Source organism: Festucalex cinctus, chromosome 5, assembly GCF_051991245.1.
Source record: "Festucalex cinctus isolate MCC-2025b chromosome 5, RoL_Fcin_1.0, whole genome shotgun sequence".
Taxonomy (NCBI): domain Eukaryota; kingdom Metazoa; phylum Chordata; class Actinopteri; order Syngnathiformes; family Syngnathidae; genus Festucalex; species Festucalex cinctus.
Genome location: NC_135415.1, coordinates 4,832,474 through 4,976,652, shown reverse-complemented (window position 1 = coordinate 4,976,652; position 144,179 = coordinate 4,832,474). Strand labels below are relative to the sequence as shown.

The 144,179-nt window shown below is 39.8% G+C and overlaps 4 protein-coding genes, 3 long non-coding RNA genes and 3 other non-coding genes across 11 annotated transcripts; 3 read left to right on the top strand and 7 right to left on the bottom strand.

Annotated features, from left to right (window-relative positions):
• Nucleotides 1-42,392: 42,392 nt before the first annotated feature.
• LOC144019794 (U2 spliceosomal RNA) lies at nt 42,393-42,589 on the bottom strand. The gene has a single exon (XR_013283785.1). It is a non-coding gene; the product is annotated as a U2 spliceosomal RNA (small nuclear RNA).
• Nucleotides 42,590-42,901: 312 nt separating this feature from the next.
• LOC144019800 (U1 spliceosomal RNA) lies at nt 42,902-43,066 on the bottom strand. The gene has a single exon (XR_013283791.1). It is a non-coding gene; the product is annotated as a U1 spliceosomal RNA (small nuclear RNA).
• A 378-nt stretch (nt 43,067-43,444) lies between these two features.
• Nucleotides 43,445-43,636, bottom strand: LOC144019801 (U2 spliceosomal RNA). Its single transcript, XR_013283792.1, has one exon. It is a non-coding gene; the product is annotated as a U2 spliceosomal RNA (small nuclear RNA).
• Nucleotides 43,637-49,116: 5,480 nt separating this feature from the next.
• On the bottom strand, nt 49,117-56,383 carry LOC144018507 (activated RNA polymerase II transcriptional coactivator p15-like). The gene is made up of 5 exons (XM_077520712.1): nt 56,296-56,383; nt 54,518-54,587; nt 54,217-54,336; nt 51,984-52,092; nt 49,117-49,622 (listed from the first exon to the last, which is right to left on the bottom strand). Exons 2-5 carry the CDS (start codon nt 54,584-54,586, stop codon nt 49,543-49,545), a joined length of 378 nt encoding a protein of 125 aa, XP_077376838.1. The 5' UTR covers nt 54,587; nt 56,296-56,383; the 3' UTR covers nt 49,117-49,542.
• Nucleotides 54,517-62,915, bottom strand: uqcc3 (ubiquinol-cytochrome c reductase complex assembly factor 3). Its single transcript, XM_077520710.1, has 3 exons — nt 62,566-62,915; nt 56,296-58,424; nt 54,517-54,587 (listed from the first exon to the last, which is right to left on the bottom strand). The coding sequence occupies exons 1-2, from the start codon at nt 62,671-62,673 to the stop codon at nt 58,293-58,295; spliced, it is 240 nt and encodes a 79-aa protein (XP_077376836.1). The 5' UTR covers nt 62,674-62,915; the 3' UTR covers nt 54,517-54,587; nt 56,296-58,292.
• Nucleotides 58,452-62,528, bottom strand: LOC144018508 (uncharacterized). Its single transcript, XR_013283447.1, has 3 exons — nt 61,807-62,528; nt 61,135-61,365; nt 58,452-60,863 (listed from the first exon to the last, which is right to left on the bottom strand). It is a non-coding gene; the product is annotated as an uncharacterized LOC144018508 (long non-coding RNA).
• LOC144018509 (uncharacterized) lies at nt 59,079-61,915 on the top strand. Its single transcript, XR_013283448.1, has 3 exons — nt 59,079-59,488; nt 59,858-59,944; nt 60,026-61,915. It is a non-coding gene; the product is annotated as an uncharacterized LOC144018509 (long non-coding RNA).
• Nucleotides 62,916-92,683: 29,768 nt separating the features above from the next.
• On the bottom strand, nt 92,684-96,844 carry LOC144018506 (uncharacterized). Its single transcript, XM_077520711.1, has 4 exons — nt 96,830-96,844; nt 96,598-96,681; nt 94,209-94,410; nt 92,684-93,276 (listed from the first exon to the last, which is right to left on the bottom strand). The coding sequence occupies exons 2-4, from the start codon at nt 96,676-96,678 to the stop codon at nt 93,119-93,121; spliced, it is 441 nt and encodes a 146-aa protein (XP_077376837.1). The 5' UTR covers nt 96,679-96,681; nt 96,830-96,844; the 3' UTR covers nt 92,684-93,118.
• A 258-nt stretch (nt 96,845-97,102) lies between these two features.
• Nucleotides 97,103-99,574, top strand: LOC144018510 (uncharacterized). The gene is made up of 5 exons (XR_013283449.1): nt 97,103-98,447; nt 98,591-98,694; nt 98,778-99,053; nt 99,191-99,284; nt 99,505-99,574. It is a non-coding gene; the product is annotated as an uncharacterized LOC144018510 (long non-coding RNA).
• Nucleotides 99,575-99,723: 149 nt separating this feature from the next.
• Nucleotides 99,724-114,365, top strand: LOC144018504 (uncharacterized). 2 transcript variants are annotated; one of them, XM_077520708.1, is made up of 15 exons: nt 99,724-99,762; nt 100,363-100,515; nt 100,659-100,724; nt 100,811-100,939; nt 101,111-101,164; nt 101,378-101,449; nt 101,562-101,633; nt 101,953-102,024; nt 102,140-102,211; nt 102,527-102,598; nt 102,708-102,779; nt 103,098-103,166; nt 103,962-104,030; nt 104,273-104,336; nt 113,877-114,365. In XM_077520708.1, exons 1-15 carry the CDS (start codon nt 99,742-99,744, stop codon nt 113,894-113,896), a joined length of 1,077 nt encoding a protein of 358 aa, XP_077376834.1. In that variant the 5' UTR covers nt 99,724-99,741; the 3' UTR covers nt 113,897-114,365. The 2 variants fall into 2 exon arrangements, with proteins under 2 accessions (XP_077376834.1, XP_077376835.1); XM_077520709.1 differs by having other exon boundaries at nt 113,867-114,365.
• Nucleotides 114,366-144,179: the final 29,814 nt, after the last annotated feature.

Sequence of the window (144,179 nt, the reverse complement as noted above, 5' to 3'; positions counted from 1 at the left end):
AGATTTGGGCTGTACTAATCTCATTTCCCACAATATTCCACTCCTTGATGACGTTCCAGTTAGACAAAGATACCGTCGCATTCCTCCCTCAGAATATGAGGACGTGAAGGCCCACATTAACCAGCTGTTGGAGGCTCAAGTCATTAAGGAAAGTAGTAGTCCTTATGCCTCACCTATTGTCTTGGTCCGGAAGAAGGATGGAAGCCTGCGCTTGTGTGTTGATTACCGCCTCCTTAACAGCAAAACCCATAAGGATGCTTTCCCACTGCCACGCATTGAGGAAAGCTTGGATGCGCTTTGTGGAGCTCGTTGGTTTTCAACGATTGACCTCGCAAGCGGGTACAACCAGGTGCCAGTTTCTGAACCGGATCAACACAAGACTGCCTTCTGTACCCCTTTCGGACTTTTTGAGTTCAATCGGATGCCCTTTGGGCTGTGTAATGCCCCAAGTACGTTCCAGCGGCTGATGCAAAGGATGTTTGGAGATCAGCAAGGGCAGTCACTCTTACTGTACCTTGATGATATTGTGGTCTTCTCCTCCTCAGTTGCACAACATCTACAGCGGCTGGAACTGGTGCTTGGTCGGCTTCAAAAGGAAGGCCTGAAAGCTAAGTTGGAGAAGTGTAACTTCTTCCAGAAAGAAGTGAAGTATTTGGGCCATGTCATTTCAAGCGAGGGAGTTTCTACTGATCCTGACAAGATTGATGCAGTTTCCAAGTGGAGACAACCAAGTCGTGTCTCGGAGCTACGCTCATTCTTAGGATTTGCAAGCTATTATCGGCGCTTTGTTCAGGGCTTTGCACAATTGGCTGCCCCTTTACATAGATTAGTGGCTGAGCTTACAAGTAAAAAGACCAGGAGAGGTTCAGAGCAGGCCCTTGGTGCTGCTTGGACAGCACAGTGTGAGGCCAGTTTCGAGGCCTTGAAAGCAAGGTTGGTTTCGGCACCAGTGTTGACCTATGCTGATTTTTCTCGCCCTTTTATCCTGGAGGTTGACGCTAGTTGCAGCGGTCTGGGGGCAGTGCTTTCACAAGAAACTGACAGGGGAGTTCAGCCGGTGGCATATGCAAGTCGTGGCCTTAGACCTACTGAGCGTAATATGGATAATTACAGCTCCATGAAATTGGAATTCCTGGCGCTGAAATGGGCCATGACTGAAAAGTTTCGGGAATATCTGTTGGGGCACAAGTGCCTGGTCTTCACAGATAACAACCCACTGAGCTATTTGCAGACTGCCAAGCTGGGTGCCACAGAACATCGCTGGGCTGCGCAGCTGGCGGCATTTGATTTTGATATCAAGTACCGAACAGGTCGCAGTAATCGTAATGCTGATGCCTTGTCGAGGCAATACTCGTCCAGCTCTGGCTGGGTGGAAAGTATTGTGCCCGGCACTGCCGTCCCTAGTGGCGTCCAGCATGCGGTGTACCCAGGGGAGAGGGTGGTGGCAAGTCAGGGGGTAGTATCTGCTTGCCCATTTTCTTCGTCAGCAGATATTCGAACCCTGCAGGAGGCTGACCCTCTCATAAAGGAGTTTTTGGTGTTCTGGCGGAGGCAGGCTCAACCAACAGCAGTGGAGAGACCTCAGGTTTCCAAGGCAGTGATGGCACTGGTGCGCCAGTGGGACCGGTTGGTGGAAAGAGAGGGGGTGCTGTATCGGCAAATTTTCCAGCCTGATGGTGGTATTCAATTGCTCCAGCTGGTTTTGCCTGCAGTCCTTAAGCAGGAGACAATGACTTGTTTGCATCAGGACCATGGCCACCAGGGCATTGATCGAACCACTGACCTGGTGAGACAGCGTTGTTACTGGCCAGGAATGGCCTCAGACATCAAGCAATGGGTTCAACAGTGTGACCGCTGTCAGGTGGCTAAAGACTCTGGTTCAGTGCCACACAGCTTTATGGGTCATTTGTTCGCTTCCGAGCCAAATGAGATCTTGGCTATTGATTTTACCCTGTTGGAACCGTCCCGTGGTGGTTTTGAAAATGTCCTTGTTATGACTGATGTTTTCAGTAAATACACAATTGCTGTTCCTACCCGGGATCAAAGGGCTTCTACCGTAGCCCATGTTCTTCTGACGGAGTGGTTTTACAAGTTTGGCGTTCCAAGCCGACTCCACTCAGACCAGGGTAGGAGCTTTGAAAGTGCCTTGCTTCATCAGCTCTGCTGCTTATACGAGGTTGCCAAGTCCCGCACCACCCCTTATCATCCAGCAGGCAATGGGCAGTGCGAGCGCTTTAATAGAACACTTCACAACCTTCTACGTGCTCTGCCAATTTCCAGAAAACGGGATTGGGTCTCGTGTCTACCTCAGGTATTATTTGCTTATAATACCACACCACATCAGAGTACCGGAGAGTCACCCTTTTATCTGATGTTTGGCAGAGAGCCTCGTCTCCCTATAGATTTCCTTCTAGGGCGAGTTCAGGACCCTGTACGTGGGGAAGTACAGGATTGGGTTGTCGAGCATCAAGCTAGACTCCATGTAGCTTTTGAAGGTGCTAAAGAGAGATTATTTGCCGCCGCTGCCCGTAGGAAGGTACGCCATGACCAACATGTTCGTGATGCACCTTTGCGCGTAGGTCAATTGGTGTATTTGAGAGATCAAAGTGTTAGGGGTCGTCACAAAATTCAGGATGTGTGGAGTCCTGTTGTCTATCAGGTCCTAAAAGCCCCAACGGATCAAGGAGCAGTGTACACTGTAGCGCCAGTGCAAGATTTGCATCGGGTGCGTACAGTCCATCGAGACATGGTGAAAGCTGTCCTCAGGCCTGAAAATCAGGGACCCGATCCAAGGCCCCTCTCGCCACGTGGCCAAAGACGTGGGGAGAGTGATTCCCTTGGTGATGGTGATTTGTGGCTTTTGGTACCTGAAACATCTTTACCCTCTGACTCTGCAGGGCCGAGGAGTTGTCCTGTTGCAACACCTTTGGTGGGTCAGGCTAGATCCAGTCCACCTTTAGGTGGCATGAAACCAGTAGGTCCGCCCTTGTCTACAGCAGAACAACCGTGCACTAGCCAGCAGGCATTGCGTCGGACACTTCGTTCAAACGCTGGCCACCACTCTAATGTGCACCATCTTCCGTTGCCTGCAGGCCAGCATGAACGCCATACACAGCAAGCATATCCGGTGTCCAATGTTCAGATGGCTGTTTTTAGACCTTGGTGTTAGTGTCAATCGTCGGGGCGACGATTCAAAACCTGGGGGTAGATGTGGCAGAATAGATGCCCCTTACCACAAGGGGGCAGAGTGCCCCTAATTAAGCAGGTGCCTATAAATAGGTCAGCGCAGCGCCAGTCTGTCTCTCTTCCACTTCCTTTTCCTCCTTGACGGAGTTGACAGACGTGCGCTGATGTGGTCTGTGTGCGGGTGGTGTCGGACCCAAGTGAAGCAACGTGGCATATGTTGGAGCGTGACTGTTCCCTGGTGTCCGGGTGGGTGCGCGGCGCTTCCTGCAGCCATTAAATTGTGGAGCCGCGCTGGGTATCTCCTCCCCATGCCGTGACCTTGCTATTGTGCGCTCCGTTTGGCACTACCCTATACTGTTGTCTTGGCTTTTTAACATCTTAAAACTGGATTTTAAACACGTTACCTTCCTGACAACTTCCCCTCCTGTCTGGGCGGCGACCTGGGTCAGCTGAACTGTTAGGACCGACCCAGGCGAAGTGTTGCCGCCGCGGAGCCCTTCTATTCCTTTAACATTTTTATCTGTTTGGATTCTTTGTTTTATATTAATAGTTTTTTTTGTTCGTTTCTTTTAACAGTATGGGTATTTTATATGTTTACGATTGTTTTTATTTTTGCTCTGCCAGATGACTTTGGGTGAAGCGGTGTGGGTTGTTTGCTTTTTTTAATTTGTGTTTTTTATCGTTGCCAGGTACTGAGGGCACCTTGCGGCAGCGGTCCCCCTGGTGGTGGTCCCGTTTTTCCCACTTATTTGGTTTGCTGTGTCACGGGTGCTGTGTAGTGTTTGGAGTTCCCCCTTTTTTTTTTGGTACCGCTGTCGTGGTAAGTCCCCCAGTCCTGTGGTGTTTTTAGCAGTCCCACACCACTTTCTTTTGTTGTCAGGTTGTTGTCTTTTTTAAGCTTTTAATTTGTTAATAAACTCAGAATATTTTGGAGTCACATCTTGTCCTGTGGATGTTTAAACTGCGTGCCTTTTAGTTGTGAAGCGTGTTTTAGACTCCTGGGGTGCAAGTCCCCAGGTGGCGTTGTCCCCCACTAATTAAGCCACTTTGCCACATATAGTTGTGTAGCGATAATTGGGTCGTCTTTTGGACGAATTAATAATCTGGACGTTACAGAGGTAAATTGTATTTACCTCGATAACCTCTGGGGCACCACGTTGACTTTGCTTTGGGTTAACAGGAGCAAACAACGACCAAAATCCTTCTTTCATCAGTCATTGATAATCTAAAGTCGCCACACTCGATATTCAGTGGTTCGTTGTACTAACAAAAGAATAATAATCCACTCGGAAACACAGATGACTTAGGCGGAATACAGTTCATAAAACATGCATTTATTCACGATTGCTACACTACAGAATCAAAATACTGCCTATCTAACTATTCTACCGTCAGAAGAAAAGAAATAAAATAAAGCGAATGAAAATAAGGAAGGAATGCGAATGAATAAAGAAACAGGGAAAAGAGAAAATTTGACCTGCCAGATTTGTGATGTTTCAAACGTAAGTGGCACACAGTGGATACGCCGAGGTAGAAATCAAGCGCACTTACGAGACTTGGAGTTGCGTAGAAACAAACAGAAGTGGCGGCCTTTTTGACAAGGGGGAAAAATAGTCAATGTTCGTTGAAAAAGGCAAGAAAAAAAAAAGGGTTTATTCCACAGAGCAAGGGAGCCACGCCAGGGGCCTGACGTAGTTGCTCGGCTCGTCCCTTGATTGGTTGGTCGACTTGGCGAGGTTGGTTCTGCCGGACGGCTGCCCGGTTCCAGGTGGAGTTCGGTCCGCTACGCGCCTGCGTACGGGGAAGGCCAGCCGTTGGAGGTGAGCTAGCACCGCGGCGGGGCGCCACCGAATAGCAGGTGAGGTGCTGAGCGGCTGAGGTGCGCAACCTTGAGTCCGGCGGTGCGTTGCAAGTGTACCCGGGACCGCGAAGGTCAGGGCGGGTAAGCACCGATAGTGGAACAAAAAACAAAACAACAAAACAAAAGAGTCTTTAGTCAGCGTTGCAGTTTGCACTTGCTTTGGCGTGGCGTGGAGCGAGGATCCGATCTCGTTAACGGATCCTGCCAGGAAAGAAAAAGGCCACGTGGTTTGCAAGTTTGAACAAAGAGTTCGAGCAGCCTGGGACACTTGCGGGTCGTGCCAGGGAGTTTTTTTGTTGAGGCTTGTGAGAGCAGGAAGAGGGCAAGAGAGCGGACCGAGGTCTGCTCGTCCTTTTATAGTCTCTGGGTGGGGCGAGCAGGTGAAGGCACACCCTTCTGTTCGCTCGCGCAGACTTTAAGAGGAAAATTATTAAAAAGATTAATAATTTGGCATTAAATTTGGTCAGTCTGGCAAATCAGTTTTCCCACACAACCCGTTTAACACACTTTGTAATTAATGCATCATAAACTCACTTGTGAGGTAACTTCTACTTGTCTAATCTGACTGAACTGAGAGATATTGATTATCTTTCACTTTTTATGGAGTACACGTGAAATAGGATGTTCATACACACAAAGATATAACATGAATCATTCGTAGTTCAGTTGTCTGTCAAGAATTATCATGGTATAGATGTTTAAAATGCGGTTACTTATGTGAATTGTCACTAAGGATAGTTCCAAGTTTCGCCACTTGGAGGTGTTGTTGCTCCATCTAGACGTTCCAGGAAGGGCGAGACGCCAGAGTATCCTTTTGTGATTGATAAGAAGTCATGAACATTCCTTTGATCGGTCATTTGTGTATTCCAAACCATTGGAGCCATTTGTTAGGGCTCCGAGAAGACTGCTTGAAATACACTCCTTCGGCAGACGCATAAATTCCTTTGTCACCTGGTCAGCGGCTTCAAAAGAGTTTTGTTGGTGGCTGGGTAACCACCTGTAGGGCTGACCAGGCTGGATCCTGTCTGGGCAGTGGCATATTCATGCACTGCAGAGAATTTGCTTTAAGAGAAGCAAACTAAAAGACAAATTAGAGGGTGGAATGGACCTAGGCAATAGTTGTTACAGACCCCCCTTCGTCAAGCGGGATGAATCTTCAGGATGTCCAGGTTGGCGGGTCCAGATGATGCGTGGCCAGGGTCCAGGCCACGGTCAGACGGCCGGGGTCCCACTCACGCTCTGCTGCAACACTCAAGACATACCACTGGTGCCACTTTTCCCTAACCTCTGCCTGGTTATGTGTATGCAGGGTATGTCTGTGTGTTTTCAATGTGTCTCTATGTGTATTCAATTAACAGTGTGTCTAACTTGGTACTGTGTCAGCTAACTGAGGGACTCGGGTCCCAAAACAGGCGCGGGCCTGGGAAAGACGCAAGACGCGAAATTCCAAACGAAAGAAAAGGAAAAACTTTCCTAAGGCTATAAGGCTAGTATCATATAATGAGTAACTAGGGGAAAACGAACAGCAAATTAAAGAAAAGAGAGAGAGAACGAAAAAGAGGCTTTCACCTTCTAAAACTCAAAAACCCGGGGCTATATCACGGGCCCTAACTCTCTTTTGAAGAGGGGGGTGCTGTTTCAGGCACCTGGAGGTCGAGGAGAATCTCCTCACCTGGTGGATCTGATTGGCTCTCCCCTGGGGGTGTTCGTTATAAAAAAAAAAAAGAAGTCTTAGGTCGGTTAGCGCGACACTATCGTTGCTAGGTACTTAGCTATCGCATCTTCCTATAGCGTAATTAAACACCCAAAAAGTCGTGCGCTATCCAAGAATAACTGAAGGAAAAGGGAAAAAAAAAAAAGGGAGGAGGGGAGAAACAGAAATGAAAGGAAAAAAAAAAATCAGAGTATCCTCGGCAGTCACGCTGGGCTAAGGGAAGGAAGGCAAAGGGGCTTAGTTAGATTAGCTAGACTCACTAACGCTTTAAAAAGAGTACTCTGACCTGCTTTTGAAGGCCTTAAGTACGGGGGAGCTTTTTATCGCTAGCAAAAACTGATTTCACGCAGCATACCATTCATAAGTATTATAACACCTTGAGTGTACATAATCTTTTGAATTCAAGTTGCAAATCGTTTTTTAGTTGTCTAGTCTAGTTCTGCATAATGCTACCGGTGTTACAGCTAGGACCGTATCCTTAAGTGTTGCACCAAGCGTCTGCAAATAAGTAGAAAAACACAGTATGCTAACTTCTCGCAATCATTCGTAAGCAATCCTGGTTATTCAATCAAGGCAATTTCGCTGCAAGTCCGGGTTCAACCGTTTCTGGCCAACTCACCACAGCGGTCATGCACAACATCAGGGTCGTCATCATATCACACCATCCTCTAGCAACCAACAAAGACAAGCGGATTAGCGTCGCTCAGTATGGTATCACTTAGGGGTTCGGTAGGTGCAGCGGGGTGTTGACCCCCCTTTTGCACGTCTGATACTCAGCTAGGTCGGTCGACGGAGTTTGGCGCGTCTGTCGAGGGTGTCGGTTGGGCCGCTGACTCGGAGTCAGCTGGTGACCCCCCTTTGTCAGTTTCGCGCGTATGCTGGTCCCGAGATTCGCTCGATCGCGTTCCCAGACGTTCAAAACCGCAGTAACTTTTGATCTGATTTCGGTGGACCCACCTCAGTTGGTCCCCCTGACGTCCTTTATTCATCCTAATTTGATAGGCGACGGGTGACAGTTTGTCGACGATTTCGTATGGTCCTGACCACCGGGGAAGAAATTTCCGGGTGATGCCCCTCTGGGCACGCGGAGTATTAGCATTTGGTTGCGCGAACAAGTAGTACCATACTCGATCACCTATTTCGAACTCGGTTCGTGAGGCTTTCCTATCGTAGTAGGTTTTCTGACCTTCTGCACTTTGCTTAAGCCGTTGTTGAGCAAATGCAAACGTGGCTCGGAGGTGGGCTTGCAAGTCCTCCACGTACTGGGAGGCCGTGTATGCCGTGGCTAGGTTTGTTTCTCCTGGCTGGTACATCAGGTGCAGGGGGAGCGTCATTCGCCGTCCGGTCATCATTTCAAAGGGGGCCACCCCTGTGGATTCGTGAGGGGTGGCTCGAATCGCCATGAGGATCAGTGGGAGTCGGGTGTCCCAGTCCCGATGGTTGGAAACAACAAACTTTTTCAGCAAATTTACCACGGTGCGATTAGTCCGCTCCACCTGTCCTGATGACTGCGGGTGATGGCTAATATGCAACTGGGCCTTGATTCCGAGCATTTGCCAAAGTTGTTGCATTACCTCGGCTGTGAAGTGGGTTCCCCTGTCTGAGTTAACCCGTGAGGGCAACCCAAAGCGGGAGAACACGTGGTTCATCAGCAGGCATGCAGTGGTGTGTGCGGTGTCGTTTGGAGCAGGCAGGCATTCTACCCACTTGGTGAACGCGCAGACTACTGTAAGAAAGTATTTGTTCCCTCTCAGAGATCTGACCAGTGGTCCCACCCAATCAATTTGCAGATCAGACCATGGGAAGTTGACTCCTTTCTGTTGGAGTGGTGCTCGGTGACTTGGGTTTGCTGGCTGAAACTGGCAGCAAACCAGGCATCCTTTGATGTAGGTTGCTACATCATTATGCATGCGCGGCCAGTATGCCACCTGTTGTAGTGCGGTGACAGTGGCCTTGAATCCGCTGTGGCCTGCATAATGCGCGTCGTGGGCGTATGTTAGCAAGACCCCCCTTTGGCTCCGTGGAACCACCAACCGCAGGGCAGGTGGAGACCCGGAGTCATAAGCCAGAAGGCCCTTAACGAGACGCAGCCTTTGCAGCACGGAGAGCAAGTCTCTGAAGTCGCTGTCGTCACTCAACGCGTCAGGCGGCACGGGGTTGGCGACAGGATCAGAAAGGTGCTGAATTATTTTGAAAAGCGCGGGGTCGCCGGCCTTTTGGGCGACCAAGTCGGAGGTTCGGACGGGTGGTACGCACGCCACGGGCCCCGTAGGGGTTCGTGTGGGGGCGTCGCGAGACTCAGCGGCGGCCGCAGCGCGGCGGCGCGTGAGAACGTGGACCTCCAGGGTGGGCTGGGTGGGCAGCCAAGCTGTATCAAATGTCCCAGGAGTCCCGTTGAGGGCCCCTTGTTTGGCTAACGTGTCCGTTAGGTCGTTAAAATGTTTGTCAGGTCCTGGGACTTTTGAGTGTCCCCGGACCTTTTTCCAATAGACATGCATATCATTGGAGGAAACCAAATGGTCGCATGTCAAGATGAGGTCGCGGTGTTTAACGGGTTTCTTCGCTGACGTAAGGAAACCATTTCGACGCCACACCGGTAGATGACAGGTGAAGGCGAGGCGGGCATAGTTTGAGTCAGTGCAGATAACCAGCACCGCGACACCGTTTTCAACTGCCAATTTGAGTGTAATCAGGATGCCAGCGATTTCCGCATATTGAGAAGAGTGGGGGCCCAATTGGAATTGCAGTGGTTTGCACGGTGTGTCATTGACCCAAGCGATGCCCACCCCAGCCTGCAGCTGGGTTTGGTGGTGGTAAGAGCAGCCATCCACGTAAGCTGTAGGCATGTCTTTGCAGACATGTTCCTCAAAATAGCGGTGACGCGTGAATTCCGGCATCGGTGCCACGGCGACGTCTGTCGGCGGGGTCGGGGAAGTTGACACACAGTTCTGGCAAATTGCTAGATCGGTACCCAGTGGTAACTTTGCGTTTTTCGTGTACCGGACTCGAACATCGTAACTTTGTAACGCCATAAGCCAGCCGGCAATGCGCGCGTTCGTTACAACGCCGTCTCGAATGCGTTGGTTGTTAAGAAAAGTAACCGGATGATGGTTAGTATCAATCGTTACTTTTTGGCATCCAATGTAGTTTGAGAAATGTTTGATTGCCCATACTGTGGAAAGCAGGGCTTTTTCGCAGTCGGAGTATTTCAACTCGGGGCCGTTCAACGTTTTACTGGCGTACGCCACGACGCGTTTATCCTGGTCGTACATTTGGTATAGACCCGCACTCAAACAATGGTCGGAGAATCCTGCTTCCAAGAAAAATTCCTTGTTGCTATCGGGGTACGCGAGACAGGGGGCGGAGCCCAGCTTTTGTTTTAGCATATTCATCGCGTTGCTTTGTTCGTCACCCCAATCGAAGGGCGTGTCTTTCTTCAGCAGGTTAGTAAGAGGGCGTGCTATGTCAGCAAAGTGTTCCATGAACTGGCGCGAATAGTTGCACACGCCAAGGAAGCTGCGCAATTTTGACACATCAGTGGGGGTTTTGATGTCAAGAAGGCCTTGAATACGGCTGGATTGTGGTTCAATCCCGTTCGGCCCAACCAAGATCCCCACGTAGTTGACCTTCGTGCGACACCACTGACCTTTCAGGAGGGACAGTTTGGCACCTGCAGAAGACTGCTGTCCAAGAACGTGGTCGATTTCCATCAAATGGTCATCCAAAGAGGAGCTCCTCATCATAATGTCATCGACATAAATGAGGTTGCCCCTGGCGGCGGCGTCAGGGCACGCCTTGTTGAGGAAGATGTTAAATTCGGCTGGCGAGTTGGCGTAGCCGAATGGACACCGGTTGAAAGTGTACTGTTTGTTGCCAAAGGTGAATGCCAACTTGTATTGATCCCTGGGATCTACTGGGATCGTCCAGAACCCCGAAGCCACATCGATGGTGGTGAAGAATTTGGCATCTCGAACCTTGGGAAGTTCCTGTTCAAGTTGTGTCATGGGCCATCGCGAAAGAGGAACCTGTTGGTTCAGTTTGCGATAGTCAATGGTTGGTCTCCATGTACCGTTTGGCTTCAAGACTGGCCACAATGGAGCCGAATAGGTGCTGTTACAGGGGCGAATGATGCCCTTTTCCAGCATGGCGTCGATAGTCTTCTGTACTGGTTCGTAAGAAGCTATCGGAATCTTGTACTGGCGCACGAAAGTTGGAGGAGCGCCGGGCTGAGTCGGGATGCGGACTACATGTAGTGCCGTCAACCCGCAATCCAAGGAGTCCTTGGCAAAAGAGGGTGTGTATTTCATTAACACGGTGCGCAACCGTTCGCGGTCCTGTTCGGACCGGAGCGCGTCGGCGCGGTGCAGAACTTCTTGGAGGTGCGCCTCGAACTCTGGGTACGGTTGAAGGTCCCCATTTGGAGTCGTGGTTGGTTGAGGTCTCTCTGGGTTTCCAGAGGGAATGCTAGAGGGCGTTGGAGGCAACGCGCTCAAGGCATAAATCACCAGTTGTTGGTCTGTCCCCAGGTCCACCCGGGTGATGTCTTCATCGTTGGTGGGACCGGCAGGGTTGACCGTAACAAGCTGAGATGGCCTGGTGAGTCTTCGGCCACCGGTGTCTTCAGTCAAGAACAAGTCAGATGGGATGTGTCCAACCACAGGCACCGTTAGAGTGAAGTCGTGGAAGTCGGAACGGATGAGCAGGCCCAGACGGGTCGCTTTTGGTATGCGAACGTCGTACGAAAGGGGGTTGTGAACCAAGATCAGAGTGGTGAGGGAGGCGTCCACGATGGGCGTGGCCTCCAAGAGTAACGACAGGTTCATGAATTCCGATGAAGGTTGAAAGAAAGCGGAGCTAGCATTCAAGACCTGGTTAGCTCGCGCCACCAAGCAACCGGAATGTTGATCGTGGTCGCCGGAGCGATCACTTCATCCTCGTTTAAGACTTCGCAAGCATCTGGGATGGTCTGTCCGGACTTCATGTTTGGAAGGCTGGGAACACAAGCTAGAGGTTCCGAGTTGGTGAGGGACCAAAGCACGTTGTTGATGGTGTCCACATGGACGGCAAGACGAACAAGCAAATCTGCACCCACAAAAAGGGTGTGAGGCGCGTCCGGGACAACCAAGAAGTAGTGGGTCAGTGAGTGCTGCTTCCACTGAAGGTTTAAGGCGCACACGCCCACTGCGGTTATTGTGAGAGGAGGTTCCGTGTTCAACGGAAACCGGCAAGACTTGGAGACGAAAAGAATGTTCGGGTCGAGATCTCGCAAGTTGTCAGCGAATGCTGCAGAAATGGCTGATTTGTCAGCCCACAAGGCGAGGACGGCGTCAAGAACAGGTGCACCTTGCACATGGACACCTCCGATGATGCGTGGGGCGTACCCTGCATCAGGTGGGGGTGGGTCAAGGTCACAAAGAAAGGTGTCGTGGCTTCTCAGCCGGTCCTTTGTCGGGGACGCGAGGGGTCCTGCCTTGGACTGTGTCGTGTCCCAGCTCCCTGTGGGGGCGTCTGCTTCCCCGTGGGGTGGCTGCGCCCGAGTCACAGTGCAGAGCTGAGCCTGGTCAGGGCCCGAAGGAAATGTCGGCAGGGCCTGCTGCACCTGGGCCCAAATCTGGAGTCTCTGGTAGTCTATGATGGGTTGGAAGCGGAACAACAGGTCTTGGCCAATAAGAAGGGGGACTGACTCAATGGGTCCCACATAGACTGGATGAATGAATTCCATGGGGCCAATGGACCAGTGTACCATCGCGACAGATTCCAGCTTTGTGTTAGTAGGTGAGAAGGCGCTAACGGTGAGTGGGCACCGCCGTAGGCGGAGCGGTCGACTGTTAGCTTGTGACGCGGCGCGGAGTTGTTCGAACACCGTGTTGGACATCACCGTGATGTCCGCGGTGGGATCTACAAGGGCTTCGTAGGTTAGAGCTCGCTCCAGGGTGACGCTCAGATAGAATTTACGAGCCATCCCCCTGGTGGTGAGGTCACCTAAAAGCTGTTGGAACGGTCTCACGTCATCGGTTGATCGCGATACATGCGGGTCTGCTGTATTTGGATCAGCCTGCAGTACCAATATTGTTGAGTCAGAAGGCAGTTTAGTAGGCGTCTGAGTGTCGGCTACTGGAGGCCCCTCTGGTGACCTCTGCTGGTGGGTCACTTCAGTGGGCGTCCGGCCGTCGGTTAATCATAAAGGCGGGTCTTTTGACGAGTCTTTTGACAATTTCAGGAGTGCCTTCAATATGCCGTTGGCAACTGCGTTGTGGTCAGTCTCGGAGTCGACTTGGCGGTTCCGGGACTCGCGGCAGGAATCGGTTGCTGGCGCGCGTTCGACTTTATCACGTTTTGGATGATAGCGCGGATCGGGCTTACCTTAAGCAAATTTGGAGCGCCGGCGGTCGTCAGCTTGCTTTTCTCCGTCCGATTTCTCGTCACGCGAGTAGTCGGTTTTGGAGCGCGGTTTCCGGTTTCGCGGGGCGCGGGACTGTTTTGACTTTTTTGATTTAGTCTGGTCTTCCCTCGGAGCAAAGGAGCAAGCTCCCTCCAGCTCTGAAGGAGGACCCACGTCCACTTTATAAATTCCTGCGTCGCCTACCTTGGGGGCGGATAATTTTAGCTTTGCATAGCCCCTAGCTGCTAAGTCACGTAGCTGCGAGCTATTCAGTGTCTCAGGACACAAAGCCAGTCCCAAGTAGTGGTTAAGGTTTTGTTGGAGGTTTCGGACAAACGTTTTAAAACCAGGATCTTCCTCCATGTTGGGCTCGTTACGAGTCCCAAAATAGGCATCGCGAAGACGACTATAGAAAGCCTGAGGAGCCTCCTGCTTTCCCTGTTTGACGAACATGGCGGCTTCCATGCCCGACAACCCAGGAGAACCGTCAAACTCGCGTGAGATGGCTTGGTGCAGTGCCAAGGGGTCAGACAACACATCAGCGGGCTGCCGTTCCAGCAGTCTGTTGACTGCTCGGCTGGACGTCATTTTGATCAAGTACAACTTATCTTCCACGGTTGCCATTGGGAACCGCTGGAGATGATAGTTGATGTCTTTCAAATACTCTGTTGTGTTGTGGGACCCCCCTGGTTTCGGTTCGAATTTGGTTATATTTCGAGCCAGCTTGTCCAAATCTTTCCAGGCCACGCCCATTTGTCCCTCCAACGGGGGAGTCGACATGGGTCCACGTTGGAAACTGTCATCACCTGATGGCCCGAAAGCGTGTGGGGAGGCGGCCATTGGAGGTGCCAGGCCTAAAGCGGCGGTGGTCACTGGCGGCGTCCTCCAGGCGGTTCCGGACTCAGGTGGCAGTTTGAGCTGTGGTGCTGTGGCTCTGGGATCAGGAGGTCTGTGTGGGGGTGGAGCTCCCGGCCGGGAGGCTCCTCGGGAGACCTCATGCAACTGCTGCGCGCGTTGTAACTCATGTTTAATATGAGCTAACTCTGTCTCATATTCCTGCTGGCATTGTCGGAGGCGGGTAACCTCGGCTTCAGTCAATGCTAATTTGGTTCGCAGGTCATATGAGCGGTCCACTTCGGCATTACGTTCCTCCCTAAAGGTCTGTACCTGAACTTGGAGGCGCTTCACTTCATCGGTTGACTGAGCTAGCGACGAACTAACCCGAAAGTAATTAGCTTCTGCTAGCCTAAGTTGGTCTTTTGGCGGTCGTTCAGTCAAGTCAGTCACCTCTACTTTTAGTTTGTGAATTTCATTTGCCGCGGATCTCAGCAGTTTTTCTTGCTCTCGATTTGTCTCTTCGGCGGACGCGAGAGCTTGGGTTAACTCACCAATCTTTTGATGGGAGTCGGGAGTGAAAGCAGACTCATCTGCATCACTGCCCAGATTTTCGGCTAGCGCCGCATCTGCGCGGGCTTCTGCCTCATCCAGCTGTGCTTTAACGTCGTCCAGCTGGGTCTCCATGACCTTCACTCGGTCGTGGGCGGCTTCAAGCTGTGCCGTGGCGTCACGGCTCTGCTGTCGTGCCATGTCAAGTTGGTGTTTCACTTGACAGTCCTCGGCATCGCTCAGCTTCAACTGCGCGGCAAGGTTCAAAGTCAGACATCCGAGCATTCGAATGAGTGACTTGTCCTTTGGGGCTTTTGTCTCAGCGTCACTCATGAGCTGCGCGAGGTTATCATTTAGCGTATTGACATCCGCAGCCCTAATAGACTCAGCGTATCCAGGTAAGAAGTCCTTGGTCAGCTTCTGCACCAGTTGAGCCAAGGTCTCTAAGCTCTCACAGGGGCTTGGAGTCTCTCGGGGAGCTGCCATATTGTCAACAGCCTTTTAGACGATCAAACTTGTACTAGCGTTTAATAGTTAGTTAATTAGCGTACGCAGTTAGCTAACTACCGCTATCAAGTATTATCGTCAACAATACACACTGGGTTCAAATTATCAAAAGGGAAATTGCCACAAAAGCAAAAGATTTGTAGTGGGCTATGCAACCCACAGCTTACACTATAGTTGTGAAAAATCAATTCCAGTTATCAAAACAAACAAAAACAAACAGCAGCAAAAATAAAATAATAAAGAAAAATAAAAAAATTAATAATACTAACTTCAACTTAATTCACTCAGCAAAGAATAGCTTAAATGAGGGACAGAGTAACTCTGAAATGTTACAGCGGTCAATCCCAAAAGCTAAATCAAAAAAAAAAATTCAAAAAAAAAAACAATTTATTTTTATTTTTATTTTTTTTTGGAAGTCGAGTTAAAAGTTGAAATTAAAATTTAATTAAATAAACAACAAAGCAAAAAAGGGGAAAATAAACTTAAAAGGGGTTAATAGTCTTAGTCAAATGACTGATTACAGTGTCAGTACAGTTTTATGCAAATGTCTTGTGGACGGGGTTTTTGGGACACAAAAACTGCAAAACTGTACAGAAATATTAGAGCTGCCTCTCTAATAATAGCTCATTCGAACTCACACCTTCTTATTAACTAGACACAACCGAAAAACAAAAACAAAAGAACAAACAAAACAAAAAAAATAAAAATAATAGATAAAAATGAGAAGAAAAACAAATAAAAGGGAAGGAAATAATAATAATGATACTAGGTCTACCAAATCAACTAAACAAACACAAAACCCTAAATTAAGTAGAATGTTAAGTCGAGAATACAGCTAGTTAGCCTAGTATGAAACTGGATAAGAGGGAATATGAAAAAAACGAGAAAAAAAGAGAAAAACACACAGTGTAAATAGTTCCTTTATATTAATTTGACCCAGCAGTATGTTTTGTTGATGCAACCGTAATTGCTCTCACGCTAAGCAGCGTAAAAGACTAGAATGCGGTGGCTATTACTATAATCGTTAAACGCAAGCAGTCAATTAAGCCTACAACTGCGTTTAATCGGACGTGGATAATTTTTTTATTATCCTTGCGTACTAACAGTGACGCCAATCACTAAGTACAACGCTCGACACGGAAAACAATTCAAAAAGCAATGTGAAGTGACATTGAATCAGAATTGTCGCGGAGCAAGGAACACCGGCGAGAAGGGAGGGGGAGGTACTCGACCACGCCTCCACGAGCCACACAGCTCTTCACAAGGACTATGGCGCCACCTTGTGGAAATGCGTACACGGTACAGGTAAGCAGCTAACGTCTTAGCGCTCTGTTAATCCGCTCGCCACGAGCTGAAACTTTGAGTCGGCGGCTACAAAAAGCTCAGTCACGACTCAAACTTCTCCCACAAGCTAGGTGTAGGAGGAACACGGGGAAAGTGACTCGGACGTCGTTTACGTTGCTCGCGGTTAGCTACTCCGAAGCACGTAACTCGAGTCGGGTCGAAGCGACGCACGTAGGCTGTCACGTGACTTCCCACAATTTCCGGAAACACAACAACACAAAGACAAACAACTTCAAATTCAGCCAGCTGAAATCTAAAAGTTGCACAACTCGAGCTCTATCACGTACGTTTTCAAATACAAGCCACCATTTCCTCAAACGGTGACCGGCTCTTACCTATCTTCCAACAATCAATCCCGTTACTCTCGTTTACTTATCGCAAACCACTGCGGTGGTGACACACGCAATATGGCGGCTTAACAGACGCTTGATTCAAAGCTGAAGGGAAAAGTCAGTGCAGTTCTATGTAAGAAGAAATGGTTACCTTCTTACACAGAGACAAATGATTAGGTACACTACGTGAAATGTGTTTTACTTTTCACGTCCAAAGTCTTGTATTTTCGAGTGGATCTTCTTATGTTTTGTAGCCTCACATGGCCGGCACCATTATGTAGCGATAATTGGGTCGTCTTTTGGACGAATTAATAATCTGGACGTTACAGAGGTAAATTGTATTTACCTCGATAACCTCTGGGGCACCACGTTGACTTTGCTTTGGGTTAACAGGAGCAAACAACGACCAAAATCCTTCTTTCATCAGTCATTGATAATCTAAAGTCGCCACACTCGATATTCAGTGGTTCGTTGTACTAACAAAAGAATAATAATCCACTCGGAAACACAGATGACTTAGGCGGAATACAGTTCATAAAACATGCATTTATTCACGATTGCTACACTACAGAATCAAAATACTGCCTATCTAACTATTCTACCGTCAGAAGAAAAGAAATAAAATAAAGCGAATGAAAATAAGGAAGGAATGCGAATGAATAAAGAAACAGGGAAAAGAGAAAATTTGACCTGCCAGATTTGTGATGTTTCAAACGTAAGTGGCACACAGTGGATACGCCGAGGTAGAAATCAAGCGCACTTACGAGACTTGGAGTTGCGTAGAAACAAACAGAAGTGGCGGCCTTTTTGACAAGGGGGAAAAATAGTCAATGTTCGTTGAAAAAGGCAAGAAAAAAAAAGGGTTTATTCCACAGAGCAAGGGAGCCACGCCAGGGGCCTGACGTAGTTGCGCGGCTCGTCCCTTGATTGGTTGGTCGACTTGGCGAGGTTGGTTCTGCCGGACGGCTGCCCGGTTCCAGGTGGAGTTCGGTCCGCTACGCGCCTGCGTACGGGGAAGGCCAGCCGTTGGAGGTGAGCTAGCACCGCGGCGGGGCGCCACCGAATAGCAGGTGAGGTGCTGAGCGGCTGAGGTGCGCAACCTTGAGTCCGGCGGTGCGTTGCAAGTGTACCCGGGACCGCGAAGGTCGGGCGGGTAAGCACCGATAGTGGAACTAAAAACAAAACAAAAGAGTCTTTAGTCAGCGTTGCAGTTTGCACTTGCTTTGGCGTGGCGTGGAGCGAGGATCCGATCTCGTTAACGGATCCTGCCAGGAAAGAAAAAGGCCACGTGGTTTGCAAGTTTGAACAAAGAGTTCGAGCAGCCTGGGACACTTGCGGGTCGTGCCAGGGAGTTTTTTTGTTGAGGCTTGTGAGAGCAGGAAGAGGGCAAGAGAGCGGACCGAGGTCTGCTCGTCCTTTTATAGTCTCTGGGTGGGGCGAGCAGGTGAAGGCACGCCCTTCTGTTCGCTCGCGCAGACTTTAAGAGGAAAATTATTAAAAAGATTAATAATTTGGCATTAAATTTGGTCAGTCTGGCAAATCAGTTTTCCCACACAACCCGTTTAACACACTTTGTAATTAATGCATCATAAACTCACTTGTGAGGTAACTTCCACTTGTCTAATCTGACTGAACTGAGAGATATTGATTATCTTTCACTTTTTATGGAGTACACGTGAAATAGGATGTTCATACACACAAAGATATAACATGAATCATTCGTAGTTCAGTTGTCTGTCAAGAATTATCATGGTATAGATGTTTAAAATGCGGTTACTTATGTGAATTGTCACTAAGGATAGTTCCAAGTTTCGCCACTTGGAGGTGTTGTTGCTCCATCTAGACGTTCCAGGAAGGGCGAGACGCCAGAGTATCCTTTTGTGATTGATAAGAAGTCATGAACATTCCTTTGATCGGTCATTTGTGTATTCCAAACCATTGGAGCCATTTGTTAGGGCTCCGAGAAGACTGCTTGAAATACACTCCTTCGGCAGACGCATAAATTCCTTTGTCACCTGGTCAGCGGCTTCAAAAGAGTTTTGTTGGTGGCTGGGTAACCACCTGTAGGGCTGACCAGGCTGGATCCTGTCTGGGCAGTGGCATATTCATGCACTGCAGAGAATTTGCTTTAAGAGAAGCAAACTAAAAGAAAAATTAGAGGGTGGAATGGACCTAGGCAATAGTTGTTACAGTTGTAAATTCCATCCTGACAGCTCCATTAAAGGTGCTACAATGCTAGTATGCTACATAGAATGACTGCATGTTTCTCCAAGACTGGATTAGAAAAGAAGAATTTTGTCAGCTCTGATATTCATTTGTTAAAACTAGACCACATGCCATTGAAATTCTCACACACATGACAAGTCTCACTGTACTAAAGTCACTACATTTCCCAAAATAAATCAAGAATAAGCTGTGTTGCTTGTTGACATAATTCCCCCATGGAACTATTGATGTTTTGAGGTGTTGGTTTGGAGTGACGTACTTCCACAAACTTAAATGTAATGCGATAGTCTGCCTGTGTCTAAATTCACAAGGCTGGGTCCTCCGAAGGGCGAATTTGTCGGCTGCATGACATCACTCCCGGTGCGACTGATAGCACGCACGGATGTACACTTCAATGGAGAATAATTACCCAGTTTTGCACATGGCTTTGTATTAAATAAGAGTAATTTGTCCCCAAAGCAGATGTGTGACCAGGAAACAGGTGAGTCGGACCAAATTTTGTCATAATCCCACGTCTCATATGGGCATTCAATAGTTTCAAATTGCAGGAGGTGCGTCCCCCCCCCCCCGCGCCCCCCAGAGGTGATGTGTAAATAAGTATAATTGTCACAAATGAGGTCTGGTGGAGGACCCAAGTGTAGGTAAGTACCCAAGGAGGCAGAGGAATGAAGTCCAAAAAAGGGATTTTAATCAACAAAAATGAGGAGCCAAAAATAAGGTACAAGGCTGAGAATTCAAAACAACTGTGGTGTAGTCGATTCAGAGAACAACCGTCTTCTTTTAAAAGAACCCAACACAACAACAACAAAGTCCAGAAAGGGAAAGCAAGACAAGACGTGGCGGAACAATGGCAGCATGACGTGGGGAAACAAACAACAATGGACCAATGAGAACTGAACCGAAAACAGGTGACTCCACACCAACTAATTACACCACAAGGGACACCTGGACAAGGCACATATAGCTGGTGACACTGATTGGTTGACACAAGGGAAGGTAGACAAGCACAAGTGGACAAGATCACACTTGAGACAAAGACACGCAAGAAAATCACAACAAAAGGGACCACAATGAAACCAAAAGCAAACCCAAAACACAACCCTTAAACCTAAAACATGACAATAAGAGTGAAAAAAATAAGGGGGGGAGGTGAATGTGAAGGAAATCGGTGGGGGATTACTACACACCAGTAAATAGAAATGTAAGAGAGATTTTTTTAAATTTTCTTTTTATATACAGTTGTGTATTATTGTAACTATAATATAGCCTATACACAATATGTATTCATATTTGAGGTTTTATAACCAATATCTGTATATAAATCTAAAGCCCAATTCACACTGCCTTCGGAACGGACGCGGTGCGTTTTCCCCACGGCTTCCGCAAGGACTACAATTCACACCGCATGCGTTACGTGTCCGGAAATCTGCACCTGCTTGACCACAAGATCACGTGGGGCTAACACTGGAGAGTTGAGTTCACATGATAACTACCTATTTTGTAAGCAATAGCCACGCTTGCCTGTTGTCACATCGTTATCCTTTTTGGACATTACTTCTGGGACTTCTACCATGGCTATTCTACTATGGGTAAATACGTTTTGTGTTTAGTGTTGTTTTGTCATGTTTAATTTATTCTGAGCTATTTTTTTTGTCTTAAATGTCCGACTCATGTCATGTTATGTAGCTAGTTTGCCCCCCCCAAAAAAAAAAAAAAAAAATAAAATATATATATATATATTTTTTTTAAAAGTCCCTCAGCTAAAGCTGATACTCTTGCCGCTGTTCGGGAGCTTATTTTATTTATTAGAGCACTTCAAGAAAAACCTCCCTGATCACGTGACTGTGTATTTAAACGAGCAGAAAGCAAGAACACTCGCCGAAGCCGCTGTTTTGGCAGACGAATACGTTTTAACCCACAAAAATGTGTTAGATGCCTCTATTGCAATTCCCAGTGCTACATGTGAGAATATGTGAAACCCGGTATTGACATTGTAATGTATGCTCATTTCACTGTGCGTGTATGACGTACGTCCCTGCGCGGCACCCGTATTCGCAGCACTGTTTTAGGAGGAATGTTCTGGAAGCAGCACAATAAAGAAAGCACTTTTTTGGCCAACACTCGAGTCTGGTGCATGTCGTTTTGCTGACTGACAAAACAGGAATACATTACATGGTGTCAGAAGTACTCAAGAACCAAGAAGAAGAAGGAAAAAGTGTAAGATAAATGGCTCTGTCACAGTTTGAACATCCCAGCATTAATTGGGAAGCTCCCGATTTATATCAGGAGTTTGAAAGATTTCGCAGTCACGTCACCTTCGTCCTAGATGGACCCCTCTCCAGTCTAACAGCTAAACAGAAAGCAGGATGGCTGGGGACCTGGCTCGGACAACAAGGCAGGGAAGTCTACAAGACGCTAGCCTGGGCTCAGGGAGAAAAAGAGGATCCATCTAAGGTACTGGACAAATTTGCCAATTACATCCGACCTCGTAAGAATAAGAGGATTGCTAGGCACCGTTTTAAGCAACGTAAGCAAGGGCCAACGGAAGGTTTTGATAACTTCGTGAAGGATTTGCGGCTAATTCTGATGGACTGCGAGTACACTGATCCGGACGATATGCTAATTGACGCCATTATCGCTGGAGTGAGAGAGGAACGGGTCCAAGAGCGGTTGCTCGAAAAAGGCGAGGATCTCACCTTAAGTAAAGCCATTGAAATCCCTCAGCAGTACGAAGTCTCCGTGAAACAGATGAAAATAGTCAGGGAGGAAGATTCACAAATATCATCTCTATCAGTTAGACCCAAGCACAAGCCGCCAAATAAGAAAATACCATCCAAGGCAAATTCTACTTAGAGTAAACCAGCATCAGCGACGGTGACAACCTGTACCAAGTGTGGAAAAGACCCACAACACAAGTGGAACCAAGACAGGTGTCCGGCGAAAGGCTCTGTGTGCTCCTACTGTCATAAACCAAACCACTGGGTGGCAGTGTGCAACAAGCGTGGAGTCAGCACTGTGAGTAATGCGTTAGACCAAGATTCACCAGATGATGAAGAAATTCTGTGTATAAGCTTGATGCAGCCAGATAACACACCCAACAATGACAACTGGATAGTTGAATTAAAAATCCTGTCTAAGAAAGTGTTATTCAGAATTGACACAGGAGCTAAGTGTAACATATTGACATTGGACAGTTATCAGTTACTTAACCACACAGGTGAACTGCAACGCTCTAATGTAGTGCTCCGCTCCTACTCAAATCACCGCCTGAAGCCATAGCTGCTGTGAACATGCAAATTTCATCACCAAAAGCCAAAGTCACCGCAGTGTTTGAGATACTAGATATAGCACAGGAGAATGTGCTTAGTGGAGCTACAGCTGAGGCATTGGGGCTGATTGTGCGTCTTGCTATGCTGAACAATGCTGGAACGGGAGGCAGTAAAAAGTGCATCCCAGCTGGACTTGACAACTTCCCGGAGCTGAAAATACACCATAAAGCTGGAACCAGAGGCAAGAGGGGTTGTTCATCTTGTACGCAGGAAGCCGGCCGCTCTGAGAGAGAAAATCATCGCAAAGCTGAACGAGATGGAAAATGACGGCTACATCACCAGGGTTGCACAACCAACAGAGTGGGTGAGCTCCATGGTTGCAACAGTGAGGAACGGCAAAGTCAGGATCTGCATAGATCCGAGTGACCTGAACAAAGTCATTAAGAGGGAACACCACCCCATGTGCACTGTTGAGGAGGTAGTCTCCATGATTCCAGGCGCCAAGATTTTCTCAGTGCTCGATGCAAAGTCTGGATTTCTGCAGATAGAGCTAGATGAGCCATCCTCCTTCCTCACCACCTTCAACACACCCATAGGTCGGTTCAGGTGGCTGAGGCTGCCTTTTGGAATTAAGTGTGCACCTGAGATTTTTCAGCGCATCATGGACCAGATGCTCGAGGGTGTGTCTGGAGCCGTCAGCGTGATGGACGACATTCTCATCGCGGCCCCCACCATCCAAGAACACGACGCCATCCTGCGCAGAGTGGTGGAGAGGGCCACAAGCTACAACCTGAAGCTGAACTTTGACAAGTGCTACATACGGCAGTCATCAGTTCCATACGTGGGGCACATGATAACAGCTGATGGACTAAAACCTGACCCGGCGAAAGTGGATGCGGTGCAGAAAATGCCCCCACCGACAAATAAAGAAGGTGTGCACCGCTTCTTAGGCTTTGTAACCTATCTGTCAAAATTCATCCCAAATCTCAGTGAAGTTGATGCACCACAACGTCAGCTCCTAAAGAGAGAGGTGGAGTTTCAGTGGCAGCCAGCTCAGCAACAGGCATTTGACAAACTGAAATAACTGTGCACACACCCTCCTGTACTGAAATACTTCGACCCTGCAAAACCAGTTGTGATCTTCTGTGATGCCAGTAGCTGTGGACTCGGAGCAGTTCTACTGCAGGACAAACAGCCAATTGCCTTCTCCTGTAGGTCACTGATGGATGCAGACACGCGCTATGCGCAAATAGAAAAAGAAATGCTCTCCATCGTCCACGCCTGCACAAAGTTTCACAACTACATCCTGGGGACGCATGTCACGGTTTTTAATGATCACAAACCTCTCGAAAGCATCTTTAAAAAAAACACTATTGTCAACTCCAATGTGAATTCAACGAATGCGTATTCGTCTACAGTGGTATGATCTGACTGTCAAGTACAGAAGAGGTAAAGACATGGAGCGACCCGACACATTGTCCCGAGCACAGTTGCCAGACAGAACAACAGAGATGGATGGCCTGGAGTGCGTCTCCATGCTGAACTTCATCTCTGTCAGCGAGCAAAACTATGCAGAATTACAAGCACGGACGGAGGAAGAGCTCACTTGTCTACGACAGGTCATTCAGCGTGGATGGCCAGAGCACAGGCGTGAAGTGCCTGTCCCCGTTCAGCCATATTGGGACTCCAGAAGTCAGCTCGTGTTGTCTGATGGAATTATCTACAAAGGCCTGTGAATAGTAGTACCACCCACTATGCGTGAACACATGCTGAAACTCATCCATCAGTCACACATGGGAATAGTGAAAAGTAAACAGCGTGCCCGTGAGACACTCTACTGGCCTCGTATGAGTGCACAGATCGAAGAGGTCATCAGAAATTGCAGCTTATGTGCAGATTTTCAGAACCACCTGCCAAGGGAGCCGCTCAAGCCGACTGCAACACCCGAGCTGCCCTTTGAGGAGGTAGCGGCACTCTCATGAGCAGAGTGCGCAAGTTGTTTTAGCCCCTCTGCAGATGCGTACACGTATAAAATGTTATTTTTCTGCTTCTAGTTTTGTTACCGCTAGTGCTATAATTTGTGTCTATACGATTTTTATCGGATGTCTCTATGTATTTTTGTTGTTGTTTAAGTTTATGAGGTTTGTATATACGAATGAGCTGTGTGGAAATGGGTTTTATCCTCTTATCGTTTTTGTAATATTTAAAAAAACCTAATAAATATACTGTTTTGTTTTTTTGTTTTTCTTAAACTGATTTATGAAAAGGACTTGTAATCGCAAACTCTTTTTTTTAAAAGCAGTAACTGATTTAGGAGGTGGAGGGGGAATGTATTGTGGGGATCATACTTTTTGAAATCTTTAAGCTGTTGATTGTAAGAGTCTTCTATCTTGATGTTAGCCTTTTTATCTGAATATGTATGAATGAAATATCTTCTAATTATTAGCTCGGATTCTTTCAATGGATAGCCCTGTAAGGCTTAGGATTGTAGTTTTTTAGAAAGTATTCGGGTATGAAATATGTTTTTATTATGTTCGGGACATGGTGCGTACGTGAAGAAGGATGATGTAGTTTTATTTTTGCTTTGTTTCCGTTTTAGTTTTTTAGATGGGTGAAGGCATCGTTTTAAGGTGCCAGGTGTATTTTGTGCAAATAATATAGGGATACTTACTTTTTATTTCTATGTGTACTTGTATAAACGGTTATTTTTCTGTTTCTAGTTTTGTTACCGCTAGTGCTATAATTTGTGTCTATACGATTTTTATCGGATGTCTCTATGTATTTTTGTTGTTGTTTAAGTTTATGAGGTTTGTATATACGAATGCGCTGTGTGGAAACGGGTTTTAACATCTATCGTTTTTGTAATATTTAAAAAACTAATAAATATACTGTTTTTTTGTTTTTCTTAAACTGATTTATGAAAAGGACTTGTATTTGCAAACTCTTTTTTTTAAAAGCAGTAACTGATTTAGGAGGTGGAGGGGGAATGTATTGTGGGGATCATACTTTTTGAAATCTTTAAGCTGTTGATTGTAAGAGTCTTCTATCTTGATGTTAGCCTTTTTATCTGAATATGTATGAATGAAATATCTTCTAATTATTAGCTCGGATTCTTTTAATGGATAGCCCTGTAACCCTTAGGTTAGTAGTTTTTTAGAAAGTATCCGGGTATGAAATATGTTTTTATTATGTTAGGAATATGGCGCGTACGTGAAGAAGGTACGTCTAGCTATGTATTTTATGTTTTTGAGTTGTTGTATATAAGATTGCGTTGTACATAAGAATTTTACCCCTCTTACGTTTTTGATGCGTTATAAAACTAATAAATGTACTGATTTTTTTTTTTAAAAGGATTAGGCTTAGAGAAGGTGTTGGTGGCACTCTCATGAGCAGAGTGCGCAAGTTGTTTTAGCCCCTCTGCAGATGCGTACACGTATAAAATGTTATTTTTCTGTTTCTAGTTTTGTTACCGCTAGTGCTATAATTTGTGTCTATACGATTTTTATCGGATGTCTCTATGTATTTTTGTTGTTGTTTAAGTTTATGAGGTTTGTATATACGAATGAGCTGTGTGGAAATGGGTTTTATCCTCTTATCGTTTTTGTAATATTTAAAAAAATCTAATAAATATACTGTTTTGTTTTTTTGTTTTTCTTAAACTGATTTATGAAAATGACTTGTAATCGCAAACTCTTTTTTTTAAAAGCAGTAACTGATTTAGGAGGTGGAGGGGGAATGTATTGTGGGGATCATACTTTTTGAAATCTTTAAGCTGTTGATTGTAAGAGTCTTCTATCTTGATGTTAGCCTTTTTATCTGAATATGTATGAATGAAATATCTTCTAATTATTAGCTCGGATTCTTTCAATGGATAGCCCTGTAAGGCTTAGGATTGTAGTTTTTTAGAAAGTATTCGGGTATGAAATATGTTTTTATTATGTTCGGGACATGGTGCGTACGTGAAGAAGGATGATGTAGTTTTATTTTTGCTTTGTTTCCGTTTTAGTTTTTTAGATGGGTGAAGGCATCGTTTTAAGGTGCCAGGTGTATTTTGTGCAAATAATATAGGGATACTTACTTTTTATTTCTATGTGTACTTGTATAAACGGTTATTTTTCTGTTTCTAGTTTTGTTACCGCTAGTGCTATAATTTGTGTCTATACGATTTTTATCGGATGTCTCTATGTATTTTTGTTGTTGTTTAAGTTTATGAGGTTTGTATATACGAATGCGCTGTGTGGAAACGGGTTTTAACATCTATCGTTTTTGTAATATTTAAAAAACTAATAAATATACTGTTTTTTTGTTTTTCTTAAACTGATTTATGAAAAGGACTTGTATTTGCAAACTCTTTTTTTTAAAAGCAGTAACTGATTTAGGAGGTGGAGGGGGAATGTATTGTGGGGATCATACTTTTTGAAATCTTTAAGCTGTTGATTGTAAGAGTCTTCTATCTTGATGTTAGCCTTTTTATCTGAATATGTATGAATGAAATATCTTCTAATTATTAGCTCGGATTCTTTTAATGGATAGCCCTGTAACCCTTAGGTTAGTAGTTTTTTAGAAAGTATCCGGGTATGAAATATGTTTTTATTATGTTAGGAATATGGCGCGTACGTGAAGAAGGTACGTCTAGCTATGTATTTTATGTTTTTGAGTTGTTGTATATAAGATTGCGTTGTACATAAGAATTTTACCCCTCTTACGTTTTTGATGCGTTATAAAACTAATAAATGTACTGATTTTTTTTTTTAAAAGGATTAGGCTTAGAGAAGGTGTTGGTGGCACTCTCATGAGCAGAGTGCGCAAGTTGTTTTAGCCCCTCTGCAGATGCGTACACGTATAAAATGTTATTTTTCTGTTTCTAGTTTTGTTACCGCTAGTGCTATAATTTGTGTCTATACGATTTTTATCGGATGTCTCTATGTATTTTTGTTGTTGTTTAAGTTTATGAGGTTTGTATATACGAATGAGCTGTGTGGAAATGGGTTTTATCCTCTTATCGTTTTTGTAATATTTAAAAAAAACTAATAAATATACTGTTTTGTTTTTTTGTTTTTCTTAAACTGATTTATGAAAAGGACTTGTAATCGCAAACTCTTTTTTTTAAAAGCAGTAACTGATTTAGGAGGTGGAGGGGGAATGTATTGTGGGGATCATACTTTTTGAAATCTTTAAGCTGTTGATTGTAAGAGTCTTCTATCTTGATGTTAGCCTTTTTATCTGAATATGTATGAATGAAATATCTTCTAATTATTAGCTCGGATTCTTTCAATGGATAGCCCTGTAAGGCTTAGGATTGTAGTTTTTTAGAAAGTATTCGGGTATGAAATATGTTTTTATTATGTTCGGGACATGGTGCGTACGTGAAGAAGGATGATGTAGTTTTATTTTTGCTTTGTTTCCGTTTTAGTTTTTTAGATGGGTGAAGGCATCGTTTTAAGGTGCCAGGTGTATTTTGTGCAAATAATATAGGGATACTTACTTTTTATTTCTATGTGTACTTATATAAACGGTTATTTTTCTGTTTCTAGTTTTGTTACCGCTAGTGCTATAATTTGTGTCTATACGATTTTTATTGGATGTCTCTATGTATTTTTGTTGTTGTTTAAGTTTATGAGGTTTGTATATACGAATGCGCTGTGTGGAAACGGGTTTTAACATCTATCGTTTTTGTAATATTTAAAAAACTAATAAATATACTGTTTTTTTGTTTTTCTTAAACTGATTTATGAAAAGGACTTGTATTTGCAAACTCTTTTTTTTAAAAGCAGTAACTGATTTAGGAGGTGGAGGGGGAATGTATTGTGGGGATCATACTTTTTGAAATCTTTAAGCTGTTGATTGTAAGAGTCTTCTATCTTGATGTTAGCCTTTTTATCTGAATATGTATGAATGAAATATCTTCTAATTATTAGCTCGGATTCTTTTAATGGATAGCCCTGTAACCCTTAGGTTAGTAGTTTTTTTAGAAAGTATCCGGGTATGAAATATGTTTTTATTATGTTAGGAATATGGCGCGTACGTGAAGAAGGTACGTCTAGCTATGTATTTTATGTTTTTGAGTTGTTGTATATAAGATTGCGTTGTACATAAGAATTTTACCCCTCTTACGTTTTTGATGCGTTATAAAACTAATAAATGTACTGATTTTTTTTTTTTTAAAAGGATTAGGCTTAGAGAAGGTGTTGGTGGCACTCTCATGAGCTGAGTGCGCAAGTTGTTTTAGCCCCTCTGCAGATGCGTACACGTATAAAATGTTATTTTTCTGTTTCTAGTTTTGTTACCGCTAGTGCTATAATTTGTGTCTATACGATTTTTATCGGATGTCTCTATGTATTTTTGTTGTTGTTTAAGTTTATGAGGTTTGTATATACGAATGCGCTGTGTGAAAAAGGGTTTTACGATCTAACGGTCTTGTAATATTAAAAAAAACTAATAAATATACTGTTTTTGAAATCTTTAAGCTGTTGTTTGTAAGAGTCTTCTGTCTTGATGTTAGCCTTTTTATTTGATGATGTATGAATGAAATATCTTCTAATTATTACCATGGCTTCTTTCAATGGATACCCCTGTAAGGCTTAGGATTGTAGTTTTTTAGAAAGTATTCGGGTATGAAATATGTTTTTATTATGTTCGGGACATGGTGCGTACGTGAAGAAGGGTGATGTAGTTTTATTTTTGTTTTGTTTCCGTTTTAGTTTTTTAGGGGGATGCAGGCATCGTTTTAAGGTGTCAGGTGTATTTTGCGCAAATAATATATGGATACTTACTTTTTATTTTTGTTACCGATAGTGCTTTGTTTCGTGAAACCCTTATGTTTTGTTTTGTTTCTTGTTTTTAACTTACCCTTCGAGGATAAATAAAACGTCTTTAGACTTATCGCTAGCAAAGATGTAGCACGTTTAACACTCTAAATAGTTTTATCGCTGCACGACGTATTCGAACTAAGAGATCCCAAGTCTTTGTGAGTTTTTTTTTTTTCTTTTAAATATTTAGAAATACCCATTGTTAAATTAGCCTATAAGATATTATTGAATATGATAGTCTGTAAGATTAGCTATACTAAATCACCCCTGGGTTTAAAACACAAAACTACGAGATTTAATCAGAGCGTAACAATCTACCGCGACGATCTTTTTTAATCTTAAAACCGCTCTTTGCAGCAATTTACCTAAACATATAGTGAACAAACGTGTATCTTGTATGACTTAGAGACATTTAACTTTTGATTGAACGATTTATTTTTTTTCCTTACGAATCGCGCTTACTTTCCGATGGTACGCGTAGGTAAACAATTTTTACACGCATATTTACACATCGGGGCTCTTTAATTTACCTACTACGCGTGTTTTTTTTTTTTTTTTTTTTTGTTTTTTCAGGAATTTGGGAGAACACGCAAAGTCTACCCAACAAGGCCTGAGGCAGGACTCGATCTCACAACCCTTTATGCTAAGAAGCCAGCTAACGTACCGCCCTGATTGTGAAATAACAGCTACTATATTACTTAATTTGAATGAATATTATTTAAGACGTCTACCCATCTAACGCTTTAAAAATAGCGACATAATTCAGATAAAAATATTATTCGTACTATATTGTTTTTTTTTTACAATAGTTTCTGAGTTCTCACAATAGGTGTTCGATGATACTATTTTATAGTTTTATGTTTTTCTTACCAGTATGATTAACTTGTATTACATTTATGACGTTTCGCTATCATCTTAAAACACATTTTTGCATCGTTTTAAGGTGGCCGGTGTATTTTGTACAATAATATATGGATACTTATTGATTTCTGATCAATTTTTACTCGTACATTTACCTACTTTTTGCTTTTAGGTGTATGTTAGTTACTTGTATATGAGTGCGTATTCTAACTTTCCCATTCACTTCTTGGTTCCATTCCATCACCCCTGCGAGACCGGACTCGTCTACTTAATATCACTAAAGTCTGTTCAAAAATCACTGGACACCCTGTCAGAGCCTTATCTTCCTTTTGTGACCGAATCCTGCTCGATCCGTCTCACTCACTTCATCGAATGTTTGAGTGGCTTCCATCATCTCAGCAGGCTGAGACGCCCCACTCTGACGAACACACCGGCGAAGAAGGAGGAGGACTACATTTGTCCCCAGATCACTAAAATCTCTTGAACAGTGACCCCCCACCCCTGGGCCAAATTGCGACAGACTGACTGACACGTAGCACTTTAGTGTGAAGCACGGAGCACTTTCTTTTGTTTTGTTTTTTATTGTTATTTATTATTTTTCATATTTTTATTTTTTTTAATGTTCATTGGTTTCATGTTTTGTTTTTTTAACTCCCCCCTCGAGGACAAATAAAAGCGTTTTTTAATTGAATTGAATATTTAATTACTTGTGGTATTTTATTCATTTTTAAGTTATCTGGTTTACTTGGTATCATTTTAAGCTGTATGATGTATTTTATGTTAATAATATATGGATACTTATGTACACATCTACTTCTTATTCATTTCAGATCCGTTTTTATTCGTATATTTACCTACTTTTGATATTAAGTTTACGATGGCTTAGACTGTTTGAATGCGCTGTATAAAATGAACTCGAGTTGAGTTAGTTCGGTACCGTTTTTTTTTTTTTTTTTTTTTTTATAAAGTCAAATTATTACCTTTATGAAACTTTTTAGTTCTCCTTACGCTTTACTATGAAATGTTTCAAAATACTCGGTCCCTCCAAAACAAAGCAAAACAAAACGTGTTTACACATTTTTACGGATTTAAAAAAATTCTAGGCGTGACTTTGCCGAGTATTAAATGTCCGTTTGTATTTTTATTGAATGCATACGTATACCGTTAAAATTTGTAATTCATATTTACCTACTCGATTCCTGTATTGACAAATTATTCGTGAGGCTAACGTTTTACAATTTAAAGTTATTCCGAGAGTTTACTCTTTAGCGACGTCTTTACACGCTTTAAACGTCGGCTTAGACCCCTTGTGTTTTTACTGACGAATATTATCGTTAAATGTTTTATCCCGGATTAAAACAGGGGGACTTATTCAAAGATGTTTTATTTTACGGTAAATGTTTTTATAATAGTCGCATATTGATTTTAATGTGCGAAGGAATCAAGGAGACTCTCTGACTTTCATTTAAAAAAAAATCTGTTGTTTTAGCGCCACCAACCTTTTTTTTTTTTTTTAAAAAAGAGAAACTAAAGAAGTCTTTATCACTAGAAGATTGATAGTTTTTTTAATTCCTATCCACGCACCCCCTGCCACTTCCTTGCTCCACCGGAGGTATAAAACTCGATAAGAAAACAAACGACAAACATGATTTTAATCCATACAGATATATTTTTTATTTAGTTACATGGGATGTCAACAAAAAGACATGTGATACATTGTAAAGCACATCAAATAAAACATAGGGACGCACCTTGCTTTCAATAACAGTTTGGAAGTTTTTCAATTCATTTTTTTTAGATTAAAAGACTCGTCATTGTCGTAACCAGTGTTGCCACAGTTACCTTGAAAAAGTAACTTAGTTACTTTACTGATTACTTGGTTTTAAAAGTAACTAAATTGCGTTACTGATTACTTGATTTTAAAAGTAACTAAGTTAGATTAAAAGTTACTTTTTTAGTTACTTTCAGCAGCTGCCGATAACACCATCTCAACATAAAAATAATGCAGTAGAAACGGAGTTCCAAATACTTTATTGAAAGTGCATTTTAACATGAAAATAAAGTTTTTTTTTTATGAAAAACAAAATAGGCAGTCTCTCTTGACTTCTTGTAACGTAAATACTTTTTATAAAACAAAAAATAAAAATCTATCCAGGTTGAAAATGAAAATCCCCTAAATTCCTCTATTGTTTGTTTGTTCCGCTATTCCAGTGTGTACACATGTATCAGTTTAAATATTTATTAGTAGTTATTGACAGTTATAATTGTTTTTTGGTCTGTTTGTTTTTCCTCTTCAAAATAAGGGTCAGGAAAACAAAAGGTTGATAATTTAATGTTAAATATAAATATTTAACCTTTAGACAGACACCAACACAATTAAACAGAATATTTGCACATTGTGAAGTATTTCAGAAACATAAATTTAAGACATGAAATAAACCTACCGTCCAGCCAAAAGAAATATGAAGCCACCTTATGGAACAATAAATCTATCAAACACATTTTAACCACTTAATATATGCAAAAATATTTCCAAAAGTTCATTTCCCTTTTTAATCAACAATTTTTGTATTTAACAATTGTTTTTTCTTTTGTCATCACTTTCATTTTTGGTTAATGTATGACATCTTTTTTTGTTTTTTAAATCTGAGACACGATGATGACCACAGAATCACTACTGTTTATATTTTGTTTTTTGGGCTGTCGTAATCGCGGGCACGTCTCAGTTCTCCTATCTGCTGCTCATGCTAGTTGTAGACATTGACAGGGAGCCACAAACTGAGAAATGAGATACTTGCAGTGTGCTTTTAGCTTAGCTGGTGTGTTGGCTGTGGGACATACCTGTGTCGTTTGAATCCATGCATTGGATCGTCACGGGAGTTATTCTTTTTGGCTCGCGCGCAGTACCAACGCCGGCCCGAGACATACAAGTGCACCGAGAGGACTCGGTAGCCATGGGAAATACCGAGATGTACGGCACCGGCTTCTGCTAACTGTCTCCATTTGTATGTTGTCACTCGTTGCGCGCGCGCGCGCCGTGTCGCGAGCACGGAAACACGGAAGTAGCTTGAATGGTGATGCTACTGAAATGTAAACAAAACAAGTAGAGCACGGCGCAGAACTCTTGCTATTGTTATGAAAACCATAAAGCCTCACTCGCAACCGATACGGTCGTTTAGCTCCCCTTGACGAACGATGGTTCGGTCGAATCGTTTTTTTGTTCCACCCCTACTGAAAACGTAACTTGTCTGACGTCACTCCCCCTGGCGAGAGGGCGGAGACGACCTCATCCCATAATGCTTCACGGACCAGTTGAGGATGGAAATAAATTATTTTTTTTACCACTTTTATGGTCCATAATGCACACTTTTTTTGTTGTGTTGTGTGCCTGTTGGTTAATAACTAGTAGTAAAAGTATCATCACTTTTGTTTTGAATGTGCAAACCATTCATGACCAGACCATGGCTGAATTCAGTGTGGTGATCAATGACTTCTGCCTCATCTTCGTAGTTAGCAGTAGTTGTTTGTGACTGTTACAACAGTGAGATAGTTTGCCTTCTTCATGTAAATGTGGAGTAACGCATTGATTCTCTGGACAGTAACTTTAATCAGACTACTTTGTAGAATAAAGTAACGCGTTAGACTATTAGTTACTTTAGAAAGCAACTTTTTTGAGTAACGCGTTACTAAGTAACGCGTTACCGACAACACTGGTCGTAACAATATTTAGCACAGTCAATAAACAATATCATGATGGTCATCAAATGTCCCGCTTTAATATTATGGTTACACCAATTATTCAATACATATTCCATCGTGTTAGTCATGTTTACACGGTTCTTCAAATAACTTGGTTGATAAAGATCTTACTATTTCATTAATCAAAATCATTTTCCGACAGTTTTGTTCTCAACGGATGTGTGTGAAATGGTTTTCTCTACAATTTCTATCCAATTATACAAGCTTTCGAAAAAGATTCCCCCATCTCACAGGTACCAATCTGCGATCAGATCTAGTTGTTCATGGCTCAGTCCTCCGTCCCAACAGTTATCAAGAACGATCTTAATTCTGTCTAACACCATACGCTCATGAACGTAGTCGTGTAGCACAAATTCTACGATGCGTTGGACTTCCTCGGTAGTCGTCTCACGATGGGTTATGGTTAAGATACGGTGAATCGTCGACAGAAAACGTCCGTTACACAGTAGTTTCATGATACCTTCAAAATTCCTAGCAAGATAATACGGTTCCCGATCATAAAATAAGCAGGGATGTCTTAATTGGCTCGGTAATTTTAAATCACATCCGGAGCAATTCTCTCTGCTATATTTATGGATAGCGCTCATCAACATATAGCTAACAGTCTGCTTAATACAATTATATCTTGTATTTATTACCCAGACATCCGGCGAGTAGTCCCAAACCAATTCACCCTCCCTCTCCTCAGGCCCGGCAGAAGCCGTCGGTAGACTGGTTAGCGAGTCGTCGTCGTCCACGGCGGTCTCAAGAGAGGAAACGTTACTTTCCGTACCGTCCTCAGTCGGGCGATTATCGGGTTGAGGAGACCCGGGCGGAGGGTTGTTCTCCTCTTCCTCAGCAATAGGGTCTATCATCTGTAAATATAAACGTAGGTAACCCTCCTTTTTTATTATTATTATTATTATTATTGATGTTATTAGGCTACATCGATTCGTCAAAAGTAGTTTACCGGGATGGATGCCGTAGACCCGAAGTCAGTAGACGATGTTGAGAGTAAGTTGCAAGCGAGCACGGGGCTGGAACTCCGGTAGGGTCCGTCGATAAAGGTTACGTTTGCCTCATCCTCTTCGACGTCCGAACGCTCAGGACTAGATGTTGTAAGATTTGGCGGCTCGCTGAAAGTCTGCATACTTCTGGAGAGTCGTGGGGATGTCCAGATCGTTCTAACTCGATCCGCCGGAGGTGGTGGCACTGGTAAATCTCCTCAGAGATTATTAAACGTTCGCAATGTTAGTTTTTTTTTTCTCGAAGGGGGAGCGGTTAAATACTTTTATTAGCACGAGACCCCACTGGGGGTGTGGTTTTTACCAAAAAAAAAAAAAAAAAAAAACAGAAAAAAAAAAGATTTTTTAAAAATGAAAGTCAGAGAGTCTCCTTGATTCCTTCGCACATTAAAATCAATATGCGACTATTATAAAAACATTTACCGTAAAATAAAACATCTTTGAATAAGTCCCCCTGTTTTAATCCGGGATAAAACATTTAACGATAATATTCGTCAGTAAAAACACAAGGGGTCCAAGCCGACGTTTAAAGCGTGTAAAGACGTCGCTAAAGAGTATACTCTCGGAATAACTTTAAATTGTAAAACGTTAGCCTCACGAATAATTAGTCAATACAGGAATCGAGTAGGTAAATATGAATTACAAATTTTAACGGTATACGTATGCATTTAATAAAAATACAAACGGACATTTAATACTCGGCAAAGTCACGCCTAGAATTTTTTAAAATCCGTAAAAATGTGTAAACACGTTTTGTTTTGCTTTGTTTTGGAGGGACCGAGTATTTTGAAACATTTCATAGTAAAGCGTAAGGAGAACTAAAAAGTTTCATAAAGGTAATAATTTGACTTTATAAAAAAAAAAAAAAAAAAAAAACGGTACCTAACTAACTCAACTCGAGTTCATTTTATACAGCGCATTCAAACAGTCTAAGCCATCGTAAACTTAATATCAAAAGTAGGTAAATATACGAATAAAAACGGATCTGAAATGAATAAGAAGTAGATGTGTACATAAGTATCCATATATTATTAACATAAAATACATCATACAGCTTAAAATGATACCAAGTAAACCAGATAACTTAAAAATGAATAAAATACCACAAGTAATTAAATATTCAATTCAATTCAAAAACGCTTTTATTTGTCCTCGAGGGGGGAGTTAAAAAAACAAAACATGAAACCAATGAACATTAAAAAAAAAATAAAAATATATGAAAAATAATAAATAACAATAAAAAACAAAACAAAAGAAAGTGCTCCGTGCTTCACACTAAAGTGCTACGTGTCAGTCAGTCTGTCGCAATTTGGCCCAGGGGTGGGGGGTCACTGTTCAAGAGATTTTAGTGATCTGGGGACAAATGTAGTCCTCCTCCTTCTTCGCCGGTGTGTTCGTCAGAGTGGGGCGTCTCAGCCTGCTGAGATGATGGAAGCCACTCAAACATTCGATGACGTGAGTGAGACGGATCGAGCAGGATTCGGTCACAAAAGGAAGATAAGGCTCTGACAGGGTGTCCAATGATTTTTGAACAGACTTTAGTGATATTAAGTAGACGAGTCCGGTCTCGCAGGGGTGATGGAATGGAACCAAGAAGTGAATGGGAAAGTTAGAATACGCACTCATATACAAGTAACTAACATACGCCTAAAAGCAAAAAGTAGGTAAATGTACGAGTAAAAATTGATCAGAAATCAATAAGTATCCATATATTATTGTACAAAATACACCGGCCACCTTAAAACGATGCAAAAATGTGTTTTAAGATGATAGCGAAACGTCATAAATGTAATACAAGTTAATCATACCGGTAAGAAAAACATAAAACTATAAAATAGTATCATCGAACACCTATTGTGAGAACTCAGAAACTATTGTAAAAAAAAAACAATATAGTACGAATAATATTTTTATCTGAATTATGTCGCTATTTTTAAAGCGTTAGATGGGTAGACGTCTTAAATAATATTATTCATTCAAATTAAGTAATATAGTAGCTGTTATTTCACAATCAGGGCGGTACGTTAGCTGGCTTCTTAGCATAAAGGGTTGTGAGATCGAGTCCTGCCTCAGGCCTTGTTGGGTAGACTTTGCGTGTTCTCCCAAATTCCTGAAAAAAAAAAAAAAAAAAAAAAAAAAAAAACACGCGTAGTAGGTAAATTAAAGAGTCCCGATGTGTAAATATGCGTGTAAAAATTGTTTACCTACGCGTACCATCGGAAAGTAAGCGCGATTCGTAAGGAAAAAAAATAAATCGTTCAATCAAAAGTTAAATGTCTCTTAGTCATACAAGATACACGTTTGTTCACTATATGTTTAGGTAAATTGCTGCAAAGACCGGTTTTAAGATTAAAAAAGATCGTCGCGGTAGATTGTTACGCTCTGATTAAATCTCGTAGTTTTGTGTTTTAAACCCAGGGGTGATTTAGTATAGCTAATCTTACAGACTATCATATTCAATAATATCTTATAGGCTAATTTAACAATGGGTATTTCTAAGTATTTAAAAGAAAAAAAAAACTCACAAAGACTTGGGATCTCTTAGTTCGAATACGTCGTGCAGCGATAAAACTATTTAGAGTGTTAAACGTGCTACATCTTTGCTAGCGATAAGTCTAAAGACGTTTTATTTATCCTCGAAGGGTAAGTTAAAAACAAGAAACAAAACAAAACATAAGGGTTTCACGAAACAAAGCACTATCGGTAACAAAAATAAAAAGTAAGTATCCATATATTATTTGCGCAAAATACACCTGACACCTTAAAACGATGCCTGCATCCCCCTAAAAAACTAAAACGGAAACAAAACAAAAATAAAACTACATCACCCTTCTTCACGTACGCACCATGTCCCGAACATAATAAAAACATATTTCATACCCGAATACTTTCTAAAAAACTACAATCCTAAGCCTTACAGGGGTATCCATTGAAAGAAGCCATGGTAATAATTAGAAGATATTTCATTCATACATCATCAAATAAAAAGGCTAACATCAAGACAGAAGACTCTTACAAACAACAGCTTAAAGATTTCAAAAACAGTATATTTATTAGTTTTTTTTAATATTACAAGACCGTTAGATCGTAAAACCCTTTTTCACACAGCGCATTCGTATATACAAACCTCATAAACTTAAACAACAACAAAAATACATAGAGACATCCGATAAAAATCGTATAGACACAAATTATAGCACTAGCGGTAACAAAACTAGAAACAGAAAAATAACCGTTTATACAAGTACACATAGAAATAAAAAGTAAGTATCCCTATATTATTTGCACAAAATACACCTGGCACCTTAAAACGATGCCTTCACCCATCTAAAAAACTAAAACGGAAACAAAGCAAAAATAAAACTACATCATCCTTCTTCACGTACGCACCATGTCCCGAACATAATAAAAACATATTTCATACCCGAATACTTTCTAAAAAACTACAATCCTAAGCCTTACAGGGCTATCCATTGAAAGAATCCGAGCTAATAATTAGAAGATATTTCATTCATACATAATCAGATAAAAACTAAAACGGAAACAAAGCAAAAATAAAACTACATCATCCTTCTTCACGTATGCGCCATATTCCTAACAGAATAAAAACATATTTCATACCCAGATACTTTCTAAAAAACTACAATCCTAAGCCTTACAGGGCTATCCATTGAAAGAATCCGAGCTAATAATTATAAGATATTTCATTCATACATATTCAGATAAAAAGGCTAACATCAAGATAGAAGACTCTTACAATCAACAGCTTAAAGATTTCAAAAAGTATGATCCCCACAATACATTCCCCCTCCACCTCCTAAATCAGTTACTGCTTTTAAAAAAAAGAGTTTGCAAATACAAGTCCTTTTCATAAATCAGTTTAAGAAAAACAAAAAAACAGTATATTTATTAGTTTTTTAAATATTACAAAAACAATAGATGTTAAAACCCGTTTCCACACAGCGCATTCGTATATACAAACCTCATAAACTTAAACAACAAAAATACATAGAGACATCCGATAAAAATCGTATAGACACAAATTATAGCACTAGCGGTAACAAAACTAGAAACAGAAAAATAACCGTTTATACAAGTACACATAGAAATAAAAAGTAAGTATCCCTATATTATTTGCACAAAATACACCTGGCACCTTAAAACGATGCCTTCACCCATCTAAAAAACTAAAACGGAAACAAAGCAAAAATAAAACTACATCATCCTTCTTCACGTACGCACCATGTCCCGAACATAATAAAAACATATTTCATACCCGAATACTTTCTAAAAAACTACAATCCTAAGCCTTACAGGGCTATCCATTGAAAGAATCCGAGCTAATAATTAGAAGATATTTCATTCATACATATTCAGATAAAAAGGCTAACATCAAGATAGAAGACTCTTACAATCAACAGCTTAAAGATTTCAAAAAGTATGATCCCCACAATACATTCCCCCTCCACCTCCTAAATCAGTTACTGCTTTTAAAAAAAAGAGTTTGCGATTACAAGTCATTTTCATAAATCAGTTTAAGAAAAACAAAAAAACAAAACAGTATATTTATTAGATTTTTTTAAATATTACAAAAACGATAAGAGGATAAAACCCATTTCCACACAGCTCATTCGTATATACAAACCTCATAAACTTAAACAACAACAAAAATACATAGAGACATCCGATAAAAATCGTATAGACACAAATTATAGCACTAGCGGTAACAAAACTAGAAACAGAAAAATAACATTTTATACGTGTACGCATCTGCAGAGGGGCTAAAACAACTTGCGCACTCAGCTCATGAGAGTGCCACCAACACCTTCTCTAAGCCTAATCCTTTTTAAAAAAAAATCAGTACATTTATTAGTTTTATAACGCATCAAAAACGTAAGAGGGGGTGAAATTCTTATGTACAACACAATCTTATATACAACAGCCCAAAAACATAAAATGCATAGCTAGACGTACAACAAAAACGTGAGAGAGGGTAACCTTATGATGTCAAAGACCGCCTACAGCTTGTTTTCTCAGGTTGGGTGGGGCTGGTGTTTTGTAGAGCAGAATTTCTCAGAGAGGGGGGAATGGAGGAAAACTCCAATTCGGTCATGTATTTGGTGAGGTAAGAGCATTTTAACACAGCTAAAAGCTCCGAAAATTTAATTTTTCATGTTGGTAACCCTTTAGTATTTTATTTACAAGCTTGTAAATATTCTCAGTGGTACATTTGTAGAAAATGTATATCCCCAAAGCAGGTTTACAACTAGAACGTGAGCAACGCCTCGACGTGAGGTTCCTCTTTTGTTTTATAGGAATTATTTGTATTCTTGTGATTTAGCGTCATTAGTATTATTATTTTGCATAGTGAATCACATTTAGGATAACATATAAGTATGTCTTTAAATCTGGTAAATGTGGAAAATTCCATTTTGAATTGCTACAGCCCTAAAATAAAAGTGTACACACCCTTCTTCATGTACAAATACATCTATGGTGTCATAAATTCAAGCCGTGGATCCTTTCTAAAAAACTATTAGCCAAGGGCTTACAGGAATACCCTTTGTAAGAGACTAAGGTGTTAATCTACTAATAAGAAGCTGATTTTGGTTAAATTGTTGCAAAGATCGGCTTAAAGATTAAGGGTTAAGTAGAGTATAAATCTATTAACGTATCAAGAAACTCAAAGTTTCATACTTTCAATTCTCTTAGTTTTAAAAAGAAGCAGACGTCTGACCAATAATGTCCACATGCAGTTCCTGCCTGAGTTTGTGATTACATATTCTCTCCAGAAATCAGTATTTTTTTAAACTAGTACAATTATTATCTTTTTTAAACACAAAAAAAAAAAAAAAAAAAGGTAAACAAATTTTCGCTACTCTAATGCCATACATTGTTCCGTCATCCAAAATGTATAATTTACAAATTGAATACCTTTGAATCAAATTTTTAGGTTTTACATTCATTATCAACATTTTAATACCCTAATTTACTTTTGTAGACTAACTTTATTGTGTTCATCCTACCAAAATGTCTTTATTACATTGCTATCAAATACAACGCACAAAACATCAACCGATTAATTTCATGCCTCACTCTATTTAAAATTAAAAATACAGACAAACTTATCACATTCTAATACCTACCTCCCTCTCTTAATCATAGGCTGTAACATCCTTTGACCTTTAGATGGTGCTGTTCACCGCGAGGGGTGACACTCAGACCTCTCCACCGTTTTTACAATTTCAGACGTCTTCAGAAATTGGTTAAATAACAACCCTATACGTACGACCGTCGAAAAGGAGACGCAACTTCGTACCCGTAAACACCGGTAAGTTTCTTTTATTTATTTTAAAAAACAAGAAGCAAATAGATAACATTTTTTTTAATATTCACAACACTTTAACTCGATTAAGAGAGCCTCGTACTATTTTACATTCACGCACGCACATACCCGATAGAGGCGCTAGGGGGACGCTTCCTATCGCACGACTTAGTGTGAAGTATCACTAAGGTGGTGGGACGCGCTTCCTGCAAGACTTCAAAAGGCGGGGTCCTTCCTATGAAGGAGAGCTATCAGTTAGATGAAAAGTTTTTTAACAAGAGGATAGACAGGGGTACGGAAGGGGAGGGGTGATGGGTTCACAACCTTATCTACCGGGGCTATATCACGACTCCTGGGGTCTTGCAATGGGGGAGGGGGGTGCTTCCTGCAAGACTTCAAAAGGCGTGTCCTTCCTGTGACACGATGAAAAGTTTTTTATCAGGACGAAAACGATTTATGGTTAGCAGATGGTAGAACTATGGGGGGTCTTGCTAGGGGGGAGAGGGGTATCCGGAAACATATGTTTGCTGGGGGTGCAGGATGTCATCAATCAATTTTGACAGGAGCTGTCTTCCGACTCCTGATTGGCTAGGGCTGTGAGGGGGAAGGGAGGGGGGACCGGAAAACATATGTTTGCTGTGGGGTGCAGGATGTCATCAATAAATTTTGACAGGAGCCGTCTTCCGGCTTCTGATTGGCTAGGGCTGTGAGGGGGAAGGGAGGGGGGACCGGAAAACATATGTTTGCTGGGGGTGCGGAATGTCATCAATCAATTTTGACAGGAGCCGTCTTCCGGCTTCTGATTGGCTAGGGCTGTGAGGGGGAAGGGAGGGGGGACCGGAAAACATATGTTTGCTGGGGGTGCGGAATGTCATCAATCGATTTTGACAGGAGCCGTCTTCCGGCTTCTGATTGGCTAGGGTTGTGGTGAGGGGGCGGGGGTTAATTCAAAATAACGGGTTCTGATTGGTTGGGGGGCGGGGTACCTGTCAAATTTTGACAGGTGGTCCCTCCGCTTCTGATTGGTTAGGGGGAGGTGCTTAATTCAAAATAACGGCTTCTGATTGGTTAAGAAGGCGGAAGTGGGTGGGGCTTAATTCAAAATGACGGATTCTGATTGGCTGGGGGGCGGGAAGTGGGCGGGGCTTAATTCAAAATAACGGCTTCTGATTGGTTCTAGGGGGCCATAAATCAGTTTTTGACGTTTGCTGAATTGTAGTAATATATATTAGCTCCTTTCAAAGCCTCTGGAAGTCAAGCCTCTGGAATGGGTTCGACTCAGCAGCGGTTTCGCCGGACAGCAGAGAAGACGGGTCTGCTATTTCGCCTGCTTCCTGAATGAACTAGTTGTTTGCTTCCACAACACCTACTAATTGACCTTTAGTTGTATACGTCAGACCAGTACCATCACTTTTCTTTACCAGCCAAGGGGGTGCACCGCTCCTGGAAATACTGCAATACCAGGATGATGCGCGGAATGGGCAGAGCAAGCGCTGAATCCCACTTCCCTGTTCAAAAAAGCACTTTAATATAAAGTCTCCAGATAGAAGACTTATCAGATATTAAACTAATAAGAACAGATACTACACTGGATTCTACACGGCCTAAAAGACCTAAAAGCGATAAAAAGCTTAACTGATGGACTCAAGTACAGGCTTTTCGGTCTACCCACTCCCACAGTCGGTTATGTTACGCCAAACAGCTTTGCTCTTCTAGACACGGAGACGGCGGGTAACTTGCCTGCTGACTTCCCTATTCACGGGCCTTCAAATAACCAGCTGCAGTCCAATAACTTTTGCAGTTTTCTTTGAAGATGAAAAAGTCAAGTGCCTGCTGCGGCCCCGCCAGACTTGACCAGAAAACCAGAAGAACGCAGGCGCGTCTTGCACATTCTTGTGGATAGGTCTCAAGACATGGACTTTATTGACATCCAAACAAGGGTAGAGCGCGAACGCAGTACCCCACTACCAGAAATTATGCAGTCGAGATTCTCACATTTGGAAAATTCGCAAGGGTCAATGCAGTCGCGAGTGCAATGACTGCACCTCGCCATGGGTGAACCACCTTCTTGATCATGGTGTCGCCCCTGTCAGGTAAGTATACCGCCGTTCGCCTGGACACAGGGCCTTACTTTTTTTACACTACTTATTGGATGACGGTGCCATTCGTACACTAGCGAATACCTGACCCAGCAAGATGGGCCAGTTGCTCTCAGTGGATTACAGTGGCGCTGTACGACGCACAGGGCATTAGAGGAGGTCACAGGCACTACTGTGGCGCATGCAACAGCAGAATTAGCTCATGTGTCAAGTCTCTGGAATGGGTTCGACTCAGCAGCGGTTTCGCCGGACAGCAGAGAAGACGGGTCTGCTATTTCGCCTGCTTCCTGAATGAACTAGTTGTTTGCTTCCGCAACACCTACTTATTGACCTTTAGTTGTATACGTCAGACCAGTACCATCACTTTTCTTTACCAGCCAAGGGGGTGCACCGCTCCTGGAAATACTGCAATACCAGGATGATGCGCGGAATGGGCAGAGCAAGCTCTGAATCTCACTTCCCTGTTCAAAAAAGCAATTTAATATAAAGTCTCCAGATAGGAGACTTATCAGATATTAAACTGATAAGAACAGATACTACACTTGATCTTAGCCAAAAGGCCGAGAAGCAATAAAAAGTATAACTGATGAACTCAAGTACAGCCTTTTCGGTCTACCCACTCCCACAGTTGGTTATGTTCCGCCAAACAGCTTTGCTCTTCGAGACACGGAGACGGCGGGAAACCTGCCTGCTGACTTCACCATTCACTTTTCACGAGCAGGGGCGCAACTACCTACTCTCTGAGAGGTATGCACACACATGAAAGGTGCCCCCCCAAAATACAATTTTGTCAACCATTTACTTTATGAGGTTTTGAAATGATGCCAGTAATATTACAGCAGGTGATCAGCTTAAAGGGGAACTGAGTAGTTCTTTTTGATTTCCCATTGTTCATTCATTGTTCAAAAATCACTTACGCATTCGCTAGATGAGCGCACCCAACCTTCCGGAGACTTCAGCGGAACGTACTGTTAAAGTGATGGAAAACTCCAATCCTAAATCCAAAGCCCACTCAAAAAGAACAGGGGCTGCTCCTTGTTATATACTATGTCTATCAGAATTTTAAAACTACTGTACTAATTAGATCTCCGAGAATCGTAATTTTGACGGCTTAAACTCTGGCAATGACGCAATTGCTTAAAATGATTACTACACGGAAATACGAGCCATTTGAGTAGCAAGGGTTTTTTCTGGTGTTTTTTTTTTAATGTAAATTACGTATTGTAGCTCCTCTACGGGTCCACAAAATATCGCACACCCCCCTCTCCATTCAGAAGGGTATAGGTGAGGTGTTGAATCTACTGATGGAACCTGCCGGCTAACTGTTCATGACAGCTCAGATTTTTATTGTTCCATTTTTATTTATTTATTTTTTTTTTTTAATGATACGTTATTAGATAAGAATAGTTTATTAGTACATTAACATGATAGAATAGGGAGTAGGACTAAGTAAATTATTGCTTTTCTTCCTACTTTTGAACATGTAATTTATGACAATGAATTATTTTCTTTCTTCAAATTTTTATTTTACCCTCAACTTATATTTTGTAATGTGTTAATATGTTCAATAAACCAACCAACCCTCTCTGGTCTGTAGCCTCCTCTTCGTCACGTCTCTTCACCGACGTCGTCAATATTTTGAATCAGATGTAATGCCTTTCCTTGCCGTTTATTTTTTTCATGTTAGCCCATTGCGACATGCTGAAACGTGCTTACTATGGAAATCGGACAGCGTTGTCAGAGATAAAGAATAATGACTCATCCATTTTACATGTTTTTAATACAATAAAATGGCAGCATGGGAATAATGTACATACAAGCACATGAAAAGTAAAAAAAGGCAGAAACGTAATTTTGTCAAAAGAGTAACACCACATTGTGTAATGTGACCACTAAGTGGTGCTGTGGCATGTTGTTGACATGTATGTTGAGAGCAAACAGTTCAGTAAAGACATCGCCGAAGGGCCACAACACGCATAAAAGTTTAACTTCAAAATAGCTCTGGTTCGACTGTTAATAAATGGCGCGCTTGTGCAATCGAGTTATCCCTGCCGATGTTAACAAGTTAACACAAAATGTCTCCGGTGGTTAGCTTAAAAGGGGAGAAAACAAGGCAGAGTTAAAACTGTCTATCTGCGTACACAGCAGTGATTGCTCGATGTACTGTCGTCTCGCCTCTTCTTCGATGCCTTGACAAATGCACGCAACCACACTCATAAGAAAAAATGATGAAAATATACTCCAAAACGCTGACAACTGGTCGAGGTTCTCTGAAGGAAAACAAATGGCAATCGCCCCGACCGGAAAGGGCGGTGCGCTCATATATTTTCCCGGAAATACGTCACGGCTATTTGTGCATAGAGTCCATTGCATCAACAAGTATTTTTTTTTAAATGTAGGTCATCACAACTTTTCTGCCTACGGATGCTGGAAGGGGAAGAATTTTGCAAAAGTAGTCAGTCAGTAGAAGTGTGTTTCTCTGAGGCACCACACCGTAGTGTGTGTGTGCTTCAAAATGCACACCCTTCCAATTTAGGTTGGTGCATTCTATTAGTTCGCCACTAGATTGCACTAAATTCTACACACTGTCTCTTTAATCAAAAACAAAAAAATATATACAGTAATAAATAACAGCAGCAGCACCCAGTGTTCAACGTATTCTCTGTAGTGGAAATATGAAATTATGAGATTTGAAGAACAGTTTGTAATCTGTTGTGTCTTTGCACCAAGGTTATTTTAGTTCACAAAAACTAACAAAATAACTAAAAAAAATTCAAAAACCATTTTCATTAACAAATTTAATTTAAATAAAAAACAAACAAACTATAAACTATATTTTATGTAACTCAATCTACGGTAACTATAACAAACCATGTGCGCATCTCGAATTCAAGGTGCATTATGTGTAGCGGTGTGGTGCATTGTGGGTAGGCAAAACTACCAAGCGGTCATTGAAAATGAATTGGATCCAATGGAGTCAGCTCTGATTCTACTACGTTACTGTTTTTTTTATTAACATGCATAGCATGTGGTTTAGTGACATCGGGCAAGTTGACTTGCAAGCTTTAAAGTGTCCAGTTACGCAAAGATTGTCACCACTCTAATCTCCGCCATTCAAATTGATAGGGTAGTTGGTAACCTTGTTTTTCTCTTCATGCATGCACAAACTTAATACGCACATCGCTTATTACTGCATCGCGAAAATGGCCTTCGTTTTCATCTTTGATAATTTAACACAGGGCGGCACGGTGAATGACTGGTTAGCACGTCCCCCTCCCAGTTCTGAGGCCTTCCTGGGTGGAGTTTGCATGTTCTCCCTGTGCCCGCGTGGGTCTTCTCCGGGTACTCTGGTCTCCTCCCACATTCCAAATACATGCATGGCAGGCTAATTGGGCGCTCCGAATTGTCCCTAGGTGTGCTTGTGAGTGTGGATGGTTGTTCGTCTCTGTGTGCCCTGCGATTGGCTGGCAACCAGTCCAGGGTGTCCCCCGCCTACTGCCCAGAGCCAGCTGAGATAGGCGCCAGCACCCCCCGCGACCCTTGTGAGGAATAAGCGGCCAAGAAAATGGATGGATAAACATAGAATAGGTTTTGAGTGTGGGTGAGGCAGGGGGATAATTTAAAACACACCGCAGACTTACTGTAAAGTGCAACAATGCAGACTTACTATATGTAATGAGGTCAAAAGTAAAAAGTTTAATTTATAGGATTAAAATTTACTTAGTTGCTTTTAAATGCATCAATAAGTTACTTTAAAATGCATTAATAATCTATGTTTTGTTTTTTCCATGTTGTATCGTGTTGTTACGAACGCGCACTATCGCGTATGCAAAGGTTTTTGTTCTAGTGTTGCCGTAGTTGGCGATCCAAGATGGCGGGATCTTAAGCGCATGCGCGTCACCGATCGTACCGGGTCACCGACAGCGTCTTGAAGCATAACAGAAATCATGCCTGACCAGAAGGACAATTTTTTTTAATGCTTTTATTAATTTCAAAACTCTTCCATGGAGGACCAGCTCGTGGGAGAAGTCGTCTGCAAACCACCATCATTACTTCCAGTTCATCGCGTTTGTTGTCTTCCATGGTGTGTCTCGTTTTACAGCACAAAAAAGAAGAAGAAGAAAAATCCGGTTTTGATTATATCACGTATAATTACGCGAGAGGTCTTGAATCTTGTCCAGTGAGATGATAATCTTTATGTTTGTGAGGGAGCTGTGATGAGATTATCTGCGCATTTTACACACAATACGACCAACGCTGTTAAATGCCCGATTTTTTTTACTTTTTTTTTAATATCTTTTATGTGTGGCATTTGACAAAGATAAAAAATCTTTTAAGATTTGAAAAATCCTTGTGCGTACCTGGCTTTAACTGTTCACAATGGGTACTTCTTCAAGCCTCTGGCCAATAGTTTCCAGACTGTATTCGGGTCTGATTTTTTTATTTCCCGCTCTCTGTCTACAGTTGTGAAGTCATTTGCGCATTTGTGTGTAAAGGGTGTGTGCAGTTTCATTTTTCATCAACAGGTGGTAGTAGTGATACACATTTTCAGCATCCAGTAGCTTTAAAATTGCATGACATTAATGGTAGTATTCTAATTTTGTAAACTTGTCATTTCTACTGGATTGGCCTGATACTGATACCTGGTATCAGTACTCACCCATCCCAACACGTATGTTAATAAATTTCAATGATTAACACAATTCTTTCAAGTTTATTACATCAAAAATGGGAGAGTTAAACTTGCAGTTACATTTGTGGGTGTTCATTTTAATTCCCATAGTGTAATTCTATTGTTTTCAGAGTTAAATGGTGTCCACTGTCCAGACTAGTTAATTTCAAAGAGCTGATCAACTAGAGTTAGATCAACTCCACAGATTGTTAGATTAATTCCGCCTTGCACCTGCACATCTACAGTTTGAGACAAGTCAGCGCCATTTTACTCATCCTCATCATTGGGAAAAACTGACAGACAAAAGGAGTTTTCATTTCACTAGAGGAGACTGTGGTCAACATTAACATGCTTCAAATGCTCTCTCTCAAAAGACGTGTTGGGTAAACATTGAAAACCGTCGTTACATGGGCCCGGCCGTCATTGAGAAGACTCTCAGTCCGTGTAGTTTTTCCAGGCTTCACATTGTAAAGCACTCGCTGAAAATGTGCCCCTCGGCGGTGACGGGCCGATGTTACATTAAACGGAGACTTGACTCAACGAGCAATTTGCAGCAGCAAAAAGTTCAGATTTTTGTCCAGAATTAAATTTTATTTGACTTCATTATTTTTCATGGACAATAAGTACCTTTAAAAACGTTTTTCCCCCTTTCACTGGCTGTCGGCATCACCTGTGCTGAGGAAACAGGTAATGGCCAATCACAGCTCACCTGTTTTCTGGGTTTGGTCAGCAAACTGAGCCACGATTGGTCATTACTTGTTTCCTCAGCACTGGTGATGTCGTCTTCCGTCGACAGTAAGTGACAAAATTAGTTTTTAAAGGTTTAATTGTTCATGAAAAATATTGAAGTTGTCACATTAATTACAAACAAAATATCTTCTGTTGAAAATGTCTCAATGAGTCAAGTATCCCTTGAAATTATAATCGTCATCATGTTATGCGGCTGGATAGCTTTGTGGTTACGGTTGCCGCCTTTGGTTACAAGATACATACGGTACACTGCATCGATTACCCGACCTCTTTTAGGAGTCAACATTTATGAGTTTCTGAGAAGAGTTGCATTACATGTCGACTCTTGCACTGTTAAGTAACTGCTGCTTAGTGAGTTAAAAATATGTGCTCTCCCTGTGTGAAATATGTTCACTAATTTAAAAGTGTGGGAAAGTCTAGAGCTATATAAACTCTGAAAAAGTGTTAAAATGAGCTCTGTGACAAAGAATTCAACAGTGGGGTTTTTGCTGTCTGCGATTGGCTGGCAACCAGTCCAGGGTCTCCCCCGCCTACTGCCCAAAGCCAGCTGAGATAGGCTCCAGCACCTCCCGTGACCCTTGTGAGGAATAAGCGGTCAAGAAAATGGATGGATGGATGGTTGTTGCTGTGTACATGTTTTCAATAATTCAATTTATTAATTGCCTTACCCAATGGGCTCAATCGTCAGACATGCACAGTATTAATATCACCACTGCTAATTAAAAGAAGTTAAAAAGTTTTGCTTAATGTGACAGTCAAATTACAAACACAAATTTACACATTTGCAAAACTTTAATGCCAATCAACTGTCTTAGTTTTACTATGAACTGTAATGCGCCACATTATGATGACCAATCACCATTTACCTCTATCAGTACTATGTAGCTCAAAAAGTACACAGGTCAATACATGGGGAAAAAAAACAAAACAAAATATGCAACAGCACTAACACTAAACCGTGACAAATGAAATATTCCATCAAAGTCAGTTACAAAAGAATACCAGGCTTTTTATAAAATTAGTTAGCCAATATTTCCAAAGGTTCCAAGGATTGCTTTATATACTTTTAATGGCGTCATCGATTTCTGAAATCTGGTCCTTCAGTTGGTTCCACTGTTCTGGATTCAAGGCGATGCCTGTAGGATTTGGAAAACAACATTAAAAGTGTCTCTCCACAATTATGTTTTCTATATTATATGTAATGTAGACAACTGCATACATTTAAAGATACATATCAGTTTAAAACAAAAAAGCTTTTAGGGGGTTACTTGGGGACAGGGTAGGTTGGAAATAGATGGAACCAAATGATGCATTTGGCCCCTAAAAACTTAGCAAAGCGCCATCTTGGCCAGTTAACCTAATCACTGTGACGCAGCGCCTGCTGGAATATGAGGCTGTTCATTTAGTCTCGATTACTGCCGGTCCAATTTTGCAACAAAAATGCCATATGGTGTTATCAAGTATTGCCAGAATTTAGATAGCAGTCCTAAAAGTCAGGTTTCATGTCCAATTTTCGGACGCATAGCTTTTCACATACCCCTTTTTCCAGGGTTGGCGCTGGGTCATGAAACTTTTTAGCCAATGGGGCTAAACAGTCTAAAAATCTCCTAGCCACATTCGAGTGTAGCTAGCCATCGGCTTCCACCACTCAGCCCTTCTTTTGGATGTCCATCCATCCATCTTCTACCGCTTATCCGAGGTCGGGTCGCGGGGGCAGCAGCTTTAGCAGGGAAGCCCAGACTTCCCTCTCCCCAGCCACTTCAACCAGCTCCTCCGACGGGATCCCAAGGCGTTCCCAGGCCAGCCGAGAGACAGTCTCTCCAGCGTGTCCTGGGTCGCCCCCGGGGCTTCCCGCCGGTGGGACATGCCCGGAACGCCTCTCCAGGGAGGCGTCCAGGAGGCATCCGAACCAGATGCCCGAGCCACCTCAGCTGGCTCCTCTCAACGCGGGGAAGCAGCAGCTCGACTCTGAGCCCCTCCCGGATGACCGAGCTTCTCACCCTATCTCTAAGGGAGAGCCCGGACACCCCGTGGAGGAAACTCATTTCTGCTGCTTGTATCCGGGATCTTGTTCTTTCAGGTCACGACCCACAGCTCGTGACCATAGGTGAGGGTAGGAACATAGATCGACCGGTAAATTGAGAGCTTCGCCTTTCGACTCAGCTCCTTCTTCACCACGACGGACCGATACAAAGTCCGCATCACTGCAGACGCTGCACCGATCCGCCTGTCGATCTCTCGCTCCATCCTGCCCTCGCTCGTGAACAAGACACCAAGATACTTGAACTCCTCCACTTGGGGCAGGATCTCATCCCCGACCCGGAGAGGACACGCCACCCTTTTCCGACTGAGCACCATGGTCTCGGATTTGTTATGAAATTACTGTATCAATTGCTAAAAAATAAACCATATTTAAATTAGGAGAAAAAAAAATTACATTTTATTGAAAATTTAGATAAATTAAAGTATAAAACATGCGATTAATCGTCAGTTAATTATTGAAGTCATGCGATTAATTACGATTAAAAATTTTAATCGACTGACACCTTTAGAAAAGATACATGTTCTGTACAACAGTGACTTTGACACGAATATTTTTGGTTTAGTGACGCGCTGTGAATTAGATTTAATGTGACAAAGGCTTCGATCATTCACGTCATCCTTGAAAACTTTCTATTTCATCAGATTTGTCATGTTTCATTGGAATTTCATACACTTGAGCCCATTGAAAAGAGAGACAATGCTGCCATCTGCAGGCCATTGTTAGTGGGTATTTTTTATTTCACAACTCCATTGACCAGGCAGCGCTGCACAAGACGTTGCACTTCCCATTGATTTAAAAAAAACAAAACAGATGACGTCAACGTTTATGGCGGCATTCATTAGGATTTTAGCATACGTCATTAAACGTTTTTGGCAGTCAAACAATTAAAAACTAGATCAGATGTTTTATTCATTAAAGAACCTGAAAAAGTCATGTATGTGATTTTTATAAATACAATACATATTTTGGAAAGAAAAAAACATGTGCAAATACTGAGATCAATATAGTACTGAATTGCTCAGATATAGCATGAAACTTTTTCACCCTCTCAGTTGTCCTGTTTTTTGGATGGGCTACAAAGGTGATGAGCTGGTGCAAACAAGGAACAGTATCCAAGTGCCCTCATTTCATCTACAGCAATTCAGCGCGATTGCCACTTTTTACCGATTAAGAACCCATTTCTACCACTACAATGTGCAGTTAGCAATCAAGCAATGCCTAGAATCTGAAAGCATACATCTTTCCCAGAAGCGCGATGTGTTTGTTATTTGGGCTACAATGTGTGCATGCATGAGTGGCGCACGTAACGACACAGCAAAAAAAAGTGTGACATCGTGGCTGCACTCAAATGTGTCTAGGAGATTTTTTTTATACTGTTTAGCCACATTGTCAAAGGGTTTCATGACCTAGTGCCAATCCTCTGTTAATACCATGTATACTTTCATGGGTTTACCTTTCTTCCCAGGCTTCATATCACCATCTGGATTCGTCCAGTACTCTCTGATGTCGATCAGAACTTTACCCTTGAAGTCCCGGACGGAGACATATCTCATCCTTCCAATCTGTAAGAAAAAATAAATAAAAAATAGAGATAGGCAACATCGAATGATTTTGTTGAACTACGTAGTTTGAGCAGTGGCGCTTCTTGATGTGGGCGACATGGGCAGCTGCCCAGGGCGGCAGTCTCTGCGGGGCGGCACGCCATTAGGCTGAGCGCCCATCCTCATTTGAAGGTATCAAGTTAAATGATGACAAATACATTGCGCCCTCTGCTGGACAAGAGTCCCATCACTGCTGCAGAGTGGAATAAAACAAGTGAACAAAGGCGGGGGTTGCTCACCATGCCATTGGGAATAAAAGTCCACCAAGTCAGTTTGGCCGACCAGAAAAAAAAAAAGGGGTCAATGCAAAAATACACGTGTCGAAACTATTTTAATTTTAAAAAACATATTTGCGGCTCCTGGACGTTGCCGGGACGCCGCCCGGAACTATGGCTGAACGAATATGGAAAATAATCCAATTGCAATTTTTTTCCCCAAAAAATGGCGATTCCGATATCATGTGCGATTATTATTATTTTTTTCCCAAGGTCCTTTTCAATGATTATTTTCAGTTTTGATTTTGACTTTTAAAAATCTGCACAAGAAATGTTTTCAAAATGACATTACAGTAGAGCTCCACAGGTTTGCTTTTTAATTATTCTGTCTGAAACATTTTTTATCCCACTTATTTAGACTCATAAATACAGTACATTTGTGAAAAATATGTCAGTTAACTGTGCCTCTTCTTAACCTCGCTCTCGCAAGATGAATTCTCGCGGTATTTGTGAGTTCACAAACCTTGGAGAATACATCTTGTACCGCTCCCGCTGATAACCGCCGTGGTTCGGACCAATCACAGAGTGACATTGTGTTTGGGGGCGGGATATGCAACTGTGACGAAACCAGGAAGCCAGCGCCGACGCCGGAGCTAACAAACAAACCTAACATGATGAATGGACGCTGTGATGAATTCTGTTCTCGCAGAATTACTCACCGTTTCTTTGTTGAATGTTGAACAGCGAGAGGCGCTTCGTACATTTCTAGCTGGTAAGATGTTCGTGCTTTTCTCCCATGGCCGTGATTGGTTAAAACAAACGTGTAGAATGCCACAACGTCCAATCAGCTCGAATTATTGTCCAAAATGTCCCACCTTTTCCAGACCAAATTACCAGATGGATATTGAGTGAAGTTAGGGGTGGGCGATATAACGATATTGGATTGTTAAGAACGTTAATGCGTTGACGATCTCATAAAGCTGACAGATTGGCAAGACCGTCTGTGGCACATCCTATACCTATACAGTTCAACTTTAGGCGGGCTCAAGCTTAGTTTATGCTTGATGCATCCGTGTGGTCTTTTTTTTTTCCCCCCCTCCCTCACCTTACTCACTCACACGAACTTGTATGGTCTTGTTTTCTACTTTCCAATTCTGTTTTAAGTACTTTGCTAACTCATCCAAAACTGTTTTTTTCGACAGTTTATTGAGGAAAAAACATGTTCAACTTCTATTGTGGTGTTAACTAGCGCTGTTCATACACGGTTGGCAGTCTTTGCTGCCTTCTGTAGTCTGGGAGAATAATCGACCACAGCTGCTATAATTGCACTATTTCAATTGAAACCTGTTTAGAAAGCTTAGTTGGCTTAAGATGTCTGTTTTTTTTTCTTTTAGGGTTTTATATACATTGTAAATATGTTTCAAAATTTACAAATATGTTAAAAAAATGTGAAGATTAGTCTAAAAATATGTAAAAAAAAAAAAAAAAAAAAAGTGATAAAATCGACATCGTGAATTTATTTTTAAAGAATCGTGATATGAGATTCTTACCATATCGCCCACCCCGACATGAAGTGCATATCCATCTGGCTAATTGCCAGGTTAGCCTCTCCTGTACTGTTAACATTTGATAATTTTATATAGCAGCACTACTGGATCCATTTCTTATTTGAAACAAATCGGTTTAGTGTCACTTCAAAAGAAAATGAGAAAAGTTTAACAGTCATAGTGTGTTGTATAATTTTTTTTATCGAATAACTGAAAATATATTGTGGTATAACCTATATTGTGATAGATTTTTTCCATGTCACCGATACCGTCTCACCCGTGATACTGCCCAACCCTAGTTTGAAGCTGCTTAACGCACTCACTTGGAACATGTTGTCACCAGTGTCACTGCTGCCTTTGGAAGACCCGCCAGGTTTAACACTCTCTCCTGTCTTTGCCTTCTTTGCCGGTTTCTCTGGTGGACTTGACTTCTTTCTCTTTGCCTAAAATAAAAATATTATGTTTTCAAATGGTTATGCTTTACTGTTCCCTAATTAAGAAAAAAAAAAAAACATTGGGAAATCATCTTTACAGGAGTATACTGTACAGGGGTTAATGTTTAGAAGAGCAAGAAATGGCCACCAAAATATTCCAAATGGCAAGAGTGTCTGTAAGAAAACAAACCTTAATTTCAACCTCACTATCAGAGTCACTCCCAGATGTGGTGGAGAGCACTTCCTTTGGTTTAGGCATTCTGTAGAAAAAGGGATGAATATTCAACTTTAAGACAGATGTTTGGGCCTACAGCAAGCATCCATCTTGAGTCAAACCAATGCAATATGCATAGAAACAGGACTAAGACAGCATTTAATGTGCATTAAGTACAATCGCAACTTTAAGTAGACAAAAACAAAGCTAGTTAAAACAGATTCTATAGCACTGAAATTACCAATTTTGTCGAGAAGTCCGTTTGTTAAATTATGGCTCAGTTATAAACTTGAAGTTTCAGATAAATATATTTTCATACAAATCTTACAATGTACAAGTTTACTGGTTAGTATTTTCTAAATTTGAGTTAAAATTTTTTTCGCAATAATCAGTTTTTATATTTTTTTTTTAAAGGAATTAATTATTAGTTCATCACTAGATGGCGCTAGGGATCACTGAATGTCCCTTCCTAAGATTTATTTTCATCTCCATGAGAATATGTGGCATGCCGCCGCACGTTTTAGGAACTAAAAAATGTTTTTCACAATAACCTTTGATAGATACGAGACTCATTTTGATGACTTGAATAAATGTCAATACTAAAAAACAAAACAAAACTATAAAGTAGGGCTGGGCGATATGGCCAAAAAAGAAAATCTCGATTTTTGCAGTCATTCAGGACGATTACGATTTTAAAAGATTTTAACCTAATACATCCAACAAATGTTCATTTAAAGGTTTAATTTATTCAAAAATAATTCCTGTGCAAAATGTTCAGACACCAGTAACATATACTGATTCTAGATCAGTTTAAACATAAACTTAACATTCATAGTTTGTGCTTAAATGCCACAATTAAGTAGTTGGTAGCTATTGTAAACAAACTTGATTTCACGATTTAGCAAATTTTCAACGATTCGATTTTTTAAAATGACTATGTATAGAATTAATTCGATTTATTGCCCAGACCTACTATAAAGTAGTGCACTTGAGTACATTTCAAAGTATGTACTTTTTCCCTTTTACAGAAATTGAATCGTCCATACATTATTACAACCAGTACTCTTAAAAATATTACGAATGCACCGGTCTGTATGCTTTACATCCAAACAAAAAAAAAATGTTGCCCTTTCCTCAGTACCAAGACATAAGAGAAATTTTGAAGGCAATATTTTATGCAATTGTTCCATTTAATTTTGCCATAATCATTATAGCACATGCAGTTTTCATATTCACCCTCAAAGGTGACGGACGAAGTGGTCGTATTGTCTGAACGTGACAAGCGTTTGCTCCAGTAAGCTAATGAATTGGACCAGACTGGGTACAAGTGTTGTGGTAGTGTAGCTAGCTATTGAATGCAGTGCTACTTAATTAACATTTTTTTAATAGACACGTACAATGTATGCAAGTTTTAGTGTGTTAAAAGATAACACTTACGTTATTATTTCGTTCGAGTGTGTGCATGAATGCAGTTTTTAAATGAGTCCACTTATCTTAAAAGGAGCACAGAGGAGACTTAGAAATACTTGGTGAATAATACTTTAGCTTGCAGGTCAATAGTTCATCATATATACACCGCAATAAAGCATGTGTAGGCCTAGCCCCGATTGTTTGCATCCAACTACCTCGCATTGTTGGATAAAAAGAAGATATGAACCGTAAATCACATCTACTTTCAGACATAAAATAAACAATCTTTAAAAAAATGAAAACATAAATCACTAATTTTACGATTGCAAATAGGGAACGCTTACATGACTTTGTAGATTATTCGTTATTTACGGTTTCGTCTCCAGTGAAGTTGTTCCGCTTCAAAAATTCTTCTTCTCCTTCAAAATCTTCTTCTTCAAACGATTCTTCTTCCTCGAGTCCTTGATAAATCCGCTTATTGGTTCATTACCGCCCCTGATGGAGCTTGAGTATATTACAGGAGCTTGTCACATATGCTGCTCAATAAATGTTATCAGTTTTGTCAACTAACACACTAATGTGTCACGTCCAAATTTGTGCGAAGACGCCCGAAAGTCGCGAATGTGTGCGCAAGTTTATGAAACAGATGTTTGAATGTTTTTATCTAAATACGGCCACACAGTGTATTCATGGGTTTTTGTCTCTCAGTGACAAAAATTCATCCATACAAACACTATTAACTTGATGATTCAATTTTTTTCTTGTCCCCTGTGCATCGTATCATCTTATCTTGTCATTCTCTCCCATCAAACTCACTGGGCAGCTGGGATCTGCAGTGCTCTGTTTCGGTCACATATGACTTGAGCCGACCTGAGTTCGTTTGGGAAATACTGTAGGCCAGCATCACTTACTGGCAACCTATGCCATACATTAGTGGTTCTCATATGGGTGTACGTTAAGGTACTCCAGGGGGTACGTGAGCTTTTAAAATATGTTTAAAAAGTATAGTATATGTAAATATTTCAGAAAAAAATATAAGTTCATGAAATGAATTTTATATTGAGTAGGCTATTCTATTTCGGTGTAATAAAAAAAAGCATCTCTCCCATACGAGAATGGTCCAAACCAGCTTTTCATATGTCACCTAGAATCACCTGTCAATTATCCATCCATCCATTTTCTTGACCGCTTATTCCTCACAAGGGTCGCGGGGGGTGCTGGCGCCTATCTCAGCTGGCTCTGGGCAGTAGGCAGGGGACACCCTGGACTGGTTGCCAACCAATCGCAGGGCACACAGAGACGAACAACCATCCACACTCACACGCACACCTAGGGACAATTCGGAGCGCCCAATTAACCTGCCATGCACCAATTAACCTGCCATGCATGTCTTTGGAATGTGGGAGGAGACCGGAGTACCCGGTACCGGAGAAGACCCACGCGGGCACGGGGAGAACATGCAAACTCCACCCAGGAAGGTCCGAGCCTGGACTCGAACCGGAGACCTCAGAACTGGGAAGCGGACGTGCTAACCACTCGACTACCGTGCCGCCCACCTGTCAATTACTTGATTAAAAATAAAAAAATAAATCAGTTAATTTATTTTTAGTTATACGATGCCAAAAGAGAATGAAGCTCCAGAAGCTTTGTTAAGGATTAGTGTTGATTCTTTTACCATTTTCCTTCACAAGGTTTGTCCTTAAACTTCTTTCATATCCTAAGATGTATTGAAATACTTTTGTATTCTTTATGGATTCTGATTTTAAATAATGTAAAAGGGGGGACAGGGACGCTAACATGATAAGTTTTGCTTCTTTTCTGCCCCTTCTCAAACGTGCATCTTATCATATTGTGCTTTTTCCCCTTTGTTATGCTTTTATTGCTGTGCTTGTTTGAGATCAATCAAATCAAATGACAGAGATGTTGTTCAACAATGAGGCCCTCTACTGGACTAATAAGAAACTACATCAGCGACATATTTCACCGCGAGTGTAATTCATAGGCGGCCAGAGACGAGAAACATATCGACGAGAAACATATCGACGATAAATTGCCTCAGAAAAAAACGAAACATTCATTTAACTTAAATCATCTACACATAATTTGGAAGACGTTGTATATTAACTGATAACACACGTTTTAAATAGTTTTAATGTACTGGTCAAATACAACATAACAGTGGTTGAACAGTCACTCAATCAATCAATCAATCAATCAATCAATCAATCAATGCAATCAATCAATCAATTTTTACTTGTCATGTGGCTGGAGATTTCAGCAACATCACTGCAGGTCACACATATCGTATCATATATCACATCACATATAGTGTGGGTCGAGTCTATTTTGCAGATCCTCCCAATCCTCTTGCAATATTTTCACTGGTTTCCGCAGCCTCCTTGAGTTTCTGCATTACGAGAGCATTTCGTTTTCTTGTCTCCTCCATTCTAATCGGGTTTGACTCAGGCAGATTCTGCGATAGGCATAAAAATGAATTCAGAGATTGGGAGAAGAAGAAAAAAAAAAAAAGACGGTCATTCCAGAATAGGAGGTCACTTTACGTCCCACCTAGTGCTGTCACTATCTAATCTATCGATTAATCTGATTCATTCTAATTTTGCACTAAAAGTGTATTATAATTTTTTATTTTTTTTTACCTGATTGCCATTTATTTATTTACTAGTGATAGGTGGTTACTTTGCACTTTATGTTTGTACAGTGATTAAAATAATAATATAAATAAATAAATAATAATTAAAAAAAAAAAAGGCGGTGGCTGGGGGATTTGATATTGTACAATGGTTCGGTCATTGGTTTCCAAAGTAAAAACTGATGTTTGAAAATGTCTTATTGTGATTAAATACAGAAGATAATCAGTCTACTTTCATGAAGGACTACAGAAATTACTGTTGATATTCTGAAATCAGAGGATTATTTTGCACAATTTGTTAGCACAATTTTTAATTAAAAAAATTACTGATTATTGATTACTCAATTCTTAAAGTAGCTGTCAATTAATTTCATAATTGATTACTTGTCGATTTATTTTGACAGCTCTAGTCCCACCCACATCAAAATTTAAATAATCCACATATAAAAAAAACTGAAGACTCTAGTTTCAATAGGTCGCTTGCACATCGTAATGCATCATGGGAGTTTTTCCTTCGGGCGCCATATTGGGTGTCCGCCGGTTCACAAGGTACACTCGCGAGTTACACGGTAGAGCTTATCAACCTGATGTCATTTTCGCAGTATTTTCACGATTTACCGGAAGATCAAAAACAACGATACAGGCAGAAGGTGTCTCTGTGTGGCGGGATTGATCCTAATTACGTCCTGACCAAGGGTGATTTTTTTTTTGACGGAGAAAGCTTGCTGGCCAAATGTGACATCTCTGGACATCTTTCCCTACCTCGTGTTGACAACATGCTCCATAACACGCCAACAAATCCCTGGAGGCTTACAATTATTTTGTAAGCGGGTGGATACAGAGTGTAAACTTTAACATCGCATCAGAAGAAACGGTTGCTGTTGCACGTAAGTAAACCACATGGTGTTGGTAATTCTGCACACAAAAATGTTGATTTGTTCTCAGGCTTCCTGTTATCATTGTGTTTACATGCACAGCTAGGTTTACCTGATGTGGTTTTTCTAACAATTTTATAACAGGCAAATATGGCAGAGCGTATAAGAATAAAAAGTAACTATGCACAGCCTCCCCGTGGCTTAATTAAATTTAATGCTACCCTTTCACTAGTTACATGTTACTTAATCAACTTATTCTAAATGGTTAAGGTTAACCACTCTCAGAGGACGTATTTTTAGTTTCAGTTTCCAGTACAATAAAACGTGTTCATGGTAACTACTGAGCATACTGACAGCTTTTCTTATGATCTCACGGTTAAGGAGGCTGTCACAACACCCAATTTCTGTCTGGTGCCGGATGGCAACAATTCCCATCACTTGTCACGACAACACCAATAGTATTACCAGGTATGTATGGCTTTACTTTTTGTAGTTTCTTATTTAATTCTATGTTTCATATTTTCATTACAATGTTTGTAATATTTTCAGATTCAGGCACAGATGAGTTTAACTGGACGGGACTTCTGCGACTTTGTGGTGTGGACAAAGTGTGATTGAGCGAGTCCACCCAGATCGCTCGTTTTGGCCAGTTGGAAAAGCCAGAGTTTTTTCTCCCAAAGTCCCCTCCTTACCTGAACTGCTCGGGAGAGCATTTACTAGATCAGCAGTGGACTTCCAGTGTTCCTGCTCAGCCGCTGTCACCTACCACTTGCTCATGTACTTCAAAGATGCGGAATAAAGTAGTTTTTTGTGCTGCAGCAGATTGTAAAATCAAATGATATCACTTGAAGTGTGCCAATCTAGACTGCCAAAAGGACAGTGGTTTTGTGACAAGTGTGAAACAAGGATTATTGGGAAAACTGAAACACAGTACTGGTACTTGTCTTACATTAAACAAATTTAAAAGAGAGCAACTTTTTCCTCTGTACATAGCATAATGAAAGTCATTGCGTACCCCATCAACATTACATCATACCGTCATCTCAGGATGGTAGGCACCTGTGCTAAAATAAACTACATTAATTAACAGTTCAATTTTTAACCCTGAAATTACTACATCTAATCATTATTCACTTCATTTTTTGTGCTTTTAGAAATAATAGAGATTTATGCCATTACTTTAAGAGGGACCATATTGCACATTGAGTCAAATCCTGTCATTTCTATTATGTATAGCTTTGTAAACAAACCCAACAATAGAATTTGTATAAACGCTGCCTTTATTAGCGCCAAACAAACAGTCGCATGTTGTCCTCCTCCAATGCTTTGATGCTCGCCTTCGTTTCCATCATGTCATTGGCAATCAAGTCGGTGTGGCATGAGATCCCTAAAGAAAAAAATAAATAAAAAATCACAAAAAAATACGGTACCAGTAATAGGTTTAATATAGTAAAGTAGTATAGTTTTTTTGTCAGTGTAAAAGAAATGTACACATTTTGTTGCATTTTTTAATGTATGAACATTGCTACAGGCAAATACTTATTTCTATAAACACTTCCAAATGTCTCTAAAATATAAGGTGCATGTACACACACAAACAAACACATACATTCACTCATGCATACAATATATCATGTAATGAATTCTGAGTGGCATACCAGAGTCAATGATGTCAGCAGTACTTGAGGGTACAGGTTACTGGAGCCATCTGGCTGCATAACTGCAACAATCTCTGCCACTTCGAGTCGTCTTTTCTTTGCTTGTCTCTCCTGTGCACGTTCATATCTTGGCACCGACTGGGCTGAGACATAGATGTTGTAACTTGGGACCCAACTTTAATGTTGGAGCCCAGTCGGGATGATTGGACAGAAAAACGGGCGCAGGGCGACCTGTTAAAATAAACAAATATATAAACAAATAAAATATGGAAAGACTGGTTATTTTACCGCAGTAGGGTGGCCGTGAATAAGTTCTTTAGTATGATGTGTAGGCTACCGGGGGTCTGTTTTCTTGCATCACCCCCGGGGGTCTGTTTTCTTGCATCAGCCCCTTCTGTCTCTTTTTTTTTCCAAGTTTACATTTTGCCACCAAAAAACATGTTATCGGCATTAAAAGCCCAAGACTAATCAATCCAATTTCAGCAGTAAACACTTTGCACTGGCACTACTTGGGTGAAAATGTTCGATGTTAGCTTTCGGCTAACGTCCGCTAGCCAGCTTGTACTACCGAACTTGCTTGCTCATGAATCCAAAACATAAGCAACTTGCCCATATATGGGCGGTCGAAACGTTATTAATCCTCATGCATTAAATAAAGGTAAACAAGCTTACCGCTCACAAAGTGATCGCTGCACACACGAGCCCAAAGTAACGACTTCCCTCCGGAGTCCGCACTCCTCTGTCTCCAGGCCCTGGTTCCTAATTATTTTCGGAATTCGGAAAAAAGACCGACCATTTTCCCCCTTGGCTTTGTTCGTACAGCCAACGATACAGCAACAATGTACCATTTTAAACGCAGAAAACAAACGTGATAGATACGTGTTAGACCGAATCGCTACGTAAATGGAGGCCACCCAGCATGGCGACTACGAGAAATCCGAGGCGGAAGTGACGACATGTGCAAGCGACCTATACAAGTGAGGAGGCAGGCCAAATATATATATGTATATGAAACTATTTATTTTGTGCATTTAAAACTTTTTTTTTAATTACACTTACGGTGATAATTTCGAAGTTGCAAATAAGTGTAAAAAGAAATTCAATTCGTACATTTGTAAAAGATTTAAAAAATCACAACTACGGTATTCTAATACTGCAGTATTATTCCAAAACAGCAGGTGGCAATGCAGTTTAGAACTACGATGATACCCCATGAGTAAATGTATGCGAAAAAATAAACATGCCAACAAAAGTCACATCTACAGATGCTGACTGGATTGAAATAATTTGTAAACGTTTGCTTGACTCAAGAATACATGACAGCTAGCCGGCAACAACTTGACATGAAACATTTTAGTTCGTCGTCTACTCATCAGCAGGTTAAAGTGTAAAAGATAACCACTGACGTTTCTCGGTAGATTGTGTGGTCACCTTGATTATTTCTCTCCGTTTCTCTTCTCCGGGAGGAATGAGCGCCCACAACCCATAGCCGAGTCCCGTCAGAGCGGTCATGTTCAGGATAGTTCGTATGGCACTCATTGTAGAGCCATTTTGGGGTCCATCGAGATTGAGATCGGTGTCAAAACGACTGCAAATCGGATTTAATGTAGGACTCGTAGCTTCTTCCCGGTTGTCAGCGTCGTTAACTTGCAACCAAGTGGTTGTATTGGTTACGTGTTCGCCCTTCCTAGTACCTACCCGATTTGCACAAGATGTGGTACGGCAACTCCACTTGATCAAACATACAGTACTACGCTCCGCTGATTTGTATGTATAACTGGATAGGTCGGAGCCCATACTAGAGCTGTGCGATACTTCAGATGTTGGTATCAATCGATACCAAGTATATGCTGGTGCTGATGCCGATACCAAGTACTTTTAGATTGTGAAATATATTTGAAATAATTTGTCCTATAAATTACTTCCTTTTTTTGTGTGCAAATTAGGCTTTCTTGTTCTTAAACATGCCATAATATAATGGCAACATACCTGGGCTGTTATTTAAATTTGCAAAGTAGTAATAATCTGCATATTCTTAGTCCATGATGTCACTCTTCTGTATTCGAAGAAACATCATCCATCAAAATTCCTCGAGTCTAGTCACATTTACATAAACAATACTTACATGTTGTGCTACACGAATACTAAGTTTAACTAGAGCTGCGAGCAGCTATAAAGGGCCCTCGCAGCCCTCGCAGCTTCAGGCCTTGACGATAAACATACATGTCAAGTTTGGGATTTTTTGGAGCATGTACCGGGGAGTTATTAAGCATATCCTTTTTCAGTGCGAAACACAAATTTTGATGCCCCGCCTTCATCATATAGTATTTCGAAAAGTCAAGATTTTTCCCCCTGTCGTTGGCTCAGGTCTTGACATGGTCCAGGTCAAGTCTTAACTCAGTCAGATGAAACGTGTAGGAGAAGTGGGCAAAAGTCTGCCCCCTGTGAATGTGCAAAAATCGTCAAAAATGGGACATTCAAAAATTCGTAGCTCACTTCCTGTTCATTTTAGCATATGGGTCCAAGAGACTTTTTTGTAGGTCTTGGGCTCCCTCATACACCTAAAAATTTTCGTAGATCTTGCTTAAACGTACAACCGGGGCTGCTTCATTAAAAATTCCTAGGGGGCGCTATTGAGTCATTTTTGTAAAAATAGCACAATCAACAATAATATATTGTTCATTTTACCAGGCCAGATGTGTGTGCCAAGTTTCATGAGTTTCTGCGCATGTTTAGACCCTCAAAACTGGCGTTGTTTTCTTGGCGAACAGTGCTTAGCCACGCCCACAGCGATTCGCGAAAACTCACAAACTTCGTGTTGTGACATCATGAAGGCCGAATCCCTCATCTGAGCAAATTTGAGGTAGGTCCAGTTAACGTGTTTGGAGAAAAACGTAGAAGAAAATTCGTAAGAAAAAAAAATTGCCACTAGGTGGCGCTATCAGTAAGATGAAATATAAGTTCATAGATGTCTTTAGGGCTGGACTCTCATCAAATGTGTGAAATTTTGAGAAGATAGGATCATCTCGGTCAAGTTAATGCAGCTTTTATTGTCACAAAAAATCTTTAGACTTTGCGGCACCGTAGCGGCCACGCCCTTTGGCGAAAAGTTACAATATTCGGTGTGGGGCATGATCAACATCTTAAGGCTTTTCTGACCAATTTTCAACTGGATCCCTTCAACGAGCTCAGCGCAGTAGCTAAAAATGTAAAGTATGACATTTATTGTTACCACTAGGTGGCGCTATATGTATAACTGAATTTTATCATATAGATGTTTTCAGGCCGTGACTATTACGTTGCCTGAGAAGTTTGAGATTTTTTGGAGCTTGAACATGGGAGTTATTAAGCATTTGCTCTTTCTGGACAAATGAAATTTTAAAGGCAATATTTGATGCCCCGCCCCCATCATATAGTATTTCGAAAAGGCAAGACTTTTTGCCCAGTTGTTCTCTCACGTCTTGAGATGATAAATGCCAAGTTTGAAGTTAATTGGATGAAAAATGTTTGCAGAGGGGGAAAAAGCATGACCACAGTGAATGTGCCAAAATAGGCCAAAATTGGACATTAAAAAATTCATAGCTCATTTCCTGTACATTTTAGCTACATGGTCCCAATAGACTTTTTTGTGCATCTTGGGGTGCTACACGTGCCTGCCAATTTTCGTTGCTCTAGCTCAAACGTGCCGGGCTTGGTTTTTATTTTTCTATGCTAGGGGGCGCTATAGAGTCGCGTTGTTATGACGACTTCATAATATCAAATTTTTCGCCGGGCCTGAGGAGTGTGCAAAGTTCGGTGAGTTTTCGTGAATGTTTAGGTACCCAAAATCGGGATCGTTTAGGGAGAATAAAGAAGAAGAAGAACTAGAGCTGCGAGCAGCTATAAAGGGCCCTCGCAACCCGGGCCACGTTGGGGTATTTGCACGTCGGGGTACTGGCATGTTGGAGTACTGTCAAATAGGAAACCATCTAAATTTTAAACGTTTTTGCCATGCTTTGTGTTTGTAAAGTTTCATGGAAAGGCCAAAAATGATGCACAATTAACAAAATAAAATCAAAATGGATTGGCACATGGCTATATAGAATACTTTTTGAATATATTAGGCATGCCTGCCAATATTCACACATCTAGCTGAATCATATAATCGGAAAGACTTCATAAAAATGTCTAGAGGGTGCTATTGAAGCATTTATTGCAAATTTAATAAGAAATCTCTAAAATATTCATGCTTATGACAAGCCTGATGTGTGTGTAAAGTTTCATGAGTTTTTGCACATGTTTAGACCAAAAAAAAAAGCAGCATTTTACTTGGCAAACAATGCATCGCCATAAAACGGCGTGGGACAAAATAAATAACTTTCGATAACTTTGTATCTTAAACACCTTAAGATGAAGCACACCAAGTTTGAAGACAGTCGGATAAATTTTGTAGGAGGAGTTCGTTAAAATATGACCCCTAAAAAAGGCCACAAAAAATGGCTACAAATCCCAACGTAAATCAAAATGGCGGACTTCCTGTTTGTTTTGGAAGATGGTTCCAAGAGACTATTTTGTACATCGTGGGCTCTTATGTATGCCTCTAAATTATCATAGCGCTAGGTGAAACGTACAACCGGGAATGCTTCGTTAAAGAGGAGTTTTTTACCTCAAAATGTGATGACCGGCCCTTACGGGACTTCCTGTTGGGTTTAGCACATGGCACCAAGAGACTTTTTTGTACATTGTGGGCTGTTAAATTTGTCTCCAAATTTTCGTAGCTCTAGCTGCTTCGTACAACTGTGAATGCTTCATTAAGAGGGAATTTTTTCCTTTGCAAACTGTGCATGCCACGGCAACAGCGTGCGACGAAATAAAAAGCTTTCAATAACTTTTCATCTTCAACATTTTAAGATGAATCACACCAAGTTTGGAGATGATCGGATAAACTCTGTAGGAGGAGTTCGTTAAAATAAGACCCCTATGAAATGGCCCAAAAAATGGCAACACGTTCCAAAGTAAATCAAAATGGCGGACTTCCTGTTCGGTTTAGCATATGGTTCAAAAAGAGTTTTTTGTACCTTGAGGGCTGTTACATATGTCTTCAAATGTTGGTAACTCTAGGTGAAATGTACAGCCGGGAATGCTTCATTAAATAAGAATTTTGAAACACAAAATTTGATGCCTCGCCTCTGGCGGACTTCCTGTTAGGTTTAGCATATGGTTCAGAAAGAGTTTTTTGTAGATCATAGTCTGTTACATATGTGTACCAATTTTCGTGGCTCTCAATTAAACGTACCACGGCAATGCTTTGTTAAGTAAGAATTTTGAAACTGTAAATTTGATGCCCCGCCACCGTCATATAGTATGTCAAAAACTTTAGATTTTTTACCATGATGTTGTCCCAGGTGTTGAGATGGTACAGCCCAAGTTTGAAGTCAATCGGGTTAACCGTGTAGGAGAAGCGGGCAAAAGTATGACCCCTGTAAATGTGCAAAAATTGGCAAAAATTGGACATTTAAATACTCATACCTCACTTTCTGTCTATTTTAGGGTACACACTTCAAAGAGGTTTTTGTTCATTGGGATGTGCTACAGGTGCCACACAATTTTCATAGCCGTCGGACAATCGTAGCGGGACAGGGATCCGTTTAACCTATGTAGGGGGCGCTAAGGAGCCATTTTTCTGTTATCATGTATGGCGACTTATATATCAAATTTTTCGCCAGGCCTGATGTGCGTGTAAAGTTTGGTGAGTTTTCGGTCACGTTTAGTGTCTCAAAAATGTGATCGTTTGCGGAGAATAATAATAATAAGAATAATAATAATAATAATAATAAGAATAAGAATTCCTACAAAAACAATAGGGCCTCGCAGCGGCACCGCCGCCGCCGCTGCTCGGGCCCTAATAATAATAAGAATTCCTTCAGGAACAATAGGGACCTCGCAGCGGTCGCTGCTCGGGCCCTAATAACTAGAGCTGCGAGCAGCTATAAAGGGCCCTCGCAGCCCGGGCCACGTTGGGGTCCTTGCACGTTGGGGTACTTGCACATTAGGGTACTGGCACATTAGGGTACTGGCACGTTGGTGTACTGGCATATTGGAAGCAAGATTTCTTTGAAAATGGCATAATAAACGTTTACATGTAGAATATTTTATTTGCCAGTGTGTGTCAAACTCAATGGGTTTTGGTGATTGTTAAGACCTGCAAAAATCTGCGTCCTTATTTATTTTTAGGCAATGAGTTGCCCTGATTGGTATTTTTTGTAAAAGTGTATATATACATCATCGCTCGTTGTACTCATTGCACAATGTTACTTTTATTGTCCAAAGGGGCAATCAAAAATGAATAAAACAAAATGGAAACGTACATACGTTTGGATCGGTGTGAAGCCAGTGAACAATTTGAGTGGTGGAAACTAAAAGAATATTCATAAATGACTTAGTTATCACACTTAGAATGAGTTTACATTTTTTGTACAAAATACCGAATGTGTTTCTTTTTTTTTTATATATATTATGCCTCAAGGGCTAGGTGGCGCTGTATTTATAACTGAATGTTGTCATAGAGATACCTTCAGGCCTTGATTATAAGCATACATGTCAAGTGTGGGATTTTTTTTGGAGCATGTACCGTGGAGTTATTATGCATATCCTTCATTCACGATATTGCTTTTAATGTCCACAGAGGCTATCAAAAATAAATAAAAATATATATATGTTTGGATAAGTTTGATGCCAGTGAACATTTTGAGTGGTGGAAACTAAAAGAATATTCATAAATGACTTAGTTATCACACTTAGAATGAGTTTACATTTTTTGTACAAAATACCGTATGTGGGGTATTTTTTTTTTATGCCTCAAGGGCGAGGTGACGCTGCATATATAACTGAATGTTGTCATAGAGATAGCTTCAGGCCTTGACGATAAACATACATGTCAAGTTTGGGATTTTTTTGAGCATGTACCGGGGAGTTATTAAGCATATCCTTTTTCAGTGCGAAACACAAATTTTGATGCCCCGCCTTCATCATATAGTATTTCGAAAGGTCAAGATTTTTCCCCCTGTCGTTGGCTCAGGTCTTGACATGGTCCAGGTCAAGTCTTAACTCAGTCAGATGAAACGTGTAGGAGAAGTGGGCAAAAGTCTGCCCCCTGTGAATGTGCAAAAATCGTAAAAAATGGGACATTCAAAAATTCGTAGCTCACTTCCTGTTCATTTTAGCATATGGGTCCAAGAGACTTTTTTGTAGGTCTTGGGCTCCCTCATACACCTAAAAATATTCGTAGATCTTGCTTGAACGTACAACCGGGGCTGCTTCATTAAAAATTCCTAGGGGGCGCTATTGAGTCATTTTTGTAAAAATAGCACAATCAACAATAAAATATTGTTCATTTCACCAGGCCAGATGTGTGTGCCAAGTTTCATGAGTTTCTGCGCATGTTTAGACCCTCAAAACTGGCGTTGTTTTCTTGGCGAACAGTGCTTAGCCACGCCCACAGCGATTCGCGAAAACTCACAAACTTCGTGTTGTGACATCATGAAGGCCGAATCCCTCATCTGAGCAAATATGAGGTAGGTCCAGTTAACGTGTTTGGAGAAAAACGTAGAAGAAAATTCGTAAGAAAAAAAATTGCCACTAGGTGGCGCTATCAGTAGGATGAAATATAACTTCATAGATGTCTTTAGGGCTGGACTCTCATCAAATGTGTGAAATTTTGAGAAGATAGGATCATCTCGGTCAAGTTAATGCAGCTTTTATTGTCACGAAAAATCCTTAGACTTTGCGGCACCGTAGCGGCCACGCCCTTTGGCGAAAAGTTACAATATTCGGTGTGGGGCATGATCAACATCTTAAGGCTTTTCTGACCAATTTTCAACTGGATCCCTTCAACGAGCTCAGCGCAGTAGCTAAAAACGTAAAGTATGACATTTATTGTTACCACTAGGTGGCGCTATATGCAGCATTTATTGCAAATTTAATAAGAAATCTCTAAAATATTCATGCTGATGACAAGCCTGATGTGTGTGTAAAGTTTCATGAGTTTTTGCACATGTTTAGACCAAAAAAAAAAGCAGCATTTTACTTGGCAAACAATGCATCGCCATGACAACGGCGTGCGACAAAATAAATAACTTTCGATAACTTTGCATCTTAAACATCTTAAGATGAAGCACACCAAGTTTAAAGACAGTCGGATAAATTTTGTAGGAGGAGTTCGTTAAAATATGACCCCTAAAAAAGGCCACAAAAAATGGCTACAAATCCCAACGTAAATCAAAATGGTGGACTTCCTGATTGGTTTAGCATATGGCTCCAAGAGACTTTTTTGTACATCCTGAGCTCTTATGTTTGCCTGCAAATTATCATAGCTTTAGGTGAAACGTACAACCGGGAATGCTTTGTCTGTTTAATCAAAACGCAAAATATGGTGTGCAATTCCAATGCATTGCTATGGCAACAGCGTGTGACAAAATAAAAAACTTTCGATTTCTTTGCATCTTAAACATCTTAAGATGAAACATACCAAGTTTGAAGACAGTCGGATAAATTTTGTAGGAGGGGTTCGTTAAAATATGACCCCTGAAAAAGGCCACAAAAAATGGCAACAAATCTCATCATAAATCAAAATGGCGGACTTCCTGTTTGGTTTAGCACATGGTTCCAAGAGACTTTTTTGTACATTGTGGGCTCTTATGTATGCCTGCAAATTATCATAGCGCTAGGTGAAACGTACAACCGGGAATGCTTCGTTAAAGAGGAGTTTTTTAGCTCAAAATGTGATGCCCGGCCCCTGGGGGACTTCCTGTTGCGTTTAGCACATGGCACCAAGAGACATTTTTGTAAATCCTGGGCTATTACATATGTCTACAATTTTTCGTCGCTCTAGCTGCTTCGTACAACTGGGAATGCTTCATTAAGAAGGATTTTTTTTCCTTTGCAAAAAGTGCATGCCACGACAACAGCGTGTGATGAAATAAAAAACTTTCAATAACTTTTCATTTTCAACATCTTAAGATGAATCACACCAAGTTTGAAGATGATCGGATAAACTCTGTAGGAGGAGTTTGTTAAAATATGACCCCTATGAAATGGCCAAAAAAAATGGCAACACATTCCAAAGTAAATCAAAATGACGGACGTCCTGTTAGGTTTAGCATATGGTTCAAAAAGAGTTTTTTGTACCTCGAAGGCTGTTATATACCTCTACAAATTTTGGTAACTCTATGTGAAACGTACAGCCGGGTATGCTTTGTTAAAGAGGAGTTTTTTAGCTCAAAATGTGATGCCCGGCCCCTGGGGGACTTCCTGTTGGGTTTAGCACAGGGCACCAAGAGACTTTTTTGTACATCTTGGGCTGTTACATATGTCTACAAATTTTCGTAGCTCTAGCTGCTTCGTACAAATGGGAATGCTTCTTTAAGGATATTTTTTTTTCCTTTAAAAACAGTGCATGCCATGACAACAGCGTGCGACGAAATACAAAGCTTTCAATAACTTTTCATCTTCAACATCTTAAGATGAATCACACCAAGTTTGAAGATGATCGGATAAACACTGTAGGAGGAGTTCGTTAAAATAAGACCCCAATGAAATGGCCAAAAAAATGGCAACACGTTCCAAAATAAATCAAAATGGTGGACTTCCTGTTAGGTTTAGCATATGGTTCAAAAAGAGTTTTTTGTAGGTCATAGCCTGTTACATATGTGTACCAATTTTCGTAGCTCTAGATTAAACGTACAAACGGCAATGCTTCGTGAAGTAAGAATTTTTAAACTCTAAATTTGATGCGCCGCCGCCGTCATATAGTATATCAAAAACTTTTCATTTTTCACAATGATGTTGTCCCAGATGTTGAGATGGTACATCCCAAGTTTGAAGTCAATCGGGTTAACCGTGTAGGAGAAGCAGGCAAAAGTATGACCCCTGTAAATGTGCAAAAATTGGCAGAAATTGGACATTTAAATACTCATACCTCACTTTCTGTCTATTTTAGGGTACACACTTCAAAGAGGTTTTTGTTCATTGGGATGTGCTACAGGTGCCACACAATTTTCATAGCCGTCAGACAATCGTAGCGGGACAGGGATCCGTTTAACCTATGTAGGGGGCGCTAAGGAGCCATTTTTCTGTTATCATGTATGGCGACTTTAAAATATCAAATTTTTCGCCAGGCCTGATGTGCGTGTAAAGTTTGGTGAGTTTTCGGTCACGTTTAGTGTCTCAAAAATGTGATTGTTTGCGGAGAAGAATAATAAGAATAACTAGAGCTGCGAGCAGCTATAAAGGGCCCTCGCAACCCGGGCCACGTTGGGGTACTTGCACGTCGGGGTACTGGCACGTTGGGGTACTGTAAAATAGGACAAGGACCATCTAAAATGTTTTTGACAAGCCTTGTGTGTGCAAAGTTTAATCAAAACGCAAAATATGGTGCGCAATTCCCAAAATAAATTCAAAATGGCGGACTTCCTTTTAGGTTTAGCATACGGCTACAGAATACTTTTTGTAGGTCTTAAGCTAATAGGTATGCCTCCCAGTTTTCACAAATCTAGGTCAAGTCATCTTTAGTTGTGTATCGCTTGAATCATACAATTGGAAATGCTCCATAAAAATGCATAGAGGGCGCTATTGAGCACAACGTTGGGTTACTTGCACGTCAGGGTACTGGCACGTTGGGGTACTGTTACATGGAACAAGGACCATTTAAAATGTTAGTTTTTTCCATGCCTTTTCTGTGCAAAGTTTAATGAAAAAGGCCAAAAATGATGTATATTTCCCAAAATAAAATCAAAATAGCGGACTTCCTCTTTGGTTTGGCAAATGGCTACATAATACTTTTTTGTAGGTCTAGCATAATCATACAATCGGAAATGCTTCAGAAAAATGTCTAGAGGGCGCTATTTATTGCAAATTGCACAATAAATCTCTGAAAATTCATGTTCATGACAAGTCTGATGTGTTTGCAAAGTTTCATGAGTTTTCATGTGTATAAAAAAAAAAAAGCAGCACTTGACAAACAATGCATTGCTATGGCAACAGCGTGTTACAAAATAAAAAACTTTCGATTACTTTGCATCTTAAACATCTTAAGATGAAACACACCAAGTTTGAAGACAGTCGGATAAATTTTGTAGGAGGGGTTCGTTAAAATATGACCCCTGAAAAAGGCCACAAAAAATGGCAACAAATCCCATCATAAATCAAAATGGCAGACTTCCTGTTTTGTTTAGCACATGGTTCCAAGAGACTTTTTTTGTACATCACGGGCTCTTATGTATGCCTGCAAATTATCATAGCGCTAGGTGAAACGTACAACCGGGAATGCTTCGTTAAAGAGGAGTTTTTTAGCTCAAAATGTGATGCCCGGCCCCTGGGGGACTTCCTGTTGGGTTTAGCACATGGCACCAAGAGACTTTTTTGTACATCCTGGGCTGTTACATATGTCTACAATTTTTCGTCGCTCTAGCTGCTTCGTACAACTGGGAATGCTTCATTAAGAAGGATTTTTTTTTCCTTTGCAAAAAGTGCATGCCACGACAACAGCGTGTGACGAAATAAAAAACTTTCAATAACTTTTCATTTTCAACATCTTAAGATGAATCACACCAAGTTTGAAGATGATCGGATAAACTCTGTAGGAGGAGTTTGTTAAAATATGACCCCTATGAAATGGCCAAAAAAAATGGCAACACATTCCAAAGTAAATCAAAATAGCGGACGTCATGTTAGGTTTAGCATATGGTTCAAAAAGAGTTTTTTGTACCTCGAGGGCTGTTATACACCTCTACAAATGTTGGTAACTGTATGTGAAACGTACAGCCGGGTATGCTTTGTTAAAGAGGAGTTTTTTAGCTCAAAATGTGATGGCCGGCCCCTGGGGGACTTCCTGTTGGGTTTAGCACAGGGCACCAAGAGACTTTTTTGTACATCTTGGGCTGTTACATATGTCTACAAATTTTCATAGCTCTAGCTGCTTCGTACAAATGGGAATGCTTCTTGAAGGATATATTTTTTTCCTTTAAAAACAGTGCATGCCATGACAACAGCGTGCGACGAAATACAAAGCTTTCAATAACTTTTCATCTTCAACATCTTAAGATGAATCACACCAAGTTTGAAGATGATCGGATAAACACTGTAGGAGGAGTTCGTTAAAATAAGACCCCAATGAAATGGCCAAAAAAATGGCAACACGTTCCAAAATAAATCAAAATGGTGGACTTCCTGTTAGGTTTAGCATATGGTTCAAAAAGAGTTTTTTGTAGGTCATAGCCTGTTACATATGTGTACCAATTTTTGTAGCTCTAGATTAAACGTACAACCGGCAATGCTTCGTGAAGTAAGAATTTTTAAACTCTAAATTTGATGCGCCGCCGCCGTCATATAGTATATCAAAAACTTTTCATTTTTCACAATGATGTTGTCCCAGGTGTTGAGATGGTACATCCCAAGTTTGAAGTCAATCGGGTTAACCGTGTAGGAGAAGCGGGCAAAAGTATGACCCCTGTAAATGTGCAAAAATTGGCAAAAATTGGACATTTAAATACTCATACCTCACTTTCTGTCTATTTTAGGGTACACACTTCAAAGAGGTTTTTGTTCATTGGGATGTGCTACAGGTGCCACACAATTTTCATAGCCGTCGGACAATCGTAGCGGGACAGGGATCCGTTTAACCTATGTAGGGGGCGCTAAGGAACCATTTTTCTGTTATCATGTATGGCGACTTTAAAATATCAAATTTTTCGCCAGGCCTGATGTGCGTGTAAAGTTTGGTGAGTTTTTGGTCACGTTTAGTGTCTCAAAAATGCGATTGTTTGCGGAGAAGAATAATAATAAGAATAATAATAAGAAGAATTCCTACAAAAACAATAGGGCCTCGCAGCGGCACCGCCGCCGCCGCTGCTCGGGCCCTAATAATAATAATAATAAGAATTCCTACAAAAACAATAGGGCCTCGCAGCGGCACCGCCGCCGCCGCTGCTCGGGCCCTAATAAGAATTCCTTCAGGAACAATAGGGACCTCGCAGCGGTCGCTGCTCGGGCCCTAACTAGAGCTGCGAGCAGCTATAAAGGGCCCTCGCAACCCGTGCCACGTTGGGGTATTTGCACGTCGGGGTACTGGCACGTTAGGGTACTGTTTCATAAGAAACCGTCTAAATTGTAAATGTTTTGCCATGCTTTTTGTGTTTGTTCACATTGCTATGGAATGCTTTGTCGAGGTATTCGGCTGATAGGTATGCCTCCCAATATTCACACATCTAGCTGAATCATATAAAAAAAAAAATTCTTTGCAAACAATGCATCGCTACAGCAAAGGCGTGCCACGTTGGGGTACTTGCACGTCGGGGTACTGGCACGTTGGGGTACTGTCAAATAGGATAAAGACCATCTAAAATGTTTTTGACAAGCCTTGTGTGTGCAAAGTTTAATCAAAACGCAAAATATGGTGCGCAATTCCCAAAATAAATTCAAAATGGCGGACTTCCTTTTAGGTTTAGCATACGGCTACAGAATACTTTTTGTAGGTCTTAAGCTAATAGGTATGCCTCCCAGTTTTCACAAATCTAGGTCAAGTCATCTTTAGTTGTGTATCGCTTGAATCATACAATTGGAAATGCTCCATAAAAATGCATAGAGGGCGCTATTGAGCACAACGTTGGGTTACTTGCACGTCAGGGTACTGGCACGTTGGGGTACTGTTACATGGAACAAGGACCATTTAAAATGTTAGTTTTTTCCATGCCTTGTCTGTGCAAAGTTTAATGAAGAAGGCCAAAAATTATGTATAATTCCCAAAATAAAATCAAAATAGCGGACTTCCTCTTTGGTTTGGCAAATGGCTACATAATACTTTTTTGTAGGTCTAGCATAATCATACAATCGGAAATGCTTCATAAAAATGTCTAGAGGGCGCTATTTATTGCAAATTGCACAATAAATCTCTGAAAATTCATGTTCCTGACAAGTCTGATGTGTTTGCAAAGTTTCATGAGTTTTCATGTGTATAAAAAAAAAAAAAAGCAGCACTTGACAACTGTTACATGGAACAAGGACCATTTAAAATGTTAGTTTTTTCCATGCCTTGTCTGTGCAAAGTTGAATGAAAAAGGCCAAAAATGATGTATAATTCCCAAAATAAAATCAAAATAGCGGACTTCCTCTTTGGTTTGGCAAATGGCTACATAATACTTTTTTGTAGGTCTAGCATAATCATACAATCGGAAATGCTTCATAAAAAGGTCTAGAGGGCGCTATTTATTGCAAATTGCACAATAAATCTCTGAAAATTCATGTTCATGACAAGTCTGATGTGTTTGCAAAGTTCCATGAGTTTTCATGTGTATAAAAAAAAAAAAGCAGCACTTGACAAACAATGCATTGCTATGGCAACAGCGTGTTACAAAATAAAAAACTTTAGATTACTTTGCATCTTAAACATCTTAAGATGAAACACACCAAGTTTGAAGACAGTCGGATAAATTTTGTAGGAGGGGTTCGTTAAAATATGACCCCTGAAAGTTTTTCCTTGCCCGGTTGGAGGGTTAGATCAGGGGATGTCGCAACTTGTTTGTGGTTAAGTGCTACAGAAGTAAATGTGTCTTAACAACCTCATGATTGAATGTGTTTTCAATTCTCTAGGATGTGATTGGATTGTATCAATTAAATGTTCTTATAACTGATTCAGTGAGTAGTAAAAATAGTGTGTCAAGTATAATGACATGAAATATAAGGAATACAAAAAACAAAACAAGAACCCTCTAAATTACACATTTTGTTCCAGGCTTTATGTGCGTGCATAGTTTGAGTATACACCTAGGTTTAGGCCAGGAGTGTTCAAACCTTTTGCAAAGAGGACCGGGTATGGTAAGGTGAAAATGTGCGGGGCCTAATCAACCATTTAGTTTAGCCTGACATAATTTTTTTACATGCATATGTAAATATATATATGTGGACAAATGTGTACATATGTCTACAAATTTTTGTAGCTCGAGCTGCTTCGTCCAACTGGGAACGCTGCATTAAGAAGGATTTTTTTTTCCTTTGCCAACAGTGCATGCCACGACAACAGCATGCGACGAAATAAAAAGCTTTAAATAACTTTTCATCGTCAACATCTTAAGATGAATCACACCAAGTTTGAAGATGATCGGATAAACTCTGTAGGAGGAGTTCGTTAAAATAAGACCCCTATGAAATGGCCAAAAAAATGGCAACATGTTCCAAAGTAAATCAAAATGGCAGACTTCCTGTTAGGTTTAGCATATGGTTCAAAAAGAGTTTTTTGTACCTCGAGGGCTGTTACATATGTCTTCAAATTTTGGTCACTCTAGGTGAAACGTACAGCCGGAAATGCTTCATTAAGTAAAAATTTTGAAATGCAAAATTTGATGCCCTGCCTCTGGCGGACTTCCTGTTAGGTTTAGCATATGGCACCAACAGGCTTTTTTGTAGATCATAGTCTGTTACATATGTGTACCAATTTTCGTAGCTCTAGATTAAACGTATAACCGGCAATACTTCAGATGAAACATGCCAAAGAATGAAGACAATCTGAGAAAATATGAGGCCTATAAAAGGCCCCCCAAAAATGGCTACAAATAGCAAAGTAAATCAAAATGCCGGACTTCCTGTTTGGCTTAGCATATGGTTCTAAAAGACTTTTTTGTACATCGTGGGCTCTTATGTATGCCTCCAAATTATCATAGCGCTAGGTGAAAGGTACAACCGGGAATGCTTCGTTAAAGAGGAGTTTTTTAGCTCAAAAAGTGATGCCCGGCCCTTGCGGGACTTCCTGTTGGGTTTAGCACAAAGCAGCAAGAGACTTTTTTGTACATCGTGGGCTGTTACATATGTCTACAAATTTTCGTAGCTCTAGCTGCTTCGTACAACTGAGAATTCTTCATTAAGAAGAATTTTTTTCCTTTGCAAACAAGTGCATGCCACGACAACAGCGTGCAGCGAAATAAAAAGCTTTCAATAACTTTTCATCTTCAACATCTTAAGATGAATCACACCAAGTTTGAAGATGATCGGATAAACTCTGTAAGAGGAGTTCGTTAAAATAGGACCCCTATGAAATGGCCAAAAAAATGGGAACACGTTCCAAAGTAAATCAAAATGGTGGACTTTCTGTTAGGTTTAGCATATGGTTCAAAAAGAGTTTTTTGTACCTTGAGGGCTGTTACATATGTCTTTAAATTTTGGTAACTCTAGGTGAAACGTACAGCCGGGAATGCTTCATTAAGTAAGAATTTTGAAACTCAAAATTTGATGCCCCGCCTCTGGCGGACTTCCTGTTGGGTTTAGCATATGGCACCAACAGACTTTTTTGTAGGTCATAGTCTGTTACATATGTGTACCAATTTTCGTAGCTCTAGGTTAAACATACAACCGGCAATACTACGTTTAGTAAGAGTTTTGAAACTCTAAATTTGATGCCCCACCGCCGTCATATAGTATGTCGAAAACTTTAGATTTTTTACCATGGTGTTGTCCCAGGTCTTGAGATGGTACATCCCAAGTTTGAAGTCAATTGGATTAACCGTGTAGGAGAAGCAGGCAAAAGTATGACCCCTGTAAATGTGCAAAAATTGGCCAAAATTGGACATTTAAATACTCATATCTCACTTCCTGTCTATTTTAGGGTACACACATCAAAGAGGTTTTTGTTCATCTGGATGTGCTACAGGTGCCACACAATTTTCATAGCCGTCGGACAATCGTAGCGGGCCAGGGATCTGTTTAACCTATGTAGGTGGCGCTATGGAGCCATTTTTCTGTTATCACCTATGGCGACTTTAAAATATCAAATTTTTCGCCAGGCCTGACGTGTGTGTAAAGTTTGGTGAGTTTTCGTTCACGTTTAGTGTCTCAAAAATGTGATTGTTTGCGGAAAAGAATAATAACAAATAAAAAGAAGAATAATAAATAATATAGCTAGTAAGTAATAAGACACGCAAAAATGGTATAGTTGAATCCTCTGGGTCAAAAAGCAATGTTTTAGGATTGTGTGATGAAATGATGAATAAAAGTAAGGATACGACAGGTACATAAATGGTTATGTAAGTGTAAAATTTGGCATGGTGTGTCCAGATACATGCAGGATAAGTATAAAATATTATGGTGTGTGATTGATTTTTTCTTAGTAAAAATTTGTATTGTAAAGGTCAAGTCACTGTATGTCCAAAAAAATTTAAAAAAAAAAATCTATGGTATAGAAACATCATAATCAGGGGCAAAGACATAAACATAATAATAGTAATTAATAATGATAGAATTTAAATACAATCTTTTCCATGAATATGTCAGTTATTTTGAGAAGATACAGAAAAAAAAGAACTTTGAAGTGTCTATCAGTGGATGAAAGAGGGCAAGATCACAGCATAGCTACATGATATCAGTCACATTTGAAAGTAATCAAGTGTAGTATGTATTCACATTATATACATTGAGAAATTGCGGCTCAATAATCAGTCAGTGTTTTAGTTAACAGTCCAATTTTACCTTCAAGATATTCCTAACAGAAAAAAAGGAACGTGCATTAACAAAAAAATGTAAAAATGTCCATTGTCAAACATGTCATTCATTATACACAATGTGTAGGATGGGGATGCTTGCTGTGTTAGTGTTTGTGTGTCTTCCATGTCATATAGCTTACCATCACGGACAAATGCATCACATGCATCCTTTATATCCAATGCAGTCTGGAGTTCTTTCACAAGCTTGGTTTTGAAGTCTATCTGTTTTTCAAGTGCTCGATTGACTCGAGTCACATGGACTAGTTGGTTCATTTGGGAATGAAGATCAAGGCTGCGCTGGTATAAGTCGTTGCGACTGAAAGCATGATCAATGCATGCATACTGTAATGACAAAGCATTCAATGAAAATCAGTCATGTTAGATTCCATGATTCTAAATAGCAGAGGTAACGTGTTGGTGCAAAACGTTGTGGTCGTGTTGCATGTTACTCAATGGCTGTGTGTGTCAAAACGAGTTTATTTGAAAGAATATACAAATATATACACACGGACATATATATTTATACAGTATAACAGTACCGCATGTATTGGTTTTAAGGAAAGAGTTGAAAAGCAGTGTTCAGAAGAAAGCATAAGACGCACAAAGTACCATTTCACTACATGTAATAAGTTGTCAAGTAGACATGTGAATTAAGTGGTTAAGATAGTGGCTACTGTGCAAGTAAGCTTCAATTGTCTCTAAAAGGTTAGCATATGTGTTCTACATGATATCAATGGCTAGACGTGCTCGTGGAGAAACATTACAAACAGAAAAACACACTAAAGGTGCCTTTAACAAACCTGTTAATAAATGAGAACTTAATACATATATGTATGGCATACTGTATATGATTGAGAAAGTTGTCCTGTTTAGTTTATGTATTGTATACTTACGGAAAAAAGTTGGCAATCTTTGCGTATGGAGATGATTAGAGGGTCTTTATCAAAAGAGAATTTGCTTGGTGATTTGTTCATGTTCTGTAGAAAAGCAAAGGAGTAGAAATAAATACAGTATCATACTTCATAAACATACAAGAAATTTGTAGCTGTATTAACCATTGTTGGTATTTGAAGTGATAATTTAGGAATAGAAGTGTAGTGATTGCAGAATTTATAGAGTGCTTACCTTGTATGACTTTGTAGATGGAAATGTCTTTTGTTGAAAGAGCTCTTTGTTGTCTACTATATATGCAAGGACAAGCATAAGTAGGTGTGGTTATGAAGTACTTGACCATTGAAATAAAGCAGTGGTATCAAATGTATGGACCGTGGTTTGGCTCAGGCCTGCAAAGGGGTTTAATGTGGCACAAGAGATAATCTTGTAAGGTACAAAAAATAATAATAATATAATAGGTATGCCTCTGAGTTTTCACAAATCTAGGTCAAGTCAAGTCATCTTTAGTTATTTCGCGCTTGAATCATCCAATCGGAAATGCTCCATAAAAAATGTATAGAGGGTGCGATTTATTGCAAATTGCACAAGAAATCTCTAAAAATTCATGTTAATGACAAGTCTGATGTGTGTGCAAAGTTTCACGAGTTTTCACACATGTATAGATAAAAAAAAACAAAGCAGCACTTTACTTGGCAACCAATGCATCGCTATAGCAACAGCGTGCGACAAAATAAAAAACTTTCGATAAATTTGCATCTTAAACATCTTAAGATGAAACACACCAAGTTTGAACACGGTCGAATGAATTTTGTAGGAGGAGTTAAAATATGACCCCTAAAAAAGGCCACAAAAAAAGGCTACAAATCCCATCATAAATCAAAATGGCGGACTTCCTGTTTGGTTTAGCACATGGTTCCAAGAGACTTTTTTGTACATCGTGGGCTCTTATGTATGCCTCTAAATTATCATAGCGCTAGGTGAAACGTACAACCGGGAATGCTTCGTTAAAGAGGAGTTTTTTAGCTCAAAATGTGATGCCCGGCCCCTACGGGACTTCCTGTTGGGTTTAGCACATGGCACCAAGAGACTTTTTTGTACGTCGTGGGCTGTTACATTTGTCTACAAATTTTCGTAGCTCTAGCTGCTTCGTACAACTGGGAATGCTTCATTAAGAAGTAATTTTTTCCTTTGCAAACTGTGCATGCCACGTTAAAATAAGACCCCTATGAAATGGCCCAAAAAATGGCAACACGTTCCAAAGTAAATCAAAATGGCGGACTTCCTGTTCGGTTTAGCATATGGTTCAAAAAGAGTTTTTTGTACCTTGAGGGCTGTTACATATGTCTTCAAATATTGGTAACTCTAGGTGAAATGTACAGCCGGGAATGCTTCATTAAGTTAGAATTTTGAAACACAAAATTTGATGCCTCGCCTCTGGCGGACTTCCTGTTAGGTTTAGCATATGGCACCAATAGGCTTTTTTGTAGATCATAGTCTGTTACATATGTGTACCAATTTTCGTAGCTCTAGATTAAACGTACCACCGGCAATGCTTCGTTAAGTAAGAATTTTGAAACTGTAAATTTGATGCCCCGCCACCGTCATATAGTATGTCAAAAACTTTAGATTTTTTACCATGATGTTGTCCCAGGTGTTGAGATGGTACAGCCCAAGTTTGAAGTCAATCGGGTTAACCGTGTAGGAGAAGCGGGCAAAAGTATGACCCCTGTAAATGTGCAAAAATGGGCCAAAATTGGACATTCAAATACTCATACCTCACTTCCTGTCTATTTTAGGGTACACATATCAAAGAGGTTTTTGTTCATCTGGATGTACTACAGGTGCCACACAATTTTCGTAGCCATAGGACAATCGTAGCGGGACAGGGATCCGTTAAACCTATGTAGGTGGCGCTACAGAGCCATTTTTCTGTTATCATGTATGGCGACTTTAAAATATCAAATTTTTCGCCAGACCCGATCTGCGTGTAAAGTTTGGTGAGTTTTCGTTCATGTTTAGTGCCTCAAAAATGTGGTTGTTTGCGGAAAAGAATAATAACAAAGAAAAAGAAGAAGAAGAAGAAGAAGAACTAGAGCTGCGAGCAGCTATAAAGGGCCCTCGCAACCCGGGCCACGTTGGGGTATTTGCACGTCGGGGTACTGGCATGTTGGGGTACTGTCAAATAGGAAACCATCTAAATTTTAAACGTTTTTTCCATGCTTTGTGTTTGTAAAGTTTCATGGAAAGGCCAAAAATGATGCACAATTAACAAAATAAAATCAAAATGGATTGGCACATGGCTATAGAGAATACTCTTTGAATATATTAGGCATGCCTGCCAATATTCACACATCTAGCTGAATCATATAATCGGAAAGACTTCATAAAAATGTCTAGAGGGCGCTATTGAAGCATTTATTGCAAATTTAATAAGAAATCTCTAAAATATTCATGCTTATGACAAGCCTGATGTGTGTGTAAAGTTTCATGAGTTTTTGCACATGTTTAGACCCAAAAAAAAAAAGCAGCATTTTACTTGGCAAACAATGCATCGCCATGAAACGGCGTGCGACAAAATAAATAACTTTCGATAACTTTGTATCTTAAACATCTTAAGATGAAGCACACCAAGTTTGAAGACAGTCGGATAAATTTTGTAGGAGGAGTTCGTTAAAATATGACCCCTAAAAAAGGCCACAAAAAATGGCTACAAATCCCAACGTAAATCAAAATGGCGGACTTCCTGTTTGGTTTAGCAGATGGTTCCAAGAGACTTTTTTGTACATCGTGGGCTCTTATGTATGCCTCTAAATTATCATAGCGCTAGGTGAAACGTACAACCGGGAATGCTTCGTTAAAGAGGAGTTTTTTACCTCAAAATGTGATGACCGGCCCCTACGGGACTTCCTGTTGGGTTTAGCACATGGCACCAAGAGACTTTTTTGTACATCGTGGGCTGTTAAATTTGTCTCCAAATTTTCGTAGCTCTAGCTGCTTCGTACAACTGGGAATGCTTCATTAAGAGGGAATTTTTTCCTTTGCAAACTGTGCATGCCACGGCAACAGCGTGCGACGAAATAAAAAGCTTTCAATAACTTTTCATCTTCAACATTTTAAGATGAATCACACCAAGTTTGGAGATGATCGGATAAACTCTGTAGGAGGAGTTCGTTAAAATAAGACCCCTATGAAATGGCCCAAAAAATGGCAACACGTTCCAAAGTAAATCAAAATGGCGGACTTCCTGTTCGGTTTAGCATATGGTTCAAAAAGAGTTTTTTGTACCTTGAGGGCTGTTACATATGTCTTCAACTGTTGGTAACTCTAGGTGAAATGTACAGCCGGGAATGCTTCATTAAATAAGAATTTTGAAACACAAAATTTGATGCCTCGCCTCTGGCGGACTTCCTGTTAGGTTTAGCATATGGTTCAAAAAGAGTTTTTTGTAGATCATAGTCTGTTACATATGTGTACCAATTTCCGTGGCTCTCAATTAAACGTACCACGGCAATGCTTTGTTAAGTAAGAATTTTGAAACTGTAAATTTGATGCCCCGCCACCGTCATATAGTATGTCAAAAACTTTAGATTTTTTACCATGATGTTGTCCCAGGTGTTGAGATGGTACAGCCCAAGTTTGAAGTCAATCGGGTTAACCGTGTAGGAGAAGCGGGCAAAAGTATGACCCCTGTAAATGTGCAAAAATTGGCAAAAATTGGACATTTAAATACTCATACCTCACTTTCTGTCTATTTTAGGGTACACACTTCAAAGAGGTTTTTGTTCATTGGGATGTGCTACAGGTGCCACACAATTTTCATAGCCGTCGGACAATCGTAGCGGGACAGGGATCCGTTTAACCTATGTAGGGGGCGCTAAGGAGCCATTTTTCTGTTATCATGTATGGCGACTTTAAAATATCAAATTTTTCGCCAGGCCTGATGTGCGTGTAAAGTTTGGTGAGTTTTCGGTCACGTTTAGTGTCTCAAAAATGTGATCGTTTGCGGAGAATAATAATAATAATAATAATAATAATAACTAGAGCTGCGAGCAGCTATAAAGGGCCCTCGCAACCCGGGCCACGTTGGGGTATTTGCACGTCGGGGTACTGGCATGTTGGGGTACTGTCAAATAGGAAACCATCTAAATTTTAAACGTTTTTGCCATGCTTTGTGTTTGTAAAGTTTCATGGAAAGGCCAAAAATTATGCACAATTAACAAAATAAAATCAAAATGGATTGGCACATGGGTATATAGAATACTTTTTGAATATATTAGGCATGCCTGCCAATATTCACACATCTAGCTGAATCATATAATCGGAAAGACTTCATAAAAATGTCTAGAGGGCGCTATTGAAGCATTTATTGCAAATTTAATAAGAAATCTCTAAAATATTCATGCTTATGACAAGCCTGATGTGTGTGTAAAGTTTCATGAGTTTTTGCACATGTTTAGACCCAAAAAAAAAAAGCAGCATTTTACTTGGCAAACAATCCATCGCCATGAAACAGCGTGCGACAAAATAAATAACTTTTGATAACTTTGCATCTTAAACATCTTAAGATGAAACACACCAAGTTTGAAGACGGTCGGATGAACTTTGTACGAGGAGTTCGTTAAAATATGACAACTGAAAAAGGCCACAAAAAATGGCAACAAATCCCATCGTAAATCAAAATGGCAGACTTCCTGTATGGTTTATCACATGGTTCCAAGAGACTTTTTTGTACATCGTGGGCTCTTATGTATGCCTGCAAATTATCATCGCGCTAGGTGAAACGTACAACCGGGAATGCTTCGTTAAAGAGGAGTTTTCTAGCTCAAAATGTGATGCCCGGCCCCTGGGGGACTTCCTGTTGGGTTTAGCACATGGCACCAAGAGACTTTTTTGTACACTGTGGGCTGTTACATATGTCTACAATTTTTTGTAGCTCTAGCTACTTCGTACAACTGGGAATGCTTCATTAAGAGGGATTTTTTTCCTTTGCAAAAAGTGCATGCCACGACAACAGCGTGCGACGAAATAAAGAGCTTTCAATAACTTTTCATCCTCAACATCTTAAGATGAGTCACACCAAGTTTGAAGATGATCGGATAAACTCTGTAGGAGGAGTTCGTTAAAATATGACCCCTATGAAATGGCCCAAAAAATGGCAATACATTCCAAAGTAAATAAAAATGGCGGACATCCTGTTAGGTTTAGCATATGGTTCAAAAAGAGTTTTTTGTACCTCGAGGGCTGTTATATACCTCTACAAATTTTGGTAACTCTAGGTGAAACGTACAGCCGGGTATGCTTTGTTAAAGAGGAGTTTTTTAGCTTAAAATGTGATGCCCGGCCCCTGGGGGACTTCCTGTTGGGTTTAGCACAGGGCACCAAGAGACTTTTTTGTACATCTTGGGCTGTTACATATGTCTACAAATTTTCGTAGCTCTAGCTGCTTCGTACAACTGGCAATGCTTCTTTAAGGATATTTTTTTTCCTTTGCAAACAGTGCATGCCATGACAACAGCGTGCGACGAAATACAAAGCTTTCAATAACTTTTCATCTTCAACATCTTAAGATGAATCACACCAAGTTTGAAGATGATCGGATAAACACTGTAGGAGGAGTTCGTTAAAATAAGACCCCAATGAAATGGCCAAAAAAATGGCAACACGTTCCAAAATAAATCAAAATGGCGGACTTCCTGTGAGGTTTAGCATATGGTTCAAAAATAGTTTTTTGTAGGTCATAGCCTGTTACATATGTGTACAAATTTTCGTAGCTCTAGATTAAACGTACAACCGGCAATGCTTCATGAAGTAAGAATTTTTAAACTCTAAATTTGATGCGTCGCCGACGTCATATAGTATATCAAAAACTTTAGATTTTTTACAATGATGTTGTCCCAGGTGTTGAGATGGTCCATCCCAAGTTTGAAGTTAATCGGGTTAACCGTGTAGGAGAAGCGGGCAAAAGTATGACCCCTGTAAATGTGCAAAACTGGGCCAAAATTGGACAGTCAGATGATCATACCTCACTTTCTGTCTATTTTAGGGTACACACATCAAAGAGGTTTTTGTTCATCTGGATGTGCTACGGGTGCCACACAATTTTCGTCGCCATAGGACAATCGTAGCGGGACAGGGATCCGTTTAACCTATGTAGGTGGCGCTATGGAGCCATTTTTCTGTTATCATGTATGGCGACTTTAAAATATCAAATTTTTCGCCAGGCCTGATGTGCGTGTAAAGTTTGGTGAGTTTTCGTTCACGTTTAGCGTCTCAAAAATGCGATTGTTTGCGGAGAAGAATAATAATAAGAATAATAATAATAAGAATAATAATAAGAAGAATTCCTACAAAAACAATAGGGCCTCGCAGCGGCACCGCCGCCGCCGCTGCTCGGGCCCTAATAAGAATTCCTTCAGGAACAATAGGGACCTCGCAGCGGTCGCTGCTCGGGCCCTAACTAGAGCTGCGAGCAGCTATAAAGGGCCCTCGCAACCCGTGCCACGTTGGGGTATTTGCACGTCGGGGTACTGGCACGTTAGGGTACTGTTTCATAAGAAACCGTCTAAATTGTAAATGTTTTGCCTTGCTTTTTGTGTTTGTTCACATTGCTATGGAATGCTTTGTCGAGGTATTCGGCTGATAGGTATGCCTCCCAATATTCACACATCTAGCTGAATCATATAAAAAAAAAAATTCTTTGCAAACAATGCATCGCTACAGCAAAGGCGTGCCACGTTGGGGTACTTGCACGTCGGGGTACTGGCACGTTGGGGTACTGTCAAATAGGACAAGGACCATCTAAAAAAATTTTGACAAGCCTTGTGTGTGCAAAGTTTAATCAAAACGCAAAATATGGTGCGCAATTCCCAAAATAAATTCAAAATGGCGGACTTCCTTTTAGGTTTAGCATACGGCTACAGAATACTTTTTGTAGGTCTTAAGCTAATAGGTATGCCTCCCAGTTTTCACAAATCTAGGTCAAGTCATCTTTAGTTGTGTATCACTTGAATCATACAATTGGAAATGCTCCATAAAAATGCATAGAGGGCGCTATTGAGCACAACGTTGGGTTACTTGCACGTCAGGGTACTGGCACGTTGGGGTACTGTTACATGGAACAAGGACCATTTAAAATGTTAGTTTTTTCCATGCCTTGTCTGTGCAAAGTTTAATGAAGAAGGCCAAAAATTATGTATAATTCCCAAAATAAAATCAAAATAGCGGACTTCCTCTTTGGTTTGGCAAATGGCTACATAATACTTTTTTGTAGGTCTAGCATAATCATACAATCGGAAATGCTTCATAAAAATGTCTAGAGGGCGCTATTTATTGCAAATTGCACAATAAATCTCTGAAAATTCATGTTCATGACAAGTCTGATGTGTTTGCAAAGTTTCATGAGTTTTCATGTGTATAAAAAAAAAAAAAAAGCAGCACTTGACAACTGTTACATGGAACAAGGACCATTTAAAATGTTATTTTTTTCCATGCCTTGTCTGTGCAAAGTTGAATGAAAAAGGCCAAAAATGATGTATAATTCCCAAAATAAAATCAAAATAGCGGACTTCCTCTTTGGTTTGGCAAATGGCTACATAATACTTTTTTGTAGGTCTAGCATAATCATACAATCGGAAATGCTTCATAAAAATGTCTAGAGGGCGCTATTTATTGCAAATTGCACAATAAATCTCTGAAAATTCATGTTCATGACAAGTCTGATGTGTTTGCAAAGTTTCATGAGTTTTCATGTGTATAAAAAAAAAAAAAAAGCAGCACTTGACAACTGTTACATGGAACAAGGACCATTTAAAATGTTATTTTTTTCCATGCCTTGTCTGTGCAAAGTTGAATGAAAAAGGCCAAAAATGATGTATAATTCCCAAAATAAAATCAAAATAGCGGACTTCCTCTTTGGTTTGGCAAATGGCTACATAATACTTTTTTGTAGGTCTAGCATAATCATACAATCGGAAATGCTTCATAAAAAGGTCTAGAGGGCGCTATTTATTGCAAATTGCACAATAAATCTCTGAAAATTCATGTTCATGACAAGTCTGATGTGTTTGCAAAGTTCCATGAGTTTTCATGTGTATTAAAAAAAAAAAGCAGCACTTGACAAACAATGCATTGCTATGGCAACAGCGTGTTACAAAATAAAAAACTTTCGATTACTTTGCATCTTAAACATCTTAAGATGAAACACACCAAGTTTGAAGACAGTCGGATAAATTTTGTAGGAGGGGTTCGTTAAAATATGACCCCTGAAAGTTTTTCCTTGCCCGGTTGGAGGGTTAGATCAGGGGATGTTGCAACTTGTTTGTGGTTAAGTGCTACAGAAGTAAATGTGTCTTAACAACCTCATGATTGAATGTGTTTTCAATTCTCTAGGATGTGATTGGATTGTATCAATTAAATGTTCTTATAACTGATTCAGTGAGTAGTAAAAATAGTGTGTCAAGTATAATGACATGAAATATAAGGAATACAAAAAACAAAACAAGAACCCTCTAAATTACACATTTTGTTCCAGGCTTTATGTGCGTGCATAGTTTGAGTATACACCTAGGTTTAGGCCAGGAGTGTTCAAACCTTTTGCAAAGAGGGCCGGGTATGGTAAGGTGAAAATGTGTGGGGCCTAATCAACCATTTAGTTTAGCCTGACATAATTTTTTTACATGCATATGTAAATATATATATGTGGACAAATGTGTACATATGTCTACAAATTTTTGTAGCTCGAGCTGCTTCGTCCAACTGGGAACGCTGCATTAAGAAGGATTTTTTTTTCCTTTGCCAACAGTGCATGCCACGACAACAGCGTGCGACGAAATAAAAAGCTTTCAATAACTTTTCATCGTCAACATCTTAAGATGAATCACACCAAGTTTGAAGATGATCGGATAAACTCTGTAGGAGGAGTTCGTTAAAATAAGACCCCTATGAAATGGCCAAAAAAATGGCAACATGTTCCAAAGTAAATCAAAATGGCAGACTTCCTGTTAGGTTTAGCATATGGTTCAAAAAGAGTTTTTTTGTACCTCGAGGGCTGTTACATATGTCTTCAAATTTTGGTCACTCTAGGTGAAACGTACAGCCGGAAATGCTTCATTAAGTAAAAATTTTGAAATGCAAAATTTGATGCCCTGCCTCTGGCGGACTTCCTGTTAGGTTTAGCATATGGCACCAACAGGCTTTTTTGTAGATCATAGTCTGTTACATATGTGTACCAATTTTCGTAGCTCTAGATTAAACGTATAACCGGCAATACTTCAGATGAAACATGCCAAAGAATGAAGACAATCTGATAAGTTTTGTAGAAAATATGAGGCCTATAAAAGGCCCCCAAAAAATGGCTACAAATAGCAAAGTAAATCAAAATGCCGGACTTCCTGTTTGGCTTAGCATATGGTTCTAAAAGACTTTTTTGTACATCGTGGGCTCTTATGTATGCCTCCAAATTATCATAGCGCTAGGTGAAAGGTACAACCGGGAATGCTTCGTTAAAGAGGAGTTTTTTAGCTCAAAAAGTGATGCCCGGCCCTTGCGGGACTTCCTGTTGGGTTTAGCACAAAGCAGCAAGAGACTTTTTTGTACATCGTGGGCTGTTACATATGTCTACAAATTTTCATAGCTCTAGCTGCTTCGTACAACTGAGAATTCTTCATTAAGAAGAATTTTTTTCCTTTGCAAACAAGTGCATGCCACGACAACAGCGTGCAGCGAAATAAAAAGCTTTCAATAACTTTTCATCTTCAACATCTTAAGATGAATCACACCAAGTTTGAAGATGATCGGATAAACTCTGTAAGAGGAGTTCGTTAAAATAGGACCCCTATGAAATGGCCAAAAAAATGGGAACACGTTCCAAAGTAAATCAAAATGGTGGACTTTCTGTTAGGTTTAGCATATGGTTCAAAAAGAGTTTTTTGTACCTTGAGGGCTGTTACATATGTCTTTAAATTTTGGTAACTCTAGGTGAAACGTACAGCCGGGAATGCTTCATTAAGTAAGAATTTTGAAACTCAAAATTTGATGCCCCGCCTCTGGCGGACTTCCTGTTGGGTTTAGCATATGGCACCAACAGACTTTTTTGTAGGTCATAGTCTGTTACATATGTGTACCAATTTTCGTAGCTCTAGGTTAAACATACAACCGGCAATACTACGTTTAGTAAGAGTTTTGAAACTCTAAATTTGATGCCCCACCGCCGTCATATAGTATGTCGAAAACTTTAGATTTTTTACCATGGTGTTGTCCCAGGTCTTGAGATGGTACATCCCAAGTTTGAAGTCAATTGGATTACCCGTGTAGGAGAAGCAGGCAAAAGTATGACCCCTGTAAATGTGCAAAAATTGGCCAAAATTGGACATTTAAATACTCATATCTCACTTCCTGTCTATTTTAGGGTACACACATCAAAGAGGTTTTTGTTCATCTGGATGTGCTACAGGTGCCACACAATTTTCATAGCCGTCGGACAATCGTAGCGGGCCAGGGATCTGTTTAACCTATGTAGGTGGCGCTATGGAGCCATTTTTCTGTTATCACCTATGGCGACTTTAAAATATCAAATTTTTCGCCAGGCCTGACGTGTGTGTAAAGTTTGGTGAGTTTTCGTTCACGTTTAGTGTCTCAAAAATGTGATTGTTTGCGGAAAAGAATAATAACAAATAAAAAGAAGAAGAATAATAAGAATTCCTTGAAAAACAATAGGGACCTCGCAGCGGTCGCTGCTCGGGCCCTAATAATAATAAGAATTCCTACAAAAACAATAGGGCCTCGCAGCGGCACCGCCGCCGCCGCTGCTCGGGCCCTAATAATAAGAATTCCTTCAGGAACAATAGGGACCTCGCAGCGGTCGCTGCTCGGGCCCTAATAAGAATTCCTTGAAAAACAATAGGGACCTCGCAGCGGTCGCTGCTCGGGCCCTAACTAGAGCTGCGAGCAGCTATAAAGGGCCCTCGCAACCTGGGCCACGTTGGGGTACTTGCACGTCGGGGTACTGACATGTTGGGGTACTGTTTCATAGGAAACCGTCTAAATTGTAAATGTTTTTGCCATGCTTTGTGCTTGCAAAGTTTCATGGAAAGGCCAAAAATGATGCACAATTAACAAAATAAAATCAAAATGGTTTGGCACATGGCTATAAAATATTTTTTGTAGGTATTAGACTGATAGGTTTGCCTCCAAATATTCACACATCTAGCTGAATCATATAATCGGAAATACTTCATAAAAATGTCTAGAGGGCGCTATTGAGCCATTTATTACAAATTGCACAACAAATCTCTAAAATATTCATGTTCTTGAGAGGTCTGATCTGTGTGCAAAGTTTTGAGTTTTCGCTCGTTTAGACAAAAAAAAAAAAAGCAGCATTTTACTTGGCAAATAATGCATCGCTATGGCAACGGCTTGCGACAAAATAAAAAAAACTTTCGATAACTTTGCATCTTAAACATCTTAAGATGAAACACACCAAGTTGGAATACAGTCGGATAAATTTCGTAGGAGTTCGTTAAAATGTGACCCCTAAAAAAGGCGTAAATCAAAATGCCGGACTTCCTGTTTGGTTTAGCATATGGTTCTAAGAGACTTTTTTGTACATCGTGGGCTCTTATGTATGCCTCCAAATTATCATAGCGCTAGGTGAAACGTACAACCGGGAATGCTTCGTTAAAGAGGAGTTTTTTAGCTCAAAATGTGATGCCCGGCCCCTGCGGGACTTCCTGTTGGGTTTAGCACAAAGCAGCAAGAGATTTTTGTTGTACATCGTGGGCTGTTACATATGTCTACAAATTTTCGTAGCTCTAGCTGCTTCGTACAACTGAGAATTCTTCATTAAGAAGAATTTTTTTCCTTTGCAAACAAGTGCATGCCACGACAACAGCGTGCGGCGAAATAAAAAGCTTTCAATAACTTTTTATCTTCAACATCTTAAGATGAATCACACCAAGTTTGAAGATGATCGGATAAACTCTGTAGGAGGAGTTCGTTAAAATAGGACCCCTATGAAATGGCCAAAAAAATGGCAACACGTTCCAAAGTAAATCAAAATGGCGGACTTCCTGTTAGGTTTAGCACATGGTTCAAAAAGAGTTTTTTGTACCTTGAGGGCTGTTACATATGTCTTCAAATTTTGGTAACTCTAGGTGAAACGTACAGCCGGGAATGCCTCATTAAGTAAGAATTTTGAAACTCAAAATTTGATGCCCCGCCTCTGGCGGACTTCCTGTTGGGTTTAGCATATGGCACCAACAGACTTTTTTGTAGATCATAGTCTGTTACATATGTGTACCAATTTTCGTAGCTCAAGGTTAAACGTACAACTGGCAATGCTTCGTTAAGTAAGAATTTTGAAACTGTAATTTTGATGCCCCGCCACCGTCATATAGTATGTCAAAAACTTTTGATTTTTTACCATGATGTTGTCCCAGGTGTTGAGATGGTCCAGCCCAAGTTTGAAGTCAATCGGGTTAACCATGTAGGAGAAGCGGGCAAAAGTATCACCCCTGTAAATGTGCAAAAATTGGCCAAAATTGGACATTTAAATACTCATATCTCACTTCCTGTCTATTTTAGGGTACACAGATCAAAGAGGTTTTTGTTCCTCTGGATATGCTACAGGTGCCACACAATTTTCATAGCCGTAGGACAATCGTAGCGGGACAGGGATCCGTTTAAGCTATGTAGGTGGCGCTACAGAGCCATTTTTCTGTTATCATGTATGGCGACTTTAAAATATAAAATTTTTCGCCAGGCCCGATCTGCGTGTAAAGTTTGGTGAGTTTTCGTTCACGTTTAGTGTCTCAAAAATGTGATTGTTTGCGGAAAAGAATAATAACAAATAAAAAGAAGAACTAGAGCTGCGAGCAGCTATAAAGGGCCCTCGCAACCCGGGCCACGTTGGGGTATATGCAAGTCGGGGGACTTGCACGTTGGGGTACTGTTAAATAGACAAGGACCATGGAAAATAGAAATGCATTTGCCGTGCCTTGTGTGTAAAAAGGTGCAGTAAAAGGCCAAAAATGATGCACAATTCCCAAAATAAATTCAAAAGTGTGGACTTTCTGATGTGTGTGCAAAGTTTCATGAAAAGTCACTCGTTTGATATTCAAAACCAGCATCTGTTTATTTGAAAACATTGCATGGCACAGAGATGGTGTGTGATCAAATAAAAAGCTTTTTGATGACTCTTAATGTGGTGTCGCTGTGCAACACATATGTATTCATGACATAGTGAAGTATTGTGACAGTTTTGTAGGGTCCAGCAAACAGTAAATGTGTGACAGTTATTCAAGAAAAAATTTAGCTTTGAAGCAGGCTAACAAATGACATCATCTAAAGGGGAAAAAAGCACATGAGCAAGCATAGGTATAAGTAGAGGAGAAAAAGAGATGAAAGAAGTGCGAGAGATGGAACAGGAGAGGAATGCAGCTGTTTATGTATAGCTGTTGTAACAGGACAGATTAAATAACACTTTAACCTGGGGTTAACAGCGCCCTAGGACAGATAAACTCTTTAGTGTAAAAGTTTTCTGGGACAGATGAATCCCTTGGGGTCAAAGAGTTTGGGTTAGCACATAGTCTGTCTTAGGATAATGTAACCTCCATGGATGAATTAGTCCTAGGACACTTTGACCTGCGGGCTAAAACTTCAGGGGGGTTAACCTGTCCTGTTATATTGTGATCATCGTCTTCGTGCATGTCCTCAGTGGCTTCTTCTGTCTGTGTGGCAGCATTTGATACATCTGTAGAACAAAAAAGAATGAAGAATCATGTTAGATCTGTGAAGTTTGGTTGTCTTAGGTGTAGTTTACAGAACAGTCGTGTGCATATTTTTAGCATGGTAGTGTCTTAATACAAATGCATATTATGTAATGCACTGTATATGGATATTACAGACGTAATATTTGACGGTGATCTTATATTCATAGTTTTTGCCCGTTAATAAATAATATAGCTAGTAAGTAATAAGACACGCAAAAATGGTATAGTTGAATCCTCAGGGTCAAAAAGCAATGTTTTAGGATTGTGTGATGAAATGATGAATAAAAGTAAGGATACGACAGGTACATAAATTGTTATGTAAGTGTAAAATTTGGCATGGTGTGTCCAGATACATGCAGGATAAGTATAAAATATTATGGTGTGTGATAGATTTTTTCTTAGTAAAAATTAGTATTGTAAAGGTCAAGTCACAGTATGTCCAAAAAAAATTGTAAAAAAAATCTATGGTATAGAAACATCATAATCAGGGGCAAAGACATAAACATAATAATAGTAATTAATAATGATAGAATTTAAATACAATCTTTTCCATGAATATGTCAGTTATTTTGAGAAGATACAGAAAAAAAAGAACTTTGAAGTGTCTATCAGTGGATGAAAGAGGGCAAGATCACAGCATAGCTACATGATATCAGTCACATTTGAAAGTAATCAAGTGTAGTATGTATTCACATTATATACATTGAGAAATAGCGGCTCAATAATCAGTCAGTGTTTTAGTTAACAGTCCAATGTTACCTTCAAGATATTCCTAACAGAAAAAAAGGAACGTGCATTAACAAAAAAATGTAAAAATGTCCATTGTCAAACATGTCATTCATTATACACAATGTGTAGGATGGGGATGCTTGCTGTGTTAGTGTTTGTGTGTCTTCCATGTCATATAGCTTACCATCACGGACAAATGCATCACATGCATCCTTTATATCCAATGCAGTCTGGAGTTCTTTCACAAGCTTGGTTTTGAAGTCGATCTGTTTTTCAAGTGCTCGATTGACTCGAGTCACATGGACTAGTTGGTTCATTTGGGAATGAAGATCAAGGCTGCGCTGGTATAAGTCGTTGCGACTGAAAGCATGATCAATGCATGCATACTGTAATGACAAAGCATTCAATGAAAATCACTCATGTTAGATTCCATGATTCTAAATAGCAGAGGTAACGTGTTGGTGCAAAACATTGTGGTCGTGTTGCATGTTACTCAATGGCTGTGTGTGTCAAAACGAGTTTATTTGAAAGAATATACAAATATATACACACGGACATATATATTTATTAGGGGTGTCACGATTCGCCAACTCCACGATTCGATTTAAATTTCGATTTTGGGGTCACGATTCGATTTTTTTTTCGATTTTTTTTTTTTTTTTTTTTTTTCCGCTCCCCCACTTTATAACACAGAGGCATATGCTTCTGTAGGCTAAGGCTAGTCTATGATCATTGGTTCTATTCATTGTACAGTAAATCTTATTTCAAAAGATCGGCTACATATAGGTGATGCAATTTCCATATTATTTTTGTGTAAATTTATGTAATATATGATAATTGACATTAGGCAGGAATGATCAAATTCAAAGAATTTATTTACAATATAAAGTTAACCGTCTTGTTCTTACTGAAGTGTAAAATAAAAAATAAAAAAACAAAAACAAAAAGTCACAGTGGGTGCCTGCCATCTATTGACTGTTTTTGGTTACAACAGTGTGCTGTGCGTTCCTCTTAAAATAATGTGCAATGTGCAACAACAACAAAAAATATATTGTATCCAAAGTCATGGAACAAATACAGCCTGAACAAACTATATCCCAACATTTACAGTTGCTGGGCATACTGTAGCGTGGTTCAAGTACACTAATTAAATGTTTGAATCCAGCGTTTTCCAAGGCTGCAGGTCTGCTGCTATAAATAGACCTATGGATCTGGCGTTTCGCGCGAGCTGAAGTGTGTGGAAGTTTCACTGTAAATGAGGATGAAATAGTTGGTTGGACCGTTGTTTTCCCACTTCTAGTTGAATTTGATAAATCTAAATCTTTGTGATGCCTGCGTAAATGTCCCGTCATGTTTGTCGTGTTTCCCGTTGTTACGGCTGGCGGCTCGGGCCCGCCGCCGGCTCCGCTCCCCTAGTATGTATGTGTGTGTTTGTGTCGGCTGGTGCCCGTATAATGGTACTTCAGTTTGAATGCGCCAGCGCGACACTCTGATTGGAGGACTGTGCCAGCGCGACACTCCGATTGGACGACTGTGCCAGCGCGACACTCCGATTGGACGACTGTGCCAGCGCGACACTCCGATTGGACGACTGTGCCAGCGCGACGGTTATTGTTGTTTCTCCTCCGTTCTGTCAGTTCTGTCAAATGCGGTTATTATTTGTTCACCTTCCACTTTCACTCCCTTGTCAAACCCCTGCCTGAAATTTCAATTAAAACTACTCAGATGTTAAAGTCGACCCGTGTTTATCTACTCTATATTTTCTGTTATTGTGTTACTTCCCTTCCCCTTGACGAGCCGGGCGTAACACCGTGGCCGAGTACAGTACGCGCACATAGCATATCTTGCAACTGTGGTCTTTTTATCGACAACGTGAACGTTGTCGACATAACTCACCGGGAACGCAAAATGTTTCCAAACTGGTGACGAGAGAAGCGGGAGCGGCTTGAAGCACCATTGCTGTGTCTGTCCGCGCTTGCCATCATGACTGCAGGAGAAGTCAGCTAACAAGTGCCGTTAGCTAGTAGCTGAATGGCTGCGTCTCATTTGCTTTCCTGGGAGGTGGCGGTGGCGGCGGTGGCGGCGGGCGCGGAGGGGGGGGCATCGAATCGTGTGTCCTCTCTTCTATTTCGATGCTCGAAATCGTGACGTAATTTCGATCGATTTCGATAAAAAATCGAAATCGTGACACCCTTAATATTTATACAGTATAACAGTACCGCATGTATTGGTTTTAAGGAAAGAGTTGAAAAGCAGTGTTCAGAAAAAAGCATAAGACGCACAAAGTACCATTTCACTACATGTAATAAGTTGTCAAGTAGACATGTGAATTAAGTGGTTAAGATAGTGGCTACTGTGCAAGTAAGCTTCAATTGTCTCTAAAAGGTTAGCATATGTGTTCTACATGATATCAATGGCTAGACGTGCTCGTGGAGAAACATTACAAACATAAAAACACACTAAAGGTGCCTTTAACAAACCTGTCAATAAATGAGAACTTAATACATATATGTATGGCATACTGTATATGATTGAGAAAGTTGTCCTGTTTAGTTTATGTATTGTATACTTACGGAAAAAAGTTGGCAATCCTTGTGTATGGAGATGATTAGAGGGTCTTTATCAAAAGAGAATTTGCTTGGTGATTTGTTCATGTTCTGTAGAAAAGCAAAGGAGTAGAAATAAATACAGTGTCATACTTCATAAACATACAAGAAATTTGTAGCTGTATTAACCATTGTTGGTATTTGAAGTGATAATTTAGGAATAGAAGTGTACTGATTGCAGAATTTATAGCGTGATTACCTTGTATGACTTTGTAGATGGAAATGTCTTTTGTTGAAAGAGCTCTTTGTTGTCTACTATATATGCAAGGACAAGCAGGTAGGTGTAGGTGTGGTTATGAAGTACTTGACCATTGAAATAAAGCAGTGGTATCAAATGTATGGACCGTGGTTTGGCTCAGGCCTGCAAAGGGGTTTAATGTGGCACAAGAGATAATCTTGTATGGTACAAAAAATAATAATAATATGAGTAATGTCTTACCAATTAATCAGATGGCCAAAATCAAAACAAAGAAATCTGTCATTTCAAAAGTAGTTTTTAGATGACCAATCAATTAGAACACGGAATGGATCAGCATGTCATTATTTTACACACAAGCTAAAGTTATGGATTGTTGGGGAAAAAAAGACAGACAAACATAAATGTGCTGAATATGACACTCATTCAGTTATTGGTAACACAAACACAATATGGTGTGAATTAATGTCCAATAACTTCATTAATTGTGTCACACAGTACATTCTAGAAATAATATATATATGAAAGACAGGTAGATATAACACGCTCGGAACTCATATAGGCAGTGTTGCCACGTTCCATTTGCATGTGAGTTATTCTTAGGAAAAATGTATTTACAGTTGAGCCTTGCTATTTAGGGCTGTTCTACAAATAGCAAAAATCTGTCTATAACTGATGCCGATTGTATTTAAGTTATATATCATGATGTTATCAGTCTAGCCAACTTAGTTATAGAGTATATTGTCCTTCATGTGGCCACTGAGCTAATAAAAGTTGATAAAAAAGCATGATCACAAGTGGTGAGTGACTATTAGTAAGAATAATAATTGTATCTATGTTGTGTGCTACAATGAAAGTATTGATAGTGACATGTTATGATATATAATACAATTTTCTAAGTAGCATTTGAAACATCAGTATCTTTAATTTATTGACAAGAAAACACAGGAATGTATGGATATTGATGTTGACAGATCAAAAAGCAATATTTTCTACATACTATCAGTTAGCATTACAAGTATTCCTAGTAAGTAAAATAAATGCTGTTAATTGTGAAATTGGAGTGCTAAAAATTATTTAAATTTTGCTTGTACATGTGAAGTAATTGTAATCATTAGCAAAGGCAATAGGAAACAAACAGAATGCACATAGCTTACAAAACATAAAAGTAGTTGTATAAAAGTGTTGATGTTTAAATTTCATTGTGTAACAGTGTTGATGTTTAAATTTCATAGAAGTATCATATTTCGCCCGCCCCTTCTGTTCTTATTGGTCAAAAGTCTGACTCTTTCAAGGGCGGCTACATTTAAACCACCGTCACTGAAAGAGACTTCCTCTTGTTGTTCTTCACTGGTTTTGCGTCAGCAGATTCAGAGAGCACAGACAGCAAGATTTCCACAAACGTTATTTCAGCTGTTGGAGTATCTTCTAGTTTATGTATTTATTTAGTAGTAACAGGTAATTGTATATTCAATATTTATTATTTAATTGGAGTGTAGATACTTAGCTTCTCAGATGCCTCGGGGGAAAGGCTATCATCGTTCGCAGGCAGCCACAAAGAGGATGACTGAACGTCTTCAACTTGGTGATGTTCAGCAATCATTTCATGCAACTCGCACACGTAAGTAGCTACTATTTGTGTTTAATATTTTAAGCACGAAGATGTCTGATGAATAATTGTGGAGAAAAATTTAAACAGTGTTTTATTACCTTTGTTGTCATGAAATGTAATTCAATAATGATTATTTCTGTATGTGCTAATAGGTGGTGGTACAGGTGGTCGTCACAAAGTGCAAGAATGGCCAATTTCTTGCGTTACTGGTCGAAGCCACAAGTTGGTCATACCCTCTGAGTGTCCAAACAAGAAGGTATAAATGGTTTCTACATTTAAGAAAAAAGTACAATAGATGGTGATTGTGCTAAATGAAATACTGTACATTATGTCATGTAGTTTGTCTTGCTCATTGGAGACTCGCACCTACGGAGCATCGCAGATGGTTTTGTGGAGATGCCAAAGGGTTCTTTTTCCTTTGGTGTCATGTCGACACCCGGAGCTTGTGCAACTGAGTTGACTACTGAGGTGCAGCATGCTGTTGTGCCTAGAACACCAGACGTGGTTTGTCTTTTGGCTCCTAGCAATAACCTGACATCCAGCCGCACCCCTGACGAGGCAGGAGCAGATTTCTGCAGACTCCTTGGTATTGTCTGTGGTCGCTGGCCTAATAAGGTACATGTATATCATGTTTATTAATAGATTAGCAATACTATTATGAGGATGTATACACGATTGTAGTGTGATGTAGAAATATTTTCATGGGTAAAATAGTACAAACATTAGTTATAAACACTGCTTGTTTTGAATAGGTGTTTGTCTTGGACTTTCCTCCACGTCTAACCGTGGATGTGACTCAGCAGGATTACTTGCGTCAGGAGTTTCATCGTGTGTCAGCACGTATGGGTGAGTTACTAGATAATGACATTCAGTTCGGTCTTACATGTTATATCATATGGTGTGCATTTTTGTTACACTGTAAACTGTGCATCCTACAGAATATAAACTATGAATGTAAAAAGATTTTAATAGGCAATAAACGTAGATATCCTGAATTGGATAAAATTATTGCTGACTGTAGTAGAAAATCATAATGAAGGATGTTCTCTCCCAATGTCTTTTTAAGGGGTCAAGTACATGTCTATTGCAGCGTTCTTCCCTTTGAAGAACTTGAAGCTGTGGAGTAAAGATGGTGTAAGTTCCATTATGGTGTAATAATTGGGAATCATTGGATATGCACATTGATTAGATTTGTATGGTAGTACTGGAATAAAATAGTTAGGTTAGTACTGATATAAAATTGTTACTTTTTTTGCAGGTGCACTTGAATGATGATCATGGGATGAGTATCCTTGTGCAGTTGATGTGTGATGGTGTTCATCAGGTTAGCCATTTCATATTGTTATTTGTTTCATTTTAGTTTTGCATTATGTTTGTAATGTGCTTAAATTGTTGTGTAGTTGTATGGAAATATGTACATTTTTCTGAATGCAGTATATACAGGACTGTCTCAGAAAATTAGAATATTGTGGTAAAGTCCTTTATTTTCTGTAATGCAATTAAATAAGCAAAAATGCCATACATTCTGGATTCATTACTAATCAACTGAAATATTGCAAGGCTTTTATTGTTTTAATATTGCTGATTATGGCATATTTTTTTACTTGGTCTGAGGAAATATTGTAATATTTTGAGATAAGATATTTGGCAGAAAATGCCATAATCAGCAATATTAAAACAATAAAAGGCTTGCAATATTTCAGTTGATTAGTAATGAATCCAGAAGCATTTTGCTTATTTAATTGCATTTCAGAAAATAATGGACTTTACCACAACATTATAATTTTCTGAGACAGTCCTGTATGTATTTGACATGTATTTTATGTAATGCTGTTTGTGAATCATGATTTAGACAAATATCAGTGATATATAAGTAACATAAATATTATTATTCATGTTATTTTTTTTTTTATTTTATTATCAGCAACTTGACCTCCAAACACCTAAGTTGGAGGTACAAGTAGCGTCGAGGCTACCAGTGGTTAAAACTATTCCAAAAATTGTGGTGAAGGGTGAGACTTTGGTTCTTCGTCGATTGAACCCGTTTGAGTGGACTGTTGTTGGACCAGGCAGGAAGGTAATGGTTGCATATAGTAATAGCTTGGTTGTTGTAGTTTTTAGTGTTGTGATATATTTGTTTTACATTAGATTCTCCAACGTTGAGCAAAATAAAGGTCAGTACAGGTTGATAAATAAAAATGATGATGTCTGTCATTGCAGAGGAGGCAAGCAGGACTTGAACAATCCTCTGACGGGGTTCCCAAAAAGAGGAAAATTCAGCATAACGTTAGTTTGTTTAGAATAATTATATACTGTATTTGTTATAGACAAGATGCATTCAGTCACATATTTTCAAAATGTGTATTTCACAGGTTGTGCTAAAGGAATGTTTCATTCCTCTAACCCCAGTTTGGTTCAGCAGTGAAATGTTGGGTGCGATGGATAAGATAAAACCATCAGATCTGTCCAGCCCTGTGAAGGCTGCTCCAAGAGACAAAAAGGTAATTTTCATGTAAATGTCATGGTTCAGGTGTTGTCATTAAGTGAGTCCAGTCATTTACGTGACACATTCTTCTTGATTGATAACATTTAAATTGTGTATAGTGGTCCAAAGAAGCTATAATCTGCATGTGTGGAATATATAAATATATATATATTTTGTCTGTCATTAGATATCAAAAGTGAGATATGGACAAAGAGTTGTTTTCAAAAGGACAAAGTCACAGGTTTGTGTTTCTTTCTTTTTTTTTATTGGGGAGTAATGTAAATATTAGACTAGTTTATAATTGCTGTTATTCAGTTTGAGAAGGGGAGAATACAATGTTTTATAGTAATGAGCGACAATAGTTATTGTAATATAAATTAGTTAATTTTTAGTTGTTTTGCAGGCAACATTGTACATTCTAAGTATGTATTACTTTTGTTACTGTGTTTAATAGGCAACATCAAGGCCGTTGGTGGATGCAAGTTTGTCTTGTTCCAGTGGTGTGGAAAAGGTTGTGCAGGAGGAGGTTTGTGGCCTGCTTTAGAATGTCACCTTAAAAAAAGAGAACATGTTTTGTAGCAATGAGTGACAATTGTTATATAAATGATATAAGTTCATTGGTAGTTGTTGTTTTGTAGGCAAGACAAAGGATGGTGGTGGATGCCAGTATTTGTTCTTCCAGTGTTGTGGAAGAGGTTGTGCAGCAAGAGGTTTGTTTCTTACTTACAATTTTAAAAAAGAAAGAAAATTATGATAAGTGCCTATTAGTGATGTATGATTGTTGTTATTTATGTTATTGATCTAGCACATTGCTTAAGCATTAACAATATTGGTAATTTATGTATAATCCAGCAGACTAGTGAGGAGGAGTTAAGTGTACTTTGTAATGTGCAAGTAATAGTAAAACAATAAAAAACATACACAGTAGTTTGTTGGCTCAGTGGAGCATGCAACATCATGTCATTGTATAAGCTTTTTGCTGTTGTATACATTCTAAGTATGTATGACTTTTGTTTTTGTGTTTAATAGGCAACACAGAGGCCATTGGTGGATGCAAGTTTGTCTTGTTCCAGTGGTGTGGAAAAGGTTGTGCAGGAGGAGGTTCGTGGCCTGTTTTAGAATGTCACCTTATAGAAGAGAACAAACATGTGTTGTAGCAATGAGTGATAATTGTTATATAAATTATATAAGTTCATTTGTAGTTGATGTTTTGCAGGCAAGACAAAGGATGGTGGTGGATGCCAGTCTTTGTTCTTCCTGTGTTGTGGAAGCGGTTGTGCAGCAAGAGGTTTGTTTCTTGCTTTATAATTTTAAAACAGAAAATTATGATAAGTGTTTATTAGTGATGCATGGTTGTTGTTATTTATGTTATTGATCTAGCACATTGTTTAGGCATTAACAATATTAGTAATTTATGGATAATCAAGCAAACAAATGAGGAGGAATTACATGTACTTTGTAATGTGCAAGTAATAGTGAAACAATAAAAACATACATAGTCGTTTGTTAGCTCAGTGGAGCATGCAACATCATTTCATTGTCTAACCTTTTTGCTGTTGTATACATTCTAAGTATGTATGACTTTTGTTATTGTGTTTAATAGGCAACACAGAGGCAACTGGTGGATGCAAGTTTGTCTTGTTCCAGTGGCGTGAAAGAGGCTGTGCAGGAGGAGGTTTGTGGCCTGCTTTAGAATGTCACCTTACAGAAGAGAACACGTTTTGTAGCAATGAGTGACCTGTTATATAAATGATATAACTTAATTTGTAGTTGTTGTTTTGCAGGCAACACAAAGGATGGTGGTGGATGCAAGTCATTGTTCTTCCAGTGTTATGGAAGAGGTTGTGCAGCAAGAGGTTAGTTTATTGTTTTACAATTTCAAAAAAGAAAGACAATTCTAAGTGCTTATTAGTGATGCATGGTTGTTGTTATTTATGTTATTGATATAGCACATTCTTTACGCATTAACAATATTGGTAATTTATGTATAATCAAGTCAGACTAGTGAGGAGGAATTAAGTGTACTTTGTAATGTGCAAGCAATAGTAAAACAATGAAAAACATACACAGTCGTTTGTTGGCTCAGTGGAGCACGCAACATCATTTCATTGTCTAACCTTTTTGCTGTTGTATACATTCTAAGTATGTATGACTTTTGTTATTGTGTTTAATAGGCAACTCAGAGGCCACTGGTGGATGCAAGTTTGTCTTGTTCCAGTGGTGTGAAAGAGGCTGTGCAGGAGGTTGGTGTTCTGCTTTAAAATGACACGTTCCATAAAAGTACATTGTTTTCTATGCAGTGATGTAGTTTGTTGTTGATGATGTAGCCATGGTGGTTGTTATTTATGTTATTGATATAGCACATTGTTGAAGCTTTAGCAATATTGGTCATTTATGTATAAATCAAATAAACTAAGGAGGATTAATTGAGTGATCTTTGTAATGTTGCATAAGTAATGGTGAAAGCATGAAAACATAACATAGTTGTTTGTTGGATACATGGAGCATGCAACATCATTTCATTGTCTACCCTTGTTACTGTTGTATATATTCACATAGCAAGTATGGATTACTTATATTTTATTTGTCTTTTTTTTTTTTAATAGGTAACACAACGACCGTTGGTGGATGCAAGTTTGTCTTGTTCCAGTGGTGTGAAAGAGGCTGTGCAGGAGGTTCGTGTTCTGCTATAAAATGACAAGTTCCATAAAAGTACATTGTTTTCTATGCAGTGATGTAGTTTGTTGTTGATGATGTAGCCATGGTGGTTGTTATTTATGTTATTGATATAGCACATTGTTGAAGCTTTAGCAATATTGGTCATTTATGTATAAATCAAATAAACTAAGGAGGATGAATTGAGTGATCTTTGTAATGTTGCATAAGCAATGGTGAAAGCATGAAAACATAACATAGTTGTTTGTTGGATACATGGAGCATGCAACATCATTTCATTGTCTACCCTTGTTACTGTTGTATATATTCACATAGCAAGTATGGATTACTTATATTTTATTTGTCTATTTTTTTTTAAATAGGTAACACAACGACCGTTGGTGGATGCAAGTTTGTCTTGTTCCAGTGGTGTGAAAGAGGCTGTGCAGGAGGTTCGTGTTCTGCTATAAAATGACAAGTTCCATAAAAGTACATTGTTTTCTATGTAGTGATGTAGTTTGTTGTTGATGATGTTGCCATTCATCTGGGCGAATGTTGAAGTTGTAACAACATAGATAAGATATCTAACAATTTTTCTGCAACGTTTATCCTATGCCTGTTCCGTGATGTTGTGTAATGTTAAATAAATAAATGAATCATTTGTTAAAGATTTGTTTTTGTCATATACCTATAGTTGCCGAGGGAGAGGACTTCTCACATGCAGCATGCAGCCAAGATCAGTCCCAAGAGTATACAAAGTAAGACCATTGGTGATGCAAATACATCTTTGTGTTATGTTTTAGAGGATGATGTTTCATGTGATTTACACTTGACTGATCGGGATACAACATATGACAGTTATGCACATACTGACGGCTCCAATATGAATGTTCATCCAATATCATTCGGAGCTCCAAGTGATGCTCTAGAGTGTCAACGCAGAAGTGTGAATGGGTCTTTTCATCAAGGAGACAGTCGGTTGAACCATCCAGGTAAGCAGTGTATGGCTATAGCATATGTGGGTCTAGCAAATCACACAGTTAAGAGTGTGTTTTCATGGTGTTCGGAAGATTTAGACAAAGTTGTTGTTTTAGGTGATCGTTTGTATACATTATTGCAGAATAGTGACAAGTTCAGTAGCTCAAATAACTATTTAATGGTGCCAGACTTGCCAAAGCAGCTGGTTTTTGAAGGAAAGCAGTTTGCGTTTAAGGAAATAGATGTGGTGTCTGGATTTTTACCAATGGTAAATAAAACTAATATTGTGGAAGGTCAAGACGTGACTATTTTCAACGGATTGCAAAAGATACATGATCAAGTAGATTTATGTTTGCTGACCATGGGTTGTTATACATGTGCAATCATTAGCCAAAATGGACAGTATGCAGTGTTCGATTCCCATGCTCGCAGTGCTTGTGGATTGCCAGATGGTGATGGTAAAAGTGTTATAGTCTACTTTAATTGTCTTCAAGATGTTTATGATCATATATGTAATTTGACAAAAAAAACATGTACGGGGCCAACATTTTTTGAGTTTTCATGTTTTCATGTTGTGTGGACACAAACAAGTTCATATGAACACTCAGTAAAGGGTGTTGGAATGATTGTATTGGATTCCCTGGCTGAAGTTACATGTAATTTAGGGTTGGCTGATAAGAGCACTACATTTGAGCGCTATACATACACAGAGGTTGACAAAATAAATTCACAACCAGTGCCATTTGGAGCTCCAAGTGATGCTTTAGAGCGTTTTGATGACAGAAGCTTGAATGGTTTTCATCAGCGAGACACACTGCAAGCAATGGGTCAATGGTCAGTGGGTCAACTGGCTAAACCCTCTGTAAAGGGTTTTGAAATGACTACACAAGATTGTACTGTTTCACAGCGAAGTAAGATGTCATTGAGAAGTAGAATTTCAAGGACATTGAAAAGTTGTGATGCCACTGCACTGAATGAAGATGTTCAGATAATGGGCAACGTGACTTATAAAAAGATCCAGTTTAAGCCTATTGGTAAACAAGTCGCCCAAACTTTATGTACACGTTTTAAATGGGATTTAGATAAATTTTTTGCACAAGAGTGTGCAAGTGATGGTTTATTGGGGCCTCCATGCCAGAAAGAGAAAATAATGGGTGATGGGAACTGTTTTTTTCGAGCAGTATCTCAAGCTGTGTGTGGTTCACAAAAGAACCACAGAAAAATCAGACTAGCTGTTGTAAAACAAATGGAATTGAATGCAATTGTGTATGAAACATTTTTAAGAAGTGAGTACTCATCAGTGGGTGAGTATATACAAAAATCAAAAATGCGATATGTTGGCATTTGGGCTACTGAAGTGGAGGTTCAAGCAACTGCAGATTGTTTGGGGGTAAATATATTTACATATTATGATGGCAAGTGGTTAGAATATAGTTCAAATTCAAAAGAGGGAATTTACCTAGAAAACAGCAATGGTAATCATTATGAAACTGTTATTTGTGTGCATAATCCAGAACTGCAAAGGTGTTATGGTTTATGTAAAGCCAATCTGGCCAACTCCAAAGCATACAATTTCCGAAGTCAAAATATGGTTCAGGCTTCATGTGTACCAGTAAGTATTAAAGGTGCAAACGATACTGACAATTTGAATTCATCTAAAACGTTAACTATTAAGAAAGAAGTAGTGAATATTGAGGATGTTACAGCTCAACCAAAATGTGCAAACAGTAATAGGTTTATTTCTAAGTATTTAATACTTAAGTATAGATCTCTCAAGACAAGTAAATATCAAGAAAATGTTTTACACAGAAATAAACTAAAGCAAATGTGTGTTGAGAAATATCGCCAAAATGCATTACATCGGGAGAAACTTAGGGATAAAAGTATAATCAATTATCAGCAAAATACAGTGCACAGAGAAAAAGTAAAAGAAATAAGTGTAAAGAAATATCATCAAAACAAATTGCATAGAGAAAAAGTGAAAGAATGGAGTGCAAAGAAATATCAGCAAAATGAATTGTATAGAGAAAAAATGAAAGAAAGGAGTGCAAAGAAATATCGGCAAAACGAATTGTATAGAGAACGTGTGAAAGAAACGATTACAAAGAAATATTGGCAAAACAAATTGCATAGAGAAAAAGTGAAAGAAAGGAGTACAAAGCAATATTGGCAAAACGAATTAGATAGAGAAAAAGTGAAAGAAAGGAGTACAAAGCAATATTGGCAAAACGAATTATATAGAGAAAAAGTAAAAGAAAGGAGTACAAAGAAATATTGGCAAAATAAACAACATAGAGAAAAAGTTAAAGAAAGGAGTACAGAGAAATATTGGCAAAATGAACAACATAGGAAAAACGTGAAAGAAATGAGCATAAATAATTATCGGTATAATGTAGTGCACAGGCAAAATGTAAAAGTTCGAAGTAAAAGTAAGTATGATAGTAATCCTGATCACAAGAAAAAAGTAAAAGCAGCTACCAAATTAAGGATTCAAAAAAGAAAAGAAAAGTCAACACAGATAGATTTCATAATGGCAAATTTTTTAGATAAAGTAAAAAACGGGCCTGAATTTGTCTGTAGCGTCTGCCATAGATTGTTGTTTAGACGCCAGGTTTTACTATATAAAATAGATAATTATAAGAAGAATAAAAAAATAGCTTTAATAGCTGAGAAATGTGTAACAGAAGAATATTTGCACAAATGTAGTACAGACTGTCTAATACCATGTATGGCATTACAGTCAGCTCGAGGCCAGCTGTGGATTTGCTTCACATGCAATAGTAAGATTATTCAAGGTGAAATACCTCCGGAATGCGTAATTAACAAATTGGCAGTCCAACCAATTCCACCTGAATTGGCATGTTTAAATAGCTTGGAACAACATTTGATCGCCTTACATATACCGTTTATGAAAATGCTAGCATTACCTAAAGGTGGGCAAAATGGAGTACATGGACCAGTGACATGTGTTCCAGCCAATATTGTGCAAACAAACAATTTGCTGCCTCGTTCTAATATGGAAGGATCTTTATTGCCTGTAAAACTGAAGCGTAAATTAACATATAAAGGTTATTATGAATACCAATTTGTTGATACAATGCGCATCAGACAAGCATTACAAATTTTAAAACAAACAAATGTGCATTATAAAGATGTTGATTTTAACGAAGCTTGGATAAATGAGTTTTGTAGGCAACAAGGTGAAGTCGTAGAAAATGTCAATAATGCTGAAAGCGGTGAAAACTCAAATGTTGAAGACGAGCTTTTGCATGATAGACAACAACATTGTATGTTTCAAGACACCTGTCTGATGCCTGTTGATATTGGTCAGGAAGCGCTTGATCAATACTTTGATGATGTATTAAATTTGGCACCAGCAGAAGGGAACAATCCTGTGAAATTGCTTTCTGATCATACAAATGAAGCCAGATGCTTCCCAGTCTTATTTCCACAGGGACGAAATACATACCATGATAGTCGGCAATATCGACTCACTTTGGCGCGTTACTTCAACAACAGAATTTTACATGCTGATGGGAGGTTTGCACAAAATGTTGAATATATCTTTTTTGCTCAGTACATGTCTGAGATTGAACAGGTTATTTCGAGTGTATCCATTGCATTGCGCAAAGGAAACAAAGGTCAAACATTAAAAAAGCTGAGCGAAGATATGTTAAAAAATGAAGATTCATTGAGGGATTTATTGAAGTTTGATGAAGGTTATCGTTTCCTTAAACCTATAAGAGGAACCCCCGCATTTTGGCAGGGAGTTCAACGAGACCTGGTAGCTTGTGTCCGTCAACTTGGTGTCCCTACCTGGTTTTGTTCATTTTCTTCGGCTGACCTGCGATGGCAAACTCTTCTCTACAGTATTTTGAAAACCCAAGGTCGAACACAGACAGTCGAAGACTTGGAATGGGCAGACAAATGTGAACTGCTGCGTCACAATCCTGTTGCTGCAGCAAGATATTTTGATTTTCGGTGGCATATCTTTTTGCGAGAGGTGATTATGTCAGATTCAGATCCAATTGGTAAAGTCCTGGATTACTTTCATAGGGTGGAATTTCAACAGCGTGGTTCACCTCATACTCACTGCTTTTTTGGGATTTTCAATGCTCCACAGATTGACAAAAATACAGATGATGAAGTATGTGAATTTATAGATAAATATGTAACATGTGATTTGCCCTCAGAAGATAAGGCATTATTAGACATAGTCACATATGTACAGGAGCATTCAAAGCAACATACCAAATCATGTAAAAAGAAAAACACAGTTTGTCGTTTCAATTATCCCAGGCCAGCATCAAGTAGGACATTTATTTCCCGGCGGAAAACTGATGAAAATTCCAAAAAACAATGTGAATGTAAGGTAGATAAAGATGCTTTAGCAAAATGTGCGTGTAAAAATGTGGATCAGCAAGAATCTACCAAAGCAGCAGAAATTATGACAGCAGTAAAAACTGCTCTTTCAGATAAAAATGCTACCTACGACTCTGTGGAACATTTGTTTGAAAGCCTTGGCATAAATCAAGAAATGTTTGAGGATGCATATCAACGCTTTAGTCGAAATACACAAGTTGTATTGAAAAGGGATGTTAACGCGGTTTGGGTAAATCAGTATAACAAGTCACTACTAAAATGTTGGAATGCTAACATGGACATACAGTATGTTATTGATGCATATGCATGTATAGTGTACATAATTTCTTATATTTCAAAGGCAGAAAGGGAAATTGGACTATTGTTAAGGAATGCTCAAAGGGAAGCTGCAAAAGATGGAAATGTTTCTGCAAAAGATGCATTAAAAAATCTTGGTAGTGTTTATTTGCACAATAGAGAGGTGGGGGCTCAAGAGGCAGTTTATCGTTTAACAAATATGCATCTGAAGGAATGCTCAAGGAAAGTAGTATTTGTACCAACAGGGGACAATCAAGTGAAAATGAGTTTGCCTTTAAATGTGTTAAGGCAAAAGGCGGCTTCACGTAATCTTACCACGGAAGACATGTGGATGACCAGTACAGTAGAACGGTATAAAAATAGACCAAATGATGCAGCTTTTAATGATATGTGTATGGCTACATTTGCATCAGAGTATCGTGTTTTGAGTAAGAATGAGAAAAGCCAAAATCGGATAACACTGATTAATGATTGCGGTTTCATTGCAAAAAGAACACGCACAAAACCTGCAGTAGTTCGGTACATGCGCTTTTCTGAAAGTAAAAATCCAGAATCGTTTTACCAAAGTATCATGCAGTTATTTTTACCATATCGGTTAGATGCGCAGCTGAAACCACCAAACTGTGAATTATTTGAACAGTTTTACAAAAATGGTCATGTGAGGTTGAGTGATGGTTTAAAACATTCTGTAAAGTCGGTTGTTGATTTGAATAGAAGTAAATTTGAAATAGAAGCAAATGAATTGGAAGCTATCCAGAATATGATAGATTCTGATGGCATTTTAGAAAATGCCTGGTGTGAGCTGTTCCCCGAGCAAGAACTAGAGCGATTACAATGTGAGGAGGAACGGAAAAACAAAAACCAGATAGTAGAAGAAGTGGAAAATATTCCGGATTTAGCTGTAGGTAAACAAAAAATAGCACATTTGGAAAAGAGAAATAATATAATGAGCAGAGGTGACGGCTTGGCTTTAATTAGATCTCTCAATGACACACAGTTGTCTGTTTTCTATCAAATTCGACGATGGTGTTTAGAAAAGGTAGCAGGGAAAAATCCTGATCCATTCCATGTATTTATTACAGGTGGTGCCGGCACAGGAAAAAGCCATTTAATAAAAGCTATTCAGTATGAAGCAACTAGATTGTTGTCAACAATCTGTTGCCATCCTGACAGTGTTTGTGTTTTGATAACTGCTCCAACAGGGATTGCTGCATACAATTTACATGCATCAACTATCCATCATACATTTAGCATAGGCAAAGATTGTCGCTTACCTTACACACCATTAGGTGAAGAAAAGCTTAATTCTTTGCGCGCTAACTATAGTGATTTGCAAATTCTCATAATAGATGAAATATCTATGGTTGATCATAAAATGTTATCATATATTCATGGTAGATTAAGGCAAATTAAACAAACTGGTGACGTTCACCCCTTTGGTAAAGTAAGTGTAATTGCTGTCGGAGATTTTTTCCAGTTGCCTCCAGTAAAAGGAAAACCCCTGTATGTCGATGATGTTGGTTTTAACTTGTGGTCTGATCAATTTAGAGTTGTCGAATTGAAAGACATAGTTAGGCAAAAAGACCATGTCTTTGCTGAGTTGCTGAATAGAATACGAACTCGTTCCAAAGGCACCCCAATGTTAAAAACTGATATAGAAATTCTAAAACGCTGTGAAACTGGTGAAGTTAGCTCCGCATTGCACATATTTCCTACAAATAAACAAGTAAATGAACACAACATTCAGCAGCTATTTAAGACTTGTCCTGAATATATCGAGATAGATGCTCAGGATTTCATGATTAATAAGAAAAAAGGAAAACTAGAGTTAAAAAGTGGACACCACGCAAAAACTCATGATGCATGTTTGGCAGAAAAATTGTTGTTGGGAAAAGATGCACGAGTTATGTTGTGTAAGAATGTGGATGTTACGGATGGTCTGGTAAATGGTGTATGTGGTACAGTAACACATATTGTTACTACCCAGAATAATAAATTTCCTCACAAAGTGTATGTGAAATTTGATGATGATCAAATAGGCGCTCAGAGTAGGAAACTATCTACAGGTTCCAATTCGTTTGTTTCAATGGGTGCCACTGCGATAATGCCAGAACAAGAAAGAGTCACAAAACAAGGAGGGTTGCGCAGACAATTTCCACTAAAACTTGCGTGGGCCAGTACAATACATAAAGTACAAGGAATTACAGTTGACAATGTAGTAGTGTCTCTCAAAAAAATATTTTCCGCAGGACAGGCGTATGTGGCCTTAAGTCGTGTTACCAGTCTGTCAGGGTTAGTTATTCAAAATTTTGAAGATAAGGCTCTGTATTGTAAAGATCACATTAAAGATGCAATTCAGAGCATGCCCAAATTCCCGATAGAATGCACAACAAAACCCAAATTCAACACACAAGCTTTTTCTTTATTTATGATGAATGTGCAAAATTTGACTTGTCATGTTGCAGATTTGGCATTGTGCACACAGAATATGCGGCTTAACTGTATTGCTGTTACAGAAACCTGGCTACCGGCTGTTTTTTCAATGGAAGCAGTCCAACTTAATGGTTACAATTTTCACAGTGCGCCACGTGCTTTAGCATACAATGGCAACCACCCTGCTTTGGTTGCCTTGCAACACCAACAACATGGTGGTGTTGGCATGTATGTTTCACAAAATATGAAATATGACATTCTCAAACTACCAAATTTCAACTTGGAATGTTGGGCTTGTAAATGTATAACTTACAATATATTAATAGCAGTCATTTATCGACCACCATCATATCCTATGTCTTTATTTACAGAAAATCTAGGAAAGTTACTTGATTGGCTAGATCCTCAAAGTAACACAATAGCTGTTATGGGAGATTTCAATGATGACCTTCTGAAATCATCCAGAATCTGTAAATTTGTAACAGACAGAGGGTATTCTCAGTTTGTTGCAGAATCCACAACAGAAAAAGGTACACTAATTGATCATGTGTATGTTAAAACTACATATTATGATGTGCAGTCAATAGTTTTACCGACATATTTCAGTGATCATGAAGGGCTTGTGTGTTCTTTTACAAATACACACTTATAACGATCCAGAAAACAAACGTATTTTTACACACTTGCATTGACAAAAGTGGCACTTGATAGGGATGTAGTTCTAGAACAAATTATCGGAATCCTCTTACTTTTAAAATAATGTCAAGAATATTACCACTGGAAAATAACTGTTTGCGTACGCAGTGCACCTTTGGGTGCCCTAAGCTTAAAAGTGTGATGGTGCGCCAAATTTTATTTTATTTTTCTTCGCGGAGTGGGAGGCATTTCTAATACAACAATAATAGCTTGCATGGCTTAAAGACCCAACCCCAACCTTTTGTTGTGCCATAGACTGGTTCAAACAAGTTTTTGCAGACCAGCAATCATTCGCAATTCACACGGGTTGGAGTGATCAAAAGATATGATTGATTGCTGCTTTGGTCTGGTGGCTGGCTGCACGGCTACTTAGTAGCGGCTAAACTGCTAATGGTACGTCGGCAGCCTGTGCAGCTTTCCACATGTTGCTCCACTAGCTTATTTCAACAGGATTGTTGTGTTAACTGTTTTTGAGTACTTGCCTTGCACAACCCTCTTCATTTACTTCACGAAATACCACCAGAAAAACGACGGGGAAGGTCACCATCTTGTCGAATCTGTTTCATTTTGGGAAGATGACGCCAAGGCACGGCTTGTTTAGCTGCGCGTTCGGTCATTGTTTACTTCTTGTTTCTTTTACTTTCTGTTTACGTCTTCAACTTGCAAACCGCAGAAGAGAGGGGAAACCTGCTGTGATGTCACGCACATTTCCATCGCATCTGATCAGTCGCCTGCTCCCAGCTCCATGTCATTATGATATCACAATTCTTTTAAATTATAAAATTATTCCAAGTACCCTCTAAAGTGCTCATGTAGTATTTATTTCTGTTTGATACATTGAATGAGTTTTTCTATGTATGTTTGTATATATCTAAATAAAAATCCAACTGTGTGAGTAGTCATTGAATTTACAAGAGTTTACCGCCGAATGTGACTGACGTGCTTCGTTTTCTTTTGCTTCTCTCCCTTACCACCCCCCCCCCCCCTCAAAAAAAAAAACGTGTTTATGTAACTGATAATCACAATAAATGGGTTCTTCATGTCTTAAAATGAAAACAAGTGTAGTAATGTTGCATCTAGTGCTTGCAGGACGAGTGATAACCCCCCCCCCTGGCACGGGTGTTCACAGATGAAACATGTCAAATGCATGCGTGCGCTGTGCCCACAGGCAAATGGGGCCCCACACCGTCGATGGTGCCCCACACACTATGCGTACTTTGTGTATAGGGTGCGCCAGCCCTGTGCGTACCAACATTTACATTATGGCAGTGACTTTTGAGATTGACATCCTTTGTGGTTTTCAGGTGTATTAGAAAAGCCTGCAGTTAGTAAAAACTGCTGCAGCAAGACTCGTGACGAAGACAAGAACATTTGTATTTTGCTGATAATGACCAACTTAAATTGTTACACAGTCCACAGTTACATTTGTGAATATCATACATTGGCCTGTTTGACTGCTGCTTGTCCTCTCTTTCTTGCCCGCTCCACCTCCAACTTGGAGGCGGGGCTAGGTGGTGATGAGAGAATGTGATGCTTTTGCTGTATGGATTCTGCATTGACTGACCGCGACAAGATCTGAGGAGGAGGAAAGCCGCATCCCCAGAGGCTTTGCTATGGAGAAATCTGTATTGGCTGACCAGGCCAGTTCCTGGGGAAGAAGCACTTTAATGTCGACTTGTGGCGCTTCATCTCAATACAATGACTGTCTTGCCTTTAGAGCTAACATTTTACAGCACTATACTACAGTATTTGTGAAATCTTGCCAATGCGTCATCTATTGCAGCCTGGTCATCCTGGAAGGGGGATCCCTCCCTCTGTGGTCCCTTTCTTAAGGTTTCTCACTTTTTCCCTAAATGGGGTTTTTGAGTTTTTCCTTGCCCGGTTGGAGGGTTAGATCAGGGGATGTCGCAACTTGTTTGTGGTTAAGTGCTACAGAAGTAAATGTGTCTTAACAACCTCATGATTGAATGTGTTTTCAATTCTCTAGGATGTGATTGGATTGTATCAATTAAATGTTCTTATAACTGATTCAGTGAGTAGTAAAAATAGTGTGTCAAGTATAATGACATGAAATATAAGGAATACAAAAAACAAAACAAGAACCCTCTAAATTACACATTTTGTTCCAGGCTTTATGTGCGTGCATAGTTTGAGTATACACCTAGGTTTAGGCCAGGAGTGTTCAAACCTTTTGCAAAGAGGGCCGGGTATGGTAAGGTGAAAATGTGTGGGGCCTAATCAACCATTTAGTTTAGCCTGACATAATTTTTTTACATGCATATGTAAATATATATATGTGGACAAATGTGTACATATGTCTACAAATTTTTGTAGCTCGAGCTGCTTCGTCCAACTGGGAACGCTGCATTAAGAAGGATTTTTTTTTTCCTTTGCCAACAGTGCATGCCACGACAACAGCGTGCGACGAAATAAAAAGCTTTCAATAACTTTTCATCGTCAACATCTTAAGATGAATCACACCAAGTTTGAAGATGATCGGATAAACTCTGTAGGAGGAGTTCGTTAAAATAAGACCCCTATGAAATGGCCAAAAAAATGGCAACATGTTCCAAAGTAAATCAAAATGGCAGACTTCCTGTTAGGTTTAGCATATGGTTCAAAAAGAGTTTTTTGTACCTCGAGGGCTGTTACATATGTCTTCAAATTTTGGTCACTCTAGGTGAAACGTACAGCCGGAAATGCTTCATTAAGTAAAAATGTTGAAATGCAAAATTTGATGCCCTGCCTCTGGCGGACTTCCTGTTAGGTTTAGCATATGGCACCAACAGGCTTTTTTGTAGATCATAGTCTGTTACATATGTGTACCAATTTTCGTAGCTCTAGATTAAACATCTAACCGGCAATACTTCAGATGAAACATGCCAAAGAATGAAGACAATCTGATAAGTTTTGTAGAAAATATGAGGCCTATAAAAGGCTCCCAAAAAATGGCTACAAATAGCAAAGTAAATCAAAATGCCGGACTTCCTGTTTGGCTTAGCATATGGTTCTAAAAGACTTTTTTGTACATCGTGGGCTCTTATGTATGCCTCCAAATTATCATAGCGCTAGGTGAAAGGTACAACCGGGAATGCTTCGTTAAAGAGGAGTTTTTTAGCTCAAAAAGTGATGCCCGGCCCTTGCGGGACTTCCTGTTGGGTTTAGCACAAAGCAGCAAGAGACTTTTTTGTACATCGTGGGCTGTTACATATGTCTACAAATGTTCGTAGCTCTAGCTGCTTCGTACAACTGAGAATTCTTCATTAAGAAGAATTTTTTTCCTTTGCAAACAAGTGCATGCCACGACAACAGCGTGCAGCGAAATAAAAAGCTTTCAATAACTTTTCATCTTCAACATCTTAAGATGAATCACACCAAGTTTGAAGATGATCGGATAAACTCTATAAGAGGAGTTCGTTAAAATAGGACCCCTATGAAATGGCCAAAAAAATGGGAACACGTTCCAAAGTAAATCAAAATGGTGGACTTTCTGTTAGGTTTAGCATATGGTTCAAAAAGAGTTTTTTGTACCTTGAGGGCTGTTACATATGTCTTTAAATTTTGGTAACTCTAGGTGAAACGTACAGCCGGGAATGCTTCATTAAGTAAGAATTTTGAAACTCAAAATTTGATGCCCCGCCTCTGGCGGACTTCCTGTTGGGTTTAGCATATGGCACCAACAGACTTTTTTGTAGGTCATAGTCTGTTACATATGTGTACCAATATTCGTAGCTCTAGGTTAAACGTACAACCGGCAATACTACGTTTAGTAAGAGTTTTGAAACTCTAAATTTGATGCCCCACCGCCGTCATATAGTATGTCGAAAACTTTAGATTTTTTACCATGGTGTTGTCCCAGGTCTTGAGATGGTACATCCCAAGTTTGAAGTCAATTGGATTAACCGTGTAGGAGAAGCAGGCAAAAGTATGACCCCTGTAAATGTGCAAAAATTGGCCAAAATTGGACATTTAAATACTCATATCTCACTTCCTGTCTATTTTAGGGTACACACATCAAAGAGGTTTTTGTTCATCTGGATGTGCTACAGGTGCCACACAATTTTCATAGCCGTCGGACAATCGTAGCGGGCCAGGGATCTGTTTAACCTATGTAGGTGGCGCTATGGAGCCATTTTTCTGTTATCACCTATGGCGACTTTAAAATATCAAATTTTTCGCCAGGCCTGACGTGTGTGTAAAGTTTGGTGAGTTTTCGTTCACGTTTAGTGTCTCAAAAATGTGATTGTTTGCGGAAAAGAATAATAACAAATAAAAAGAAGAATAATAATAAGAATTCCTTGAAAAACAATAGGGACCTCGCAGCGGTCGCTGCTCGGGCCCTAACTAGAGCTGCGAGCAGCTATAAAGGGCCCTCGCAACCCGGGCCACGTTGGGGTATTTGCACGTCGGGGTACTGGCATGTTGGGGTACTGTCAAATAGGAAACCATCTAAATTTTAAACGTTTTTGCCATGCTTTGTGTTTGTAAAGTTTCATGGAAAGGCCAAAAATGATGCACAATTAACAAAATAAAATCAAAATGGATTGGCACATGGCTATATAGAATACTTTTTGAATATATTAGGCATGCCTGCCAATATTCACACATCTAGCTGAATCATATAATCGGAAAGACTTCATAAAAATGTCTAGAGGGCGCTATTGAAGCATTTATTGCAAATTTAATAAGAAATCTCTAAAATATTCATGCTTATGACAAGCCTGATGTGTGTGTAAAGTTTCATGAGTTTTTGCACATGTTTAGACCAAAAAAAAAGAAGCAGCATTTTACTTGGCAAACAATGCATCGCCATGAAACGGCGTGGGACAAAATAAATAACTTTCGATAACTTTGTATCTTAAACATCTTAAGATGAAGCACACCAAGTTTGAAGACAGTCGGATAAATTTTGTAGGAGGAATTCGTTAAAATATGACCCCTAAAAAAGGCCACAAAAAATGGCTACAAATCCCAACGTAAATCAAAATGGCGGACTTCCTGTTTGGTTTAGCAGATGGTTCCAAGAGACTTTTTTGTACATCGTGGGCTCTTATGTATGCCTCTAAATTATCATAGCGCTAGGTGAAATGTACAACCGGGAATGCTTCGTTAAAGAGGAGTTTTTTACCTCAAAATGTGATGACCGGCCCCTACGGGACTTCCTGTTGGGTTTAGCACATGGCACCAAGAGACTTTTTTGTACATCGTGGGCTGTTAAATTTGTCTCCAAATTTTCGTAGCTCTAGCTGCTTCGTACAACTGGGAATGCTTCATTAATAAGAGGGATTTTTTTCCTTTGCAAACTGTGCATGCCACGGCAACAGCGTGCGACGAAATAAAAAGCTTTCAATAACTTTTCATCTTCAACATTTTAAGATGAATCACACCAAGTTTGGAGATGATCGGATAAACTCTGTAGGAGGAGTTCGTTAAAATAAGACCCCTATGAAATGGCCCAAAAAATGGCAACACGTTCCAAAGTAAATCAAAATGGCGGACTTCCTGTTCGGTTTAGCATATGGTTCAAAAAGAGTTTTTTGTACCTTGAGGGCTGTTACATATGTCTTCAAATGTTGTTGGTAACTCTAGGTGAAATGTACAGCCGGGAATGCTTCATTAAATAAGAATTTTGAAACACAAAATTTGATGCCTCGCCTCTGGCGGACTTCCTGTTAGGTTTAGCATATGGCACCAACAGGCTTTTTTGTAGATCATAGTCTGTTACATATGTGTACTAATTTTCGTGGCTCTCAATTAAACGTACCACCGGCAATGCTTTAAGTAAGAATTTTGAAACTGTAAATTTGATGCCCCGCCACCGTCATATAGTATGTCAAAAACTTTAGATTTTTTACCATGATGTTGTCCCAGGTGTTGAAATGGTACAGCCCACGTTTGAAGTCAATCGGGTTAACCGTGTAGGAGAAGCGGGCAAAAGTATGACCCCTGTAAATGTGCAAAAATGGGCCAAAATTGGACATTCAAATACTCATACCTCACTTCCTGTCTATTTTAGGGTACACATATCAAAGAGGTTTTTGTTCATCTGGATGTGCTACAGGTGCCACACAATTTTCGTAGCCATAGGACAATCGTAGCGGGACAGGGATCCGTTAAACCTATGTAGGTGGCGCTACAGAGCCATTTTTCTGTTATCATGTATGGCGACTTTAAAATATCAAATTTTTCGCCAGGCCCGATCTGCGTGTAAAGTTTGGTGAGTTTTCGTTCATGTTTAGTGCCTCAAAAATGTGGTTGTTTGCGGAAAAGAATAATAACAAAGAAAAAGAATAATAATAATAACTAGAGCTGCGAGCAGCTATAAAGGGCCCTCGCAACCCGGGCCACGTTGGGGTACTTGCACGTCGGGGTACTGGCACGTTGGGGTACTGTCAAATCGGACAAGGACCATCTAAAATGTTTTTGACAAGCTTTGTGAGTGCAAAAGGCCAAAGATGGTGTGCAATTCCCAAAATAAATTCAAAATGGCGGACTTCCTTTTAGGTTTAGCATACGGCTACAGAATACTTTTTGTAGGTCTTAAGCTAATAGGTATGCCTCCCAGTTTTCACAAATCTAGGTCAAGTCATCTTTAGTTGTGTATCGCTTGAATCATACAATTGGAAATGATCCATAAAAATGCATAGAGGGCGCTATTGAGCACAACGTTGGGTTACTTGCACGTCAGGGTACTGGCACGTTGGGGTACTGTTACATGGAACAAGGACCATTTAAAATGTTAGTTTTTTTCCATGCCTTGTCTGTGCAAAGTTTAATGAAAGAGGCCAAAAATGATGTATAATTCCCAAAATAAAATCAAAATAGCGGACTTCCTCTTTGGTTTGGCAAATGTCTACATAATACTTTTTTGTAGGTATTAGGCTTATAGGGGTCTGTCCTAATTTTCACAAATCTAGCAGAATCATACAATCGGAAATACTTCATAAAAATGTCTAGAGGGCGCTATTTATTGCAAATTGCACAATAAATCTCTAAAAATTCATGTTCATGACAAGTCTGATGTGTTTGCAAAGTTTCATGAGTTTTCACACATGTATAGATAAAAAAACAAAGCAGCACTTTACTTGGCAAACAATGCATCGCTATAGCAGCAGCGTGCGACAAAATAAAAAACTTTCGATAACTTTGCATCTTAAACATCTTAAGATGAAACACACCAAGTTTGAAGACGGTCGGATGAATTTTGTACGAGGAGTTCGTTAAAATATGACCCCTGAAAAAGGCCACAAAAAATGGCAACAAATCCCATCGTAAATCAAAATGGCAGACTTCCTGTTTTGTTTAGCACATGGTTCCAAGAGACTTTTTTGTACATCGTGGGCTCTTATGTATGCCTGCAAATTATCATCGCGCTAGGTGAAACGTACAACCGGGAATGCTTCGTTAAAGAGGAGTTTTCTAGCTCAAAATGTGATGCCCGGCCCCTGGGGGACTTCCTGTTGGGTTTAGCACATGGCACCAAGAGACTTTTTTGTACATTGTGGGCTGTTACATATGTCTACAAATTTTTGTAGCTCTAGCTACTTCGTACAACTGGGAATGCTTCATTAAGAAGGATTTTTTTCCTTTGCAAAAAGTGCATGCCACGACAACAGCGTGCGACGAAATAAAGAGCTTTCAATAACTTTTCATCCTCAACATCTTAAGATGAGTCACACCAAGTTTGAAGATGATCGGATAAACTCTGTAGGAGGAGTTCGTTAAAATATGACCCCTATGAAATGGCCCAAAAAATGGCAACACATTCCAAAGTAAATCAAAATGGCGGACGTCCTGTTAGGTTTAGCACATGGTTCAAAAAGAGTTTTTTGTACCTCGAGGGCTGTTATATACCTCTACAAATTTTGGTAACTCTAGGTGAAACATACAGCCGGGTATGCTTTGTTAAAGAGGAGTTTTTTAGCTCAAAATGTGATGCCCGGCCCCTGGGGGACTTCCTGTTGGGTTTAGCACAGGGCACCAAGAGACTTTTTTGTACATCTTGGGCTGTTACATATGTCAACAAATTTCCGTAGCTCTCGCTGCTTCGTACAAATGGGAATGCTTCTTTAAGGATATTTTTTTTCCTTTGCAAACAGTGCATGCCATGACAACAGCGTGCGACGAAATACAAAGCTTTCAATAACTTTTCATCTTCAACATCTTAAGATGAATCACACCAAGTTTGAAGATGATCGGATAAACACTGTAGGAGGAGTTCGTTAAAATAAGACCCCAATGAAATGGCCAAAAAAATGGCAACACGTTCCAAAATAAATCAAAATGGTGGACTTCCTGTGAGGTTTAGCATATGGTTCAAAAAGAGTTTTTTGTAGGTCATAGCCTGTTACATATGTGTACCAATTTTCATAGCTCCAGATTAAACGTACAACCGGCAATGCTTCGTGAAGTAAGAATTTTTAAACTCTAAATTTGATGCGTCGCCGCCATCATATAGTATATCAAAAACTTTAGATTTTTTACAATGATGTTGTCCCAGGTGTTGAGATGGTCCATCCCAAGTTTGAAGTCAATCGGGTTAACCGTGTAGGAGAAGCGGGCAAAAGTATGACCCCTGTAAATGTGCAAAACTGGGCCAAAATTGGACATTCAGATGATCATACCTCACTTTCTGTCTATTTTAGGGTACACACATCAAAGAGGTTTTTGTTCATCTGGATGTGCTACGGGTGCCACACAATTTTCGTCGCCATAGGACAATCGTAGCGGGACAGGGATCCGTTTAACCTATGTAGGTGGCGCTATGGAGCCATTTTTCTGTTATCATGTATGGCGACTTTAAAATATCAAATTTTTCGCCAGGCCTGATGTGCGTGTAAAGTTTGGTGAGTTTTCGTTCACGTTTAGCGTCTCAAAAATGCGATTGTTTGCGGAGAATAATAATAATAATAATAATAATAATAATAATAATAATAATAACTAGAGCTGCGAGCAGCTATAAAGGGCCCTCGCAACCCGGACCACGTTGGGGTACTTGCACGTCGGGGTACTGGCACGTTGGGGTACTGTCAAATAGGACAAGGACCATCTAAAATGTTTTTGACAAGCCTTGTATGTGCAAAGTTTAATCAAAACGCAAAATATGGTGTGCAATTCCCAAAATAAATTCAAAATGGCGGACTTCCTTTTAGGTTTAGCATACGGCTACAGAATACTTTTTGTAGGTCTTAAGCTAATAGGTATGCCTCCCAGTTTTCACAAATCTAGGTCAAGTCATCTTTAGTTGTGTATCGCTTGAATCATACAATTGGAAATGCTCCATAAAAATGCATAGAGGGCGCTATTGAGCACAACGTTGGGTTACTTGCACGTCAGGGTACTGGCACATTGGGGTACTGTTACATGGAACAAGGACCATTTAAAATGTTAGTTTTTTCCATGCCTTGTCTGTGCAAAGTTTAATGAAAGAGGCCAAAAATGATGTATAATTCCCAAAATAAAATCAAAATAGCGGACTTCCTCTTTGGTTTGGCAAATGGCTACATAATACTTTTTTGTAGGTATTAGGCTGATAGGGGTCTGTCCTAATTTTCACAAATCTAGCAGAATCATACAATCGGAAATACTTCATAAAAATGTCTAGAGGGCGCTATTTATTGCAAATTGCACAATAAATCTGTAAAAATTCTTGTTCATGACAAGTCTGATGTGTTTGCAAAGTTTCATAAGTTTTCACACATGTATAGATAAAAAAACAAAGCAGCACTTCACTTGGCAAACTGCATCGCTATAGCAGCAGCGTGCGACAAAATAAAAAACTTTTGATAACTTTGCATCTTAAACATCTTAAGATGAAACACACCAAGTTTGAAGACGGTCGGATGAACTTTGTACGAGGAGTTCGTTAAAATATGACAACTGAAAAAGGCCACAAAAAATGGCAACAAATCCCATCGTAAATCAAAATGGCAGACTTCCTGTTTGGTTTATCACATGGTTCCAAGAGACTTTTTTGTACATCGTGGGCTCTTATGTATGCCTGCAAATTATCATCGCGCTAGGTGAAACGTACAACCGGGAATGCTTCGTTAAAGAGGAGTTTTCTAGCTCAAAATGTGATGCCCGGCCCCTGGGGGACTTCCTGTTGGGTTTAGCACATGGCACCAAGAGACTTTTTTGTACACTGTGGGCTGTTACATATGTCTACAATTTTTTGTAGCTCTAGCTACTTCGTACAACTGGGAATGCTTCATTAAGAGGGATTTTTTTCCTTTGCAAAAAGTGCATGCCACGACAACAGCGTGCGACGAAATAAAGAGCTTTCAATAACTTTTCATCCTCAACATCTTAAGATGAGTCACACCAAGTTTGAAGATGATCGGATAAACTCTGTAGGAGGAGTTCGTTAAAATATGACCCCTATGAAATGGCCCAAAAAATGGCAACACATTCCAAAGTAAATAAAAATGGCGGACATCCTGTTAGGTTTAGCATATGGTTCAAAAAGAGTTTTTTGTACCTCGAGGGCTGTTATATACCTCTACAAATTTTGGTAACTCTAGGTGAAACGTACAGCCGGGTATGCTTTGTTAAAGAGGAGTTTTTTAGCTTAAAATGTGATGCCCGGCCCCTGGGGGACTTCCTGTTGGGTTTAGCACAGGGCACCAAGAGACTTTTTTGTACATCTTGGGCTGTTACATATGTCTACAAATTTTCGTAGCTCTAGCTGCTTCGTACAACTGGCAATGCTTCTTTAAGGATATTTTTTTTCCTTTGCAAACAGTGCATGCCATGACAACAGCGTGCGACGAAATACAAAGCTTTCAATAACTTTTCATCTTCAACATCTTAAGATGAATCACACCAAGTTTGAAGATGATCGGATAAACACTGTAGGAGGAGTTCGTTAAAATAAAATCAAAATAGCGGACTTCCTCTTTGGTTTGGCAAATGGCTACATAATACTTTTTTGTAGGTCTAGCATAATCATACAATCGGAAATGCTTCATAAAAATGTCTAGAGGGCTCTATTTATTGCAAATTGCACAATAAATCTCTAAAAATTCATGTTCATGACAAGTCTGATGTGTTTGCAAAGTTTCATGAGTTTTCATGTGTATAAAAAAAAAAAAAGCAGCACTTGACAACTGTTACATGGAACAAGGACCATTTAAAATGTTAGTTTTTTCCATGCCTTGTCTGTGCAAAGTTTAATGAAAAAGGCCAAAAATGATGTATAATTCCCAAAATAAAATCAAAATAGCGGACTTCCTCTTTGGTTTGGCAAATGGCTACATAATACTTTTTTGTAGGTCTAGCATAATCATACAATCGGAAATGCTTCATAAAAATGTCTAGAGGGCGCTATTTATTGCAAATTGCACAATAAATCTCTGAAAATTCATGTTCATGACAAGTCTGATGTGTTTGCAAAGTTTCATGAGTTTTCATGTGTATAAAAAAAAAAAAGCAGCACTTGACAAACAATGCATTGCTATGGCAACAGCGTGTTACAAAATAAAAAACCTTTCGATTACTTTGCATCTTAAACATCTTAAGATGAAACACACCAAGTTTGAAGACAGTCGGATAAATTTTGTAGGAGGGGTTCGTTAAAATATGACCCCTGAAAAAGGCCACAAAAAATGGCAACAAATCCCATCATAAATCAAAATGGCAGACTTCCTGTTTGGTTTAGCACATGGTTCCAATAGACTTTTTTGTACATCATGGGCTCTTATGTATGCCTGCAAATTATCATAGCGCTAGGTGAAACGTACAACCGGGAATGCTTCGTTAAGAGGAGTTTTTTAGCTCAAAATGTGATGCCCGGCCCCTGGGGGACTTCCTGTTAGGTTAAGCACATGGCACCAAGAGACTTTTTTGTACATCCTGGACTGTTACATATGTCTACAATTTTTCGTCGCTCTAGCTGCTTGGTACAACTGGGAATGCTTCATTAATAAGATTTTTTTTCCTTTGCAAAAATTGCATGCCACGACAACAGCGTGTGACGAAATAAAAAACTTTCAATAACTTTTCATTTTCAACATCTTAAGATGAATCACACCAAGTTTGAAGATGATCGGATAAACTCTGTAGGAGGAGTTTGTTAAAATATGACCCCTATGAAATGGCCAAAAAAAATGGCAACACATTCCAAAGTAAATCAAAATGGCGGACGTCCTGTTAGGTTTAGCATATGGTTCAAAAAGAGTTTTTTGTACCTCGAGGGCTGTTATATACCTCTACAAATTTTGGTAACTCTATGTGAAACGTACAGCCGGGTATGCTTTGTTAAAGAGGAGTTTTTTAGCTCAAAATGTGATGCCCGGCCCCTAGGGGACTTCCTGTTGGGTTTAGCACAGGGCACCAAGAGACTTTTTTGTACATCTTGGGCTGTTACATATGTCTACAAATTTTCGTAGCTCTAGCTGCTTCGTACAAATGGGAATGCTTCTTTAAGGATATTTTTTTTCCTTTAAAAACAGTGCATGCCATGACAACAGTGTGCGACGAAATACAAAGCTTTCAATAACTTTTCATCTTCAACATCTTAAGATGAATCACACCAAGTTTGAAGATGATCGGATAAACACTGTAGGAGGAGTTCGTTAAAATAAGACCCCAATGAAATGGCCAAAAAAATGGCAACACGTTCCAAAATAAATCAAAATGGTGGACTTCCTGTTAGGTTTAGCATATGGTTCAAAAAGAGTTTTTTGTAGGTCATAGCCTGTTACATATGTGTACCAATTTTCGTAGCTCTAGATTAAACGTACAACCGGCAATGCTTCGTGAAGTAAGAATTTTTAAACTCTAAATTTGATGCGCCGCCGCCGTCATATAGTATATCAAAAACTTTTCATTTTTCACAATGATGTTGTCCCAGGTGTTGAGATGGTACATCCCAAGTTTGAAGTCAATCGGGTTAACCATGTAGGAGAAGCGGGCAAAAGTATGACCCCTGTAAATGTGCAAAAATTGGCAAAAATTGGACATTTAAATACTCATACCTCACTTTCTGTCTATTTTAGGGTACACACTTCAAAGAGGTTTTTGTTCATTGGGATGTGCTACAGGTGCCACACAATTTTCATAGCCGTCGGACAATCGTAGTGGGACAGGGATCCGTTTAACCTATGTAGGGGGCGCTAAGGAGCCATTTTTCTGTTATCATGTATGGCGACTTTAAAATATCAAATTTTTCGCCAGGCCTGATGTGCGTGTAAAGTTTGGTGAGTTTTCGTTCACGTTTAGTGTCTCAAAAATGCGATTGTTTGCGGAGAAGAAAAAGAAGAATAATAAGAAGAATTCCTACAAAAACAATAGGGCCTCGCAGCGGCACCGCCGCCGCCGCTGCTCGGGCCCTAACTAGAGCTGCGAGCAGCTATAAAGGGCCCTCGCAACCCGGGCCACGTTGGGGTATTTGCACGTCGGGGTACTGGCATGCTGGGGTACTGTCAAATAGGAAACCATCTAAATTTTAAACGTTTTTGCCATGCTTTGTGTTTGTAAAGTTTCATGGAAAGGCCAAAAATGATGCACAATTAACAAAATAAAATCAAAATGGATTGGCACATGGCTATATAGAATACTTTTTGAATATATTAGGCATGCCTGCCAATATTCACACATCTAGCTGAATCATATAATCGGAAAGACTTCATAAAAATGTCTAGAGGGCGCTATTGAAGCATTTATTGCAAATTTAATAAGAAATCTCTAAAATATTCATGCTTATGACAAGCCTGATGTGTGTGTAAAGTTTCATGAGTTTTTGCACATGTTTAGACCAAAAAAAAAGCAGCATTTTACTTGGCAAACAATGCATCGCCATGAAACGGTGTGGGACAAAATAAATAACTTTCGATAACTTTGTATCTTAAACATCTTAAGATGAAGCACACCAAGTTTGAAGACAGTCGGATAAATTTTGTAGGAGGAATTCGTTAAAATATGACCCCTAAAAAAGGCCACAAAAAATGGCTACAAATCCCAACGTAAATCAAAATGGCGGACTTCCTGTTTGTTTTGGAAGATGGTTCCAAGAGACTATTTTGTACATCGTGGGCTCTTATGTATGCCTCTAAATTATCATAGCGCTAGGTGAAACGTACAACCGGGAATGCTTCGTTAAAGAGGAGTTTTTTACCTCAAAATGTGATGACCGGCCCTTACGGGACTTCCTGTTGGGTTTAGCACATGGCACCAAGAGACTTTTTTGTACATTGTGGGCTGTTAAATTTGTCTCCAAATTTTCGTAGCTCGAGCTGCTTCGTACAACTGTGAATGCTTCATTAAGAGGGAATTTTTTCCTTTGCAAACTGTGCATGCCACGGCAATAGCGTGCGACGAAATAAAAAGCTTTCAATAACTTTTCATCTTCAACATTTTAAGATGAATCACACCAAGTTTGGAGATGATCGGATAAACTCTGTAGGAGGAGTTCGTTAAAATAAGACCCCTATGAAATGGCCCAAAAAATGTCAACACGTTCCAAAGTAAATCAAAATGGCGGACTTCCTGTTCGGTTTAGCATATGGTTCAAAAAGAGTTTTTTGTACCTTGAGGGCTGTTACATATGTCTTCAAATGTTGGTAACTCTAGGTGAAATGTACAGCCGGGAATGCTTCATTAAATACGAATTTTGAAACACAAAATTTGATGCCTCGCCTCTGGCGGACTTCCTGTTAGGTTTAGCATATGGTTCAAAAAGAGTTTTTTGTAGATCATAGTCTGTTACATATGTGTACCAATTTTCGTAGCTCTCAATTAAACGTACCACGGCAATGCTTTGTTAAGTAAGAATTTTGAAACTGTAAATTTGATGCCCCGCCACCGTCATATAGTATGTCAAAAACTTTTGATTTTTTACCATGATGTTGTCCCAGGTGTTGAGATGGTACAGCCCAAGTTTGAAGTCAATCGGGTTAACCGTGTAGGAGAAGCGGGCAAAAGTATGACCCCTGTAAATGTGCAAAAATGGGCCAAAATTGGACATTCAAATACTCATACCTCACTTCCTGTCTATTTTAGGGTACACATATCAAAGAGGTTTTTGTTCATCTGGATGTGCTACAGGTGCCACACAATTTTCGTAGCCATAGGACAATCGTAGCGGGACAGGGATCCGTTAAACCTATGTAGGTGGCGCTACAGAGCCATTTTTCATGTATCATGTATGGCGACTTTAAAATATCAAATTTTTCGCCAGGCCCGATCTCCGTGTAAAGTTTGGTGAGTTTTCGTTCATGTTTAGTGCCTCAAAAATGTGGTTGTTTGCGGAAAAGAATAATAACAAAGAAAAAGAAGAAGAAGAAGAATAACTAGAGCTGCGAGCAGCTATAAAGGGCCCTCGCAACCTGGGCCACGTTGGGGTACTTGCACGTCGGGGTACTGGCACGTTGGGGTACTGTCAAATCGGACAAGGACCATCTAAAATGTTTTTGACAAGCTTTGTGAGTGCAAAAGGCCAAAGATGGTGTGCAATTCCCAAAATAAATTCAAAATGGCGGACTTCCTTTTAGGTTTAGCATACGGCTACAGAATACTTTTTGTAGGTCTTAAGCTAATAGGTATGCCTCCCAGTTTTCACAAATCTAGGTCAAGTCATCTTTAGTTGTGTATCGCTTGAATCATACAATTGGAAATGCTCCATAAAAATGCATAGAGGGCGCTATTGAGCACAACGTTGGGTTACTTGCACGTCAGGGTACTGGCACGTTGGGGTACTGTTACATGGAACAAGGACCATTTAAAATGTTAGTTTTTTCCATGCCTTGTTTGTGCAAAGTTTAATGAAAGAGGCCAAAAATGATGTATAATTCCCAAAATAAAATCAAAATAGCGGACTTCCTCTTTGGTTTGGCAAATGGCTACATAATACTTTTTTGTAGGTATTCTGCTGATAGGGGTCTGTCCTAATTTTCACAAATCTAGCAGAATCATACAATCGGAAATACTTCATAAAAATGTCTAGAGGGCGCTATTTATTGCAAATTGCACAATAAATCTCTAAAAATTCATGTTCATGACAAGTCTGATGTGTTTGCAAAGTTTCATGAGTTTTCACACATGTATAGATAAAAAAACAAAGCAGCACTTTACTTGGCAAACAATGCATCGCTATAGCAGCAGCGTGCGACAAAATAAAACTTGCGATAACTTTGCATCTTAAACATCTTACGATGAAAGACACCAAGTTTGAAGACGGTCGGATGAACTTTGTACGAGGAGTTCGTTAAAATATGACCCCTGAAAAAGGCCACAAAAAATGGCAACAAATCCCATCGTAAATCCAAATGGCGGACTTCCTGTTTGGTTTAGCACATGGTTCCAAGAGACTTTTTTGTACATCGTAGGCTCTTATGTATGCCTGCAAATTATCATCGCGCTAGGTGAAACGTACAACCGGGAATGCTTCGTTAAAGAGGAGTTTTCTAGCTCAAAATGTGATGCCCGGCCCCTGGGGGACTTCCTGTTGGGTTTAGCACATGGCACCAAGAGACTTTTTTGTACATTGTGGGCTGTTACATATGTCTACAAATTTTTGTAGCTCTAGCTACTTCGTACAACTGGGAATGCTTCATTAAGAAGGATTTTTTTTCCTTTGCAAAAAGTGCATGCCACGACAACAGCGTGCGACGAAATAAAGAGCTTTCAATAACTTTTCATCCTCAACATCTTAAGATGAGTCACACCAAGTTTGAAGATGATCGGATAAACTCTGTAGGAGGAGTTCGTTAAAATAAGACCCCTACGAAATGGCCCAAAAAATGGCAACACATTCCAAAGTAAATCAAAATGGCGGACGTCCTGTTAGGTTTAGCATATGGTTCAAAAAGAGTTTTTTGTACCTCGAGGGCTGTTATATACCTCTACAAATTTTGGTAACTCTAGGTGAAACGTACAGCCGGGTATGCTTTGTTAAAGAGGAGTTTTTTAGCTCAAAATGTGATGCCCGGCCCCTGGGGGACTTCCTGTTGGGTTTAGCACAGGGCACCAAGAGACTTTTTTGTACATCTTGGGCTGTTACATATGTCTACAAATTTTCGTAGCTCTCGCTGCTTCGTACAAATGGGAATGCTTCTTTAAGGATATTTTTTTTCCTTTGCAAACAGTGCATGCCATGACAACAGCGTGCGACGAAATACAAAGGTTTCAATATCTTTTCATCTTCAACATCTTAAGATGAATCACACCAAGTTTGAAGATGATCGGATAAACACTGTAGGAGGAGTTCGTTAAAATAAGACCCCAATGAAATGGCCAAAAAAATGGCAACACGTTCCAAAATAAATCAAAATGGCGGACTTCCTGTGAGGTTTAGCATATGGTTCAAAAAGAGTTTTTTGTAGGTCATAGCCTTTTACATATGTGTACAAATTTTCGTAGCTCTAGATTAAACGTACAACCGGCAATGCTTCGTGAAGTAAGAATTTTTAAACTCTAAATTTGATGCGTCGCCGCCGTCATATAGTATATCAAAAACTTTAGATTTTTTACAATGATGTTGTCCCAGGTGTTGAGATGGTCCATCCCAAGTTTGAAGTCAATCGGGTTAACCGTGTAGGAGAAGCGGGCAAAAGTATGACCCCTGTAAATGTGCAAAACTGGGCCAAAATTGGACATTCAGATGATCATACCTCACTTTCTGTCTATTTTAGGGTACACACATCAAAGAGGTTTTTGTTCATCTGGATGTGCTACGGGTGCCACACAATTTTCGTCGCCATAGGACAATCGTAGCGGGACAGGGATCCGTTTAACCTATGTAGGTGGCGCTATGGAGCCATTTTTCTGTTATCATGTATGGCGACTTTAAAATATCAAATTTTTCGCCAGGCCTGATGTGCGTGTAAAGTTTGGTGAGTTTTCGTTCACGTTTAGCGTCTCAAAAATGCGATTGTTTGCGGAGAAGAATAATAATAAGAATAATAATAATAACTAGAGCTGCGAGCAGCTATAAAGGGCCCTCGCAACCCGGGCCACGTTGGGGTATTTGCACGTCGGGGTACTGGCATGTTGGGGTACTGTCAAATAGGAAACCATCTAAATTTTAAACATTTTTGCCATGCTTTGTGTTTGTAAAGTTTCATGGAAAGGCCAAAAATGATGCACAGTTAACAAAATAAAATCAAAATGGATTGGCACATGGCTATATAGAATACTTTTTGAATATATTAGGCATGCCTGCCAATATTCACACATCTAGCTGAATCATATAATCGGAAAGACTTCATAAAAATGTCTAGAGGGCGCTATTGAAGCATTTATTGCAAATTTAATAAGAAATCTCTAAAATATTCATGCTTATGACAAGCCTGATGTGTGTGTAAAGTTTCATGGGTTTTTGCACATGTTTAGACCCCCCCAAAAAAAAGCAGCATTTTACTTGGCAAACAATGCATCGCCATGAAACGGCGTGGGACAAAATAAATAACTTTCGATAACTTTGTATCTTAAACATCTTAAGATGAAGCACACCAAGTTTGAAGACAGTCGGATAAATTTTGTAGGAGGAGTTCGTTAAAATATGACCCCTAAAAAAGGCCACAAAAAATGGCTACAAATCCCAACGTAAATCAAAATGGCGGACTTCCTGTTTGTTTTGGAAGATGGTTCCAAGAGACTATTTTGTACATCGTGGGCTCTTATGTATGCCTCTAAATTATCATAGCGCTAGGTGAAACGTACAACCGGGAATGCTTCGTTAAAGAGGAGTTTTTTACCTCAAAATGTGATGACCGGCCCTTACGGGACTTCCTGTTGGGTTTAGCACATGGCACCAAGAGACTTTTTTGTACATTGTGGGCTGTTAAATTTGTCTCCAAATTTTCGTAGCTCTCGCTGCTTCGTACAACTGTGAATGCTTCATTAAGAGGGAATTTTTTCCTTTGCAAACTGTGCATGCCACGGCAACAGCGTGCGACGAAATAAAAAGCTTTCAATAACTTTTCATCTTGAACATTTTAAGATGAATCACACCAAGTTTGGAGATGATCGGATAAACTCTGTAGGAGGAGTTCGTTAAAATAAGACCCCTATGAAATGGCCCAAAAAATGGCAACACGTTCCAAAGTAAATCAAAATGGCGGACTTCCTGTTCGGTTTAGCATATGGTTCAAAAAGAGTTTTTTGTACCTTGAGGGCTGTTACATATGTCTTCAAATGTTGTTGGTAACTCTAGGTGAAATGTACAGCCGGGAATGCTTCATTAAATAAGAATTTTGAAACACAAAATTTGATGCCTCGCCTCTGGCGGACTTCCTGTTAGGTTTAGCATATGGCACCAACAGGCTTTTTTGTAGATCATAGTCTGTTACATATGTGTACCAATTTTCGTGGCTCTCAATTAAACGTACCACCGGCAATGCTTTGTTAAGTAAGAATTTTGAAACTGTAAATTTGATGCCCCGCCACCGTCATATAGTATGTAAAAAACTTTAGATTTTTTACCATGATGTTGTCCCAGGTGTTGAGATGGTACAGCCCAAGTTTGAAGTCAATCGGGTTAACCGTGTAGGAGAAGCGGGCAAAAGTATGACCCCTGTAAATGTGCAAAAATGGGCCAAAATTGGACATTCAAATACTCATACCTCACTTCCTGTCTATTTTAGGGTACACATATCAAAGAGGTTTTTGTTCATCTGGATGTGCTACAGGTGCCACACAATTTTCTTAGCCATAGGACAATCGTAGCGGGACAGGGATCCGTTAAACCTATGTAGGTGGCGCTACAGAGACATTTTTCTGTTATCATGTATGGCGACTTTAAAATATCAAATTTTTCGCCAGGCCCGATCTGCGTGTAAAGTTTGGTGAGTTTTCGTTCATGTTTAGTGCCTCAAAAATGTGGTTGTTTGCGGAAAAGAATAATAACAAAGAAAAAGAAGAAGAATAATAACTAGAGCTGCGAGCAGCTATAAAGGGCCCTCGCAACCCGGGCCACGTTGGGGTATTTGCACGTCGGGGTACTGGCATGTTGGGGTACTGTCAAATAGGAAACCATCTAAATTTTAAACGTTTTTGCCATGCTTTGTGTTTGTAAAGTTTCATGGAAAGGCCAAAAATGATGCACAATTAACAAAATAAAATCAAAATGGATTGGCACATGGCTATATAGAATACTTTTTGAATATATTAGGCATGCCTGCCAATATTCACACATCTAGCTGAATCATATAATCGGAAAGACTTCATAAAAATGTCTAGAGGGTGCTATTGAAGCATTTATTGCAAATTTAATAAGAAATCTCTAAAATATTCATGCTTATGACAAGCCTGATGTGTGTGTAAAGTTTCATGAGTTTTTGCACATGTTTAGACCAAAAAAAAAAGCAGCATTTTACTTGGCAAACAATGCATCGCCATGAAACGGCGTGGGACAAAATAAATAACTTTCGATAACTTTGTATCTTAAACATCTTAAGATGAAGCACACCAAGTTTGAAGACAGTCGGATAAATTTTGTAGGAGGAGTTCGTTAAAATATGACCCCTAAAAAAGGCCACAAAAAATGGCTACAAATCCCAACGTAAATCAAAATGGCGGGACTTCCTGTTTGTTTTGGAAGATGGTTCCAAGAGACTATTTTGTACATCGTGGGCTCTTATGTATGCCTCTAAATTATCATAGCGCTAGGTGAAACGTACAACCGGGAATGCTTCGTTAAAGAGGAGTTTTTTACCTCAAAATGGGCCCTTACGGGACTTCCTGTTGGGTTTAGCACATGGCACCAAGAGACTTTTTTGTACATTGTGGGCTGTTAAATTTGTCTCCAAATTTTCGTAGCTCTAGCTGCTTCGTACAACTGTGAATGCTTCATTAAGAGGGAATTTTTTCCTTTGCAAACTGTGCATGCCACGGCAACAGCGTGCGACGAAATAAAAAGCTTTCAATAACTTTTCATCTTCAACATTTTAAGATGAATCACACCAAGTTTGGAGATGATCGGATAAACTCTGTAGGAGGAGTTCGTTAAAATAAGACCCCTATGAAATGGCCAAAAAAATGGCAACATGTTCCAAAGTAAATCAAAATGGCAGACTTCCTGTTAGGTTTAGCATATGGTTCAAAAAGAGTTTTTTGTACCTCGAGGGCTGTTACATATGTCTTCAAATGTTGGTAACTCTAGGTGAAATGTACAGCCGGGAATGCTTCATTAAATAAGATTTTTGAAACACAAAATTTGATGCCTCGCCTCTGGCGGACTTCCTGTTAGGTTTAGCATATGGTTCAAAAAGAGTTTTTTGTAGATCATAGTCTGTTACATATGTGTACCAATTTTCGTGGCTCTCAATTAAACGTACCACGGCAATGCTTTGTTAAGTAAGAATTTTGAAACTGTAAATTTGATGCCCCGCCACCGTCATATAGTATGTCAAAAACTTTAGATTTTTTACCATGATGTTGTCCCAGGTGTTGAGATGGTACAGCCCAAGTTTGAAGTCAATCGGGTTAACCGTGTAGGAGAAGCGGGCAAAAGTATGACCCCTGTAAATGTGCAAAAATTGGCAAAAATTGGACATTTAAATACTCATACCTCACTTTCTGTCTATTTTAGGGTACACACTTCAAAGAGGTTTTTGTTCATTGGGATGTGCTACAGGTGCCACACAATTTTCATAGCCGTCGGACAATCGTAGCGGGACAGGGATCCGTTTAACCTATGTAGGGGGCGCTAAGGAGCCATTTTTCTGTTATCATGTATGGCGATTTTAAAATATCAAATTTTTCGCCAGGCCTGATGTGCGTGTAAAGTTTGGTGAGTTTTCGGTCACGTTTAGTGTCTCAAAAATGTGATCGTTTGCGGAGAATAATAATAATAATAATAACTAGAGCTGCGAGCAGCTATAAAGGGCCCTCGCAACCCGGGCCACGTTGGGGTACTTGCACGTCGGGGTACTGGCACGTTGGGGTACTGTCAAATAGGACAAGGACCATCTAAAATGTTTTTGACAAGCCTTGTGTGTGCAAAGTTTAATCAAAACGCAAAATATGGTGCGCAATTCCCAAAATAAATTCAAAATGGCGGACTTCCTTTTAGGTTTAGCATACGGCTACAGAATACTTTTTGTAGGTCTTAAGCTAATAGGTATGCCTCCCAGTTTTCACAAATCTAGGTCAAGTCATCTTTAGTTGTGTATCGCTTGAATCATACAATTGGAAATGCTCCATAAAAATGCATAGAGGGCGCTATTGAGCACAACGTTGGGTTACTTGCACGTCGGGGTACTGGCACGTTGGGGTACTGTTACATGGAACAAGGACCATTTAAAATGTTAGTTTTTTCCATGCCTTGTCTGTGCAAAGTTTCATGAAAAAGGCCAAAAATGATGTATAATTCCCAAAATAAAATCAAAATAGCGGTCTTCCTCTTTGGTTTGGCAAATGGCTACATAATACTTTTTTGTAGGTCTAGCAAAATCATACAATCGGAAATGCTTCGTAAAAATGTCTAGAGGGCGCTATTTATTGCAAATTGCACAATAAATCTCTGAAAATTCATGTTCATGACAAGTCTGATGTGTTTGCAAAGTTTCATGAGTTTTCATGTGTATAAAAAAAAAAAAAGCAGCACTTGACAAACAATGCATTGCTATGGCAACAGCGTGTTACAAAATAAAAAACTTTCGATTACTTTGCATCTTAAACATCTTAAGATGAAACACACCAAGTTTGAAGACAGTCGGATAAATTTTGTAGGAGGGGTTCGTTAAAATATGACCCCTGAAAAAGGCCACAAAAAATGGCAACAAATCCCATCATAAATCAAAATGGCAGACTTCCTGTTTGGTTTAGCACATGGTTCCAAGAGACTTTTTTTTGTACATCATGGGCTCTTATGTATGCCTGCAAATTATCATAGCGCTAGGTGAAACTACATAATACTTTTTTGTAGGTCTAGCAAAATCATACAACCGGGAATGCTTCGTTAAAGAGGAGTTTTTTAGCTCAAAATGTGATGCCCGGCCCCTGGGGGACTTCCTGTTGGGTTTAGCACATGGCACCAAGAGACTTTTTTGTACATCCTGGGCTGTTACATATGTCTACAATTTTTCGTCGCTCTAGCTGCTTCGTACAACTGGGAATGCTTCATTAAGAAGGATTTTTTTTCCTTTGCAAAAAGTGCATGCCACGACAACAGCGTGTGACGAAATAAAAAACTTTCAATAACTTTTCATTTTCAACATCTTAAGATGAATCACACCAAGTTTGAAGATGATCGGATAAACTCTGTAGGAGGAGTTTGTTAAAATATGACCCCTATGAAATGGCCAAAAAAAATGGCAACACATTCCAAAGTAAATCAAAATAGCGGACGTCATGTTAGGTTTAGCATATGGTTCAAAAAGAGTTTTTTGTACCTCGAGGGCTGTTATACACCTCTACAAATGTTGGTAACTCTATGTGAAACGTACAGCCGGGTATGCTTTGTTAAAGAGGAGTTTTTTAGCTCAAAATGTGATGCCCGGCCCCTGGGGGACTTCCTGTTGGGTTTAGCACAGGGCACCAAGAGACTTTTTTGTACATCTTGGGCTGTTACATATGTCTACAAATTTTCGTAGCTCTAGCTGCTTCGTACAAATGGGAATGCTTCTTTAACCCTTGTGCCTTGGAATCAGTGACACCCTCTAAGAGTACATTTTAGCCAAATAAGTAATTCTACTTTGAGGTGTGATAACTAAGTCAATTTTTAACATTTTTTTTTATTTCAACCACTCAAAATGTTCATTGGCATCAGAACTATCCATACATATGAAGTTTTTTTTTTTTTTTTATGTATTCCCCCCTCTTAGGACAATACAAGCCCAAAGAATGGACTATGAAGAAAACGAACTGTGCTGTATACATGTATAAAAAATAAATAAAAAATTAATACTTCATATGACATAATTAGAGCTTCGAATAAGGCAATAAGTTATAACAATTTTTTCAATGCATGCCAAATTTTTTGACAATGGCAATTTAACTCAGAACACCCTCTAAGAGTACATTTTAGCCAAATAAGTAATTCTACTTTGAGGTGTGATAACTAAGTCAATTTTTAACATTTTTTTTTATTTCAACCACTCAAAATGTTCATTGGCATCAGAACTATCCATACATATGAAGTTTTTTTTTTTTTTTTTATGTATTCCCCCCTCTTAGGACAATACAAGCCCAAAGAATGGACTATGAAGAAAACGAACTGTGCTGTATACATGTATAAAAAATAAATAAAAAATTAATACTTCATATGACATAATTAGAGCTTCGAATAAGGCAATAAGTTATAACAACAATTTTTTCAATGCATGCCAAATTTTTTGACAATGGCAATTTAACTCAGAACACCCTCGAAGAGTACATTTTAGCCAAATAAGTAATTCTACTCTGAGGTGTGATAACTAAGTCAATTTTTAACATTTTTTTTTATTTCAACCACTCAAAATGTTCATTGGCATCAGAACTATCCATACATATGAAGTTTTTTTTTTTTTTATGTATTCCCCCCTCTTAGGACAATACAAGCCCAAAGAATGGACTATGAAGAAAACGAACTGTGCTGTATACATGTATAAAAAATAAATAAAAAATTAATACTTCATATGACATAATTAGAGCTTCGAATAAGGCAATAAGTTATAACAACAATTTTTTCAATGCATACCAAATTTTTTGACAATGGCAATTTAACTCAGAACACCCTCGAAGAGTACATTTTAGCCAAATAAGTAATTCTACTTTGAGGTGTGATAACTAAGTCATTTTTTAACATTTTTTTTTCTTTCAACCACCCAAAATGTTCATTGGCATCAAAACTATGCATAAATATAGTATATTTATTTATTATTATTATTTCCCCCCCGCCATAGGACAACAGAAGCCAAATAATAGATTATGAAGAAAATTAACTGTGTTGTATATATGTATAATAAAGAAATAAATTTGAATCTTTCATATGACATAGTTAGAGCATCAGGCAACACGGTAGCTTTGATAGAAAACTTTGGGGGAAAAAAGTACTTTTTGTGGGGCTCCGGAGCGGCACCGGGACCCTCCGTGACTTTAGCCGCAAATTGTGTTTGATTTTCGGGTACAGGAAGGCCCGATTTACACCCCCGTATCCGGCGTCGCACTTCAACGAGCCACGTATCTCTTGTGCTCACGGTTCCAGATATGTGTCAGATATGTGTCATTTTCCCCGTAGGACGTACGGTTCCGGACAAATAACGGAAAGAAAAAGCTCCATTACACCGATCCGTCCGTTTACTTTACCCGGAAATCGTGCGTGTTTTTCGGATAAATTTACACCGCCTGTATCCAATTGTATCCGGCGAACGGAAGTCAACACAGCGACGAGCTACATACCGTTGGGAAGCTACACGGCCCCCGCGGCATTCCAGGACGTGCTCATATGTTCGTTTATGTTTATTTTGTAGAAGTACTTACTTGCCAACTTGCATTTGCAGCTTTTTGTGTCTCCGATCGCCGTTCTTTTCCTTAGATCCAGGAAGCTCATGTCTCGTGCACGTTAGCCTCTTAGCACGTTAGCACGTTGTTGTGAATGCAAACTAGCCGAATAAAAATCGAAGCTTAGCACTTTCACACGTAGAAATGCAACGGCCAGATAAGATAACCGACGAGGAATTCATCTCGACAACCGTTACATGTTACACTTCATAAGTTGAAAAAAAAAAACGTTTTTTTTGTTTTGTCTTATCCCTTCTGCTTATTGTTTTCACCGATCCATGCTCCTTGCCATGTTTTGAAGAATGCACGAAGGGAAATACGTCACCTCCACGTTGCACGCACGTTTGGCCACAATGGCACGCCTGCCCCCTGCAGCCTTGGCAGAGCAAATGTCAATGCTCGGCTGTTCAAAATGGATGATCGAACTGTGCATGCGTGTGGAATATGCACGCTATTAATTCTGAAGTTCTGAAGTGAAGAAAGAGAAAAAAAAAATTAAATAACAGCCTTCACACACTGAGGAAAACCGCTGTATTGCAACGACGCCCACCTCTAACAGTGGCTCATTTTGGGGACATAACAACGGCAAAGAGCATTGCCATTCGACCCCTCCCACTAGGGAACGTGCTTCCCACGTCCATGCAGACAAACAAACAGCATATCCCAACACGAAACATAAGTCAATAGCTCGCAATACCTTTTTATGCACAAAAATATAAGTGGCGCGCGTGTACGCGCATCCACGAACACGCACGCGCGCCCACTAACGTGCACGCGCATCCACTAACATCCTGTCGAATGCACAATCAGTAAAAAGCACGAAGAAATAAGTCTGTGTGGAATATGGCGTGCTGGAATCAGTGCGGCGTTTGCAAGGAAAATCATTAATTGGCCTCTACCGCCACCTGGTGGATTTGGGGTGCGAAATCTTTCTCATGGCCATGGCACCGTCGAGGAATGTCCATAGAAGGATTTCATGCAGAAATCACGGAAATTGCAATAAAATACATGCAGTGTCCAATCGGTCCAAAAATGTCACTTATAATGTACATTAATGTTACGCGGTTGGCTAACGCCAATTCCAGGGATATTATAATAGTTATCTCCCTCATGCAATGGCTGAGAAATGTTGGCACACTCGCATTTTGACGGTCCCCCAGTTTTCCAAAGCCGTGGCTCATTTTTTTTTTTTTTTTTTTTTTTTTTTTTTTCCCCCTGCACAATCAACTCCTAATTTACATATTTGGCTAAGCAAATGGCACAAGGGTTAAGGATATTTTTTTTCCTTTAAAAACAGTGCATGCCATGACAACAGTGTGCGACGAAATATAAAGCTTTCAATAACTTTTCATCTTCAACATCTTAAGATGAATCACACCAAGTTTGAAGATGATCGGATAAACACTGTAGGAGCAGTTCGTTAAAATAAGACCCCAATGAAATGGCCAAAAAAATGGCAACACGTTCCAAAATAAATCAAAATGGTGGACTTCCTGTTAGGTTTAGCATATGGTTCAAAAAGAGTTTTTTGTAGGTCATAGCCTGTGACATATGTGTACCAATTTTCGTAGCTCTAGATAAAACGTACAACCGGCAATGCTTCGTGAAGTAAGAATTTTTAAACTCTAAATTTGATGCGCCGCCACCGTCATATAGTATATCAAAAACTTTTCATTTTTCACAATGATGTTGTCCCAGGTGTTGAGATGGTACATCCCAAGTTTGAAGTCAATCGGGTTAACCGTGTAGGAGAAGCGGGCAAAAGTATGACCCCTGTAAATGTGCAAAAATTGGCAAAAATTGGACATTTAAATACTCATACCTCACTTTCTGTCTATTTTAGGGTACACACTTCAAAGAGGTTTTTGTTCATTGGGATGTGCTACAGGTGCCACACAATTTTCATAGCCGTCGGACAATCGTAGCGGGACAGGGATCCGTTTAACCTATGTAGGGGGCGCTAAGGAGCCATTTTTCTGTTATCATGTATGGCGACTTTAAAATATCAAATTTTTCGCCAGGCCTGATGTGCGTGTAAAGTTTGGTGAGTTTTCGTTCACGTTTAGTGTCTCAAAAATGCGATTGTTTGCGGAGAAGAAAAAGAAGAATAATAAGAAGAATTCCTACAAAAACAATAGGGCCTCGCAGCGGCACCGCCGCCGCCGCTGCTCGGGCCCTAACTAGAGCTGCGAGCAGCTATAAAGGGCCCTCGCAACCCGTGCCACGTTGGGGTATTTGCACGTCGGGGTACTGGCACGTTAGGGTACTGTTTCATAAGAAACCGTCTAAATTGTAAATGTTTTGCCATGCTTTTTGTGTTTGTTCACATTGCTATGGAATGCTTTGTCGAGGTATTCGGCTGATAGGTATGCCTCCCAATATTCACACATCTAGCTGAATCATATAAAAAAAAAAAATTCTTTGCAAACAATGCATCGCTACAGCAAAGGCGTGCCACGTTGGGGTACTTGCACGTCGGGGTACTGGCACGTTGGGGTACTGTCAAATAGGACAAGGACCATCTAAAATGTTTTTGACAAGCCTTGTGTGTGCAAAGTTTAATCAAAACGCAAAATATGGTGCGCAATTCCCAAAATAAATTCAAAATGGCGGACTTCCTTTTAGGTTTAGCATACGGCTACAGAATACTTTTTGTAGGTCTTAAGCTAATAGGTATGCCTCCCAGTTTTCACAAATCTAGGTCAAGTCATCTTTAGTTGTGTATCGCTTGAATCATACAATTGGAAATGCTCCATAAAAATGCATAGAGGGCGCTATTGAGCACAACGTTGGGTTACTTGCACGTCAGGGTACTGGCACGTTGGGGTACTGTTACATGGAACAAGGACCATTTAAAATGTTAGTTTTTTCCATGCCTTGTCTGTGCAAAGTTTAATGAAGAAGGCCAAAAATTATGTATAATTCCCAAAATAAAATCAAAATAGCGGACTTCCTCTTTGGTTTGGCAAATGGCTACATAATACTTTTTTGTAGGTCTAGCATAATCATACAATCGGAAATGCTTCATAAAAAGGTCTAGAGGGCGCTATTTATTTCAAATTGCACAATAAATCTCTGAAAATTCATGTTCATGACAAGTCTGATGTGTTTGCAAAGTTCCATGAGTTTTCATGTGTATAAAAAAAAAAAAGCAGCACTTGACAAACAATGCATTGCTATGGCAACAGCGTGTTACAAAATAAAAAACTTTCGATTACTTTGCATCTTAAACATCTTAAGATGAAACACACCAAGTTTGAAGACAGTCGGATAAATTTTGTAGGAGGGGTTCGTTAAAATATGACCCCTGAAAGTTTTTCCTTGCCCGGTTGGAGGGTTAGATCAGGGGATGTCGCAACTTGTTTGTGGTTAAGTGCTACAGAAGTAAATGTGTCTTAACAACCTCATGATTGAATGTGTTTTCAATTCTCTAGGATGTGATTGGATTGTATCAATTAAATGTTCTTATAACTGATTCAGTGAGTAGTAAAAATAGTGTGTCAAGTATAATGACATGAAATATAAGGAATACAAAAAACAAAACAAGAACCCTCTAAATTACACATTTTGTTCCAGGCTTTATGTGCGTGCATAGTTTGAGTATACACCTAGGTTTAGGCCAGGAGTGTTCAAACCTTTTGCAAAGAGGGCCGGGTATGGTAAGGTGAGAATGTGTGGGGCCTAATCAACCATTTAGTTTAGCCTGACATAATTTTTTTACATGCATATGTAAATATATATATGTGGACAAATGTGTACATATGTCTACAAATTTTTGTAGCTCGAGCTGCTTCGTCCAACTGGGAACGCTGCATTAAGAAGGATTTTTTTTTCCTTTGCCAACAGTGCATGCCACGACAACAGCGTGCGACGAAATAAAAAGCTTTCAATAACTTTTCATCGTCAACATCTTAAGATGAATCACACCAAGTTTGAAGATGATCGGATAAACTCTGTAGGAGGAGTTCGTTAAAATAAGACCCCTATGAAATGGCCAAAAAAATGGCAACATGTTCCAAAGTAAATCAAAATGGCAGACTTCCTGTTAGGTTTAGCATATGGTTCAAAAAGAGTTTTTTGTACCTCGAGGGCTGTTACATATGTCTTCAAATTTTGGTCACTCTAGGTGAAACGTACAGCCGGAAATGCTTCATTAAGTAAAAATTTTGAAATGCAAAATTTGATGCCCTGCCTCTGGCGGACTTCCTGTTAGGTTTAGCATATGGCACCAACAGGCTTTTTTGTAGATCATAGTCTGTTACATATGTGTACCAATTTTCGTAGCTCTAGATTAAACGTATAACCGGCAATACTTCAGATGAAACATGCCAAAGAATGAAGACAATCTGATAAGTTTTGTAGAAAATATGAGGCCTATAAAAGGCCCCCAAAAAATGGCTACAAATAGCAAAGTAAATCAAAATGCCGGACTTCCTGTTTGGCTTAGCATATGGTTCTAAAAGACTTTTTTGTACATCGTGGGCTCTTATGTATGCCTCCAAATTATCATAGCGCTAGGTGAAAGGTACAACCGGGAATGCTTCGTTAAAGAGGAGTTTTTTAGCTCAAAAAGTGATGCCCGGCCCTTGCGGGACTTCCTGTTGGGTTTAGCACAAAGCAGCAAGAGACTTTTTTTGTACATCGTGGGCTGTTACATATGTCTACAAATTTTCGTAGCTATAGCTGCTTCGTACAACTGAGAATTCTTCATTAAGAAGAATTTTTTTCCTTTGCAAACAAGTGCATGCCACGACAACAGCGTGCAGCGAAATAAAAAGCTTTCAATAACTTTTCATCTTCAACATCTTAAGATGAATCACACCAAGTTTGAAGATGATCGGATAAACTCTGTAAGAGGAGTTCGTTAAAATAGGACCCCTATGAAATGGCCAAAAAAATGGGAACACGTTCCAAAGTAAATCAAAATGGTGGACTTTCTGTTAGGTTTAGCATATGGTTCAAAAAGAGTTTTTTGTACCTTGAGGGCTGTTACATATGTCTTTAAATTTTGGTAACTCTAGGTGAAACGTACAGCCGGGAATGCTTCATTAAGTAAGAATTTTGAAACTCCAAATTTGATGCCCCGCCTCTGGCGGACTTCCTGTTGGGTTTAGCATATGGCACCAACAGACTTTTTTGTAGGTCATAGTCTGTTACATATGTGTACCAATTTTCGTAGCTCTAGGTTAAACATACAACCGGCAATACTACGTTTAGTAAGAGTTTTGAAACTCTAAATTTGATGCCCCACCGCCGTCATATAGTATGTCGAAAACTTTAGATTTTTTACCATGGTGTTGTCCCAGGTCTTGAGATGGTACATCCCAAGTTTGAAGTCAATTGGATTAACCGTGTAGGAGAAGCAGGCAAAAGTATGACCCCTGTAAATGTGCAAAAATTGGCCAAAATTGGACATTTAAATACTCATATCTCACTTCCTGTCTATTTTAGGGTACACACATCAAAGAGGTTTTTGTTCATCTGGATGTGCTACAGGTGCCACACAATTTTCATAGCCGTCGGACAATCGTAGCGGGCCAGGGATCTGTTTAACCTATGTAGGTGGCGCTATGGAGCCATTTTTCTGTTATCACCTATGGCGACTTTAAAATATAAAATTTTCCCCAGGCCTGACGTGTGTGTAAAGTTTGGTGAGTTTTCGTTCACGTTTAGTGTCTCAAAAATGTGATTGTTTGCGGAAAAGAATAATAACAAATAAAAAGAAGAAGAATAACTAGAGCTGCGAGCAGCTATAAAGGGCCCTCGCAACCCGGGCCACGTTGGGGTATATGCAAGTCGGGGGACTTGCACGTTGGGGTACTGTTAAATAGACAAGGACCATGGAAAATAGAAATGCATTTGCCGTGCCTTGTGTGTAAAAAGGTGCAGTAAAAGGCCAAAAATGATGCACAATTCCCAAAATAAATTCAAAAGTGTGGACTTTCTGATGTGTGTGCAAAGTTTCATGAAAAGTCGCTCGTTTGATATTCAAAACCAGCATCTGTTTATTTGAAAACATTGCATGGCACAGAGATGGTGTGTGATCAAATAAAAAGCTTTTTGATGACTCTTAATGTGGTGTCGCTGTGCAACACATATGTATTCATGACATAGTGAAGTATTGTGACAGTTTTGTAGGGTCCAGCAAACAGTAAATGTGTGACAGTTATTCAAGAAAAAATTTAGCTTTGAAGCAGGCTAACCAATGACATCATCTAAAGGGGAAAAAAGCACATGAGCAAGCATAGGTATAAGTAGAGCAGAAAAAGAGATGAAAGAAGTGCGAGAGATGGAACAGGAGAGGAATGCAGCTGTTTATGTATAGCTGTTGTAACAGGACAGATTAAATAACACTTTAACCTGGGGTTAACAGCGCCCTAGGACAGATAAAC

What these genes read in the sequence shown, in the direction of transcription:
- LOC144018507 (XM_077520712.1), bottom strand. Translation starts at nt 54,586, where the DNA reads ATGCCTAAACCAAAGGAAGTGCTCTCCACCACATCTGGGAGTGACTCT. An exon ending in CTGGTGACAACATGTTCCAA is followed by an intron (nt 52,093 to 54,216) that starts GTGAGTGCGTTA and finishes TTTTTCTTACAG; the next exon opens with ATTGGAAGGATGAGATATGT. An exon ending in TATGAAGCCTGGGAAGAAAG is followed by an intron (nt 49,623 to 51,983) that starts GTAAACCCATGA and finishes CAAATCCTACAG; the next exon opens with GCATCGCCTTGAATCCAGAA.
- uqcc3 (XM_077520710.1), bottom strand. Translation starts at nt 62,673, where the DNA reads ATGAGTGCCATACGAACTATCCTGAACATGACCGCTCTGACGGGACTC. An exon ending in AACGGAGAGAAATAATCAAG is followed by an intron (nt 58,425 to 62,565) that starts GTGACCACACAA and finishes TGCCTATCGCAG; the next exon opens with AATCTGCCTGAGTCAAACCC.
- LOC144018506 (XM_077520711.1), bottom strand. Translation starts at nt 96,678, where the DNA reads ATGAACAAATCACCAAGCAAATTCTCTTTTGATAAAGACCCTCTAATC. An exon ending in AGGATTGCCAACTTTTTTCC is followed by an intron (nt 94,411 to 96,597) that starts GTAAGTATACAA and finishes TTGTCATTACAG; the next exon opens with TATGCATGCATTGATCATGC. An exon ending in TGATGCATTTGTCCGTGATG is followed by an intron (nt 93,277 to 94,208) that starts GTAAGCTATATG and finishes TTTGTTCTACAG; the next exon opens with ATGTATCAAATGCTGCCACA.
- LOC144018504 (XM_077520708.1), top strand. Translation starts at nt 99,742, where the DNA reads ATGTGTGATGGTGTTCATCAG. An exon ending in TTGTTGGACCAGGCAGGAAG is followed by an intron (nt 100,516 to 100,658) that starts GTAATGGTTGCA and finishes CTGTCATTGCAG; the next exon opens with AGGAGGCAAGCAGGACTTGA. An exon ending in AAAAGGTTGTGCAGGAGGAG is followed by an intron (nt 102,025 to 102,139) that starts GTTCGTGGCCTG and finishes GATGTTTTGCAG; the next exon opens with GCAAGACAAAGGATGGTGGT.